Below are 144,179 nucleotides of genomic sequence, written 5' to 3' on the forward strand. Positions count from 1 at the left end.
CTATTATACAGAGTGAAGTAAGTCAGAAAGAAAAATGCCAATACTGTATACTAACACATATATATGGAATTTAGAAAGATGGTAACGATGACCCTATATGCAAGACAGCAAAAGAGACACAGATATAAAGATCAGTCTTTAGGACTCTGTGGGAGAAGGCAAGGGTGGGATGATTTGAGAGGGTAGCAATGAAATGGGTATATTATCGTATGTGGAGCAGATTGCTGGTCCAGGTTCAATACATGAGACAGGGTGCTCAGGGCTGGTGCACTGGTATGACCCTGGGGGATGGGATGGGGAGGGAGGTGGTGGGGGGTTCTGGATAGGGAACAAATGTGCTCCCATGGCTGATTCATGTCGATGTATGGCAAAACCCACTAAAATATTGTAAAGTAATTGGCCTCCAATTAAAATAAATTAATTAATTTTTAAAAAGAAGTTTTCATATCATATGTGAGAGCTAAGAGTTCCTACTCACATTATTTTAATTCAGGAAGCATTTCTTGTTCAAATGCGATACCTCAACTTCACATGTTTCACACTGAGATAACTTCATACTGACAAAATGTGGATCCCCTTAATGAAGCAGATCATGAATTTCAAAGGAAAATACAAGGACATGCTGGAAGAAAGCATCCAAATCATCTCATGCTTAGGAAAAACAAACCAAAACAGCAAACAGACCCAAATACATAAGTCTACCACTCACATAGGCCTGCTGCTCCTGCTGCCAAGTCACTTCAGTCGTGTCCGACTCTGCACGACCCCATAGACAGCAGCCTACCAGGCTCCCCCGTCCCTGGGATTCTCCAGGCAAGAACACTGGAGTGGGTTGCCATTTCCTTCTCCAGTGCACGAAAGTGAAAAGTGAAAGTGAAGTTGCTCAGTTGCTCTTAGCAACCTCATTGACTGCAGCCTACCAGGCTCCTCTGTCCATGGGATTTTCCAGGCAAGAGCACTGGAGTGGGGTGCCATTGCCTTCTCCTCACATAGGCCTAGGTCATATTAAACAGGAAGAAAGTATGGTATCGCTCTCCCATCATAGATTTTTGCCCCTTGTTCAAGGCATGCATACAGTGGGGGTGACAAATAGATTCAAGGGACTGGATCTGGTAGACAAATTGCCTGAAGAACTATGAACAGAGGTTTGAACATTGTACAGTAAGTGGTGACTGCAACTATCCCCAAGAAAAAGAAATGCAAGAAAGCAAAATGGTTGCCTAAGTAGACCTTACAAATAGCTGAGAAAAGAAGAGAAGTGAAAGGCAAAGGAGAAAGGGAAAGATATACCCATCTGAATGCAGAGTTCCAGAGAATAGCAAAGAGAGACAAGATAACCTTCTTATGTGAACAACACAAATAATGGGAAAGACTAGAGATCTCTTTAAAAAAAATTAGAGATATCAAGGGAACATTTCATGCAAAGGTGGGCACAATAAGGACAGAAATAGCAAGGACATAACAGAAGCAGAAGATATTAAGAAGAGATGGCAGGAGTACACAGAACTATACAGAAAAAGACTTAATGACCCAGATAACCATGATGGTGTGGTCACTCATCTAGAGCTGGAATGTGAAGTCAAGTTAGCCTGGAATGTGAAGTCAAGTTAGCCTGAGGAGGCATTACTATGAACAAATCTAGTGGAAGTGATGTAACTCCAGTTGACTGACTTAAAATCTTAAAAGATGATGCTGTTAAAGTGCTGCACTCAATATGCCAGCAAATTTGGAAAACTCAGCAATGGCCACAGGACTGGAAAAGGTCAATTTTCATTCCAATCTCAAAGAAAGGCAAAGCCAAAGAATGTTCAAGCTACTGTCCAGTTTTACTCATTTCACATGCTAGCAAGATAATCCTCAAAATCTAAGCTAGGCTTCAACAGTACATCAACCAAGAACTTCCAGATATACAAATTGTATTTAGAAAAGGCAGAGGAACCAGAGATCGGATTGCCAATATCTGCTGGATCATAGAGAAAGCAAGAGAACTGAAAAAAAACAAAAACTACTTCTGCTTCATTGACTATGCCAAAGCCTTTGACTGTGTGGATCACAACAAACTGTGAAAAGTTTTTAAAGAGGTGGGATTCCCAGACCACCGTCACTGCTTCCTGAGAAGCCTGTATGCAGGTCAAGAAGCAACAGTTAGAACTAGACATGGAACAATGGACTGGTTCAGTCTTAGGAAAGGAGTACGTCAAGGCTGTATGTTGTCACCCTGCTTCTTTAACTTCTATGGAGAGTACATTATGTGAAATGCTGTGCTGCTTTGATCACAATTTGGAATCAAGATTATCAGGAGAAATATCAACAACCTCAGATATGCAGATGATACCACTCTAAAGCAGAAAGCAAGGAGGAACTAAAGAGCCTCTTGATGAGGGTGAAAGAGGAGAGTGAAAAGGCTGGTTTAAAATTCAACATTCAAGAAACTAAAATCATGGCATTGTTCCCATCACTTCATGGCAAATAGGTGGGGAAAAAGTGGAAACAGTGACAAATTTTATTTTCTTAGGCTCCAAAACTGAAGTCAGAAAGAGTTAAAAGATGCTTGCTCCTTGGCAAAAAAGCTATGACAAACCTAGACAGTGTATTTAAAAGCAGAGACATCACTTAATCGACAAAGGTTCATATAGTCAAAGCTATGATTTTTCCAGTAGTCATATATGGATGTGAGAGTGGACTATAAAGAAAGCTGATGCTTTCGAATTATGGTGCTGGAGAAGACTCTTGAGAGTCCCTTGGACAGCAAGGAGATCAAACCAGTCAATCCTAAAGGAAATCCACCCTGAATATTCATTGGAAGGACTGATGCTAAAGCAAGGCTCCAATACTTTGGCCACTTGATGTGAAGAGCTGACTCATTGAAAAACACCCTGATGCTGGAAAAGATTGAGGGAAGGAGGAGAAGGGGGTGACAGAGGATGAGATGGTTGGATGGCATCACTGACTCAAGAGACATGAGTTTGAGCAAACTCCAGGAGATGGTGAAGGACAGGGAAGCCTGGTGTGCTGCACTTCATGGGGTTACAAAGAGTCATATACGACTGAGCACCTGAACAACAACAAGGCATGAATAGATAAACTTCTTATATCATGCCTTGTACTTCACTCAGACCAACGTCACTGAAGCTAGAGCTGCCTTTGTTTCTTCCACCACCCTTCCCTCCCATCCCAAGAAGTGACCTTATATTAGTTTTAATGTATCCTTATCCTCTACTCCAGTAGCTCACCAAATACTTCCAGCTTAACCTCCTAAACCACTCCTCAACTACGTTCTGGTCCAGGCAATAGGTTATTTCTTCACATAGCTGTTACAACCTCCTCCCTGCTCAAGTTCTCAGGCTACAGACTGAAACGAGAATAAATGCTTTTACACAAAGTAGATTTTTCACTTATAGATTTTACAAACACCATTTCCTTTCCTGAAAGTTCATAATAGTTACTTACTATATTAAAGATCGGGCTTAAATTGCATTCAAGTAATCCTCCTCAAACCATCCTTAACCACCATCTCACATAACTTTTATCTTCCCAATATCCTCCCTTCCCCTTTTGCTTATCACAGGTACGTTGGCTTGGTGCTTTATTTGTACAGTCATCCCACTTCCTTTATAGAGCTTCCTCTTACTAATTGGAAGATATTTTAAAATCCCATTTTCCTTTTACCTAAACATGAAACCTCAGCCTTCTCTATTTTATTCTATGCCTGTTTAAGTTAATGTATCATTCAGGGCACATACTGTTTACATAAGAGTTTACCCTGAAAATTCTTTTTTTAAAAAACAGCCCATAACCTCTCCCATTTTTCTCTGTTCAGAACCCAGTACAGTATCAAAAGCATATAAGTGGTCTTTGATTTTTATTTGAAATCAAGAAAGAAGAGAGAGAAGAAGGTAGAAGGGAAAGAGGAATTTGCAAAAGACCACAGCTACAAGGCTCTTCAGAATGTCAATACAAAAACAGCCTTGAGTTCTGTTGAAATTTAGGATGAAATTTCTTATCTTACCTAAATCCATATTTGTACTTCTTATCTTTTGACACAGTCTGTTTCTACAAGTATGAAGAATTACTCTATATTCCATGGTGTATATGTACCACAGCTTCCTCATCCATTCGTCTGCTGATGGGCATCTAGGTTGTTTCCATGTCCTGGCTATTATAAACAGTGCTGCGATGAACATTGGGGTGCACGTGTCTCTTTCAGATCTGGTTTCCTCGGTGTGTACGCCCAGAAGTGGGATTGCTGGGTCATATGGCAGTTCTATTTCCAGCTTTTTAAGAAATCTCCACACTGTTTTCCATAGTGGCTGTACTAGTTTGCATTCCCACCAACAGTGTAAGAGGGTTCCCTTTTCTCCACACCCTCTCCCAGAGGGATCGGGTGGAGAGGGAGGTGGGAGGGGGGACCGGGATGGGGAATACATGTAAATCCATGGCTAATTCATTTCAATGTATGACAAAAACCACTGCAATGATGTAAAGTAATTAGCCTCCAACTAATAAAAATAAATGGAAGGAAAAAAAAAAGAATTACTCTAATCCCAGAATGATCAAAAGCATTGTTGATGGCCCACAGCTCAATTATCTCTTTCCTTCATACAAATGCAGACTATTTGCATTTTCTTCTCAATTTTCAATGATTCCATGCAAAAAAAGGAATAAAGGCAAAAGGCACATCTGCTGTGAAATCATGAAGACTATATCACCTTTCAGATTCTTTGGGAATCTAAATTCCAATCAAGAAGAGTCAGGTGAAGCAGAGCTGCATTAGTGTGCTCAGTGCCTTCCTGCACACCTAAAATGGCTCTTTGGCAGCACTAGGGGCAAAGGAAATCTATTTTGAGTCTTTATATATAAGGCTCACTGTCTGCTGAGTCCAAAACTGTCACTTTGGCTCCTAAAGTCTAATGCTGAAAGCTTACTGAGATAAATATGGACCTTCTCATTCACGCTGTCAGGAAATGTGTGTAACTATTTTATTTATACCCTTAAAAATGATTTCATTTTGGTTTTCTTTTTTTGAAGAAGTTTCATTCCAGGACTTAATTTTGCTGACAACATGCTGTTCCCTAACAAGAAAGAAAAGTGGCTCCATATTTAAAACCAGGTATGAAAGTATACACAAAAAATATTGTTTGTGGCTCTTTTCAAAATCATGCTTCTAAGTCTCCTCTGGTATCTTTAATTAACTTGCATGAAAACTACTTACCCAAGGACTGCAGTTCAGATTAATGGTTAATTCTGACATTCGTAGCTTAATGAGTGAAAAGTCACTTGAATACTTACTGCTTTGATACTTGGTTCCCATTTGCCGGCTTCTCTGGTGGCTCAGAGAGTAAAGAATCTGCCTGCAATGCAGGATACTTGGGTTCAATCTCTGGGTTAGGAAGATCCCCTGGAGAAGAGAAACGCTACCACTCCAGTATTCTTGCCTGGAGAATCCCATGGACAGAGGAGACTGGTGGGCCACAGTCTATGGGGTAGTAAAGAGTTGGGCACAACTGAGCGACTAACACACACACACACACACACACACACACACACACACACACACACCCATTTGCCTTTTTTTTTAATCACTTATTTGACACTGGGACCTATTGTCCTTGCTAAAAAGGCTCAGAAAGAGAAAAGCACATTGAATCAAGGGAAAACAGCCCAGCCAAAATAAATCCCTCAACCAAAACAAGTAAACAAATAAAAATCAGCGAGTCCATAGTGCTGTGATGAGCTCTAACAGTGATATGAATATATTATTTATATTTATCCTTCCCTGCTGATGCTATCATTTGCCATTTTGAATTTTCCACTGACAGCAGTATTCCCGCTGGTCTTACAGAGATGTTGGCTACTGAAATATAATTCAGGCTCATACCCACATCAGTGGTCAGTGGACCAAGAATAAGACACTTGCCAAAGGTAAGGGATTTAGGGTCCAGGCCCTAGTTATGGTTGAGTTGCTGAAGTAGACAGTTAAAAAGCAGCAATGTGGCTAACTACAAGTAAAACACAGGGATTTGAGCTTGTTTATTTTGCAAAGGGACCCATGTGGCATGCTGACCAAAAATTCAGTGTCCACTGAAATCTATCCCTTAGGGCAGGGTTGCCTCTTCACAGCAATGTTGCTCTAGCCCTGTGTGTCTGTCTGATGTACTGCTGTAATTTAAACCTCCAGGTTCCCACTAATAGCATTTGATGTTTTGGTTATGCTAAATCAAGGGCTTCCCTGATAGCTCAGATGATAAAGAATCCACCCGCAATGCAGGAGACCTGGGTTCGATCCCTGGGTTGGGAAGATCCCCTGGAGAAGGGAAAGGCTACCCACTCCAGTATTCTGGCCTGGAGAATTCCATGGACTGTATAGTCTATGGGGTCGCAAAGAGTCAGATACAACTGAGTGACTTTCACTCACTTTATGCTAAATCACATTCTGTTCAAATCAGAATAGTTTGCTGTTGACCTTTTACACTTCCTGTTCCTCCAGACTACTTCCCCCTTTGAGAGTGTCTCTGTATCAGGGCATGTCAGTTTAGGGTAACTGTTACATCAATATGATTAACAAAATATGAAGAACCCAGCATTTCGCTCTGCTAGATAGTGTAGCATGGCAGATAAGTTATCCTCTTTGTTCTCTAGTCATTCACAATATATTTGGCAGGATAAGATCTATTCCTTCTGAACAGTTAGGGAAGTATAAGACAGATTTTTTCAGAAGGATTCAGGAGAGCAACAGTTCTCCACATGCTCTTTCAAAAGCCAACAGTGACCATTTTCTCAGAATAAACCTGCCAATTTTGCTGAGATACCACAAAGCCTTGATTTCCAAAAGATATTTGTCATTTGTCTCTTTCAAATCAAGTTCAGTTGCACATAACAGAAAATTCCAAAATGACATAACTTTAAAAAGGTAGAGGGCCTGGTTTGGGAAGATTCCCTGGAGGAGGGCATGGCAACCCACTCTAGTACTCTTGCCTGGAGAATCCCATGGACAGAGGAGCCTGGCAGGCTACAGTCCACAGGGTGACAAAGACATGACCAAAGTGACTTAGCACAGCACAACAGCACAAACAAGGCAGAAGTAGGTAATCCACATAGTCCAGTCAACTGTACTTAACGTTCTGCTCTACCACCCTCAGTATATGGTTTCCATCCTCAAGGATAGCTGATGATTACCACCAACTCTAGTTCTAGTCATCATGTTTACATTCCAGATTAGCATCACAAAGAAGCTGGTCAGGACAAAAGTGAAAGTCGATCAGTCGTGTCCAGCTCTTTGTGACCTCATGGACTATACAGTCAGCAAAAACAACACCAGGGGCTGACTATGGCTCAGATCATGAACGCCTTATTGCTAAATTCAGACCTAAATTGAAGATTTAAGTTGAAAAAAGTAGGGACCACCACTAGACCATTCCAGTATGACATTAATCAAATCCTTTTCGATTATACAGTAGAAGTGAGAAACAGATTTAAGGGATTAGATCTGATAGACAGAGTGCCTGATGAATTATGGACAGAGGTTCGTGACATTGTACAGGAGACAGAGATCAAGACCATCCCCAAGAAAAAGAAATGCAAAAAAGCAAAAAGCAAAATGGCTGTCTGAGGAGGCCTTGCAAATAGCTGAGAAAGGAAGAGAAGTGAAAAGCAGAGGAAGAAAGGAAAGATATACCCATTTGAATGCAGAGTTCTAAAGAATAGTGAGGAAAGATAAGAAAGCCTTCCTCAGTGATCAGTGCAAAGAAATAGAGGAAAACAGTAGAATGGGAAAGACTAGAGATCTCAAGAAAATTAGAGATACCAAGGGAACATTTCATGCAAAGATGGACTCAATAAAGGACAGAAATGGTATGGACCTAACATAAGCAGAAGATATATATTAACAAGAGGAGGCAAGAGTACACAGAAGAACTGTACAAAAAAGATCTTCACAACGCAGATAATCACGATGGTGTGATCACTCACCTCGAGCCAGACATCCTGGAATGTGAAGTCAAGTGGACCTTAGGAAGCATCACTACAAACAAAGCTAGTGGAAGTGATGGAATTCCAGTTGAGCTATTTCAAATCCTAAAAGATTATCTGTCAAAGTGCTGCACTCAACATGCCAGCAAATTTGGAAAACTCAGCAGTGGCCACAGGACTGGAGAAGGTCAGTTTTCATTCCAATCCCTAAGAAAGGCAATGCCAAAGAATGTTCAAGCTACCGCACAATTGCACTCATCTCACATGCTAGTAAAGTAATGCTCAAAATTCTCTAAGCCAGGGTTCAGCAATACATGAACAGTGAATTTCCAGATGTTCAAGCTGTTTTATTAAAGACAGAGGAACCAGAGATCACATTGCCAACATCCACTGGATCATTGAAAAAGCAAAAGAGTTCCAGAAAAACATCTAGTTCTGCTTTATTGACTATGCCAAAGCCTTTGACTGTGTGGATCACAATAAACTGTGGAAAATTCTTCAAGAGATGGGAATACCAGACCACCTGACCAGCCTCTTGAGAAATCTGTACGCAGGTCAGGAAGCAACAGTTAGAACTGGACATGGAACAACAAACTGGATCCAAAGAGGAAAAGGAGTACATCAAGGCTGTATATTGTCATCCTGCTTATTTAACTTTTATGCAGAGTACATCAGGAGAAATGCTGGGCTGGATGAAGCACAAGTTGGAATCAAGATTGCCGAGAAATATCAATAACCTCAGATATGCAGATGACACCACCGTTATGGCAGAAAGTGAAGAACTAAAGAGCCTCTTGATGAAAGTGAAAGAGGAGAGTGAAAAAGTTGGCTTAAAACTCAACGTTCAAAAAACTAAGATCATGGCATCCAGTCCCATTGCTTCATGGCAAATAGATGGGGAAACAGTGACAGAATTCATTTTCTTGGGCTCCAAAATCACTGCAGATGGTGACTGCAGCCATGAAATTAAGACATGCTTGCTCCTTGGAAGGAAAGTTATGACCAACCTAGACAGCATATTAAAAAGCAGAGACATTACTTTGCCAACAAAGGTCCATCTAGTCAAGGCTATGGTTTTTCCAGTAGTACTGTATGGATGTAAGAGTTGGACTACAAAGAAAGTTTAGTGCCGAAGAATTAGTGCTTTTGAACTGTGATGTTGGAGAAGACTCTTGAGAGTCCCTTGGACTGCACGGAGATTCAACCAGTCCATCCTAAAGGAAATCAGTCCTGGGTGTTCATTGGAAGGACTGATGTTGAAGCTGAAACTCCAATATTTTGGCCAGAGCTGACTTACTTGAAAAGACCCTGATGCTGGGAAGGATTGAAGGCAGAAGAAGGGGATGACAGAGGATGAGATGGTTGGATGGCATCACCGACTCAATGGACATGAGTTTGTGTAAACTTTGGGAGTCATTGAAGGACAGGGAGGCCTGGCATGCTGCAGTCCATGGGGTTGCAAAGAGTCAGACACGACTGAGCGACTGAACTGACTGGACCTACAGTCTATGGACCTCCAGGCTAGAATACTGGTTTGGGTAGCTGTTCCCTTCTCCAGGGGATCTTCCCAACCCAGTGATCAAATCCAGGTCTCCTGCATTGCAGGCAGATTCTTTAACAGCTGAGCCACCAAGGAAGCCCAAGAATACTGGAGTGGTTAGCTTATCCCTTCTCCAACAGATCTTCCCAACCCAGGAATTGAACCAGGGTCTCCTGCATTGCAGGTGGAATCTTCAAGCTGAGCTACCAGGGAAGCCAGGTCAGGACAAAAGGTCACCCTCTATCTCTTAGGGAGACTTCGGTGGTTTACATGTTGTCAGCCTGAACTTTGCCGCATTGCCAAATATAGCTTCAAAGGAGACTGGTAATAGTCTTTGTTCTGGGCACATAATCACACCAAAAGAAATCATGATTCTGTTACTGAGAAAGAAATGAGAAACTGGGGAAGACAGTTGTCAATATTGGCCACACATCGTAATATGTTGCAAGGTCTAGAATCCCTGTTATTAAAGTCATCCCTTTTGTAGTAAGTTTCTCCCTCTCAAAATCTCTGTTAAATGGAAATATTACTTGGAAGTGGTAAAACATTAACAAATGAAGATGCATTTCCATATGATCACAAGTGTGTGAGATTATTTCTCTGACGAACGTGGCCATAAATAAAAAGAACCAAAAGCATTAATGGAGAAACAAATGAATATATTAAAGGAAAGCATCCACAGGACACTGTGGGGTCAAGGCACTACAGGCTGAAAGGCTGAGGGTAAGGAGAGAGTCAAAACCAATTTTGCTTACTTCATAATTTTGCTGAGGACTAATTCCACGTATCTAAATTGCTACAATGGAATACAGTTGCTGTAGCCTGTAGATTATATACAAAGACAGTATGTCACAAAGCAAATAATTTTATTTACTATTATCACTTGCAAGATTTTTATTTGTTTTTCATTTTAGCAGAGAAGGGGTAGGGGAGTGGTACTAGGAGATTTAGAACTGGTTGGAAAAAAGAGAAGAAAACTACTTTCAAACAGCTGTAGTTTTTATTTTGGAATAAAAATAGAGCACAATTTTGAAGAAAAGCAATGAGGACGGGATTATTCTTTTCAAAAATCTTCATCAGTTTTTAGAATAAGACCTTTATGAAATGAATATTTTTCATCAAAAAAGTTTTGTTTTGACAGACAAATTGACTAGAGAAAGTTCATGTTCTACATTATGAGCAATCAAAATGTGTCTGTAGAGCAGAGTAAATTTCATGACACATCATCACAGAGCAGATGTGAGAGTCTAAATCCAGAAAAAAATAAATTATATTTTACTGCCACCCAGGGAAATTTCCCTTTTCTTTAAAGTACCTGATAATCCACACTCATTTTTCTGGATCTTCAGTTTTCTGCCCCATCAATGGATCCCATCCATCAACCCAATGAATATGGCTTTGGAGATATAAAAGGCTGTAACCAATTTATAGACCAATCCCAGAAGCATAAGCCTTTATATTCAGAGAAACTATGATGACTATTTAGGCCACCAGAGAAAAAATAAAGGAGAAAATTTATTAATTTGAAACTTATTCACAGTCTTCAAGCCAACCAACACAACCTGATTCCCTACAGCACATTCATTGTGGGCATTCAATAAATATTAACCAACATTCCCTGGTGTTTTGACCCAATGTTATATTTAGCAACCTCAAGAATGAAACCCACTTCAAGTCTTAAGAGATTTTTCACAGCGATTCTACTCATCTTGATTTTCAGTCCAATTTTTTTTCTAAAGCTTGTTTTCCTAGAGCCTACATTTTATTAATGAATGAATCCTTCCCTTTGAATTTATGAGAAGTTGTACAGAAAGTAGTAAAAAAAAAAAAGGTGTTCATTTGAGGGTTTTGCTATCATGACTTGGGGGGATTAGGAGGAGGGGAGGGAAAACAGATCTATGTTTTAGCTCTCTCCCATAGCCCCCAAACTCTTGTCATTCGAGTTTCTTTTTAGGTGATAATTAAACTGTCTGTAGGAGCTGAGAAAAAAACACCTCGAACCACAGAAAATTAAACTTTATCTTTCATCAAGTTTTCAAGTATTCCCTAACCCCCAGCTGTCTAATTTCACATGCCAAAGCACGTTATTTTCAAAAATAGAAGAATTCAACATCTCGTAATTTTTCTTACACATTTCTCTGCATTTCATACCCTATTTCAAGGTGCTCAGTTGGAACACATGTTACTTATGAAAGAAGGGATCTGTTTCACTTTATAGAATAGCATGTTGAGGAGAGCACATTTTTCAGATATATAAGTTTTCATTTTAAAAGTTTCATTCTGTGTCATCTTTGAAAATTAAACAATTCCACCGAGAGGGTCACATTCCTACCCTACACAGAAATGGCCCTTGTCTCTTATTATCCAACCCCCAGGAAAAGATTTCCATAGGAAAATAGAGAAGTCATCTCAGACTTCCTTTTAATAACAAGCCTAAGATCAATAGACTGACTGTGCTCCCTACTGGTAAAATGGAGAGCTACAGCCAGCAATCAAAATTTTATTTGACAAAAGCCTTATAGAACTAGGAATTAAAATCTTGTTTATCATGCCTGGAAACAGGAAATTCTTGCCACCTGAGTTCCAAAATTACATAAAAATTATTCACTGACCTGAAAGCAGAAACAAGTGAAGGCAGAGAAGCTACTGGGTCAAGCTCAATGTGGATTTGAATACTAGTACCATTTGATTTTATTGTCAGTGCTACTAGCTGCTTACTGTGTTATGACCAAACCATATCTGAACATAGACTGATCCAGGGGTTCTCAAACTTTAGCTTGCATCAGAGTCTTCTGGACTACCTGTTGAAAATGGATAGTCTTGGTTCCAAGGACCTGAAATTCTGATTCTTCAGGTTTGGAATAAAGCTCTAGAATCTGCCTTTTATCAATTCTTCCCTACCTCAGTGATTATGATGAAAATAGTTTAAGGAATACATTTTTAATAACATTGACATAGTCTTTACAAAACGCCCTGGTAGTATGATAATCACTGTCTTGTTTGTCAGCAACACCATCTCCCTCACCATGATCTCCCTAGTGGGATTGGAGCAAGGTTTCTGGTTTCCTTGCTCCCATACATATCAGCTCTCTGCCTCTACTTGCTTTCTTGGCTCCTGCTAAATGCCAGTGCAAAGGAGAGAATTTCATTATAATAACAATAATAGCTAATATTTATTCAATGTGTTCTATCTGCCCAGTTCTAAGTGCTTTTCTTATAGTAAGTAATTTGATCCTCATATTAAGCCTGTGTATGAAGGAGGAACTATTATTATTTTTATTTTACAAATGAAGGAACTGAGACACTGCCCAAGGTCACAGGCTGAGTGACCGAGCCAGGATATGAAGGCAGGCAGTCTGGCTCCAAAGCCCATGCACTTAACCACTATGTTATACTAACTGTCTACATATAAAAGGGAAAGTACTAGCTTTTTTTTATTTTGTGATTCTATGATTTTTATCTTACTCATTAAGGTGTAAAAGTACAAAATTATTGTGAGAAGAGAAAATGATTTAAAGTATAGCCCTTTATCAGAGGCTTAATTGATCAAGTTCAATTTCCCTGAATAGTATGTGATCATAGTAAAACCCACCATAATGCTTTTATAATGCTTCCATATTCCCTGATAATTCATTGCCTCACTTGAGAGATTCGAAAACTGAGACATTAAGCAAATTTTCCAAGGTCACCACAGGGTTAATGGTAGCAGCATAGTGAAGCCTGCTCATCTACCCCTCTACCCCTAATTCCTGCATGCTCCCAACTCAGCTTCTCTACATACTGGCCTGATTTGAGTAGTACAATATCCATAGTCTGGGAATGGCCATGTATGAAAGATGCAAAAGAATAAGCTGTGTATGAACAAAACTTGGCATGGCTTTTGGAAACCACGCTAATGCTCATAAAACAACAAATGTAATTGAAGACATCAGCTTAAACAAGGGAGATGTTTTCCTTATAGTTGTCATGATAAATCTCTCTGAACTTTACTTGACATTTAGGTATATCAGGCCTTCAATTGTGGACCTTTGATTTTTTTCCCCTTTTTAACCTCACTTTAAAACATCACTATTTCCTTCTCTAGACTTCTCTCACATGATACTTTTAAAGCAGCCAGGACATAATAGTATTCTTTTCATATCCTCTACAAAAAAATTGTGAGCCCAAAACGTGTAATTCTTTCTAGTTGCAACTGTGAAGGAAGAAGATCACCAGTAGCTAGTTTAAATGTACACAAGCAGTTATAAGTTCTAGTCAGAGCTTACCAGTGCCTCACAGCAATTAACCAGAGGGAATGGCATTCATCATCCTGAGTCTTTATGCCAAATACCAAGGTGTAGCACTTCAGTCTCTCCAACAATCACAATGAATCTTAATCGTGTGGAGTTACCCAAATCCATGAAACAATGGCAAAAACAGGTTTTGATTGATGGCTTTATCCCCAGACAGCTTTTGCAAAGCACTGGAAAAACCACCTTGGTAATAAGGCATATTCTGTGATGCTACCAAATCAACAATTTCTTTTTCCTCTCTTCTTGCTTTCAAATCCTGTGTGTGAGGTAAGCAGATAGTCGGCTTTGTACTAAGCTGCTTAATCATATTTATATCATTAAAACCAATTAGAAATAAATAAGTGCATTAATTAAATGAGTCACCATTTTCTGAACTATTGAATTAGCAAAAATTAAGAATCTCAGTTGGCACTTTGATATAGTAGTAGAGTTAGTATAATTAATATAGTTATTTTGAGGGCAATTTGGTAATATCAATGAAAATTAGAACCTAACCTACTCTTTGACTACCTATTCCTTAATTGGGAATTTAAACTAAAGATAGAGAATTGCAATATAATTGCAATATATCATTCAAGAAGGTATTTGTTGCATTAATTGTACTGGGGTAAAAACTAAATGGTCCAGTGATAGGGCCTGGTTAAATAAATATGTCCCATCCCTACTCTGGAACAATACAGAAGATCTGTATGATCTGATACAGAAAAATCAAGAGGTATTGTTAAATGAGAAAAAATAAATAAGGAGAAGCTTGAATAATAAAGTAATAGCTAACCATGTGGGACTTCTAGAATGTCAGAGTGAAGGCTTCTATAAATTCATTCTTACATAAAAGCAACAAAAATACTGGCAAAATTATAAAATCAACTTTTTCAGAAATATGAAAATTACTCAAAGGCCTGAAGCAATCAGAGAGGCATTTAATCAAGGAAAAGTGTTCAACTCCTATAAAAAAACATTTTATGGCATTTTATTTTTTTATTTTTTATTTATTTAATTGGAAGTTAACTACTTTACAATATTTATAGTGGTTTTTGCCATACATTGACATGAATCAGCCATGGGTGTACATGTGTTCCCCATCCTGAACCCCCCTCCCACCTCCCTCCCCATCCCATCCCTCAGGGTCATCTCAGTGCACCAGCCCTGAGCACCCTGTCTCATGCATCAAACCTGGACTGGTGATCTATTTCACATATGATAATACACATGATTCAATGCTATTCTCTCAAATCATCCCACCCTCGCCTTCTCCCACAGAGTCCAAAAGTCTGTTCTTTGTATCTGTGTCTCTTTTGCTGTCTCACATATAAGGTCATTGTTATCATCTTTCTAAATTCCATATATATGTGCTAATACACTGTATTGGTGTTTTTCTCTCTGACTTACTTCATTCTGTAAAACAGGCTCCAGTTTCATACACCTCATTAGAACCGATTCAAATGCTTTCTTTTTAATAGTTAAACAATATTCCATTGTGTATATGTACCACAGCTTTCTTATCCATTCATCTTCTGATGGACATCTAGGTTGTTTCCATGTTCTGGCTACTGTAAACAGTGCTGTGATGAACATTGGGGTACACGTGTCTCTTTCAATTCTGATTTCCTCAGTGTGTATGCCCAGGAATGGGATTGCCAAGCCATATGGCAGTTCTGGCATTTTAAACTTGACCTACTCCCATGTCCCTCTCCCCAGTTCCACAGCAGCCTTGAAAAACCGCAAACTCACCATTGTAGCAGTAAAGAAAACAGCAACAGCATTACCGCCACGAGAGGGAGCAAACTGGGCCTAAAGTGAAGTGAAGAGAATTGAAGTCGCTCAGTCCTGTCTGACTCTTTGTGACCCTATGAACTGTAGCCTACCAGGCTCCTCCGTCCATGGGATTTTCCAGGGCAGAGTACTTGTCTGGAAAGAGTACTGGAATGGATTGCCATTTCCTTCTCCAGGGGATCTTCCCAACCCAGGGATCGAACACAGGTCTCCCACATTGCAAGCAGATGCTTTACAAAAAATCCCATTCCCAGGACATTGTCATTATTTAACCTGTTTCACAGCTCCCTGAAAAGCCCCATTCATAGACTTTTCATTATTTGACCCTACTCAGAGCTTGATCCATGAGACAAGCCCCATTTGCAGAGCATTTGTGGAATGCAATCAGCAGCAATTGGTTAATATCCTAACTGCCTGAGATAAAAGTTTGGATAACCAAGAGCCTAGCCAAAAAGATACAGATGAAAGAAGTCAGCCCTCCACAACAAGGGTTTGTAAAAAAACCTTTTTTTAATTAAGAAAAATCTAGGAAAGTCTATGTCCATAGTGGCCTTTTAAGAGTTTTGGCATAATCCTGGGAGTCTACAAGGCTCTGTGTGTGCAGCACTGTGCATGCCTAGGAAAGACCTGTGAGGACACCAGAATCTCACCTCTGGCTGATCTTAAGGCTCTGTGCAAGCCAGAAGTACAGGCTGAGGCAGACTGAGTTTTTGTAAACTGCCTGCCTGACTGTTGAAAGCATGCCCCAGCCAGTACCAATCCCCATCCCCACCCTGCCCTGACAGGAAAAGGGTGGACAAATTATTGATTCAAGACACTTAAGGAAATATCTGATGAATATTTAGTAGAGACTTGCTTGAATACACACTAGAGGCAATACAATAGAAGTAGTCCAGAAAAGTCACTAAACAAAAGAGCAGCAAAAACAAACTGACCGAGACTTCCCTGGCCATCCAGGGGTTAATACTTCACCTTCCAATGCAGGAGATGCAGGTTTGATCCTGGTCAGGAAACTAATATCTCATATGCTTTGTGGCCAAAAAACCAAAACATAAAACAGAAGCAATATTGTAACAAATCCAATTTGTTGTTCAGTCTCTCAGTCATGTCTGACTGCGACCCTATGGACTGCAGCATGACAGGCTTCTCTGTCCATCACCATCTCCTGGAGTTTGCTCAAACTCTTGTCCATTAAGTTGGTGATGCCATCCAACCATCTCGTCCTCTGTCATCCCCTTCTCCTCCTGCCTTCAATCTTTCCCAGCATCAGGGTCTTTTCTAATGAGTCGGATCTTCACATCAGGTGGCCAAAGTATTGGAGCTTCAGCTTCAGGATCAGTCCTTTCAATGAATATTCAGGATTTATTTCCTTTAGGATTGACCGGTTTGATCTCCTTGCAGTCTCCTTGCAAATTCAATAAAGACTTTAAAAATGGTCCACATCAAAAAAATCTTTAAAATTTAAAAAAAAAAAACTGACTAATAAAACAGCAGCAACCAAAAAATCCTGAGAAGGCAGATGATGTGATCTAGAGTTGCCAAATTATATTATCTAAAGTATCCAGTTTTTAACAAAAATTATAAGACTCATAAAGAAACAAGAAAATATGACCCATATATGGAGGCGGCAGTCAATAGAAACTCCCCCTAAGGAAGCTCGGACATTGGACTTCAAATAAGCTTTTATATATATATTCAAAGAACTAAGAGAAAATATGCATGAATAGATAATTAAAGAAAAGCAAAATACTGATGCTTCATCAAATATAAAATATCTATGAAACAAGAGATTTATTTCAAAAAATCTAAATAGAAATTCTGGAGTTGAAAAGTACAATAACGGAATGAAAAATTCACTAGAACTGTTCATTCAGCAGATTTAAGCTGACAGGAAAAAGAATCAGAGAACTCAAAGATAGGTCAATTAAGATTATCCAGTCTGGGGCTTCCCTGGTGGTGCAGTAATTAAGACTTCACCTTCCAATGCAGAGGGTTTGGGTTCGATCCTTGGTTGGGGAGCTAAGATCCCACATGCCTCACCGTCAAAATATCAAAAGATAAAACAGAAGCAGTATTGTAACAAATTCAGTAAAGATTTTAAAAATGGTCCACATCAAAAGAAAAAAAAGATTATCCAGTCTAAGTAACAAAATAAAAAGAATGAAGAAAAATGAACAGAGCCTCACAGACCTGTGAGAAACCATCAAGCATACCAACATACACATAATGGGAGTTCCAGGAGAAGAGGGATCAGAGAAAGAAGCAGAAAAATTTTTTACAGAAATAATGGCCAGAAACTCCCCAAATTCAATGAAAATCTTTAATGTACACATCCAGTAATCTCAACAAAATTTAAGTAAGATAAACCTAAAATGATATATACCCAGACACATCATAGTCAGGCTTTTGAAAGACAAAGAGAAAGAGAGATTTTTGAAAACAGCAAAAGGGAAGAGACTCATCATGTACAAGGGATCCTCAATAATATTAACAATGGATTTCTTATTAGAAACCATGGAAGCCAGAATGCAGAGGGATCACATAGTCAAAGAACTGAAAGGAAAATACTGTCAACCAAAATCTCTATATTTGACAAAGTTATTCTTTAGAAATGAAGGAAAAATTAAGAAATTTCCATATAAACAAAAGCTGGATTTTTTACCAGCTCAGACATTACATACAGGAAATAATAAAGGGAATCCTTCAGTCTAAAATGAAAGTATTAAGCAGTGATTCAAAGCCACACAAATAAATACAGGTCATTTAAAAAGGTAACTATGTAGGTAAATATAAAAGATAGTGTAAATGTATTTTTTGGTAATTTTTGTCCTCTCCTCAGTTCAGTTCAGTTCAGTTCAGTCGCTCAGTCATGTCCAACTCTTTGCAACCCCATGAATCGCAGCACACCAGGCCTCCCTGTCCATCACCAACTCCCGGAGTCCACCCAAACCCATGTCCATCGAGTCGGTGATGCCATCCAACCATCTCATCCGCTGTCATCCCCTACTCCTCCTGCCCCAAATCCCTCCCAGCATCACGGTCTTTTCCAATGAGTCAGCTCTTTACATCAGATGGCCAAAGTATTGGAGTTTCAGCTTCAACATCAGTCCTTCCAATGAACACCCAGGACTGATCTCCTTTAGGATGGACTGGTTGGATCTCCTTGCTGTCCAAGGGACTCTCAAGAGTCTTCTCCAACACGACAGTTCAAAAGCATCAATTATTCGGTGCTCAGCTTTCCTTATAGTCCAACTCTCCTACCTCTCCTACCTTATTTAAAATACAATTGCATAAGGAAGTAATTATAAAACAGTGTTGAGGGAAATTCCCTGATGGACCAGTTGTTGGAACTCCAAGCTTCCCTTGCAGGGAGCACAGGTTCAATCCTTGATGGGGGAACTAAGACCTCGCATGTTGTGTGGGGCAGCCAAATAAATAAATGGTAAAAAACATAATTCTCAACTTTAAAAGAACAGTGTTGGTGGACTAAACATGTGTAAAGAAGCAATTTTTATAATGATAATAGCTCAAAGGAATGGAGAAGGAATGGAAATACATTGGACAAATTTTCTGTATAGCTTTGAAATTAGATTAGTATTAATCTGAACTAGATTGCTTTAATATATTAATTGTAATCCTTAGATCTACCACTAAGAAAATAACTTTAAAGATGTATAGCAAAAGAAACAATGAAGTAATTTAAATGGTACACTAGAAAATATTAATTTATTACAAAAGAAGGAAGCAATGGTACAAAAGCAGAGGTACAAAAAGATATAAGACATACAGTAAACAAATAGAAAAATGACAGAAGCTAGCCCCTCATCAGTAATTAAACATAAATGAAATAAACTTCCCAATTAAAATATATTGACTAGACAGATAAAAACAAGCATAATTCAACTATATACTATCTACAGAGACACGTCTTGTATTTAAAGACCCAAAGAGTTTAAACGTGAAAAGATGGGAAAATATACACAAATAGTATCTGAAAAAAGATACACAGACAGTAATCAAAAGAAGCCTAGAATAGCTATATTAATAGCATACAAAATAGGCTTTAAGGCAAAAATTGAAATTAGAATCAAAGAGGAACATTTTATAATGATAAAAGTGTTGATTCAGCAGGAAGAGATAACATGAACTTAATAAAACATCTTCAAAACACATGACAGTAAAACTGGTATAATTTAAGGGAGAAATAGACAATGAGACAATAATAGTTGGATATTTTAATATCCCACATTTGACAATGGGTAGAAAAACATCCTGATCTAGTCAGAAGATCAACAAAATACAGAAGACATGACCAACACTAACAATCAAATCAGTCTAACCAAAATGTACAGAACAGTATACTTAACAGCAGTGGAATACACACTTTTAAAGTGCATATGGAATATTGTCCATGATAGACTTATGCTAGGTCACAAAATAAGTATTAAAAAACTTAAAAGGAGTTAAATCATACAAAAGCTGATCCATGACCAAAATAGAGCTAAATTAAAAATCAACAAAAGAAGAAAATTAGGGAAATTGACACTACTTGGTAATTAAAGAAAACACTAAAAACCTCATGGGTCAAAGAAGAAATTCAAAGGGAACTAGAAAGTATTCTGATCTAAATTAGAATAAAAATACAAGTATCAAAATTTAGGGAATGCAGCTAAAGTAGTGGTTAACAGAAATGTATACCTTTAAATGTCTATAATTTTAAAAAAAGAAAAATCCCAAATCAATAACCTAATCTTTCACCTTAAAAAGCTAGAAAATGAAGAGCAAATTAAACCCAAAGCAAGCCAAAGAAGGATATAATAAAGATTAAAATGACTGCACTACTCAAAGCAATCTAGAGATTCAGTACAGTCCCTATCATATTACCAATGGCATTTTTCACAGAATTAGAACAAAAAAATGTTTTTAATTTCTATGGAAACATAAGACTCCAAATAGCCAAAGCAATCTTGAGAAAGAAAAACAGAGCTAGAAGAATCAGGCTCCCTGACCTCAGACTATACTACAAAGCTACAGTCATAAAAATAGTATGAAAGTGAAAGTGAAGTCGCTCAGTCATGTCCGACTCTTTGCAACCCCATGGACTGTAGCCCACCAGGCTCCTCCATCCATGGAATTTTCTAGGCAAGAGTATTGGAGTGGGTTGCCATTTCCTTCTCCAGGGGATCTTCCCAACCCGGGGACTGAACCTGGGTCTCCCACATTTCGGGCAGATGCTTTACCATCTGAGCCACCAGGGAATCTCCAAAAATAGTATAGTACAGCACAAAAACAGAACTATAGATCAATGGAACAGGGACAGAAAGCACAGAAACAAACCCATGCACCTATGGTCAGTTCATTTATAACAAAGGAGGCAAACTACACAATGGAGAAAAGACAGTTTCTTTAATAAATAGTGCTGGTAAAACTGGACAGCTAAATGTAAAAGAATCAATTTAGAATACTCCATAAAATCATAGACAATAAGCTCAAAATGGATTAAAGACCTACATGTAAGTCTGAATACTATACAACTTTAGAGGAAAACAGGCAGAACACTCTTTGACATAAAATCACAGCAATATCTTTTTTGATCTGTCACCTAGAGTAATGGACATAAAAACAAAAATAAACAAATGGGACTTAATTAAACTCAAAAGCTTTGGCATAGCAAAGGAAACCATAAACAGAAAGATAACCTGCAGAATGGGAGAAAATATTTGCAAATCAAGCGACCAACAAGGGATTAATCTCAAAAATATACAAAGAGCTCATGCAGCTCAATAATAAAAATAATAATAACCCAAACAAAAAATGGGCAGAAGATCAAAATAGACACTTCTCTAAAGAAGACATACAGATGGCCAAAAAGCACTTGAAAAATTGTTCAATATCAATAGTTATTAGAGATATACAAATCAAAACTGCAATGAGGTTTCACCTTGCACCAGTCAAAATGGCTATCATGAAAAAGTCTGCAAATGATAAATGCTAAGAAAGGGTGTGGAGACTTGCAGGCTCTATTGCACATGTATTTCCCATAATTCAGTCTGTTAAAATCTGATGTATGTATGTAAAGAATATGTATGAACTTTAATGAACTTTTGGCCTTGGAAAACCACTAGAACATTCTGGGTATGACTTAAATCAAATCCCTTATGATTATACAGTGGAAGTGAGAAATAGATTCAAGGGACTAGATCTGATAGACAGAGTGCCTGATGAATTATGGACAGAGGTTCGTGACATTGTACAGGAGACAGAGATCAAGACCATCCCCAAGAAAAAGAAATGCAAAAAAGCAAAAAGCAAAATGGCTGTCTGACGAGGCCTTGCAAATAGCTGAGAAAGGAAGAGAAGTGAAAAGCAGAGGAAGAAAGGAAAGATATACCCATTTGAATGCAGAGTTCCAAAGAATAGTGAGGAAAGATAAGAAAGCCTTCCTCAGTGATCAGTGCAAAGAAATAGAGGAAAACAGTAGAATGGGAAAGACTAGAGATCTCAAGAAAATTAGAGATACCAAGGGAACATTTCATGCAAAGATGGACTCAATAAAGGACAGAAATGGTATGGACCTAACATAAGCAGAAGATATATATTAACAAGAGGAGGCAAGAGTACACAGAAGAACTGTACAAAAAAGATCTTCACAACGCAGATAATCACGATGGTGTGATCACTCACCTCGAGCCAGACATCCTGGAATGTGAAGTCAAGTGGACCTTAGGAAGCATCACTACAAACAAAGCTAGTGGAAGTGATGGAATTCCAGTTGAGCTATTTCAAATCCTAAAAGATTATCTGTCAAAGTGCTGCACTCAACATGCCAGCAAATTTGGAAAACTCAGCAGTGGCCACAGGACTGGAGAAGGTCAGTTTTCATTCCAATCCCTAAGAAAGGCAATGCCAAAGAATGTTCAAGCTACCGCACAATTGCACTCATCTCACATGCTAGTAAAGTAATGCTCAAAATTCTCTAAGCCAGGGTTCAGCAATACATGAACAGTGAATTTCCAGATGTTCAAGCTGTTTTATTAAAGACAGAGGAACCAGAGATCACATTGCCAACATCCACTGGATCATTGAAAAAGCAAAAGAGTTCCAGAAAAACATCTAGTTCTGCTTTATTGACTATGCCAAAGCCTTTGACTGTGTGGATCACAATAAACTGTGGAAAATTCTTCAAGAGATGGGAATACCAGACCACCTGACCTGCCTCTTGAGAAATCTGTATGCAGGTCAGGAAGCAACAGTTAGAACTGGACATGGAACAACAAACTGGATCCAAAGAGGAAAAGGAGCACATCAAGGCTGTATATTGTCATCCTACTTATTTAACTTTTATGCAGAGTACATCAGGAGAAATGCTGATGAAGCACAAGCTGGAATCAAGATTGCAGCGAGAAATATCAATAACCTCAGATATGCAGATGACACCACCGTTATGGCAGAAAGTGAAGAACTAAAGAGCCTCTTGATGAAAGTGAAAGAGGAGAGTGAAAAAGTTGGCTTAAAACTCAACATTCAAAAAACTAAGATCATGGCATCCAGTCCCATTGCTTCATGGCAAATAGATGGGGAAACAGTGACAGAATTTATTTTCTTGGGCTCCAAAATCACTGCTGATGGTGACTGCAGCCATGAAATTAAGACATGCTTGCTCCTTGGAAGGAAAGTTATGACCAACCTAGACAGCATATTAAAAAGCAGAGACATTACTTTGCCAACAAAGGTCCATTTAGTCAAGGCCATGGTTTTTCCAGTAGTACTGTATGGATGTAAGAGTTGGACTATAAAGAAAGTTTAGTGCCGAAGAATTAGTGCTTTTGAACTGTGATGTTGGAGAAGACTCTTGAGAGTCCCTTGGACTGCACGGAGATTCAACCAGTCCATCCTAAAGGAAATCAGTCCTGGGTGTTCATTGGAAGGACTGATGTTGAAGCTGAAACTCCAATACTTTGGCCAGAGCTGACTTACTTGAAAAGACCCTGATGCTGGGAAGGATTGAAGGCAGAAGGAGAAGGGGATGACAGAGGATGAGATGGTTGGATGGTATCACCAACTCAATAGACATGAGTTTGTGTAAACTCCAGGAGTTGGTGATGGACAGGGAGGCCTGGCATGCTGCATTCCATGGGGGTCTCAAAGGGTCAGACACAACTGAGCAACTGAACTGAACTGAGTTGCCTAAGGTTACTTGACAACACAGCCATGCATCAGATGCTCATGTGCTGGAACTGAAGAAGCCCCTGCAGTGAGTTTGTATCCACTGTGTGCCTAGGGTGCATATGCAGGAGTTGGAAAAGTCTATACAGTTATTTTTGTAGAAATCTGTGAGTTCTCCTGGGTGTGCCTGGGGTGGAGTTTAGAGATCAGCTTGCATCCTTTTCTAATAGGACACCCTCCTTGTTGTTGCTGTTCAGTCACCAAGTCATGTCCAGACTCCCTGCGACTCCAGGGATGGCAGCACATCAGGCTTCCCTATCCTTCACTATCTCCCAGAATTTGCTCAAACTCATGTCCATTGAGTCAGTCATGCCATCCAATCATCTCATCCTCTGTTGCCCTCTTCTTCTCCTGCCCTCAGGTCTTTCCCAGCATCATGGTCTTTTCCAATAAGTCAGCTCTTCACATCAGGTGGCCAAAGTACTGGAGCTTCAGCTTTAGCATCAGTCCTTCCAATGAATATTCAGGGTTGATTTCCTTTAGGATTGACTGGTTTGACCTCCTTGCAGTCCAAGTGGCTCTCAAGAGTCTTCTCCAGCACCACAATTTGAAAGCATCTGTTCTTCGCACTCAGCCTTCTTTATGGTCCAGTATCACATCCATACCTGACTACTGGAAAAACCATAGCTTTGACTATACGGACTTTTGTCAGCAAAGTGTTACCCCTGCTTTTTAGTATGCTGTCTCGGTTTGCCATAGTTTTCTTCTAAGCCGTCTTTTAATTTCATGGCTGCAGTCACTTTCTGCAATGATGATTCTGGAGCCCATGAAAATAAAATCTGTCACTGTTTCCACTTTTTCTCCATCTATTTGCCATGAAATGATGCAACCAGATGCCATGATCTTAGTTTTTCCAATGTCAAGCTTTAAGCCAGCCATTTCACTCTCCTCTTTCACCCTCATCAAGAGGCTCTTTAGTTCTTCCTTGCTTTCTGCTTTGGTGTGGTATCATCTGCATATCTGAGGTTGTTGATACTTCTCCTGATAGTCTTGATTCCAACTTGTGATTCATCCAGCCCAGCATTTTGCATGATGTACTCTGCATAGAAGTAAAGAAACAGAGTGACAATATATAGACTTGACATTCTCCTTTCCCAATTTGGAACTAGTCTGTTGTTCCATGTCCAGTTCTAAATGTTGCTTCTTGACCTCCATATAGGTTTTTCAGGAGGCAGATAAGGTAGTCTGGTAATCCCATCTCTTTAAGAATTTTCCACAGTTTGTTGCAATCCACACAGTCAAAGGTTTTAGCATAGTCAATGAAGTAGAAGTAGATTTTTTTTAGAATTCCCTTGCTTTTTCTATGATCCTACAGATGTTGGCAATTTGATCTCTGGTTCCTCTGTTTTTTCTAAATCCATCTTGTACATCTGGAATTCCTCAGTTCAGTTCTCAAGCCTAGCTTGCTAGCATGTTAAATGAACACAATTATACAATGTAGTTTGAAAATCTTTTGGCATTGCCCTTCTTTGGGACTGGAATGAAAACTGACCCCTCATTGTTTATGGCTAACTTGCTACCTAGCAAATTTAAGGAATTATCCCAGTTAAAAAAAAAAAAAGACAAACACCACATGATCATCCAAATAGATTCAGAACAGGCATTTGACAAAATAAAACACCCTTTCATGATGAAAACATTCAACAAGCTAGGAACAGAAGAGGATTTTCTTAACTTGGTAAAGGATGCTACATCATACTTAATTGTAAAAGCTTGAACACTTTCCCCTAAGATCAGGAAAGAAACAAGAATACTTGTTCTCATCACTTTTGTTCAACATTGTACTGGATGTTCTAGAAAATCAGGCAAGAAGAAAAAACAAAAGATATCCAGACTGGAAATTAGAAGCACATCTGTATATATTTGCATATAACATAATCTTGTGTATAGAATATCCTAAGGATTTGATTTGCATTTCTCTGATAATGAGTGATGGAGAAAAGGGAACTCTCTTACACTGTTGGTGGGAATGCAAACTAGTACAGCCGCTATGGAGAACAGTGTAGAGATTCCTTAAAAAACTGGAAATAGAACTGCCATATGACCCAGCAATCCTACTCCTGTGCATACACACCGAGGAAACCAGATCTGAAAGAGACACATGCACCCCAATGTTCATTGCAGCACTGTTTATAATAGCCAGGACATGGAAGCAACCTAGATGTCCATCAGCAGACAAATGGATAAGGAAGCTGTGGTACATATACACCATGGAATATTACTCAGCCATTAAAAAGAATTCATTTCAATCAGTTCTAATGAGATGGATGAAACTGGAGCCCATTATAGAGTGAAGTAAGCCAGAAAGATAAAGACCATTACAGTATACTAACACATATATATGGAATTTAGAAAGATGATAATGATAACCCTATATGCAAAACAGAAAAAAAGACACAGATGTACAGAACAGACTTTTGGACTCTGTGGGAGAAGGCGAGGGTGGGATGTTTCGAGAGAACAGCATCGAAACATGTATATTATCAAGGGTGAAACAGATCACCAGCCCAGGTTGGATGCATGAGACAAGTGCTCCGGGCTGGTGCACTGGGAAGACCCAGAGGAATTGGGTGGAGAGGGAGGTGGGAGGGGGGATTGGGATGGGGAATACATGTAAATCCATGGCTGATTCATGTCAATGTATGGCAAAAACCACTACAATATTGTAAAGTAATTAGCCTCCAACTAATAAAAATAAATGAAAAAAAAAAAAGAACATCCTAAGGAATACACAAAAGAAAAGGCAAGGCCACAACATCAATACAGGAAATTAACTGCATTTCTGTGCATAAGCCACAAACAATCCAAAAATCAAATTAAGAATGTAATTTTATTTATAATAGCATCAAAATAATAAAATTCTTAGAAATAACTTTACCAAGGCATAAAACTTGTGTACTAATAATTACAAAACATTATTGAGGGAAGTGAAAAGAAGATTTAAATAAGTGGACAGGCATCTGATGTTCTTGGACTGGGACACTCAATATTGTTAAGACAGTAATTCTCCCCAAATTTCTATACTCACATAGTCCCTGACAAAATTACAGCACAGTTTTGCAGAAATTGACGAGAGCTCTAAGTTCATATGGAAATGTAAGGAATCTAGAATATCTAAAGCAATCTTGAAAAAAATTTTTAAAAGTTGGAGAACCCTCACTTTCCAATTTCAAAAGTTACCATAAAGCTATAGTTACCAAGAAAGTTAGTGTGGAACTGGCATAAGGATAGACACAATGATGAAATAGAATTAACAGTCCAGAAACAAATTCTAATATTTAAAGTAAACTGATTTTTGACAAAGGTAGCAAGGCAATTCACTGAGGGAAAGAATGTTCAACAATTGGTTCTGGGATGATTGGACATGTGTATGTAAAAAGATTATCTTAGTCCCTTATTTCAGGCCATACACAAAAATTTGCTCTAAATTTATCAGACTTAAATGTAAGAGCTAAAAACATATGACACTTTTAGAAGAAAATATAAAAGGATCTATGGGACCTTAAGTTAAAACCAAGATTTCTTAGACATGACACCAAAATTATGTTCCATAAAAGAAAAAATATAATGAATTGGCACTCCTCGTTTCAAATTTTTTGTACTTCAAAAGGCACCATTAAGAAAATGAAAAAGCAAACAAATCTGGGAGAAAATATTTATGAAATATATATCTGATAAAGACTTGTATCCAGAATACACAAAGAAGTCTTACGAGTTAATAAGAAGACAAATAATCCAGTTTTTTAAATGGACAAAAGAAATGAGCAGACTTTTCACCAAGGAAGATTTATAAATAGCTGATAAGCACACAAAAATATATTTAATATCATCAGTCATTAGGAAAATACAAATTAAAACCACAGTGAAGTGCCATTTTGTGCTCACTAGAATGAGTGTAAGACAGACAATACCACATGCTGGTGAAAATATTGAAGAACAAGAACAGCCATTGGATGCTATGGGGATATAAAATGGAACAGCCACTTTGGAAACAGTTTGGCAGTTCATCATAATGTTAGCCATAAAATCATACAATCCAGCAATTCCACTTCCAGGTAGAATTCAAGAGAAACAGAAACATATGTCCACACAGAGACTTCCATGGAAATGTTCCCAGCAGCATTATTCATAATTGCCAAAATGTGGAAGCAATCTAAATGTCCAGCAACTGGCAAATGGATAGACAAATATGGTATATCCATACAGTGGAATGTGTGTGCATGCTCAGTTGCTTCAGTCGTGTCCAATTATTTGCGACCTTATGGACTGTAGCCCATCAGGCTCCTCAGTCTATGGGATTCTCCAGGCAAGAATACTGAAGCAGGCTGTCATGTCCTCCTCCAGGGGATCTTCCCGACCAGGGATCGAACCCATGTCTCTTGAGTCTCCTGCATTGGCAGGCAGATTCTTTACCACTGCGCCTCCTGGGAAGTGTTTACTGCTTAGCATGTAGCAATTCATTTAAGTCTCATAACAACCCTGTGCAGTAAGTAATATTATTTATCCTTTTTTTTTATAAATTAGGAAACTGAGGCACAAAGAGATTAAGTGACTGGCTGAAGAGCACACAGCCAGTGATTAGTATAGTTGGGGATCCAAGCCATCAGTCTGGCTCCACAATCTGTGGTCTTAATCATGGCTTCCATTTGTTGGAGAGAAATGAAAGAATGTAAGATATACTTGTACACGGCAGGCAATATATGGAAGGAATCAGAAGGAACTTTTATTAGTAATTCCCTCTGGGAAGTAGAAATGAGGGTGGGCAGAAAAGGGAGACAATTTTATTACTTTATACCACTTTAAACTCTGACTTTTTTTATACATTTTATAATTCATGTACAGTATTCAGTTTGTGGATAAGAAACATCTATTTTTAAATCAAAACACTGCTTATCTTTGATTTGTCAGACTTTTACATTTTTCTTTTTCCCTAAACTTTTTGATATTTTCTGAATTCTTCTGGGTATGTCTCCAAGCCAAGTTCTTGAATAATTACCATGACATGCTTTCTGAGAGGTTTCCTTCTGCTAGTATCAGAGGCCAAGATGGGGTCAAGGCCAAGAAGGGTCAGGGTGGGGGCTTAGAAAAACCATGAAGAAGGGCCTGTGTTGCTTGTTTCCCTGCTTGGGGCTAGATTCAAGGCTGCAGAGAGCTGTGGTGTGCAGCTCTGAACTCCCTAGATGCCCTGAGGCACACCATGGGCGCTGTGACTCTTGGAAGTTGTTGTAGTCCAGCAGGGGGATAGATTATTTGCATGCATGTGCAAACCAGCCCATCAGTCCATTTAGAGAAAGCACAGTTTCGATTTCTGCCTGCAGAATGAGACTGATTCTAGCTGCAGCATGTGTGTGTGTGACTGTGTATCAGAGGTTTGGGTTTTGGAGGGGGCTGGGGGGTGCAGGGGGGTTCCATTTAATGTTTAAAGATAGCCAAAAAAGAATATGTTATGAAAGCAGCTGAATGTTGTGAAGTATCTTTACTAATGTAGGAAATATTAGCTTATGAACTTTAGGAAGCCTTTGCCTGAGTAACGAGAGGCTTAAAAGAAAATGGGATGGATTAGTGTTTAGACTGTGATTAACTCTTCATAGCCATTTCTTTGGTTCAATAACGTGGAGGCAGGGAGTAACAATAGATGTATTTGTTTTTAATATGTACATATTGTATGCTAATGCTCTACAAGAGCATATTGTGAGAAAATAGAATACTCAATTATGTATTCAGTAAAAACTGATTAAAAGATATTTAGAGGAGAATTGTGTTTTTCTTACTCCTCTTTGGCCATGGACCAGCACCACATAAGCCCCAGAGCCTTTTTGTTATTACCATGCAGCAAAAATCACTGAAAGAAACATGGGCTTCAGGGTCTGATAGATTTAAGTTCAAATCTTAGACCTGCCACTCACAAGCTGTGGGACCTTGCACAAGTTATTTAACCTAATTTTCAGTTTTTTTGTGTGTCTTTTATGAAAAAATGGGGATAGTTCTAACTCCCTGCACAGGGTAGTTGATTGAAGTACCTTACACATGTTGGGCAGTTACTAAGTATTCAGTAAACATTAATTCTCTTACCTTTGCCAGGAAGGGAGAAAGAAGAAACTGAGAAGAAAAAAAAATTCTTTGCAAAGGGTCCAACCTTTGTTTAGTCCAACTAAATTGTGTCCAACTCTTCTGTGATCCCATGGATTGTAGCCTCCCAGGCTCCTCTGTCCACGGGATTTCCCAGGCAAGAATACTGGAGTGTGTTGCCATTTCCTTCTCCAGGGGAATCTTCCTAACCCAGGGATAGAACCCATGTCTCCTGAATTGGCAGGTGGATTCTTTACCAACTGAGCCACCAAGGCCCTGATGCTGGGAAAGATTGAAGGCAAAAGAAGAAGGCAGCAGAGAACGAGATGGTTAGAGAGCATCACCGACTCCAAGGACATGAGTTTGAGCAAACTCCAAGAGATAGTGGAGGACAGAGGAGCCTGGTGTGCTGCAGTTCATGGGGCTGCAAACAGTCCAACTGAACAACAGTTAGGGACTGAACAACACCACCTTCTCTTTGATGTCATTTTCCTGCTAAGGAAGGTCATGACATGCATTTAGAGTGAAAATGTATGGATGCCATCCCTCATCTCTCAAAATCTACTGTACCCCAGGTGTGTTACCCTGTGTCCAAACCTTTCCAGTGATGATTCTGAGTAGCTGTGTTACCTACTTAGACACTGTTTACACTTATTCGTGGATTGTCTATATTGAAGGAAGTACCATGCCAGTTTGATTTGCTTTGAGGATATTGCTATTGGGATTGTCTTTCCCCAGCAATGGTGGTGAAAAACTCATTGGAAGAGAGAAATCTTTACAAGTCACTACTTTAATTTTTTAATAAAAACTTTGAGGTCATGGTAATGAGAGCACCACCAGATCAAGTATGACAGTCTTACCCAAAGAACTCATGTTCATCTGATGAATGCATGTAGCAGAGGCAATGATACACTCTCACTGTCATCCCTGCTTCCCATAAACTGTTATTCCTGGTGAAGGAACCAGTTCAGTCAACATCAAATGTGCCTACTACCCATGGACTACGTTATAGGAGGGGTTTTTGAATTTTTAAGTGTTCAGAGTGCTACAGTTTGGGGTGCTGGGGACAGAGAGGGATACAAGCAAGTCACAATTATCAACACACAACTGAAGTGTCATCTACATTCAGTTTCTCCAAGGTTAGCATAACCTAAGAGCAGAAAGCCAAATGCAAGCCTCAGGGGGGCAGTAGGAGGAAATTAAAATAGTAAAGTAAACTAGAAAGAGCAGTAAAAGGGAAGAAAAGCAGGATATTACAAGGCTAAAACAAAAACCAAGAATCTTCAGTGGCATCACATGTAGCAAGGACTTCAAAAGAGAAGCAGCAAAAAGTGATTTGACAGGGAGGAAGTTAGCAGAGAGGTTTCCGAGGTTAAGTGGTTTCTGACTGGACAGGGGGTTTCTATTAGATAAACAGTGGAATGAGATATTTAGATCAACAACTTATTTAACAGAACATTAAGAAACCATTATAATTAGTTTGGCTCCCTTATGCATTTCATTAGCATTTGCAGTGTTCTTATAAGTGCCCAAGTCTACTAAGCTCCATAGGATAGGGATACCTAATAGAAAAATCATAATTAAACCATAATGGTTTTTCTTTCACAAGAAATCTGAAGTTTTAGACCCATGACTTAAAAAGTCTCATTTCCCCAAAACTGTTTCAGTTTATGTATTCTTTCTGATATATTAGACTTTTGTTTTCCTTTTTGAATTAAAACAGTTTGGTTGCCCACATCACAGGCAAAGGTTTCAACCTTCAAGGGCAGCAAATTTTAAAAATAACAAATCTCAATGCATCTTAGGTATGCTGTGAAGAATAGTAGTTACAGCTTGTGTTAGACTTTTTCCTACAAATATAAACAAAAGCCCATACAGAACAGTCCAAAGAAATCAAAGTTTTCTCAACTTCACACACGCAAAAATGTGTACGATGCTTAGCTTCTAATAATTTAATCATTAGTTTGGCTGGCCAGCATCACTGTTAAAGTATCAACTTGGATTCTGACAGGAGGTTAAAAGCATAGTCTCAAAGAATCCTGTGTGAGCTGAGGAGAAACAGAAATGGCATTTATACCTTGTATTAGGGACTTATTTTCTATAAAAGTTTGATGCCTACAACATAAGCCCAACCCTCACAGGAATAGGCCAAAGCTGCCAAGCTTTCCACACTTTGAGAAAAGTGTGCTTCTCAAAGTGGAGTTCAGAGCTGCCTTGCAGTGGGCAACCTGGTGTCTGGAAGTGAGACAACCCACAGGATACCTTTGGCACATTGCAAAGGTGGAGGTGGACTTTATAGCCCATGTACACACACACACCTCAGCTAGAAGGGACTTTTGTTAACTGGCCATCCAAAATAAACCCATCCTAAAAACAAACACACCAACCCACCTTAAGGGCAAGGCAGGGTGTTTTTTCTACTTTCCACATGTGCTGGCTATTTTAATGAGGAAAAATGTCTATAAAATACTAAAGAAAACCTCAAAAGGTTCTCCTAGGCCACCCTAGTGAAAAATAGCTATTTGAAAATTGCTCTGATTATCCTTTAAAGAAGTTTGATTATCCCTTAAATCCTTCTTTAGCGCCACTAATTTCAATAACTGATTCACTGCATTTGGAAAGCCACTACTTTTTTTTTCAATTGTTTTATCCCTATACCTTATGTCAAGTCACCCATCGAATGTTTTAATGGAGAATACCCTTTCTCTGCAGTAACTCCAAGTACTTTCAAATAGGTGCCGCCAAATTCATTATTAACTTCAGTAGTTTTTATCCACTTTCCTTGTACTGTGATTGACTCCCCCTTATCATTAAATTTGGGCTTCCCTTGTAGCTCAGTTGGTAAAGATCTGCCTGCAGTGCAGGAGACCCAGGTTCGATCCCTGGGTTGGGAAGATCCCCTGGAGAAGGAAATGGCAACCCACTCCAGTATCCTTGCCTAGAAAATCTCATGGACAGAGGAGCCTGGTGGGCTGCAGTCCATGGGGTTGCAAAGAGTTGGGCATGACTGAGCGACTAACACTTACTTACTTACCATTAAATTCAAGAACTGTGAATGTGTGGCAGTCAGAGATGAGCTTGGTTCTTCTAATGGATAGAGGGTTTTCCTGGTGGCTCAGATGGTAAAGAATCTGCTTGCAATGCAAGAGACCGGAGTTCAATTCCTGGGTCAGGATGATCCACTGGGGAAAGCAATGGCAACCCATTCCAGTATTCTTGCCTGGGGAATTCCACGGACAGAAGAGCCTCGAGGACTACAGTCAGGAGAATCAGAGTCGGACACGACTGAGCAACTAACACACACAGTGGATAAAGAAACTCAAAACCAAAGAAAGAATTCTCCCATTCCAACTCCAACTTTAATGATTAATTTCCTTATTACCCTAAAGGTACAGGTTTTCTCTCTCTCCCTATCCAACTTCTTAAACTATATAATAAAACTGTCTAATCTCTAGGAGAATGATAAGCATTATGCTTTTTCATAGCAAGGAATATATTTATTTCACAGGGAATAGTTTTTGTAAACAGGGACTTTTAAAAAATGTGTCAAGACCTCAGGTTTACATTTCATATCCAGAACTATATTCACCAAGTAGAAATGTGGGGCTTAGCTTTCTCAGTGGAAAACCACCATCCCAGATTTTCCAAAAGTTAAACACAATGATTTTAGATGAAAACACTATTTATTGTGTAAAAGATTTATATTTATTAATCAAAGGCACAAAACTATGTAAGGTTAATATTGACAATTAAGTCATATCAACCTGACAAGGAAATGCCAGCTAAAGCTAATGAAGATCTGTTGCTTTAAATTCCCAAAGAGAATACAATAACTCAGGCATCAGTAATAGTTAGAACCTTTCAAACAATAAGGGAAACATATTAATATAAATACCTTAATTCAGAGGCAGAGAAATGTAAAGTGTTAAGGTGTTACAACCTGGGGTATCACAGAACATGTGTAGTGCCTTTTATAGTCTTGAGTGCCTTAGAAGTCAGAGACCATTACCACTAACTGGCAACTCTGATGATGGGTGTTATCCAGCTACTGGCTGGAATGACATTACACAGTGTGACTAACGAAAACATTTTAATTTCTTGAAGCAAAGCATACAATCACAGCAGATAACCCTGGCTGGGAAAAGGACAAGTTTGGAAGGGTCAGTTTTCGATCTTACTACATGAACAGTAAACTTATTGTCTTTCAAAAGCCCCATACCAAGACAAAAAAGTCAAGAGGAACAGTTTTGCTTCATTTCCAATTTATTAAGCTCTTCCAGTGTTTCAGAGTGATACGGGGATTTCAACGATGTAACATGAATGGGACAAAAGGTGGACTTCGAATGTATCAAACAATTGTCTTGATCGAATCAGACTATTGATCTAGTTTTTCAATCTACCTGTAACAAATGTAGGTCTTCCATCCAGATGATCTTATAATTCACAAGGTTGGGGATAGGGATGTTAATATCCTAAATTAAAGGAAAAATAGTTAATTTCCTTGTAACCCAAACTTCAATACCTGTATTCATTTGCACACATTTTAATCTAGTCTGCTAATGAAGATCTCCATGTGTTCCCAGTGAGTGGCTCAAATCAAATATGAAGGGAACCCTAGGGATTACTTCAGCCAGCTATAGTTCTCACATTTTATAATTCAAATTCTGAAGTTATTGAAACACATGTTTCTCCAAAATCTAGTTAAGCTAGATGAGTTCCTGGCTCTAGTAATAGTCCACCAGAAGACTGCAGTAAATGAGAATTGGGTAAAAGACCAGGGGAAAATGCCGGTATTGATCAAGAGCCAGAGTGTACTTGCCAGGGACCCTTTCAAGTAAGGTCACTACTAGGATTCTTCATTTCTCTTTATTAGGTCCAAATCTGTTAGAAAGGGGACCAATGAGGATCTTTAGGCTGACATGTAGGTAAACACAGAGAGGCCCATCTGTCCTTTTATGGCCATGATTTTTTTTGCGAGACTAATGCTTATGCATGGCTGTGCTGTGTCAAGTCACTTCAGTCGTGTCCTGCTGCTAACACAATACTGATAATGTTTGCACTGCTGGACATGACCTTCTTTGCAAACTCAGTCCCATCCATTGTATGTATAGGCTGGAGTAAACACTGACAGTGCTGAGGATCAAAATGAGCATACCTTAAAGCTGGAGAGTAATAGGCCCGTGTTATGTTGGTTACACTATCTCATACTGGTTATTTGTAATGGCACGAGAGAGGCAGTAGGCTAGAAAGATTCCAATCAGCTGGAAATAAAATATAAGCAAAACTAAACATACACATACACACAAAGCTTAAAGACCTCAAGATACAGGTATATGCTCCTTTCACTTCCAATTTGCTACTTATTTCCTTAAGTTTTTTCTATAATAAGCTTATATGTGATGTCTTAACTACAACTGCGATCTGGAATTTCACAACCATTCCTGACATAAATCACTCCAAAAAATCTTGAAGTCTGGGAAAACTTTTCTTATTCTTCTTCTCAGTTATCAGAGCCAAAAGGATATGGCTTAGAATAAGCATCCCATCAAGTAAAATCTCCATCTATGAAGCAGTACTGTGATAATGAAAATGCTGTCCAGCATGGTGGCCACTAGCCACATGTGGTTTTCAAGTACTTCAAATGGAAGCCTGAGGAACTAAAATTTTAATTTCATAGTTATAACTTTTGAAAGGTGGCTATTTTATTAGAGAGTGCAGATTCAGTGAGACCTAAGAGGGCAGGTCTCACAGAGCTCTGGAGTTGTGGAAAATAGCATGGGAAAACAAGATCCATGACAACCAAAAACTGGAATGGAAAGGGCAAAACTACTATGTTTCCACTGTGATGATCGACTGAGTTTTGTGAAAATGTGACTCTCTAAAAATGTCCTTGCTATACAGGGCCCAAAGGAGAAACTCAAAGACTTCAAAGTGGAAATCTTGTAGCCTACACCTACAAGATGTAGGTGATGAAACATTTCCTAACTACAAGGACTTACCTGGAAGCAAGCGACTCCAAAAGAAATTCCGGCAACAACTCCCATTTCTGACTCTATAATGGTCATTACCATTATAAAACAACCCTAATGGAAGAGAAATTTAAAAAAAAAAAGTCAGTACAGCCCAAGCAATAATACTTTGATCACACATCTCTGCAAAAGATGATCTTTGTTCTTTTGTTAAAATTTATTCCCTCATAACAAATCACATCTCCTTTGAGGGACATGAGATTCACTTTTTGGGTTATGCGTTTAAGTGTCACTTAATCACAAGTCACAAATTTTCTGAGCTTCAGTTTTCTGCGCTATTGCAGATTATGTGTATTGTGAATGAAAATTAAATTATTTTTTTACTCCTTACTTCATTGTTTACTTTATCTGCATCTCTCTGAGGAGAACAATCTTCAAGTTTACAGCAGCTTTCCGGAAATCCTTTTTCTGAGTAATAATTAGTATCCTTCCAATCTCTATAGTTGGTGACACCACAACAATGCAACTGAAAAAAATCCAACAAAAGCATTTAGAGTTCATATTACAACTATGTAGTTGTAATTACAACTGCACCAGCATTACAACTACACCAGCATAAAAACAATTACACCAGCATCTAAGATTATACTCAGTGATCTCTATCCTATGACACTGGCATTCAAATTCATGAGATAAACATTTTGGAACTGGTCTGACTTTCACTGCTATAGTGCAAGTGGACAACATCTGATAGGCAGGGCCCTATCATCTTCTCTGAGGGAATGGGGAATGTGTTTCCTTCTTGAGAAACCACCAGCTATGACCACTTACCATGCTTTGGATCTTGTCAACTGCATCACTTCTATAATCTCCCGTAGCGTTATATTGCTTTAAAGCTTTTTCATAATTATTCTTAAAGCTGTTCTTAATCTACAGCAAAGAAACACAAGGCTGGTAAACAAAGATTTTAGAATTTTCTTCTGATCTCCAGGTCAAATAAGAAATTGCAGCAACATATAATTAACATCTATGGTCCAATTCTATCTTCTAAGCAATATGGTTGTGCTAATGGGACTCCTAAGCAAAACATTCCAGTAAAAGATAACTATGAGAAGTTCAAAGTACAACTTTGTACTGCTGTATCTCCCACCCTCACTACCACTTTGTTAAACACTCTCCTTGATGAGGCCTCAGTACTCACTGAATGATTTCCTAACTCCAGATTTAACAGAGTGGAATTCCAATTTCTAATTTGATTTTAAGGTTTTGATGAGTGGAGAAGGTATCAATTTTGTGTTACCAGTTTTGTGCTTTTGAACTAGTGAAACCTGTCTTTTAACTCTATTACTTAAATTTATCCAGTTTTATCTCTTAGAGCATAAATTTTCACATATTCAGGTTCCCAAAGGCAGGCTTACCTCATGTCTGAAAACAAATCCTACGATAGCAGCGACCAGTTCAACCAAAAAAATGAGAGTCAGAAACATTGCATACTGTGGGATAAAAAGAAAGTCCAAGTCAGCATAAATAAGATACATCACAACTGCAAAGGCAGTCAATGTTCAGCACATTGTTACTAGGGCAGGGAAAACACAACAGAAGTGGCAATTGGCAGCTATACTGTTACTTGGTAAGTTTTCATAAGGAAGAGGAAAAATCAGAAAGGGGCCATGCCTAGTTCCAAGAAACAAAGCCTACAACATACAAGCCTTTTCAAAAACCAACAACCAATTTTAAGAAAACAAGGACTCACTCACCAGTTTCAGCATCCATGCAGAAGCTCGGCAGGTAGCACAACAGCCAAAGGTGCCCAAAAGAATAATGACAGTGCCAGTGCCAATGAGCACAAAGGGGACATTGGTGGCCTTCTCATTTAAAAGGGAAAAATAATTCTCTAGGCTCACCTTGCCCCAAATGCCAACGGCAAGAAGGATAACACCAGTGATCTACATGGGAAATCAGAAAATAGAGAGTTACACATTGTATACAGTAGCATCTTCAAACCACAAACCACTAGATGTTTAAGAAACAATAGGTGTGAGAATTGACCTAGCACTCTGTGGCCACAGAACTGTGGCTGGGATATGGCAGACAAGGGGGGACTGTACAGGGGGTTAGGAAGGGGAGTTGCACACAAGAACAGGTCTTGATAAACCCACACGCTGGATCACTGTAGCCAGGACAAAACCAGGGGGCAGCTAGGCATCTTGACAAAATTCTTAAACTTGATCTGTTTTTTTTGCCCTAGGGTTCAAAACTTCCTTAACCCATTTACTCCCGCCTTAGGAAGAAAACCTTAACAGATGTGCAGAGCGTACAAAGGAATGGTACACAAAGCAAGCCTAAGGATAGACTGGCGGGAGTGGAGCCATTATCACACTTACCTGCGAAATACTCCCCTCTTATGAAGCAGTGAAAAGAAAGAGACTATTATGCAAGCGAGCCCTCACCAGGCCCGAGCAAGCCTTGCTTCTCAGGGGACACGCTCTGCTTGCTTTGGGGGGCGGGGGTCACTCCATTCCAGGCGCCCCGCATCGAATTCGAACGCTAGGCACGTCTGGTCCTGGTTCAGCCTCTCGGCTGCCGTCGCCCGAGACCCCGACCCGAGCGGGCAAGATGCCCGAACTCGAGGTGGAGTCCCAGCGCCGAGGTCCCAGCAGCGACCGCCGCCCCAACCCCACTCGCGCCCCCCTCCCCACCTCGGATCCGAGCTCCCTCGGCTCAGGGTCACACACCCCCTCCCCGCCTCCAGCCCGGGATCCCCTCCCGTCCCCGGAGTCTCCGTCTCTCACCCAGAAGATGAATGTGTAGATCAACAGGACACTCTTGAAACAAGTGATGACCGGTTTGGTCTGCAGCCTCCGAGAAGGGGACGCCATGACTAGCCCGACACCCAGCCCCGCTGCGCCAGGCGATCAGAACAGAGCTAGCCAGGCGCGGAGCCCCCGAGTCTTCCCGGAAACTGCCGAAAAGTTACGAGCGCCCGCAACTGAGAAGAGCCGGAAACACTGTACAGTTTTCTAGAGGGTAAAGTCTGGGAGGATGTCCGGAAAGTGACGACAATTTCCGAGCGCCCTCTGCCGAAGGTTGCCGAAAACGCTACACAAAAGGTTCTAGCGTCGGAAATTTCTTAGATCTCCAGAGTGGAGGTTGCTTCATTTTTTCGCTTATGGAATCTTTCCCGCTCCCCACCCATCTCCTTGCCCTTATAACTGCATCATATTGTTTCTAAAACCAGCTTCGCCGGCAACGCTCTGAGATACAGCCTCGCCGGCCCCTAATGCCCTAAAAGGGGGAAAAAAAAAAAAAGGATGGAAAGAGGTTAAAAGTAACCTGAGTATCTTATTATGCTTATTACGTAGCAAAATACTCTCAAGACACGGACATATATTTCCAAAGAGAAACAAAAGCAGTTCGCAGAGCGATCCATCCAGTCATATGTTTTTAGACAAAAACCCAAAAGGAAAAGTGCAATTTACCTGAGTGGTGGAATTACGCTGATTTGGTTTTGTTTTTGTTTTTTTTTTTGTCCCTTGTTTTGTGTTTCTCGATTTTTGAACACTGTTTTAGGAGGTGGGGAAGGGGCACAGGACTAATAAATAACCACTTATTGTAAGAATTCCAAAGGTAGATAGGAAAGGTAATGAATTTTAGAATTTCTCTACAAGAATTTGCCAAAAATTCTTGCCTTTATCCCTCTCCCTCCTTATCATCTAAATTACTGGAGATTGAGGAAAAGAACTTGAAAGTAATTAATCCTGAAATGTGACTTCATCTATTAGCTACAAATGTTCAAAAGGGAAGGCGCTACAGAGAATACCCGGTAAATGTGACTCTTTTAAATGTTAAAACTGAAAGGCACTGTATATTCCAGCCCTCTGGGTTTTCAGATCAAGAATAGCTGATCATAAAGAGGCTGAAATCATGGGTCACACAACTAATAACAAAGAAAAAACTAGAGATAACTGTACTTTTCAATCCTCTCCTCTATTATATAAGCTGTATATGGTATTTGGTGCCTACTCATCCCAAAGAAATTCTACCAGTTGCTTAGATCTTCCTAGAACTTGAGACCATGTGTTCCTAAGGACTTAAACTGCTTCCAGGATGGGAATGAATCACCAGAAAGTTTCCTGTCCCTTATGTCCACAGGCAGACCTGAGTCAAACTCTAGGGTAAAGTGGAATTTTAAAACACACACATGCACACGCACACGCACAACAGCCCTCTTCACAATCTCCTAAATACTAGAGACCTCAGGATAGGTAGGGATTTTTTTTTTCATCTATTAAGGTCCGGTTTCCTAACAAAAGTATAAGCTCTTTGAGGGAAGAGACTGTCAAGTGTGTGTGTGTTGGTTGTATTGACGCGGCAATAAGCCCTGCATTGGTGAAGAAGAGGTGAAGGTGACTGCCTAAACTTTTTTGCTCTAAATCTTGCTTTAAACACATACCACAGAACCAGAAAACAGGAAAGTTCCATTAACTTGATCACACAGAGCTTCCTTGTGCTTCAATATTGACCTAGGACCAGCTCCTATAGCATCATGCCAGATGTCTGAGGTCCAAGAGAGCAACTGTTGGATAATTATTTCACTGCCATGCTTTATACTAAAGCATGAAAAGCTTAACACATAAATACATGGAGAGAATGGGTAAATGATACATCTATACACTTTGTAAACACTAAGGTCATCAGGAAACAAGGCAGACATCAACTTTTAAAACACACATATGCCACAGCCACAGGAAATGAGGTGGAGGGGGCTCTCAGTATATGCAAAGCAGTCTCCCTAAACTAAACAGCACACATCTGAGGGGTTCTCATATTAAAACAAAAAAGTATCAAGAGAAGTCTTGCTAAATTCTTGTCATCTTAAATGAGGTTTCCTCTGAAGCTTAGGTTTGTACCATGTCCTGAAAGGGATTTTCACAGTGAGCCTGAGAGCAAATAAATATTTCTGTAGCCGAAGAAAAAACAAAATAGCAAAGCAAAAGCCGCATCTTATTTCCAAGAATGTGTTGATTTTCCTGCCCTCCCTTCCTCTGCTACTCACAACACTGCTTTGTTTGAATAACAGTCAATGCCAAATTAAACCAAAACCTGACATGGAATTTAATATTCCTATGGCCACAACACCTTGAACCATGCCTCCCACCCTGCTAACCCCACTCCCACCATTGCTATGCCACCAAGTTCAGAAGTTCAGTTTAGTTCAAATTTAGGCCTGGGTCTGGGTGGAAACCCAGACAAAGAGGCATCTAATCCCATCTAGGCAATGTAAGAAGTCTCTAAGTTATAAGATAAATTTTATCCTTAAAGTATTAATAATAAATGCTGTACTGAGCATTGACTATGTACCAACCATGGTTGCTAAGCAACCAACAAGTGTTACTTCATCCTTACATCACAAAAGTCCTTATTGTGAGGTCGTGACTACCACTGCTCATGTTTTACAGATGAGGAGACAGGTTCAAAGAGGCTAAGTAACTTGCCTAGTACTAAACCCTGGCAACTTCCATTTCCCTCATCAGAAACAGAGCCCACTCTGTGATGAGATATGGCTGCTATTGTACATTTAACCACAAACAAGGGCTCTTTGGAGCCCCTGAAGCACAAGAATCTCAATGGTTTCCCCAATTCTGCCTTGTACTTGCGGGTTTTGTTGAATTTTACTTTTGCCTTCACTCAATTAGCCCAACCACCTAGGAGGTAATCTTGCCCATCCCAGAGTGGTAAAGGGAGTTCAATAGCTTTTTTGGTTCAACCTCTAATTTTCTCCCTCTTTTCTGATCACAAAAACACGTTTGATGTTGAACTGTAGGGGGGAAAAGGAAGATACTTTCCTTAAATATTGTTACTGCTTGCTTTACATTCAACATTTAGTATAGATTTGGTCCCTTCTCTATTAACTTCCTGTAACCTTTAAGATTAAAGTGTTTTTCTTTGACATTTAAATGATGCCTCTTCCAGCACATCAGCTTATTTCCTATAGCTTTTCCAAAGTGAATTTTCTGCTCCATAATAAGCCAGTAAGATTCTCTCTCCAATAAATAAGATCTGTTCCCTACTTCCCAATCTCTAAACTCAAAATTCCTGCCCCACAATTTAAGGTTCAGCTCAAACCCAACCCAATGAGAACAACCTCCCCCAACTCTCCAGCCCGGCCAACACACATACCTCTTTCTTTAACATCAGTCCTTATACTCTGATCATTCACATTAACTCATACCCTTAGTCCATTACTACAGTACCTGCTTTCAGTATCTGCTTCTTCTCTACTTACTTGTCTTATGTCTGGTTGTCTACATGTTCAGAAACTACTTGAAGAGCCAGTTTGGCTGGGCTCCTGCACCCACTTTTATACTCTCCAGGACCCTAGGACACAATGCTCAATTGATGAGGTTATTTGGTGCTCGGCCAATCCCTGTTCAGCCCATTGGTCATAGCTGGCCTCTGGGGCTAGCCACATAATAGTCACTCAAAGTTTGATTAATTAAATGAAATTAAAAACTAAATGTCTAAGTCATCCCAGTATCACACTGACATAAAATGGAAAAAATAAGTTGAGCTGTTAGATAACGTCTTGGGACGTTACTTCGCTCAGTAAGTGTCTGACTCTTTGTGACTCCATGGACTATACAGTCCATGGAATTCTCTAGGCCAGAATACTGGAGTGGGTAACTTTTCCCTTTGCCAGGGGATCTTCCCAACCCAGGATCAAACCCAGATCTCCTGCATTGTGGGTGGATTCTTTACCAGCTGAGCCACAAGGGAAGCCTGCTGCTTGTCTTAGGAACCAATAAAGAGACACCCAATATTTCGCACAGAATACATCTTCCTCTTATTCACATAATTATCTTATTTTCATTTTCTAATACCTTTTCTAGATCCCTCCAATTACCTTTGACTAAGCACCTATTGTAAAATTTAAAAGCACCTTCTACTTACTAAAGTCTCATATTTTACACTATAGTCATCAGATAAACATTATTTAAACAGATAATTTAAACATCATCATTTCAACAGATAATTCATAGGTATAGTTTTAAAAACTAGCTTCCTAAATAGGAATATCTTTTTTATTCTTCTTGTCTTTTGTGTATTCCCATTTTTCCTTCTCTGAAATTGTCTTTTTCATTCACCCTTTTCCCATATACTCCTTTCAAATTCTCTATGGATCCTTTCTTCCTTTTCCAGCACTTATCTTGCCTTTTTCAAAAAAACTCATAATATACAATTTGGGACACATGGAAATGAGAAATACTCCTAAATGGTATTAAAATTTACATTTACATGTCAATTTGTCTTAGTCCACTTTCTGCCAGAATGATTTCAAATGTAGACTTGTTGAGCTTTGCTGAGATTTCAACTAGTCAGTTTCCATATCTAATATTTCTTAAAACAATATCTTTTTGACTCTGAGGTGCTTCTTATTAAAAGTTTTGATACTGAACTTTAAGAATTTAAAAAAAATTATATTTGTATGTATGAATGTTGCCAGTCTCTCTGTCTTTGTCTTGTCTTCCCAACTAAATCATAGGAAAAAGTGTTTTATTTAACTTTATATCCCCACAGTGTCTAATATAGTGTTACCCACACATAGTAGTGCTGAAGAAATGTTGGTTTTTTAAATTAACCCCACCTGTTTGTTGTAAGGTCTTCATATTACCCATCCCAGTGCTTCATAGGAATGCTGCCCCTCTTGTCTCACTTATCCCCTTACTTTGATCTCCCTATAAATGAAGATTTCCATAATCTTCTTCTTCATTTTCTTCTTTAATCTCTCACCGCCACCCCTCTGCCCTGCTCCTTCCAGCCCTGAGTGGAACACAAGGCCTATGCAGCATCTTCTTCTTAGCATGTTCTGGGCTCTGTGTTTGGTGCTGGGGGAATGAAGAAGACTAAGCCATGGTCCCACTCACAGTCTAGTAGGGGATAGAGATGCGTCTGAGTTGAACAGACTAGTTAGAGTAGGGAACAGAGATTATCATAGATCAATAGTGGCAGTAAGTGTGATAAATCCTATAATTGAGACATGAGACATGTACAAAGTGATATGATAGAAAAGGAAGGTGAATTTAACCAGCTCTGGCTGGGATGGGCTGAGGGAAGCTTCTCATCAGTAAAGATGGATACAGTCTCAACAGGCCAGGAAAGAAGGGAAAGGGTTACAGAGTGGAGTAAACCTATCTGTCCCAAGCCACCACAGTGTGAAAGGAAGAGCAAGTTTAGTGTGTCCAGAATGAGGAGTCATGGAGTGAATGCTTAAACCAGGCTGAGGACACAGGGAGATTTGCTTGTGTGGGCTACAGTGTGTCCTGCTAAGAGCTGGGACTATATTCTTTGCCACAAGGGAGTCAGTGAAGGGATTTTTAGAAAGAAAACAACCCTGGTAGAATTTATTCCTCTGCTCAATCACTCTCTCTCTCTCCTCTCTCTCAATCACTCTCTCTTGCTCTTTCTCTCACATTGTCACACACACATTTATTTAATAGATTCACTATTTTCTAACACATAAGTTTAATACAAATGCCTATATGTGATTTCAAGGGCCCTATAGCATTTATTCAACTTTAATTCCTACCACTCCTCTGAACCTTCATACCAGTTAGCCCATCCCCCGCTCTGAGCTAACAATGAGCTCTTGTTTATGTCATTTCCCTTGCCTGAGAGCAGACCACCGCCCATGTCCTCCCACAGAGTCCTCACAGTGTATTCCATAGCTTTTGGAAATGTATAGGGTCTTGTATAATTTTGTAATTGTGTCTTCCTTCTCTCCTCTAATAAACACAAACCCTGTGGGAGCTGCAGAGTAAGCTTCATAAGATCAAGAATCACACAATTTTTACTCGTCACTGTCCTTTGGTTCTTAGCTTACAGTGGAAGTCCGATGAAGATTGGTCAGCTCAATACACAAAATTGTAATAAACATTTTTGTTAAATGTCTGTTTCCTCCAATCCATAAGGGCAAGTGTGTCTCTCGAGCACTTCGAACAGTGTGTGGTACATAATAGATGCTCAACAAGTATATGTTGAATTAATTATGGATTAGGATGTCAGGGATTTTGTCCTCCATCCTTGACACAGTAAATGCTTGATAAATGTATTGCATGAGTGAGGCCAAGACCATGTCTTTAGCTACTTTATACAATGATCACACTGTAAACACTCAGTACGTAGTCATGATCAGTGGATGAAAAATGAAACAGGCTTGCTGCTGAACTTTGTATTATTGTAAGTGCAATTCTTCCCGTCATAACTGAGAAGGGGTTACCAACTTGCTTACATACACAAGGAATAAATTATTTCTACAGCATCTAAAACAATTTCTTCCAGGACCACTGCATTTTTGAAGTTGGAAATGCAACTCTAAGGGGAGGGAAAGTATCAGGAGCAGATATGTCCCATGGTAGAACAGTCTCATTATCAGACACTAAAATGAACAAAGCTTATTTGGTGAGGAGAAACACAGCCCTCCATCAGAGATCTGTGAGAAACAGCTTAGCAATGCACAGAGAGATCATTTCAGTTCACTTAAACAACCTCCCACTAAAGCATCTGTAAGTATGCTTTCTCTCTGCTCTTATTGCAGGAAATCAGTTTGATCCTGAAGGCTGGAAGCACATGTATATTTTGTCAACAACATAATCTTATAAGAAACTGAAGTCCATTGGAATTAGGTCATCAGAGAGAATTTCAAAGTGGGTCTGACCCTGTGCATATGGATGGCAGGGCAACTCGGGGATGGTGAATACTAAGGAATTACAGGGGAAATCTCCAGGGAATTTCAAAATCGGCTCCACTCCTCCCCTCTCGTACGAGTTTGTGGAATTCCTTTTCATTCAGTCCTGATGTCATTAAAAAAAAAAAAAAAAAAAGCGTTCTTCACTGCGCCACATCTCTGGAGGCCCTTTAGCCAGCCTGTTAGTCATTACTATACTCATGGGCTTGAGGCCAGCGCCACTCACACTCTCCTCTGCTCAGCAGCAGACGGGCTGAGCTCCTCTTATCCTTACATTCCTTCTCCTCCACCTCTCAAATCTTTTTCTGAGGGAGGAACAGCTATAGCTTTGGGGATAATATAGCTTTAAGGAAACTTTTGGCAGATGCCAATGTCCTAACATCTGGGCAGTGTTAACAGAATCCTGGAGGCCCGGACAGACCAGGAGCCACTCATTCTAGGAATGTTAAAAAGTAGTTTTTCCGACTGATGAGAGGAGCAGAGAAGAAGGAGAAAGAGAAGAAGAGAGAGTACAAAAACCCCGTACATCAGGTAAGATCTGCTGCTTCACCCCTCCACTCCATACCACACTACCCCATCTCTCAACCCGAGGAAGTAACGAGACCCAGGACTTAGGCAACATGGCTCAGGGATGGAGTTGGGGGGAAGAAGTTCTTTTATGAAACTGGACCGTATGCTGCTTTCCATTTGAGCTGTGACCTGGCTGAAGACACAGATTCCCACTGCTTTCCCTGGCCACAGCAGAGGGATGGCCAACCACAGTGATTGAGTCAAGTTTTCGGTTTGAGATTGGCAAGAAAGGTGGGTAGGGAAGGGTTCACAGACTCAGAGCACTGGGTCTGCAAAGGAAAGCCCCTGCTCCCAAACCAAGGAACTGGATGGAGGCTGCATGTGGGAGAGGGGGTTGATAATTAGTGCATCTCTCTTTAGTCTCCTCTCTCTCGTCCTTTCATTCCCTCTTTCTGCTTTCATCTCTTGTCTTCAGCTCTGGCAGGTTATCTTTTCTTGCTGAAATTCCTTCCCACGTCTTTCCACTTTCCTTGCCTCCCCTACTTGCTCTCACTTGTTCTGTATTCTGCTTCCTTGCCACTCTCTAGACAGAATCTGAAGCTAGGTAGCAATGAATTGGAAAATGAATTTCTGCCATTCTTGGACTTCTCATATCCCTTAGGGATGCTGGTCAGAATCTGCCATCTTTTTGTTCCTCCATTTCTGGGACTGACCCCTCCCCTGAGCATGGAGTTTCATTGAAAGCCTGTGGGTGAATGGGTACTTGCTGAGTCCAGCGGCCAGTTTACAGCAATGGGCAGCAAGTTTTAATACTGTCATTTATGAAGTATTTGCCTACTGGGAACCACAAAACTCTCATCCCATTAGAGTCCCATTAGAGAGTCCCTCACTGATTAGGGTGAGGACAGGATGAGAAGTGAGAGGGCAGTGGGAGCTTGCTTACCCTCTCCTCACGTACCTCAGTATGTTCTTTCCAACCTCACTGACTTCCTGCTGGCTCAGCAGGATAAAACTAGAAGGTTAGGCTGGACTTGAAAGCCATAAGCCACTACCAAACCGCTAAGCCTCGAAATCCAAAGCTAAGAACTGAGCCAGGGTATAGTCACTGCCTGAGAGGCTGGAGAAAGGAGACATCCAGTCCTGTTCAAGATGGAGTTGGTAATAATAGTATCTAATATATATGGATTGCTTCCCTATGTGTCAGGCAATAATCCATTCTATAATGTAGATTCTATTATTATACCCATTTTATAGATAAGGAAACTGAGGCTAAGAGAAGGTAAGGAATTTGTCCAAAGCCCCACAACTAATAGGGACAGAATTGGATACATATCCAGGTCTATGTAACTCCAGAGTTCAAGTTCTTAGTCTGTATATGCTAACACTTTCTCAGATTTGTGGTTAGGAAGCACTAGTTCAGTGGATGAAACCATCACCTGGGACCTTTAGATTGCAGGTTTCTCTCTTGGTTCTATATGACTTAATGTTGGCCCTTTCCTGGTCTTGATATCTCAATGTCCCTTTCTGTAACTTAGGCCATGGAACACTGGCATCAGATATCACCAGGATCAACTGAGAATTGGTTGTTTTCTGTCCTCTTCCTCCTAAGAGGAAAAGACCAGAATTCACAAATGGAGGCTTATTATCCTAAAAGTGGGAGATCCTTACAAAGGGGACAATATAACAGGCATTTGTTAATTTAAAAATCTCTCTTCTTCCTCGTAGATCCTGCATTTCTGCTTCCTCTCACTTTTGGAAGTTCATTGATGTCTGATTTCTGAAAGTCATCCTCCTTTGCCTTGGTGCTTCTGGCCACATACCTCTATTCTTATCTCCCTAACCCCCCTTCCCATCCCTCCCCACCCTCTTTTCAAGGATGGCCATTCAACTAACTCGAAGAGGAGCTCTCTCTCTGCTGCTCTTCCTCACTCCAACAGTGATGCCAACATGGTATGCAGGTATGTCATAGGAACTGTAGCCCATTATTTCCAGGAAGGGCAGGGCTTAGACCAAGTCTTAGAGAAGGGAAGGTTTAGACTGAAATAGAGGGCACTTAGATACAGAGAAGAACTATCCTTAATAAAAAAGATGGTTAAATATTGAGGCAGGCTACGGAGGGAGGCTTTTGAGGCAAACTAATAAGAGATTTTGAAAACAGGCTGCACCAGCATAAAAAATGAGTTTGGTCAATATATCCTTGTAGCTTATTTGCACAACACAGGGAATATATCAAATATTTTATAATCACTAAAAATGGAGTATAATCTTTAAAAATTGTGAACCACTATATTGTGCACTAATAATTTATGTAATACTATATACATGAACTATACTATACATGCTATACATGGGGCTGCAAAGAGTTGGACATGACTGAGTGAACAACAGCCACATATTTGAACTATACTTCATAAATATAAATAAATATTAAAAATGTGGCTTGTTAACATGGCTTTTGAGGCCATTATCTTACCTGCTTCTCCATTTTCTCTCTTTCTCTCTCCCCTCCCAGATATTATTTATAGGATGAGATTTTTATAGCTCCTTTCTGATAAAGATTGCTAATGACAATTCAGACCACATTCTCTTGAACAGGAATCCCTGAGTTTCTCCTGGCTTGTTTCTTACTGTGGAAAGGATGGGGATTTCTAGATCCCTGAATGTTTCATCCTTTGCCTCTGGGGAGACATAGGGAGCTCAAGAGAACTCACTCAGCGAGGAGGGAAAGGAAGGGGAGGAATGAAGGAAGGATAATGAGGTGCCAGACAGGAGTTTTTGATGGGGCCCAGCTAGCATTCCAAATGCTAATAATATTCTGTGGTCAGCACTGTCTGCCTTCATGGGGGCTGGGGGGAGCAGGGGAAGGAGACAGGCCCAACTAATGGAGTTAGAAAAACATCCAGAGATGAGTAAATAACAAACTGCTTCCATCACAGCTGCAGTCATTGTAGCTAAAATTTTCCACATGCCCTTAGCTCCTGGTGGAGGCCTCTGGCAGAAGCTCTGTTTGGAACAGCTGCATCAAGCTTTCAAACAAATATGCGAACTTCTTCCCCTGTTTGGCTTAACTTGGCTTTGTAGGGGGTGAAGCATAAGGGCTGACACTGAGATCAACATGTTCAAATCAAGCCCTTGGCAGTGCACACACTGTTTGGGGTGAAAAGAGCCTAAGTTTCCAAAATATATGTGTAGCTATCCTCCCCAAACTCTCCCTAGCTTCAGTTCAAGTACATGAGACCAAAATCCAGCCAAAGACCATGAGTGTAGGTTAGATGAGTGAAACCTGATTCTGAATCACTATAAGAAATCCCAGAGCACACCCCAGAGCACACCCCAGAGCACACCCCAGAGCACACAGAGGCTTCCCCAGGGTGGAAGCCTGAGCTTTTGAAGTCTTGAGGACAATGCAGTTTTTTAAGGCTTGGATTCATTTGAAAGTCTCAAAAGGCCATTTGCAAAGGTGGCCATTCCCCACTTCCTACAAGAGTCACCATGCTTATTACTCCTTCTTGGGAGCCCCGGCTAGTGAAGTCTCTGACAGTCCTGCCAACCTGTTCATTCTGTCCTGTTCTTTTCTTAGAATGCTATGTGATGAGAGATACTTGGGGATTTCCTAATAATCTTTCCCTACATCACTAGCTCAGCTGTCTGAGTTTGCTCTGTTTATGTATTCATTTCTTCACTCAGTAGATATTTAGTGAGCACTCTATGCATTCAGGACTGTTTTGTTCATGGCTATAACTTTGTCCTCCAGTGGTAGTAGTACAAGGAAAGCAGCCATGTATGGATTCTGGGCTAATCAGAAATAGGATCCAGGAACAATCAGCAGGGTATAGGAGGGTTAAAAATAAAAATCAAGCCAGCAGTGGGTTAAAAGTGTGTATTGGCCTATCTGTACAGTTCAGGAAGTCAGACAGCATTTCTTTCATAATCCAAGCATTAGTGTGGATCTTAAAATAGTCACCAACTATCAGTTACATTTCCAACCACACCTTTGTGAAATGTAATGCTTTAGAGGGTCTGTTCTGTGGATATTGGAGGAACCCAGTAACAGACCACATGGTAACCACCAATCAGCCTAAAGGGACCAAGGAATGCTGCCAAAGCTTCTCCCCATCAGGGCTGAAGAGGGACAAACAGAACAAGGTGGGGAGAGGGGCCCTCTAGTTTCATATATCACATCTCAGTATCTTAATATTTTCCAAAAATTATCCAAAGACAGGCAAAGATGAGAAATGGAAAGGCTTAAAGTGGTAAGGTGGCCCTAACTTATTCCTGTCACAAAGCAGACTTGGCACTGAGCCAGCCAGCTTTGTACCCTGGTGAAGACTGTAATTATCTGACTGAGTCTTCACCTCAGCTTTTCCATATCCCTTGTAAGTCTGGAATGACAGGAAATGTTTGGTGGCCTTTGATCCCACACACACAGAGTTAAAAAAGCTGAATTGCAGTAAAGATTTTGGATTTTTATTTCTGTTGGATGTTGTCCAAAGCTTTCCCCTACAACCATCTTTAGTGCAGTGTCTGAGTTTGGCATCAAGAGGATCAAACCACATTGGGCTGGAATGCCCACTCTGCTCCTTACTAGCTGGGAAACCTTGAGCTAGTTCCTGAACTCCTCTGAGCCTGTTACCTCATCTGCATTTGAAAGCAATAAGGGTGTCTACCTCACTGAGATGTCAGGGTGATCTAATGAGATGGCACATGTAATGGGCTAAACCCAGAGTAGGTGCTGAGTGATGTTAAGAATCATTGTTGTTATTGTGGTGGTTGTTATCCAGCCATAGGTCTTGGACACTCCTGTCTGCTCTTTTGGTAAACAGAGGCTTGCTCCCATGCTGGGAATTTGTTCACAAGCAAGCTCTGGAACAACAGTATGGGGACCAAATCCTTTAGAAAATCACACACATCTGGCCTCCTGTTTATAGGCATTGTAAGGCTTTGATGCTAAACTGAAACAGCTGACAAGAATTCTGTCCGCCCACCCACCTCCCTCCACCACAAAGAAACCACCCACCCAGGTGGGAAAAGAGGGAACAAGGGAGAGGAGGCCTAAGGAGAAATAAAGGAAAGCCAGGAGAGACTGAAAAGGGAAACCAGAAAAAAATAAAGGGAAGGAGAAAATATGAACTCTTTCCTCTGGAATGAGGGCAAACCAATGAGGACATGATTTCATAAGACAAACTTTCAATTTGATTCATTCCCTTGTTCATCAAGTTGGACTGGTTTCCCAACACCCACCCCTTACCCCCAGTCTGGGCCCGTGGGGAATGGAGGAGCCTCATCATCTACTCTCTGCTCCACCCATTAGTGCAGGGGGCCCCGTGTCTCTGCCCAGAGAGGAGACAGGATGAGTTTGTGGTCAGAGTGTTTACACAGGCCAAAGGGCTCCAGCGCTAAAACCCAGCCTTGTCCCAGAAGCACACCCTCTCCTGGAAATGAAGAATTGTCTCTGACTCCAGCACGGCTGGCTGCTCTATTAATGTGTGTGCTTTAGGCACACAGTGAGGCTGGAAAGAGAGCTTCCGGAAACTTCCCTCCAGAAAGGACCAAGTTGTATTCCAATTAGTTCATATGTATGACCCATTTCCTGCCGTCTGGTGGAACACACTGTTTAGTCTCCCAGACAGCCGCAGACTGGCCTCCTCAAGGACTGGACCACTAAACAGGACGGGGGTGGACTCAGAATGTTCTCTAGTTCAGCACCTCCCTACTAAGGTTCCTGCTGATTAGAGTGACTGAATATTTCTGCAAACCAGGGCAAACTGCTCAGGCAGTGAAACTCCTATCCCCTTGCCTCTTGAGCCCTCCCTCTTTGCCCTGGCATGCCACCCCTAGCCCTGGCAACCAATTCAAACTGAAATTGTAAGATTTCCTATCACCATAAGGCTCTATGTGTTTTTTTTTTAAAAAGCTTCCTGCATAGAATTATCCTTAATACACAGTTGATTAAAAAAAAAGAAGAAGAAGTGAAAGTTGCTCAGTCGTGTCCAACTCTTTGCAACCCCATGGACTGTATAGCAAAAGGCTGGTGCCCTGTGGGCTGGTGGGAGCTTGAAGAATTGTTTCCCTCTGATGACTGTAAGAAGGCCCATCATTAGTGGAAAGACCCTTGCTCAGGTTTTATTTTTTTTCCTCCTATCTGGGACAACAGTCCATCCTCAGAACTCAGTCATCAGTGTCTCACCAAGACTCCTGTGTTGCATCAGGGAAATGGGTCATTTCTAGTCCAAATGGGCAGGATGGGTGGATGGTCAAGAAGTTTGATTTTTTTTAATGGAGTCTTCTAGTGCTACCAGAGCCACCTGACCCCCTGGACTATAGCCCACCAGGCTCCTACATAAATGGGGTTCTCCAGACAAGAATACTGGAGTGGGTTGTCATTCCCTTCTCCAGTGGATCTTCCCAATCCAGGGATCAAACCTGGGTGCTCTGCACTGCAAGCAGATTCTTTACCGCTTGAGCCACCAGGGAAGCCCAGTAAACTACCCACCCTCCCCCATCATGAGCTCACCCTGTATGTACCTGAGGTGTGGAGTTTGCCCACAGTAGTTGTGCTGCTTCACAGCATAGGATTTTTCCCACTAAATGGCCACCTCATTCTCCACCCATGGAGTGCCATGTCCTCAGAAAGGGACCAAGCTAGAAAGGGGAAAAGGTTGGAAAGGACTTGCATCAGAGACCAATATGTCATCTTGATATTTTCTTCATTCTAGGCTCAGGCTACTACCCAGATGAAAGCTACAATGAAGTCTATGCTGAAGAGGTCCCACGGACTCCCATCCTAGACTACCAAGGTAATCCTCACTGCTTCCCAGGCTTAGGAAAGGCCTTTTCTGTCTTAATGCCGAGGCCCTGTCTGATGCATCCTCACCCAGCTTGGCCCATTTATATCAAAGCTGCAGTTCAGGGAATCAAAGGCTGTGGTTTCCAGCCATGAATCTTGTTACTGACTTGCTGTGTTATCCAACCTCTCTAGCATTACGTTTGCCCATCTATCACTAAATATGGACTGAGTACCTACTGTATGCCTAATTCTGTGTAAGGAAAGCCTTGGGTGCTACAAAGGTAAAGTTTTGTCCCCCTCAAGAAGCTTATATTCTTGTAGGGGATATGAGTGAGGGGGCAATAAAATTATCAGGTGTAGGGCAAGGAAGCATGAAACTCTGTGCTATCAGTAAACAATAGGAGTTAAGAAAAAGAAGTCAGGGGAGGGGTCATGAAAGATGATATTTAGACTAGGCCTTGAATGATGGGTAGATTTCGAGGAGTAGAACAGGGACAGGAGGGCATTCAGCAAAGCAGATGGCCACAGGTAGAGAGAAGAACAAACGTGTAAGAGAAAGGCACTGGGAAGAATCCAGCCTGACTGGAGGAGATGGGATATGGAGGGAGTTGTAGGAAGTAAAGTTGAATATAAACAGTGAGACCAAATTAGGAAAGGCTCCACCATCTAATTGGTGGTAGTTTAGTCACTAAGTCATGTCAGACTCTTTTGTGACCTCCATGGACTGTAGCCCTCCAGGTTCCTCTTTCCACATAATTCTTCAGGCAAGAATACTGAAGTGTGTTGCCATTTCCTTCTTCAGGGGATCTTCCTGACCCAGGGATTGAACCCATGTCTACTGCATCAGCAGGCAGATTTTCTTTACCACTGAGCCACCTGGGAAACACGCCATGATCTAGGGACCCTTCTAAAGAGAGGCTGAATAGCGATTCCTGCTTTAGAAGGAAAGTTAGACCACATGGTTTCTACTATCCTTTCCATTTCTAAGATTCTTAGTTTCTGTGCCTTGCAAGCCATGTTGAAGAGTTTGGCTGTTGTGGTAGGAGTTATAGAGAGTCATCATATGTTTTTGCATAGGGGAGTGGCATGGTAAATAGTAATTTCAGAATATCAACCTCATTATTGTGGGTGGAAAATAGGAGTCCAGGAGGGGTAGAGCCTGGGTCAGGCAGATTCTCCAGGAATCAGTAGCAGTGATGTTGAGATGATTGATGCTAGTGGAAAAGAAATGAAGAGCAGGGATGAACCCCAGAGATGTTTTAAAGAAAGAGATGACAAGACCTAGTACAGATTTGATGTACCAAGAGATTAAGAAACAAAGGACTCTCTGAAACCATCCAGTCTGGCACCTGGGAGAACTGTAAGACCTCTCTCAGAGAGACAAGGTTAGAAAAGAAAAGTGGTTTGTATCCTATAGGCAGTGGGGAGAAGAAAGACGGAGCTTCGTGGGTCAGAGTCATTAACTTGATGAGTTATCTGAGGGAGCAGGGGGCCAACGTCAGAGCCTTAGAGGTCATCTGCAGATGTGAGCAGGAGAAGAGGAACCAACAAGGGAAAAAGAGATCATTAGTGGTCATCCATGTAGGAGGAGATTGGGGTAGCATCTAATATATTACAAAAGCCACAGGAGAAGAGAATTTTAAGGGAGGGGAAGCAATGAGAGATCTGTGTCAAATATTGGAAAGAAATAAATTGAGGGTATTACAATGTATTTGGCAAGAAGAAGGTAAATGGTAACATTTGAGAAAACAATTTCAATAGAGAAATGATGAGAGGTTGGAGTTCCTCTCTGACCATTTCTAGCTACCTTCTTTCTACCTATCTTCTCACTCTGCCAAATGGTCTAGACCCATTGCCTCTCTGTCTCAGCACCTGCCAACCCCCAAACTCCCTACAGTCTCTTGCCTTCTCACTCACAGATCTCCATGCTGAGACAACAGCCCTTAAAGGTCAATCACAATCCTCTCCCAAAGCCCAAATCATATGGCGCCTTCTTGAGCTCAGCCTCCCCATCTCTCAGCAACAGTGAACACATCTATCTCTTCTCACCCCACCTCCATCCTTGGACTCCATGACATTTCACTGTTATGAACATGGATGAGGCCAAGAAAGGAGATCGGCTCTCTAGTGGTGACAGGAGGGAGAGTGAGGCATTGATCTGAACTTCAAGTGATCATGATCTGTCTCCTGAGCTCCCAGACTACACCTCTAATTGATGCTAGACACTTCCATTTGGAGATATGTAAAACTAAATTCTTTCATCTTCCCTGAAAAAGGGACATCTGGCCTTCACACCATCACCATCATTCTGTTCAAAATACCTTAATGTGACCTTTAACAGCCCCCATCACCTTTAATAGCTCCCCTTTCTTCATCACCTCTCATCAGTCATTCACCAAGAATTGTCATTTCTTTATTAATCCAAGTGATTAAAACTTTTATTTTTATTTTTTTCATTTTTTTATTTTTTATTTATTTTTTTTATTAGTTGGAGGCTAATTACTTTACATCATTACAGTAGTTTTTGTTATACATTGAAATGAATTAGCCATGGATTTACATGTATTCCCCATCCCAGTCCCCCCTCCCACCTCCCTCTCCACCCGATCCCTCTGGGTCTTCCCAGTGCACCAGGCCCGAGCACTTGTCTCATGTACCCAACCTGAGCTGGTTATCTGTTTCACCCTAGATAATATACATGTTTCAATGCTGTTCTTTTGAAACATCCCACCCTCGCCTTCTCCCAGAGTCCACAAGTCTGTTCTATACATCTGAGTCTCTTTTTCTGTTTTGCATATAGGGTTATCATTATCATCTCTCTAAAGTCCATATATATGTGTTAGTATACTGTAATGGTCTTTATCTTTTATTACTTTACACATGGATAATAACAACTGCCTCCTAATTGGATTCTCTGACTCATGTTTCTCCCTTACCCAAACCTACTGACCCACTGTGATCATTTCTAATAGAATTTGGTCTCAGTCTAGATAGTCTGACAACACATTGTCCCTTCTCCACACATGAAATCTATAAGTAGCCAGATTAATAGAGCTCTACTCTGTTTCCTGACAGTTTTGGTCCACACTGAGCTTTCCCTCATTTATTCATTCTTTCATTCATTAATTCAGTGACTATTTATTGAGTACCTACCATATACATCTTCTGATATAAATTTTTATTATCTGGATCATTCATTTGGCATTCATTATATACTGCCTCTTTGGTTTACTTTTTATTACGCTCAACCAAATAGTTCTCTATTTAACAGAAGGTGCCACGTATGACACTCCCATAGAGCTATAACAAAAGTAGATGCTCAAGAAATGTGTACTGGCTGGTTGGAATTCTGGAAGCAAAAGCCAGATTGTAGTAGACCATAAATGGGAGACATAGATAGGAAAAAAGCAACAGATGCAGAAGGTACTTTCAAGGGGTCCAACAGCCTTGTGATTAATATTAATCTGCTTCATTGGTTATTTTTAAATGTGTATAAAGCCATTTAGAAAAATATAAGCCACATGGTGGCCTTTGGTCTTGGGGGTCAAGTGTCTCATGACTATCTTTAGGACTTAGTCTCAGGATATAAAACTAATTTGGTAAGGTTATCTATGTTGAGGGGGGAGGGGCTGCCAGGAAGGTACAACTTGAAGTCCCAGCATTCCTTGTAAGGTCTTGTGATCTCATAAATAAAAGCTCTGCCACTGTGGTGCTTAAAAGAGTTTCTGTAACTTGTGGCAGGCACCTCCACATGGCAGCCCTGTGTTGTTTCTTGAAATGAGATGAACCAGTGGTTCAAACCCAGACACCGACACAGGGAATATCATTCTCATTCCTAGGGCTAGATATATTTTACACATGCATCTTCATTTGATTCTCAAAACAGTCCTATGAAACTAGTTTATTAGTCCTACTTTACAGATCAGGCAACAGCTCAGAGAAGTTCAATTTAGAGCATTCTCAGAGCTCAGGAGTGGCAGGGCAGGAATTCAAGTGCAGGAATGTCTGACTTCAAAGCCATGCTCATTCTATCTCTTTCATCGGAAATGTAGCCCATTGTGGGTTTTTTGTTTTGTTTTTAAAAGGATGTTTTTAAAAAAAGTTAACCAATAAAAAGCATATCATTATTTTAGAGCAAACTGCCCACATACTTTGGTACCATTTTCACTAATCTTGAACTTGAAAATTCTCTTAAACTGACTCCTAGCTTGAAGTCAGAAACGCTTCTCTGAGGTATGTCCCAATCCTCCAATCCTCTGGGCTACCACTTGCTCCCAGATTGCTACATCACCGGGCAAGCTGGTAACTGCCTGTGTTATCTAACGATAATCACAAAGAAGGCGCTTTCAATCGTGTTGTCAGCACACTGTTTTCCTTATAATCTCTAGAAAGAGATAAGTGAATTGCAGAGGCCACGGGCCTGAATTCAGATCCCAGCTCCTCTACCTTCCAGCAATTTTGACCTTGGACAGACACATATTATGTGCCAGTCACTGTGCTATGTATTTTATAAATATTATTTAATTTAAATACTTTTCATGCTTGCTCTCCAGTTGTTGACAAGACCTCTGAAACACATTATTAAGTTTATTTTAAAAAGCGTTGGTGGGAACAGTGGACGTACTCTATGTGATAAAGAGGAAGAGAAAATAAGACTCACTTTATATGTGTAAAGAAACTATTAACAGTAGTTTCCGATGGGGGAACTAAGTAGGGATAGGTGGGGAAGCAGGGGTGGAAGGGAGAATTTAACTGTATAACTTTTTATACTTTGGGGATTTTGAACCATGTGGTTATATTACCTATTCAAAAATCTAAATGTATACTTCAAAAGAGCAGAACTTCACATGCTGCAATGACGGATACTGTGGTTAGAAAAAAATGGGTTTTCGAGTCAGACAAATCTTGGGTTCATATCCCAGCTCTGCCCCTTACTTGCTTCAGGTTTTGGGCAAGTTACTTCCTCATCTGTAAAATAGTGATAAACACCCATGCACCTTTTCAGGGCTGTTGGGAGAACTATGTGAGATGATGGATGAGAAAATGAAAATATAAACCATTGTGCCTAGCACACTTTAGCTACTCCATAATGACTAACACTTTTCCTACCACATTCTTAGTTTCAGTTTCCCATCAGCATTCTTTGGGTACATTTGTTCAGTCAATTTGAATCTCTATGACTGTACTGTCACCTCTCCTGTGTTCATCTCATCCACATTAATGGCATGAAGGGCATTGTCACATGCCTCACTTACTTCCACATAATGTACCCACCCACCATTTCCCCTGTTCTATTAGTCTGGTGACCACACCCAAAAAGGAAATTAGGTTAGCCTTGAATTACTTGTTCTCGAGGTCACTTGGAGATCACATTTCTCTTCCTAACTGCTCATAAGCCTGTGTTTAATTCTAAAACATTTGCTATCAGTGCTATCAGTCTCACCAAGCAGCATACTTGAAATTTACTAACAGAGTACATCTTAAGTGTTCTCACTACCAAAAAAAAAATGGTAACTATGTGAGGTGATGGATGTGTTTATGAACTTGATTGAAGTAATCATTTAACAATGTATACATATATTAAAACATCACATTCTTCACCTTGGTGCATACATGCTCAGTTGTGTCCAGCTCTCTGCAACCCCATGGACTGCAACCCGACAGGCCCCTCTGTTCATGGGTTTCTGCAGGCAAGAATACTGGAGTGGGTTGCCATTTCCTACTCCAGGGGATCTTCCTGACCCAGGAATCAAACCTGAGTCTCCTGTATTTGCAAGCAGATTCTTTACCATTGAGCCACCTGAGAAGCCCATTGTTCACCTTAACTATTTACAATTTATGTGTCAATTATACCTCAATAACTCTGGGGAAAAATGAAAATTAGGATAGTGAATTTGCTCTCTCCAGCCTTCCAACATGTTCATTTTTTTCTTTTGGTAAACTGTCATGCTTTATGGTTTTTTATTTTTGTCTTCCAGTCTTATTAAAATATAATTGACATACAACACTGTATAAGTTTAAGGCATACAGCACAAGTTTAGCAAGCATCCATCATCTCATATAAATATATCATTAAAGAAATAGGAAAAAATGTTTTCCTTGTAATGAAAAGTCTTAGGATTTACTCTCAACAACTTTCATATATGACACACAGCAGTGTCGATTATATTCATCATGTTGTACATTACATCCCTAGTACTTATTTATCTTATAACTAAGAGTTTGTACTTTTGACCACCTTCATACAACCTTCCTCCCCCCTTCCCCTGCCTCTGGTAAACCATAAATCTAACATGTTCTCTTTATGCCAGTATTCCTTCAGGCCAGCAAATCTGAGCTTATTTATAAAAGCTAGACCCTCTATTACTGTCTCAGCATTTGCCCTGAGGTTTATATTTCCTTTTACTATGCTTGCTTATCCTACCCATTACAATTTTATGTGTACTTTTCTTGACTGAATATGGGTGAAAAATAGAACAGGAGTGATTGTTGAGGTCCCAGCCTCGAATGTAAAGTCTTAATCATATGTGTTGTGACCATATGATCAACAGCCCTGCAACTGTAGTGCTTAAGAGACTTTCTGTCATTTGGAGATGGTTTCTCCAGATGGCAGCTGTGTGTCACAGCCACAGGCTCAAAAATACCACTAGAAGCTGCAAGCCTGTTGAGGCTTAAAGGCTAGTTTTCTCACTGTCATCTGTTTTCATTCTCCAGCTGCCCTCAAACAGTCTCTAACTTTCTTTGTTCCTTTGGCTCCTCGTGACCTTTTTTCAAAGCCCCTTTTTTTTTGTCTCTTAGGATTTCGGGCCAAATGAGCTCATATGGGGCTTTAGCTTTCCCAACCCCAGGCTAAGAAAGCTCTGTCATCCCATGTACCCATCCTTGGGCAGGTGGCCCTCTGCTTATTTATATGTTCCCATTTCAAATCTGAACCCATTGAAGAGTCACTATTTGTGTAGCCAATGAGACGTTTTATGATGCTTTTATGATCTAATGACCCTTATTACCTTTTGTGCTCAGTATTGCACTGGGATTAGACTTTTCTTCCTAAACAGCCTACTTTGATATGCAGTCCCTCCTTCTCTCTAGCTTGCATCTTTGTGTTATTTTTAAACAATTATTATAAGTGTACCTCCTATAAAATTCACTTTTTGGTGTACAGTTCTATGAATTTTGACAAATGCATAGTCAGGTCACCAATGCCACAGTACCAAAAATTTGCCAAGGGCTGCCCCTTGAGGGTATCCCCACCTCTATCCCTGATCTCTGACAACCTTTGATATTTCCCAATATTTCTGCCTTATCCAGAATGTCACATGCATGGAATCATAATCTGCAGTCTTTTGATTCTGACTTCTTTCATTTCGCAAACTGCACTGGAGATTTGTCCAACTTGTTGGATGTATCAGCATTGCCTTCTTATGTATAGATAAACCACACCTAGTTTAAACATTCACCTTTGGAAGGATATTTGAGCTGTTTCCAAGATTTGACAATTATGAATAAGATATTTTAAACATTTGTGTACAGGATTCTGTATGAACATGGATTTTTATTTCACTTTCGTTCAGTCAGTTCAGTCACTCAGTTGTGTCTGACTCTTTGTGACCCCATGGAGTGCAGCACGCCAGGCCTCCCTGTCCATCACCAACTCCTGAAGTTTACCCAAACTCATGTCCATTGAGTCGGTGATGCCATCCAACCATTTCATCCTCTGTCACCCCCTTCTCCTCTCGCCTTCAATCTTTCCCAGCATCAGTTCAGTTCAGTTCAGTCACTCAGTTGTGTTCGACTCTTTGCGACCCCATGAACCACAGCATGCTAGGCCTCCCTGTCCATCACCAACTCCCAGAGTCCACCCAAACCCATGTCCATAGAGTCGGTGATGCCATCCAACCGTCTCATCCTCTGTCATACCCTTCTCCTCCCACCTCCAATCTTTCCCAGCATCAGGGTCTTTTCAGATGAGTCAGTTCTTCACATCAGGTGGCCAAAGTATTGGAGTTTCAACTTCAACATCAGTCCTTCCAATGAATATTCAGGACTGATTTCCTTGAGGATAGACTGATTCGATCTCCATGCAGTCCAAGGGACTCTCAAGCGTCTTCAACGCCACAGTTCAAAAGCATCAATTCTTCAGCACTAAACTTTCTTTATAGTCCAACTCTTACATCCATACAGTACTACTGGAAAAACCATAGCTTTGACTAGACAGACCTTTGTTGGCAGAGTAATGTTCTCTGCTTTTTAATATGCTATCTAGGTTGGTCATAACTTTCCTTCCAAGGAGTAAGTGTCTTTTAATTTCATGGCTGCAGTCACCATCTGCAGTGGTTTTGGAGCCCCCCAAAATAAAGCCTGTCACTGTTTCCACTGTTTCCCCATCTATTTGCCCTGAGGTGATGGGACCAGATGCCATGATCTTAGTTTTCTGAATGTTGAGCTGTAAGCCAACGTTTTCATTCTCCTCGTTCACTTTCATCAAGAGGCTTCTTAGTTCTTATTCACTTTCTGCCATAAGGGTGGTGTCATCTGCATGTCTGAGGTTATTGATATTTCTCCTGGCAATCTTGATTCCAGCTTGTGCTTCCTCCAGCCCAGCGTTTCTCATGATGTACTCTGCATGTAACTTAAATAAGCAGGGTGACAATATACAGCCTTGATGTAATCCTTTCCTTATTTGGAACCAGTCTGTTGTTCCATGTCCAGTTCTAACTGTTGCTTCATGGCCTGCATACAGATTTCTCAAGAGGCAGGTCAGGGGGTCTGGTATTCCCATCTCTTGAAGAATTTTCCGCAGTTTATTGTGATCCACACAGTCAAAGGCATGGTCAATAAAGCAGAAATCAATGTTTTTCTGGAACTCTCTTGCTTTTTCACTTGGGTATATACTAAAGTGGGGTTGTGGAGTCACCTGGCAACTGTATATTTAATCTTTTAAGAAACTACCAAATAATCTCCTGAAGTTGCTTCATCTCAGCAATGTATGAAAGTTCTAGTTTTCCCCCATCTTCATCAACACTTAGTATTACCAGAGTTTTTTAGGTTTAGTCATCCTAATGGGTATATAATGATATCTTTTTGAAGTCTTAATTTGCATTTCTCTAATGGCAACCCACTCCAGTATTCATGCCTGGAGAATCCCATGGATGGAGGAGCCTGGTAGGCTACAGTCCACGGGGTCGCAAAGAGTCGGACATGACTGAGTGACTTCACTTTCACTTTCAGTGACTAGTGATGCTAAATATATTTTCATGTACTTATTTGCCATCACTATATCCTCTTCAGTGACATGTCTTTTCATATCTTTTGCTCATGCTCTGACTGGATTGTTTATTTTTATTGTTGTGTTTTCCAAGTTCTTTAAATATTCTAGATACTAGTCCTTTGTCTGATATATGGTTTGCAAATTTTTAGCCCCAGTTTGTGGTTTGTCTTTCGTTTATCACCAGTGCTGCCCACATAACAAAAGGTTTAATTTTGACAAGGTTCAATTTCTAGATTTTTTTTTTATTTTATGAACTATGCTTTTGATATCATGTCTAAGACCCCTTTGTGTGTACATGCTAAGTCACTTCAATCATGTCTGACTCTTTGTGGCCCTATGGATTGTAGCCCGCCAGGCTCCTCTGTCTGTGGGATTCTCCAGGCAAGAATATTGCAATGGGTTGTTATGCCCTTCTCCAGGGGATCTTCCTGACCCAGTGATCAAACCTGTGTCTCTTATGTCTCCTGCATTGTGAAAGGTTGTTGCTGAGCTGTGAAAGATGCCAGGATTCTTGGCCTCCAGAGGTGATGAATTCAATCCGGGGCCAGTGATGGGCCTTGATTGCTCAGAGCTTTTGTATGACAAAGTTTTATTAAAGTATAAAAGAGATAGACAAAGCTTCTGACATAGATATCAGAAGGGGGCAGAAGGAGTGCCCCCTTGCTAGTCTTTAACTGAATGTTTTATATCTGTTAGAAAGCTATTAAACAGATAAGAGAGACACCTCAAGGCTGAGGGAGTTTCACCAGGCCCCCCTCCCACAATATGCATTTTTCAGATAGGATGGCACAAGGTGTATCATCCCCCAGCCATAAAACAATTGACTTGAATACTGGTTTGTTGAGCTATTATCAGCCCAAGGTTTGAGAAAAGAAAAAAGTCTTCAGTGGAACCATTTTGAAGAAAGGCAAATTCCAATGCAAATACATAGTTCTGTTAACATAGCTTAAGAAAAACATCTTCATAAGAAAAATGCATTGGTTAGCTCAAGGTTTGAGAAAAGTTAAGTTCAGGTGGAACCAGGTGTCATCATGGCAATACAGAATTTTTAAGAGAAACCTCATTTTAAACTTGCAGCCTATTTCCTCTGTTTGGAGACCCCTGGCCTTCCTGCCTGTTACCCTCTCAATTGGCAGGTAGGTTCTTTACTGGTGGTGCCACCTGCCCTTTGCCTAGTACTAAATCTTTAAGACTTTTCTATTTTTTTTCTAAAAGTTCTATAATTTTACCTTTTTCATTAAAGTTCATGATTCACTTTGAGTTAACTTTTGTTTAAGGTATGAGATATGGGCTTCCCAGGTGGCTCAGTGGTAAAGAATCCACCTGCCAATGCAGGAGACACAGGAGATGCAGGTTCAATCCCTGGGTTGGGAAGATTCCCCTGCAGGAGGAAATGGCAACCCACTCCAGTATTCTCGCCTGGAAAATCCCATGGACAGAGGAGCCTGGCGGGCTACAGTCCATGGGGCCACACAGAGTAGGACACGACTTAGAGATTGAGCATCCATACACACACATCAGACATTTAAGTCAAGGTTCTTTGCTTTGCTTTTCCTCTTTTTTTTTTTTTTTTTTTGCCTATGGAAGTTCAGTTGCTCCAGCATCATTTGTTCAAAAGACTATTTTTCCTCCATTAAATTGATTTTGTACCTTTGTCAAAAATAATTTTACCATATTTGTGTGAATGTGTTTCTGGGCTCTCTGTTCTGCTCCATCAATATATGTGTCTATCCTTTCACCAATAAAACACTGTCTTGATTACTGTACTTCTAGCTTACTGTACTTATAGCTTACTTTTCTTCTATTGCTATAGTCCCCCGATGGTGTTATACATTAAATATCCAGGATGGTGAAGCCACATGCTACTCACCAAGAGGAGGAAATTATCACAGCAGCCTGGGCACTCGTTGTGAGCTTTCCTGTGACCGGGGCTTTCGACTGATTGGACGGAGATCGGTGCAATGCCTGCCAAGCCGCCGTTGGTCTGGAACTGCCTACTGCAGGCGTAAGTGGTGTGCATGTATAGGCTGACATCTGCATGTGAAAGAGGCCAGCCAGCCAGCCACCCAGGGTATATGCGTGGAGGTATTACTATGCCCTCTGTCAAGTACAAACTGAAAATTTCCACAGGATCCCAATGGGGCCTTTCCCCATCCTAACATTCTAGCTCATGTTCTCTCCCTGTGATAATGGATCAAACAATAGGGGCCTTTTAAGTTGCAACCAGGCTTCCCCAGTGGCTCAGTAATAAAGAACTTGCCTGCCAATGCCAGATACATGGGTTCAATCCCTCAGTTTGTAAGAACCCCTGGAGAAGGAATGGCAACCCACTCCAGTACTCTTGCCTGGAGAATCCCATGGACAGAGGATCCTGGCGGGCTACAGTCCATGAAGTCACAAAGAATCTGGCATGACTTAGCGACTGAGCACACATGCATGCAGGTAGCAACCAGCCCTCAGTCTCAAAGGGCCCAGGAGTGCGTGGAAAGCTTACACCTGGGGCCTGATGTGGACTTATGCCTTCCTCTGGAACTCTCAAGCATGGACAGTCTCAGACTCTTTCCCACTTGTGGTAAACTACTGTACTTCTTGGCCTAAGGTCTTAGGCCTTGGCAATGAAGCTAAAAGACATCTGCTAGTCTTCATTTTCTTCTGAAAGTCAAGAAAAACCTCTAAGACTGGAATGCAGGGGTGCTAATACATACATTTCACATCATGTTCACCTCAGTTCCCAAATCCCTACCTCTTATTGAAACCCTACAGCCTACCCTATTTTGGCAGCTAAGCTTTGCCTGTCCCTACATCCATTGATGAATGCCATTTGTAGAACCCCCATGTGTGCAGGGCCACTTCAAGAGCCAATTCCTTAATTACCAGACTGATTCTAGACTAACCAATGTGTGTGTGTGAATGGAGTGTCAGGGGATGTAGAATGCTGAGCATTCAGCAAGAAATGGCATTGTTTGGAGAAGATGCTGTGGAATAGAGGAGAAGTTTGGTAGCCAGAAAAAATGAAGCCACTATACCCCTCTAGGTGACTATAAGCCATTTGTTATAGGACTAGACCCCATCATTTCCAAAATGAATTTGAATTGACCTTACAAAATTAAAATATGTTGACAAATTAACATGAAACCAGTTAAAAGTTTGTGTTGTATGTGTGCTCAGTTGCTCAGTTGCTCAGTTGTGTCCGACTCTGTGACCCCATGAGCTATAATCTACCAGGCTCCTCTGTCCATGCAATTTCCCAGGCAAGAATACTGGAGTGGGATTCCATTTCCTTCTCCAGGGGATCTTTCCAACCCAGGGATCAAAACTATGCCTCTTGAGTCTCTTGCATTGCCAGGCAGATTTTTTTTTACCACTGTGCCTGTTTAAACACTGAATCTCACTTTGTACTTCCTCATAAGAGACACAGGGCAAACACTTTGGATCTATCATTTTCACTGTCATATAATACTAAGAAAATAAAATCAACAGAAAGACAGACCTTTTTACTTGGCCCTGATTTCAAGAAGGTCATTTTTGCTTAGGTTTTTATATAAAGGAGGCTGGAAAATATAAAAGGCAATCACCTTCAAGTCTGGTTTGACCAGGAAGCAAAAACATAGTTTATAGAATCTTTATTTAAAGCTCCAATGAAGTTAAGGAGGGTAGAACTTAGACAACCTAAAGGAACATATGACTGGCCTACTTCCTTCAGGTGTTGGGTATTTCATACTGGACTTTGGCAAGCACAAATTTACAATCAATTCATGGGAGCTATTGCCACTTCTGGCACACGTAATGTCTAAAGCACATGGACTCGCCTTTAAGCAAATGCCTCCAAAGCTGTCCACCCCTCCCCAACTGGGATTGGCCTGACTTATACTCTCACCAGCACAGAGGACCAGTGGGCATGTAAGTGAGCCTCAGCTGAGGAGTGCTTGTGGCAGCACCAACATTATGTTTAAAAAGGAGCCTTGAATTTGTTCAAGGGCATCTAGCATTTGTGGAAAAAGAGAGGAAAACTATGAGCTGATGAGGCCCTAAATAAGCCCAGAGATTTATATGCACTGTCTCTATATTTGGCACAACAATCCTACTTCATGGTATACATGTTTTAGTGATGGAGACACTGAGACTTAGAGCGATGATGTAACTTGCTCAAGTCACAGAGCTAGTTAAGTGGTGGAGCTGGGATCCAAACTGAGGTGCATTTCTCAAATCCATGAACTTAGATGAGTAACTTCTTTGAGACCATCTCTCCACCTCCGCCCCCCAAGAGTACTATTATACTTCATAATATGAAAATAAGAAAGAAATTAGGACAAAGAGGCAATCAGGTGCAAAAATGTCAGAGCAGTTGGGCATATGTTTCCCTGTATTTTCTGCTGTCTCTGACATGGTCTTCCCTGGGCTAGATGCCTAGGCATTACTTCCACATAGCCCCACAGGCCACTGAACTTGCCTCCTGATTCTCTCTTAGAGATGAGATGCCACGCATTGCCATTCATCACGAGTGGCACCTACACGTGCACAAATGGGGTGCTTCTTGACTCTCGCTGTGACTACAGCTGTTCCAGTGGCTACCACTTGGAAGGTGACCGCAGCCGAATCTGCATGGAAGATGGACGATGGAGCGGAGGAGAGCCTGTATGTGTAGGTAAATGCTGGTTGCTCCCAGTTGTCCTGCTGCAAAGGGCCAGCCTGGCATTATGTCCACTGCAGAAGGCATTCCCACTAGCTGCAAAAGGTGGCACCCTGGGCACAGGCTTAACAAAGCAATCGCTTCCGTGGAGTCAGGCCTCACAAGTTTCATTGAGCATCTTGAACTGCATCTTTTACCTACCCAGTGGTGTGGTATTGTTTCATGGGTTCCCTCCAGGGAAGGCAGGGGACCCATGAGTCAGCACTTGATTTCTGACCTTGGCAGACATAGATCCCCCCAAGATCCGTTGTCCCCACTCCCGTGAGAAGATGGCAGAGCCGGAAAAACTGACTGCTCGAGTATACTGGGACCCACCCCTGGTGAAAGATTCTGCTGATGGTACCATCACCAGGTGAGTCACAGATGCCAGGCACTCAGGTAGCCCACACTGAACCACACAGACTGATGGTACAGTGATGATGTGCCCCAAACCCCAGTTCTAAGAGTCACTTTCCTCAGTGGCTCTTTCACCCTGTCCCATGTAGGTTGATACTTCGAGGCCCTGAACCTGGCTCTCACTTTCCAGAGGGAGAACACGTGATTCGTTACACTGCTTATGACCGAGCCTACAACCGGGCCAGCTGCAAGTTCATTGTAAAAGTACAAGGTCAGAAAGAAGTTTTCCATTTCTGCATTGCTTACTATCTCTGCTCTTCCCTTACCCTCTAGATGCCCATCACAACCCTCTCCTCCCTATGCCTGAAACAGACACCTCATGCAGATTGGGAGAGGGGAAACTCAAATTCATGAAATAGGTCATTCAGGAAGCTTGTATACATGTGTATACACGTTTCAGAAACTCTGCTCCCCAACAAGACTTTCTCATCCTCCCAAATCTACATGACACCCACCAAGGTACTCTGTATCCATTTCTTTTCTTAGCCTTCAAATTAATGATTAAAGTCAATCAGCCTTCGTTCTCAGTCTTTCTCCTCTGCTGAAATTGGTGGTGCTGGCTGCTGATTCTTGCTTTTGTTTTGTTTTCATCATAAAATTAATTCATGCTCATTGTTGAACGTATGGGAAATAAAGTAATACACAAAGGGGGGAAAAAACTATTACTCTGTCACCCAGAGGCAATTGTTGTTAATCTTTTGGTATTTTTCTTCCAGTCTTTTATTCACACATACTTTAAAAATACGTAATTGAGATCACACTGCATATCCAATCTTAGGTAACCCCTTTTCACTTTTCATTATAACACAGGTAAATTTCTCATGTTCTTTAAAGTTTTTTCAGAAGTCTTTTAATCACAGTATAATAATCTACTTCTAAGAATATATCATACTTTGCTCAACACTTCTCCTCCCACTGATGGATATTTTAAAGTGTTAGTTGCTCAGTCATGTCCAACTGTTTGCTACCCCATGGACTGTAGCCCACCAGGCTCCTCTGCATGGACTTCTCCAGGCAAGAAAAATGGAGTAGATTGCAATTTCCTTCTGCAGAGAAACTTTCTGACCCAGAGATTGAACCTGTGTCTCCTGCATTGCACATGGATTCTTTATCTTCTGAGCCACCAGGGAACCCCAATGATATTTCATATTAAAAGTAATTTATAAGGTGGTCAACTGTTTGCAGAGTGTCCCCAAAGTCTGAAAACAAAAATGGCAATTTTTTTTGCAGATTGCTAGTCTTTTGATGACTACATATATATATATATATATCTCCATGCTTCCACATTTTATGAACACTTTTGTCTACATTTCAGATTTAACTCCATAAGAAAGCAAAAATTTTGCCTCTAGCCCTGGCCATTGGCAACACAGAGAAGTCATTCATTCTGATTATCCTGGGTCTGCTGATTTAGAAAACCCAGCATGGGCACCCTCTTAGCCTATTGTTTTCTACAAGAGTTACTATAGTCCCTAACTTGAATTTCTCCCTGACAGTGAGACGCTGCCCAACTCTGAAACCACCACAGCATGGCTACCTCACTTGCACCTCAGTGGGGGACAACTATGGTGCCACCTGTGAATACCACTGTGATGGAGGGTATGAGCGCCAAGGGACCCCCTCACGGGTCTGCCAGTCCAGCCGCCAGTGGTCAGGATCACCACCCATCTGTGCTCGTGAGTGAAACTAGGGAATGGGGAGAGTGGACATAATGATCAGGGCTTCTTTGAGGGGTCTCCCAATGTCTATGGCTCAGGGACCAAAAGCAATGTGTCTGATGTGGGAATGGGGGATTCTGTGATATTTCAAGAACCAATGTTCCCCTCTAGCATACTCCACCTCCAAGAAAAAGGATTTAAAATCTCCAAGTGTTCTTTTAGGATTTCCCCCCAAGGAAAGGGAGAAACAACCAAAAAAGTTTAACCTGAAAGCCTCAAAATGTTGTTATCCATTCTGGGATGAAGGGACAGGCCATACTCTGACTGGCCATGTGCTTCTGCCCTAGCTATGAAGATTAATGTCAATGTCAACTCAGCTGCTGGCCTTCTTGATCAGTTCTATGAGAAACGGCGACTTCTCATCATCTCAGCCCCTGATCCCTCCAACCGATATTATAAAATGCAAATCTCTATGCTACAGGTAAGAGCCACTCCCCTAATCAAGGCTTAGCTCCTTTGCATTCCCCTATCCCACTCCGCTGGGTTTCCCTGGTGGCACAGTGGTAAAGAATCCAGCTGCCAATGCAGGAACTGTGGGTTCAATCCCTGGGTTGGAAAGATCCCCTGGAGGAGGAAATGGCAACCCGGTTCAGTATTCTTGTCTGGAGAATCCCATGGGCAGAGGAGCCTGGTGGGCTACATTTCATGGGTTCACAAAGAGTCAGACACAGCTTAGCAGCCAGACAACAACAACAATCCCACTCTGTTACTCTCTTACTACGTCTCACTCAAAGACTTGCTCTTTCTACAGCACAAATGCTACTTCCTTAGATTGTAGACAACATTTGATTAGTTTTGCTGTAGACAAATTTAGCACAGTTTTAAAACAACTGTGTTTTTACTGAAAAGGCAGTGACGTCATTGGCATGGTGGGTTGCAGGAGGCTTGATGAAGGATGAGAAGGCAGTGTGGCAAAGCACTCCTGAAAAACTTGTAAGACCTGTGATCAAATGTAAATGTGGGGAATAGTTATGTTTAAGTTTTCAAGGAATAATAACACTAACAAACATTTAGACAGTGAGGGCTGTATAAGGACTAGGTATACAAGTATGTGCTTTATACATATTCATTTAATTCTCCCAACAACGCTTATAAAATAGGTACCCTTACTATCCCCATTTTGCAGGTAAAGAAACTGAGGCATAAAGAGGTTAGTGATTTGCCCAAAGTCACTAGCTAATAAATGGCTGAGCCACGATTAAACCCAGGCAATCTGACTCAAGGATCTGTGCTCTTAACCACTACTAATAGCAGACAAGAAGGAAAAGTGTCATGATATTGCAAAGTAAAATGAGGGAATTGCATAAGGATTTTTAACATTCTACCAGATATCTAGTTAAAGCCACTGTTGGGGAAGGAGAAGCAGAAAGGACAGAGTAGTTCTGACTATTGGGACTTTCAAAAAGAATAGGCTAGGTTCTATCACTATGTTGTACACCTAAAACTTATACAATATTGTAAATCAACTGTTTTTGTTGTTTTCATTGACTAAGTTGAGTCCAACTCTTTGCAACCCCATGGACTGCAGCACACCAGGCATACCTGTCCTTCACTATCTCCCTGAGTTTTCTCAAACTCATGTCCATTGAGTCAGTGATGCCATCCAACCATCTCATTCTCTGTCACCTCCTTCTCCTCATTTGAAATGGAGAAAAATAATATAATAATAAAAATAAAGAATAGACTAGGTTCTTGAAGAGAATTCAAAGTACTCTGACAAGACTCTGAGAAGCTGAAAGGGTCTGGATACCCAGGTAAAAGAAGAAGTTATTTAGGGGGTTTCTAAAGGTTGAGTTCTTATGAGTTGCCAAGTCAATATTCAGAAGACCATGATGAAAGCAGCCATATCAAAAGAATGACCCTGGGTCTAAACCAAAAAGGACCCCGTTCCTCCAGGGATCCAAAAAAGGCAGACAAAAGCAACACCTCAGCTTTAAAAGAAAGCAGGAACAAGAAGAGGAACCAGCCAGGGAGGATTGTGACTTTGAAGCCAGGTGTAGAGAAGTAGCCCAAAGATTCAACAAGGGGTAGAGCACCAAGCAGTGCTCACTGCTGCTTTCAACCTTGCCCCAGGTAACTGGCTAAGAGGCACCCCTGCTGGGCGAAGCAGGACAAAAAACCATGGTACGGTTACAGGCTGCACTGCCTAGTGTGAGGAAGGCAAGAAAGGGTCACAGAAAGAGCACTGACACTATTTTGGGGAAATTCTGGAGACCAAGAAAAGGCTGTGACCATGTAGCCTAATGGTAAGGAGCACACAGGCTTCCCAGGTGGCACAATGATAAAGAATCTGCCCGTCAATGCAGGAGATGCAAGAAATACGAGTTTGATCTCTGGGTCCAGAAGATCCCCTGGAGAAGGAAATGGCAACCCAATCCAGTATTCTTTCCTGGGAAATCCCATGGACAGAGGAGCCCAGTGGGCTACAGTCCATGGGGTCACAAAGAGTCAGACATGACTGAGCGATTAACACACAAAGAATTTATGTAGCTTCCACTTATAAAATAAGTAAGTCCTGGGGCTGTGATATACAGCATGGTGACTATAGCTGTATAATATATTTGAAAATTGCTAAGAAAATAGATCTTAAAAGTTCTCATTGTAAGAAAAACGTTGTGACTGTGTGGTGATGAATGTTAATTGGACTTATTGCAATGATCATTTAGACAATATCAAATCATTATATTGTACACCTGAAACTAATACGTCAACTAGTATCTCAATTTAAAAAAAAAACATGTAAAGATGCTCAACATCACTCATTATCAGAGAAATGCAAATCAAAACCACAATGAGATACCATCTCACGCTGGTCAGAATGGCTGTCATCAAAAAGTCTACTAACAATAAATGCTGGAGAGGGTGTGGAGTAAAGAGAACCCTCTTACATTGTTGGAGGGAGTGTAAACTAGTACAGCCACTGTGGAGAACAATGTGGAGATTCCTTAAAAAAAACTGGAAATAGAACTGCCATACAACCCAGCAATCCCACTGCTGGGCATATACACTGAGGAAACCAGAATTGAAAGAGACACATGTACCCCAGTGTTCATTGCAGCACTGTTTACAATAGCTAGGGCATGGAAGCAACCTAGATGACCATCAGCAGATGAATAGATAAGGACGCTTTAGTACATATACACAATGGAATATTACTCAGCTATAAAAAGAATGCTTTTGAATCAAGTTCTAATGAGGTGGATGAAACTGGAGCTTATTATACAGAGTGAAGTGAGTCAGAAAGAGAAACACCAATATGGTATATTAATGTATATAATATGGAATTTAGAAAGACGGTAATGATGACCCTATATGCAAGACAGCAAAAGAGACACAGATGCAAACAAGAGACTTTTAGATGATATGGGAGAAACTGAGGGTGGGACAATATGAGAGAATAGCATTGAAACATGTATATTACCATACATAAAACAGATGACCAGTGCAAGTTCGATGCATGAAGCAGGGCACTCAAAGCCAGTGCTCTGGGACAACCCAGAGGGATGGGGTGGGGAGGGCGGTGGGAGGAGGGTTCAGGCTATGGGGATGTAAGTGTACCTGTGGCTAATCCATGTCAATGTATGGCAAAAACCTCCACAATATTGTAATTAGCCTCTAATTAAAATAAATAAATTAAATTTAAAAAATGAACAGGGGGTGTAAGCTGAAGGAAGAGGCAGCACTAGAGCAAAAGCAAGACAAGGATTTAAAACATATCAGTAAATGAACAATTGGTAACCCCCCCCCAAATAACTTACGTATTTAAAAATCTATTCAAAACTAAGCAAGGAAGGATGATGTTACTGTAATTTGTCAATTACATTTATCTTTTCTATCCCACATGATATAACCAATCTCTACACTTCATTAGAATAGAGGAAACACTGTTAGGGTAAGTAGGCTTCCCAGGAGGCACTAGTGGTTAAGAACCCACTTGCCAATGCAGGAGACATAAGAGATACAGGTTATCCCTGGGTCAGGAAGATCCCCTGGAGAAGGGTGTGGCAACCCACTCCAGTATTCTTGCCTGGAGAATCCAATGGACAGAGGAGCATGGCAGGTTATGGTCCATAGGGTGACAAAGAGTCGGACAAGTCTGAATCGACTTAGCATGCGCACACACATGTTGGGGCAAGTGCTTCAGGAATGACAGAGGAAAGAGGGGGTAGACCCTCTCATGTGATGGTTTGTGAAGAAGCCCCTTCTTTCCCACACTGCCTTGACATGATCCCAGGAGGAATCAGTTAAGTAGCCTTAGGTTTGGGTTTGACAGCCTATTCAGGAAAACTTTCTTCTCTCCCCTCCCAGCAATCCACTTGTGGACTGGACCTGAGGCACGTGACCATCATCGAGCTGGTGGGGCAGCCACCTCAGGAAGTGGGGCGCATCCGGGAGCAACAGCTGTCAGCCAATATCATTGAGGAACTCAGGTTCAGACTGGAGGGCAACAGGAAAGGAGTGGGTAGAATCCTTAGGCAGGACTTTGGCCACAAGAGAGTTGTGGGAAAATCAGCAAACACTATTCTCTTGGGGAATTGCTTGTGTTTGAACTCTTTGGATGCATTAGGTAAGATCAGAGTGTGGCAGGGCATCAGAATGAAATGGCAGGGTGTTGTTGAAAATACAGATGACCACCTCAAACCACCTCAGGACTGTGCTTTTATGAGGCATCTCAGGTGACCCTGAAGCACAGCCAGGGCTGAGACACAGACTCAAACATGACTTAGATAAGCCTTTGATCCTGTTGCCTGGTGGTTGTATCCTTTTGCCTTCAGTCTTCAAATGAGCAAAAAGCATCTTTAGGCACTGAAATCTGAATCATACCTATCTGACCCTTGGGAGGAGAACACCATAGGGAACAGGTGGTAGAAGTTGACATTTCTCATTATCTATCTATTATCACCCTCCCAATCCCCCACATATACTGAGACCCAGTAAAGCCATCACTCCTCTCTGTTGCATAAACAATACTTTCCCCTAGGGCTTAATCTCAGGGACAGAAAGATTCAGTCCCAGGTAACGACTGGGGCTTCCCTGGTGGCTCAGTAGCAAAGTCAGTGGTAAAGAATCCAACTGCCTATGCAGGAGATGCAAGAGACTGTGGATTCAGTCCTTGGGTTGGGAAGATCCCCTGGAGAAAGGAATGGATACCCACTCCAGTATTCTTGCCTGGAGAGCCTGGTGGGCTACAGTTCATGGGGTCACAGAAAAGTCAGACACAATTTAGTGACTAAACAACAGCAACAAGAGGAGAGACTGGAAAACATGCAGAGGAAGGAGACTGCAGACTTGGTGATATTGATCAACCTGAAGGTTGACCAGGTGATATTGATCAGCCTCAGGGCTGCCATGTTTGGTTGTGCAGGCTATGCTTGTCCAGCTCTGGGAAACACTGGTCACGGCATAGTGCCCATGACTGGTGCTCCCTGGAGTTATTACGTGCAGCCTGCATCGCTATATGTGATAGCCCTGCATAAGGGGGCCTGTGAGGCAAGCACAGCTTGGTAGTAAGAAAGCTGTTCCACCTGGGGTGAGGAAGGGACAGCTTAACAGAGCTAGAGATGTTGGGGCAGCACGACTAAGGTGTGAGCAGAGAAAAATAAAGGGGCTTGAGATAGGTACTGGAAGGGGTGGGGCCAAGTGATTCGGTGGGGAAAGAATTAGTCCATCAGTGGAGCTGTGAAAGATCAGAGTACTAGAGTCTGGCGGGATGATGTCCAGACAAGGTCTCACACATCCCTGGGCTCATCTCTCTAGGCAATTTCAGCACCTCACTCGATCCTACTTCAACATGGTGTTGATTGACAAGCAGGGAATTGACCGGGAACGCTACATGGAACCTGTCACCCCCGAGGAAATCTTCACGTTCATTGATGACTATCTACTGAGCAATGAGGAGCTGATCCAGCGCCGGGAACAAAGAGACATATGCGACTGAACTTGAGTTGGAGCATGGTTGAGGTCAAGGGAAAAGGTTCCCTGGTCAGCCAAAACTGGGGCCTAATCAAAGGAGAAAATGCTTTCCCACAGCTCTGAGGAAAGGACTCTCAGGTGGGTGAGGTTCCCTGATCCTGGGACATTTCCAGACACCTTTCTAGGACTATGTAATAGTTTCTCAAGCAAGTCTCTGCTTTAGGTAGCACTGGAAGAGCATAAGAAGCTAGGGAGGGACTAAGGAAAAGCCCTGGGCAGCAGCTTGTGGATAGAAAGTCTTGCTTCTGCCCAGCTCTCCAAAATCTTTCAGAGAAGTAAATTCTAAATTCACTCACTAACAGGCTGTGTTTTAAATGGTTCCTCTACCCTGAAGTGACAGCAGAGGGCAGCACCATCACAACAGACAACCAGGACACCGTCAAGTGCGGCTGGATCTTCCTTACAGGTTAACTGTGGGGTTGGAAGTGAGGCAGAGCTCCAAAGCCCTCTTGTTTGTCCTTCTCCCTTGTAGGATGTTGGGCTACAAATGTTAACAATCTGTTAACCGTCATCTCACCTAAGAGTTAGCAGACCGCTGCAGTTGGGAGGGAGCTTGGGGAGAAAAGTCAGACTAGAGCAGAATGCTTTCTTTCTGCCCCTCCAACTAGCTCATAGACCACAGTCTCTCCTTACTGAGCCTCCAGTGCTGCCCCTTCCTCAAACAAATCCCCAGCTCGTGATCCAGGAAACCTCAGAACCACCAAGTGGAAACTACATCATGGAGAAGGAAAAAAGACAGCCTCAGCCACATGTATAACTTATTAACACTTTGAAGAGATGAGTACAGAGCAGGCAAGAGTTACAACAGCACAAACAAGCACTGAGGGCTATGAGTACATTTCCATTAGGAAATGTGAGTTATCTGGGATCTTGTGAAGCAGAGCAACACTCATGCACACTAACCCTGCTCTGGTTTTGGCCACACTCAAGCATGCATAGTGTTTGAAGAAAGGCAGTCTTCCCTAGGCTGCTGGGAACCTTCTTTTCTACACACATGCAAACAGTGTCAAGTTAAGACTTAGCAGCCATTCACCTTCCACCTTACCCAGGGGGTAATTACTAGGAAATTAGAGGGGGAAAGGAAGCGGGCTAGATTGAGAAACAGGACTAAAAGACTTGAGCACTGACTATGTGCCAGGTGCTGTCCTGAACACTCACAATTGACTGAAATCCTCATAAGAACCCTCTAAGCTAGGTCCTGTTTGTAAGCCCATTTACACGTGCAGGGATGGAAGCACAGAGAGGTCAGGCAACTTGCCTAAGATCACACAGGTCAGAAACGGAAGCACAGAGTTTCACAACTTGCCTAAGATCACACAACTCAGAAGTAGAGAAGTGGAAGGACAGAGAGGTCAGGCCACTTGCCTAAGATCACACAGCACACAACTGAAAGCACAGAGAGGTCAGTCAACTTGCCAAAGATTACACAGCTCAGAAGTGGAAGCCTAGAGAGGCTAGGAAACTTCCTAAGATCACACATCTAAGATATGAAAGCTCAGAGAGGTCAAGCAACTTGACTAAGATCACACAGCTCAGAAGTGGAAGCACAGAGAGGTCATGCAACTTGTCATGATCACACAGTTCAGAAGTGGAAGCCCTGAGAGGTCACACAACTTGCCTCAGATCACAAGTTCTGAAGTGGAAGCACTGAGAGAGCAGGCAACTTGCCTAAGATCATACAGCTAAGATATGAAAAACAGCAGTTAGGCAACTTGCCTAAGTTCACAGAGTTCAAGAGGAATCACAGAGAAGTCAGACAACTTGCCTAATATCACAGAGCTCAAAGTGGAGAACAGAGAGGTCAGGCAACTTGCCTAAGATCACATAGCTGATAAGTGGAAGCCTATAGAAGAGAGACAACTTGTCTAAGATTGCACATCTCATATATGAAAGCTCAGAGAGGTTAGGCAACATTTCTAAGATCACACAGCTCAGATGTGGAAGCACAGAGAGGTTAGGCAACTTGCCTAAGATCACACAGCTTTTAAGTGCAAGCACAGAGAGATCAGATAACTTGCCTAAGATCACACAACTCACAAATGGATGAACACAGAGGTTTGGCAACTTGACTAAGATGAAGCAGCACAGATGTGGAAGAAGATAGTGGTCAGGCATCTTGTCTAAGATCACACAGCTCAGAAATGGAAGCACAGAGAGGTCAGGCAACTTGCCAAAGATCACACAGCTCAGATATTGAAGAATAGAGAGGTTAAGCAACTTCCATAAGTTTAACGGCTCAATTGGATGCACAGAGAGGTCAGGCATCTTGCCTAAGATCACACAGGTCAGGGGTGGAAGCGTGGAGATGTCACACAACTTGCCTATGATCACACAGATCAGAAGTGGAAGCACAGAGATGTCAGGCAACTTGCCAAAAATGCCACAACTCAGAAGTGGCAGCACAGAGAGTTTTGGCAACTTGCCTAAGATCACATAGCTCACAAGTGGAAGCACAGAGAGGACAGACACCTTGCCTAAGTTGACACAGCTCAGAAACGGAATAACAGATAAGTTAGGCAACTTACCTAAGACAACCCAGCTCAGAAGTGAAAGCACAGAATGGTTAGGTACCTTGCCTAATATCGTACAGCTCAGATATGGAGGCAGAGAGAGAATGTAGTCAACCTGCCTGAGAACACACAGCTCAAGTGGAAGACAGATATGTCAGGCAACTTGCCTAAGGTCACAAAGCTCAAAAGTGGAAGCACAGAGAGATCATGCAATTTGCCTAATGTCACACAGCTTAAGTGGAATCACAGAGAGTTTAGGCAACTTGCCCAAGTTCACATAGCTCAAGTGGAAGCACAGCACATTCAGGCAACTTGCATAAGATCACACAGCTCAGAAGTGTAAGTGTAAGATTAGAGAGGTTAGGCACCTTGCCTAAGATCACACATGTCAGGTATGGAAGCTCAGAGATGTTAGGTAACTTGCCTAAGATCACACAGCTGAGATGTGGAATCACAGAGAGGAAAGGCATCTTGCATAAGATCACAAAGCTCAGAAGTGAAAGCACAAAGATCAGGCAACTTGCCTGAAATAATACAGCTCAGAAATGGAAGCAGGGAAGGGTTAGGTAACTTGCCTACGATTACACACCACAAATATAGAAGCACAGAGAGATTCAGAAACTTACCCAAGATCACACAGCTCATGTGGAAGCACAAACAGGTTAGGTAACTTGCCTAATTTCAATGGCTCAATGGAATCACAGAGATGTCAGGCAACTTGCCTATTATCACACAGGTCAGAAATGGGAGCAAAGAGAGGTCAGGCTACTTGCCTAAGATCACACAGCACAGACAGGGAAGCACAGAGAACAGGCAACTTGCCTAAAATAATACAGCTCAGAAATGGAAGCAGAGAATGGTTAGGCAACTTGTCAAAATAACACAGTTCAAATATGAAAACAGAGAATTTGCAAACTTGCCTGAGTTCATACAGGTCATGTGAAAGCACGGATAGGTCATACAACTTGCCTAATTTCATACAGCTTAGAAGTGGAAGCTAGAGAGCTCAGGCAACTTGCCTAATATCACAGAGCTTAAGCGAAGCACAGAGAAGTTAGGCAACTTTACAAAGATCACAAAGCTCACATATGGATGCACAGAGAGGTTATTCAACTTGTTTAAGATCACACAGCTCAGATATGGATGCACAGAGAATTTACACAACTTGCGTGAGTTCACAGACAGATGTGGAAGCACAGAGAGGTTCAGCAGCTTGCCTTAGATCACACAGATCAGATATGGAAACACTGAGAGGTTAGGCAACTTGCCTGAGACCACACAGCTCAGAACTCAAAGAACAGAGAGATCAGGCAACTTGTCTGATCATACAGCTCAGAATAGGAAGCACAGAGAGGTCAGGCAACTTGTCTAAGACAAACAGCTCCTAAGTGAAAGCACAGAGAACAAGGAAACTTACCAAAGTTTACAGAATTAAGAAGTGGAAATGCAAAGATGTTCTGAAACTAGCTTAAGATCACACAGTTCAGATATGGAAGCACAGAGAGGTTGCACAGCTTGCCTAAGATCACACAGCTCAGATGTGGAAGCACGGGAAGGTTTGGCAACATGTCTCAGATCACTAAGTTCAAAAGTGGAAGCATAGAGATGTTAGGCAAGTTGCCTAAGATTGTACAGCTCAAATGTGGAAGCACAGAGAGGTCAGGCAATTTGGCTAAGATCACACAACTCAAAACTGGAGGCACAGAGATGATGGAAATTTGCCTTAGATCACAAAGCTCAGATATTGAAGCGGAGAGAAGTTAGGCAACGCTTAAGATCACACAGCTCAGAAGTAGAAGAACAGAGAGGTTACACAACTTACCTAAGATCACAAAGCTCAGATATGGAAGCACAGAGAGGCCAGGCATCTTTTCTAAGATCACACAGTTTGTAAGTGGAAGCACAGAGAGGTCAGGTAACTTGCATAAGATCATACTTCTCAGATATGGAAGCTCAGAGAAGTTGGGCAACCTGCTTAAGATCACACAGCTCAGACGCTGAAGCACAAAGGGGTCAGGCATCTTGCCAATGATCACAAAGCTCAGAAAAAACTTTACTACACAAAAAGCTCCAAGCAGTTAAGCCTTGTATCTGATCCTGGATTGAAATCCTCTCCTCTGGAGGTCATGAATCCCAGCATAGCACAGCTTGCAGCAGCAGCCTTTCATTTTGGGAGCTCATCTGGGATCTTCAAGACAAGGTAAGGATGCTTGGAGCTCTAGTTCTTCGCTCTCCTGGTAAGCAAGTTTTCTGCTGTACTTTACTAACTCTGCAGTGTGCCTGTGTGTGTGTGTGAAAGCAGCATGAAAGAGACATGCCCTGCTTCAAGCCAGTAATGAGCCCTGCTCTACAGTTTCGTGGTGCCTCATAATGACTGAAGGCAGCCCCCAAAAGGGGAGCCTTGTCGGGGGTTTATACTGACCTGCCAATGCCAAGAGGCACTCAATGTCCATGCAAAGGGAACAGCCAGAAATGGGTGAAGCATATGGACTGAACATTCCTTTCTCAGTCACCTTTTCCTAGTCTCTTTGATCATTTTGTAACTGCCTGAGGAATTAGAACTACTAACCAAACCCTGTCGGATCACAAACTTTCAAGGGACTTATGATCCATGCTGTTGGTTGTTTTATCAGACACTAGAGACAAGAGCATGTTCAGTAGCTAGGTGGAGCACTAGCTCGAAGAATGTCTCTCAGGCAAGCAGTTGCTCTCCTGGCTGCCTGCCTCAGGGCAAAGCAAATGGAAAGTGAGTCTTTATCATAGCTGTGCCTCTGATCTATGTGGATAGGAGTACTGCTGGTGACCATGAGGTTTTTGAGGACACAGATTGGGAATCCCAGATCTGGTCAGATTGGAAGTGCAATGGGCTTCTTCCTTTGGTAATGCTAGCTCTTAGCAGACCAGAGGAGGCTCTCCAGTGGCTTTGGAAGGATTGAACCTGAGAGTTTGAGGACAAAAATTAATTTTTCCTTACTGGCCAGCCTTTCACCACCTCTTTTGCTATCACATATACTGGTGTGGTGACACTTGGAAGGGACATCTTGGGACACCAAGAAACAGGTTAACTCCAGCCAGGGAAGGATGCCTAAGTGGAAGACGTGTCTCCACCCCCATCTAGAGCAGGGAAGGACACCTCTGCTAGAAAAAAAGCACTGGTTATTGCTTTTCTCTCTTACAGATGGGAGCTAAAATTCCAGCCTCACTCCTTTGAACTGTATCCTGAAAAACTGGGATATATTCAATCCCCACAGCTTAAAGAAAACACACCTGATCTTCCTATGTGATACTGCATGGCCATGGTATCCATTGGAGGATGGTGAACAATGGCTGGTTGGAGGGTCTCTTAACTATAATACTGTCTTACAATTAGACTGGTTCTGTAGAAAACAAGGGAAATGGGTAGAAGTAGCATATGTGTTGCCTTTTTTATCTCTGTGAGACATGACAGACTTATGTCCTAAGGGTAAAGATTTGGGTGTGAAAACTTCAGCTCCCTCCTGTCCACCTATGAGAGGGAGGCTAGGAGACAAAGAGATAAGGAAAACAGTTTTCTCCAATCTATCCTTGGGATCATATGCATGCAAAGGGCAACCTGAGAGGCTGAGGAACAGCCATACAAGCAGTTGCCCCTCCATGAAGCACCCACCAGGAACAATAACTAATCCATCAGAGTTAATAACCCCTTTTCTTATCAAGAAATACAAAGAATCAAGGAAGATCTGGGAAACTATTTGGAGGACCCAGAAAAATATATTAGAGCCTTTAAGGGTGTTACTCAGCTTTATAATCTTATTTGGAAGGATGTGATGTATATCCTGGGGCAAACACTAACTTCTGACTCAAAAACTCAAGCTTTGAAGAAAGATATTGCCTACAGAGATGAATGGTTTGGTAATGAATCAGCAGGAAAGAGGGAGGACAAGATAGTCATCCTCCCTACTGGGAATCAGGTGGTTCCAACTATAGAACCAGACTGGGCCTATAACATGGCTAAAGTAAGATGGAATCAGGGTCATTTTGTCAGATGTATTCTTGAAGGACACAGTTGAGCATGTGCTAAGACTTTAAACTATACCAAACTGGCAAACATAGAACAGGAAGAGAAGGAAGCACCTGGTAAATTCCTAGATAGACTGCAAGAAGCCCTTCACAGATTCACCAAGACTAATCCTGAAAGTGAAGAGGGAAGAGTGATCTTAAAGGATAGATTTTTCACTCAGTCGGCTCCAGATATCTGCCATAAGCTACTAAAACAGGCATATGGACCAAATCAGCCTTTAGATAATCTGTTGCAACTGGTTCATAGTTTCTTATGGCAGGAAATATGAGGAAAAGAAGGAAAGGCATAGAAGACCAAGGAACAGGCTGAAGCCCTAATAATGGTGATCAGAACCATTCTGAGACAGCCTGAGAAAAGTGCCCAGAGGGACCCAGGTGGGAAGGCATGGATTTTCTATTACTGTGGAAAGGAGGAGCACCTCAAGTGGGATTGCCCTCAGGCTTTTAAGCTGCCCCTGGATCCATGTCCAGCCTGCAAATACCATGCTGGAGGAGAGACTGCCCCCAGAGGTATAGGCCTCAGAGGACAGACTCTCAGGATAATCAGGACTGAAGCTACCTGGGGGCCCCCACACAAGCTCTTGTCTTAATTACACCTGAGGAACCCTGGGTATTAATAACTGTGTGTGGGGGGGGGGGAGCAATCAGTTGATTTCCTTTTTCACAATGGGGCAACTTACTGTGTGCTTACTGAAGCCCCTGGCCCACTTTCTCCCTAATCCAGTACTGTAACAGAGCTGTCTGGATGAGCCAAACATTATTATTTCAGTTGTCCTCTAAGTTGCAACTGGAGCTCTGTGCTGTTTTTCAGAAAAGTTTCTGATCATGTCAGAGTCTCCCTCACCACTTTTTGGGGAGGGATATACTGATCAAGGTCCATGCCTCTGTTTTCATGAATATGGAGCCCTCTCTTTCTCTCCCATTAATTGAACAAAATATAAATCGTAGAATGTGGGCTGATGGAAAAACTGGGTCGATCACAAAATGTTGTTCCTATCATTATCAAGCTCAAAGACCCACACATATTTCCACATCAAAAGCAGTATGCTCTAAAACCCAAGGGTAAGAAAGGGCTAAAACCTATCACTGAAAATTGAAAAGACCAGGGACTATTAACTCCATATACCAGTCCACACAACACTGTTTTGGGTGTGAAAAAGTCAAATAATAAATGGAGACTAGTTCAGTTCAGTTCAGTCGCTCAGTCATGTCTGACTCTTTGTGACCCCATGAGCTGCAGCATGCCAGGCTTCCCTGTCCATCACCAATTGCCAGAGTCTACCCAAACCAATGTCCGTTGACTTGGTGATGCCACCCAACCATCTCATCCTCTGTCATCCCCTACTCCTCCTGCCCTCAATCTTTCCCAGCATCAGGGTCTTTTCAGATGAGTCAGTTCTTTGCATCACGTGGCCAATGTACTGGAGTTTCAACTTCAATATCAGTCCTTCCAATGAACACCCAGGACTGATCTCCTTTAGGATGGACTGGTTGGATCTCCTTGCAGTCCAAGGGGCTCTCAAGAGTCTTCTCCAACACCACAGTTCAAAACCATCAATTCTTTGGCGCTCAGCTTTCTTTATAGTCCAATTCTCACATCTGTACATGACTACTGGAAAAACCATAGCTTTGACTAGATGGACCTTTGTTGGCAAAGTAATGTCACTGTTTTTTAATATGCTGTATAGGTTTGTCATAACTTTCCTTCCAAGGAGTAAGTGTCTTTTAATTTCATGGCTGCAGTCACCAACTGCAGTGATTTTGGAGCCCCAAAAATAAAGTCAGCCCCCAAAAATAAAGTCAGCCACTGTTTCCTCATCTATTTGCCATGTAGTGATGGGAGACTTTTTTGAATGTTGAGCTTTAAGCCAACTTTTTCACTATCCTCTTTCATTTTCATCAAGAGTCTCTTTAGTTCTTCTTCACTTTCTGCCATAAGGCTGGTGTCATCTGCATATCTGAGGTTACTGATATTTCTCTCAGCAATCTTGATTCCAGCTTGTGCTTCCTCCAGTCCAGCATTTCTCATGATGTACTCTGCATATAAGTTAAATAAGCAGGGCAACAATATACAGTCTTGACGTACTCCTTTTCCTATTTGGATTCAGCCTGTTGTTCCATGTCCAGTTCTGACTGTTGCTTCCTGACCTGCATACAGGTTTCTCAAGAGGCAGGTCAGGTGACTAGTTCAAGATTTACAAATAATAAATGAGGCTGTGTTTCCTTTACACCCCGTGGTGCCTAATCCTTATACTTTGTCTAAAATTCTGGAATGAGCCAGATATTTTTCAGTAATTGATTTAAAAGATGCTTTCTATTCTATACCATTGACAGAGGAAAGTCAATTTGTATTTGCCTTTGAAGACTCTACCCAACCAGCTTCTCAGTTAACCTGGATAGTTTTGTACCAGGGGTTTCATGACAGCCCTCACTTATTTGGACAGAGTTTGTCACAGGATATACAAAACTTTAATAGCCCCAAGGCAGTGGCATTACAATATATAGATGATAATCTGCTCTGTGGTGAGACAGAAGAAGCTTGCTCACAAGTCTCAGAAGACTTCCTAAACTTTTTGACTGGCTGTGGTTATAAGGCATCAAAGGAAAAGGCTCAGCTTTGTCAACAATCTGTTAAATATCTGAGCCTAGTCATATCTGAAGGGATGAGGGCCATAGGCCCTGAGAGAATTAAATCTATACTAAATCATCCCCTACCTATGACTTTAAGATAATTGAGATGATTTTTGGACATCACAGGCTACTGCCACATTTGGATTCCAGGTTATGGGAACTTGCCAGGCCTTTATATAAACTTGTAACTGAAACTCAACAAGCCCAAACTGACAAACTGGTTTGGTCTCCAGATACTCAAAAGGCTTTTAAGGCTCTTCAAACTGCTCTCCTGCAAGTTTTCACTTTGAGCTTGCCCACAGGATCAGAGTTTAATCTTTTTGTTACTGAAAGAAATGGTATGGCCTTGGGAGTTATGACACAACCCCAAGAACCTCACCAACAACCTGCAGCTTATCTAAATAAAGAATCTAAGAGTAATTTCTGCTAGTTGCTTTACTAGTGCCTGAAGCTCTTAAGTTCACTAGTGGGTGAAATCTTACTGTACTGACTTCTTATAATGTGAGTGGAATCTTAAACTCTGAAGTTAATATTGGATGACAGATAGTTGGCTTCTTAAATATCAGCATTGTTATATAACTCAAATTTCAGCTTTTCAATAGACTTTATGGGAACTCTGGGAGGTGACTCCTGATTCAGCCTTTGAGTCAAACAAGTCACTGTTTGAGCAGGAACTGAAGTCCTGATAAAGACATTGGGATCTGGGGGGCAATCTCTTGAGCCCCTCTGGGAAGGCCCTTACCAGGTTATTCTTTCTTCTCCCACAACTGTCATGGTGTCAGGAATTGATTCATGGGTGCACCACACTCAAGTTAAAAAGTGGCACCCTGATCCCTCAGACTAAGCACTATCATTTTTATGTCTTTATTCTCTATACTTTTACTTTTCAGGTGGGCCTGATAATCTATGTGGGCCTACTCTTGCTGACTCCAAAAATCCTGAGTCTGCCATTTGATTCTCAAGTCAATGCCTTCCTGTCCTGGGCTCATTCCTATGCTGCATTCCACAATTGGCCTAATTGCTGGGTCTGTGGAGCACTCCCTTCCCCATCAGTGGAAGCCTTCCTGTGGTGGACATCTCCACTTCAGGGAAAGGACTTTCTCCAAGTCTGCAACTACCTTTGTCAATAACAATCATATGTGATACCTCTTCTTAATCTGATGATGTCTAACAATACTAAGAATGACTGTTGTAACATTTTGTACCTTAACTACAGACATAATGTGACTTTTAATTTTGATTATACTTTGTCTTAGTTTAATGACTCTTTTGCTGCACATAAGAAGACAAATTGGTCTAGGTCTGGTGGTTTTTAACCTGACTTTATTAAATATGGGGTGAGGTCATATGAATAACTCCTGAAAAGCGACACCTAATGTCTAGTGCCCCCAAGCTGGGAAGAAATAGAGCCACCCCAGAAGTTAGCCAACAAGTTAATTATAATGACTGGAAACAATTGGGGTTTTTGTCTCAAGAAATATGCAATGTAATCATGTCTATGTTTTATAATCCCAGTACAGGTCCTCCTTTTGCCTGGCTAGGCATTGACTGGGACTGGATCCCTCAGTCATGCTGGCTTGCTCCAAACTGGACCTACTGGATATGTGACTCTTACCTATGGGTGTGGCTTCCCCCTGGCTGGATAGGGAGATGCACCCTAGGTCTAGCTTTTACTCATGGCTTCATATTTTCAGAGCTTCCAGAGAAGCCTGCTAATTTGCCACACCTTAGAACTGTTGGACAAGGGCTGTATTTCACTGGCATGATTATTTGGCTGCAATATTAAGTCCCTCTCTGGGAACCTCATACGTTATCCTATGAGTTGATGCTCTGACTAATTTTACTCAACAAGCCTTACAAGATTCTCAAAAAGCTATTTCAGCCCTCAATGCTGAACAAATACAATTAGAAAGGTGGTTTTACAAAACAGATTGGCCTTAGATATTCTAACAGCCACACAAGGAGGAATTTGTGCCATTATTCATACCCAATGTTGTACATACATACCAGATATGAACACTAATGCTACTCACTTTACTAAACACATGAACACAGTGATTCAGGCTATGGATACTCCTAAAGTCTCAGTCGCTTCAGTTTGGGAGGCGTTAATTAGTTCCCCATGGTGTAAAACTATCTTAATTGTAATAATTCTGATTGTTCAATTTTTGCTGTTTGCCCCTTGCACTTATAACTGTGTAGCTGGATTTGTTTCTAGCCACATGAAGGCTTTTAAGTTATTAGTGGTTGTCCAAGCTCCTACAAGTGCCATAGCTTCCTCCAACTACTACTTGGGGCCTCTGGGTCAGAGACCGTCAATATGAGGGTTAGGAGAATATGTCACCTCACCAATTTAGGGATGACACCCCTTGTCAGCTCAGAAGCAGTTATGGAATGAGAATGCTGCCCCTTTTCCCTAGACAACATAATTCCCCTAAAAGAAAAGGGGGGGATGAGAGGGTAACAGGTAGGAAGGCCAGAGGTCCCCAAGTGGCAGGAGGAAGTAAACTTCAAGTGGCAGACGTTTTATTTCCCCCTTTTCTGTTGCCAAAACTAGTTCTACCTAAGACTAACATTTTTTTTCTTTTCTCAAACCTTGGGCTGATAATGGCTCAACAAACCAGTATTCATGTCAATTGTTTTATGGCCAGAGGATGACACACTTCATGCCATCCAATCTCAAAAATACATATTGTGGGAGAGAGGCCTGGTGAAACTCCCTCAGCCTTGAGGTGTCTCTCATCTGATTAGCAGCTTGCTAACAGACATGAAATACCTTGTTAAAAACAAGCAAGGGGGCACTCTTTCTGCCCCCTTCTGATGTCTATGTCAGAAGGTTTCCCTATCTCTGTTAAACTGTAATAAAACTTTGCTACACAAAAAGCTCGAAGTAGTCAAGCCTCGTCTCTGACCCTGGATCAAAATCCTCTTCTCTGGGGGTCATGAATCCTGGCATAATACACGGTTTGCAGCAGCAACCTTTCATATGAAGAGAAAGAAAGGCTTGTGGCTAAATGGGAAAGAGAGGTCCAAGGAGTGATTACTTAATCTTCAATGCCTGTAAACTTGAGCAAGATTAAAAGTTAATGTGAAGGGGCCATCCCATTTCATTTTTCACCTTTAAATCTTCCCATACACTCATTTTCCTTCTCAACCTCTTATTTCTACTGCAGAGCTAAGAGACATCTCAAATGGAATAGTGTAAATTGTGAGCCCAATATATATTGAGTTATTAGTGAATGAAAGAATGAACCATTGTATTTCAATAAAATGGTAGTACTTTTTAATTTTTTGTCTCACATAGAGACAGCAGATATTAGAAATTCTGGTGTGACATATCTGGATTTTGCATGATCTGAGGACCCATGCAGTGCTTGAATGAAAGACAGGTCTAGAATTGTCCTATCAATGCACTAACATAGGGGGCAGTTCAGCAGCAGCAATTAAGCAATACCGCAGCTTGCTTCCCTGGTGCCATCTTTCACTGAGATCACCAGGTGAGTCAAAGACAAGCCTGTATTGCCAGGATGGGAACTGGGTTAGGATCTGCTCAGAGGCATGATGTTGGGCTCCTCTTAGGAGTTTTTGAGTCTCCCAAGAGCCTAGAGATCCTTCTCTCTTTAGAAGTTTGAACTCAAGCCATATAAGAAAGACATTTGCTTCTTTTCTAATGACATCTACCTTCTCTTCTGGAGAACCAGGAGAAATGACTTTACACAATGCCTGCCATAGCCCCAGGTTTTCTTATTCACCCCTCAGGACAGCTCTGTGTTAGAGATGAGTCCCATTTCACAGATGACAGAGCTCCTCCTCTTATAGCTTCTGTCACCTATCCAGATAAGTGGGAACCTGGGGTGAGGTTACATCCCTTGCCCTCTCTGGAGGACAATGGAGCAGCCTCCATTTTAGACAATGGGCTGGAGAAATGGTCACTTTGCTCTCCTGTGATACAACAGGCTCAAGGGGTACTCCTTCAAAAGCCCCTATTGATGAGTATAATAGTGCAGATACATGTGCACATGCATTCATTACCTAGGAAAATCATTCACTGTGTTCAATTTCATGTGGAGATGAATTAGAATCAAAATGAATTGCCAGCATATTCCATGCCATATATCTCTCTCTGTGTGTGTGTGTGTGTGTGTGTGTGTGTGTGTGTGTGTGTGTGTGTGTGTGCATCATTGGGCTGTGTATAGGAAATATATAAGGTCATTACTTATAAAAGTACAGCATGCCAGGTAAAAATGTTGAGATGACATACCTCTGAGAGGTAGACATTTCCTTCTTTACCTCAGAGTCCCCCTTCCCTGAGTGTGCAGGACAGCTTTTGAAGACTGGGGAAAAGAGTATCATTTGTATGTGGAAGCCTTTCAAGGGTCAAGTCTGGAAGGTTCCACAGGGGGACATTTTCAGATACCTAGAAGCAAAAAGCAGGGAGATGGCAAAGGAGAGACAGGCCTGATGGCCTTCAGTGGAGAGGGAGCTGATCAGGGCACAGTGCTTCAGCTAGGCACCTCCCTGGCAGCCCCCAGGTTACCACTGCCTGCAACTAAGATCCAGGAATGCTTTTGGGTAAGAATCTTCCCCGAGTCATGAGAGGATGGGCACAGGGCCAGGCACCCAGGGAGAGTCCAATGCTTGTCTGCTTCCTTCACCTCCACTCTCTGTCTTCACTGCTTATATTCTCCACCTTCAGTTGGGTTCATCCTTTAACTTCACCACTCCTAACATTCACATTTTGGCTGCATAGTAAGTAAAATAGTAATACTCATAAAACTGAAAAAAAAAAAAAACCCATAACAGTGATAAAAGATACCAAGCATGCATATTAGATAAACTACTAACTGATCAAGGTAAATCAAATAGCACATAATGGTTCCCAGCATCAAATCCGAGTCTTCTGACTGAAAAGGCTCTACCTATAATCTGTCTCTATAGTGAGTGTACTGTGTTAGGACTGAGGCCTACACACGCTAGGGACTCAGCCCAAAAGTGGTCAGTTGATGACTCTGAAATTGGACATTTGTTTGATGACTTCTGTTTAGCTGACCTGTGCCTATTCTCTGCTCTCCTGTACTATCCTTCTTGTACTATCCTTCCTGTACTAATCCTCCTTCTTCAATAAGAAGTGACTTACTAATCTTCAATTATTATTATTATTATTTTGAGGGATACTTCTTTATTTTCTTTGCTCTGACCTTCTGGAGTTTTCTCTTTGCAGTAATTTACGTCATGTCTACATTTACTGGATGAAAGCTTTATCTGTTGTGCACTTTTTTAAAAAAATATTTATTTTTAAATTGAAGGATAATTGCTTTACAGAAATCTGTTGTTTTCTGTTAAACCTCAACTTGAATCAACCATTGCTACTGCTGCTGCTAAGTCACGTCAGTCATGTCCGACTCTGTGCGACCCCATAGATGGCAGCCCACCAGGCTCCCCTGTCCCCGGGATTCTCCAGGCAAGAACACTGGAGTGGGTTGCCATTTCCTTCTCCAATGCATGAAAGTGAAAAATGAAAGTGAAATTGTTCAGTCGTGTCCGACTCTTAGCGACCCCATGGACTGCAGCCTACCAGGCTCCTCCGTCCATGGGATTTTCCAGGCAAGAGTACTGGAGTGGGGTGCCATTGCCTTCTCAGGAATCAATCATAGGTATACATATATCCCCTCCCTCTTGAAACTTGCTCCCATCTCCCTCCCCATCCCACTCCTCTAGGTTGATACAAAACACTGTTTGAGTTTCCTGAGACATACAGCAAATTTCCGTTGGCTATCTATTTTATATATGGTAATGTAAGTTTTCATGTTACTCTCTCCATACATCTCACCCTCTCCTCCCCTCTCCCCATGTCCATAAGACCATTCTCTATATCTGTTTCTGCTTTGCTGCCTGTAAATAAATTCTTTGTTACCATCTTTCTAGATTCTGTATATATGTGTTAGTATATGATATTTATCTCTCTCTTTCTGACTTACTTCATTCTGTATAATAGGCTCTAGGTTCATCCACCTAATGAGAACTGACTCAAATGCATTCATTTTTATGGCTGAGTAATATTCCATTGTGTATATATACCACAACTTCTTTATCCATTTATCTGTCGATGGACACCTAGGTTGCTTTCATGTTCTAGCTATTGTAAACAGTGCTGCAATGAACGTTGGGGTACATGTGTCTTTTTCAATTTTGGTTTCCTCAGGGTATATGCCTAAGAGTGGGATTGTTGGGTCATATGGTGGTTTATTCCTAGTTTTTTAAGGAATCTCCATATCATCTTCCATAGTGGCTGTATCAATTTACATTCCCACCAACAAGAGGATTCCTTTTACAAGATGGTTCCTTTTTCTCCACACCCTTTCCAGCATTTATTGCTTGTAGACTTTTTGATGACAGCCATTCTGACCAGTGTGAGGTGATATCTCATTGTAGTTTTCATATGCATTTCTCTAATAATGTGTGATATTGGGCATCTTTTCATGTGTTTGTTAGCCATCTGTATGTCTTCTTTGGAGAAATGTTTGTTTAGGTCTTTTTCACACTTTTTGATTGGGTTGTTTGCTTTTCTGGTATTGAGTTTTATGAGCTGCTCGTATATTTTGGAAATTAATCCTTTTTCAGTTGTTTCATTTGCTATTATTTTCTCCCATTCTGAGGGCTGTCTTTTCACCTTGCTTACAGTTTCCTTTGCTATGCAAAAGCTTATAAGTTTAATTAGGCCCCACTTATTTACTTTTGTTTTTATTTCTATTAGTTTAGGAGGTAGGTCATAGAGGATCTTGCATTGATTTATGTCACCAAGGGTTCTGCCTATGTTTTCCTCTAAGAGTTTTATAGATTCTAGTCTTACATTTAGGTCTTTAATCCATTTTGAGCTAATCTTTGTGTATGCTGTTAGGAAGTGTTCTAATTTCATTCTTTTAGCAGTCCAGTAGCTGTCCAGTTTTCCAGACACCACTTATTGAAGAGGCTGTCTTTGCTCCATTGTAAATTCTTGTCTCCTTTGTCAAAAATAAGGTACCCATAGGTGCACGGGTTTTTTATTTTTGGGCTTTCTATCTTGTTCCATTGGTCTATATTTTTGATTTTGTGCCAGTACCATACTGTCCTGATGACTGTAGCTTTGTAGTATAATCCAAAGTCAGGAAGGTTGATTCCTCCAGCTCCATTCTTTCTTAAGACTGCTTTGGCTATTCTGGGTCTTTTGTGTTTCCATATGAATTGTGAAATTTTTTGTTCTAGTTCTGTGAAAAATACCATTGGTAATTTGATAGGGATCAGATTGAATCTGTAGATTACATTTGGTATTATAGTCATTTTCACAATATTGATTCTTCCTACCCAGGAACATGTAATATCTCTCCTTCTGTTTATGCCATCTTTGATTTCTTTCAACAGTATTTTATATTTTTCTGCATACAGTTCTTTTATCTCCTTAGAAAAGTTTGTTCCTAGATATTTTATTCTTTTTGTTTCAGTGGTGAATGGGATTGATTCCTTAATTTTTCCTTCTGATTTTTCATTGTTAGCATATAAGAATGCAAGTAATTTTTGTGTATTGATTTTGTACCCTGCAACATTGATAAATTCCCTGATTAGCTCTGGTAATTTTCTGATACTATATTTAGGGTTTTCTATGTACAGTATCATGTCATCTGCAAACAGTGATAGCTTTACTTCTTCTTTTCCAATCTAGATTCCTTTTATTTCTTTTTCTTCTCTGATTGCTGTAGCTAGGACTTCCAAAACCATGTTGGTTGATAGTGGAGAAGGTGGACACCTTATGTTGTTCCTGATCTTAGACAGGATGCTTTCAGATTTTTACCGTTGAGAATAATGTTTGCTGTGGGCTTATCATATATGGTCTTTACTATGTTGAGGTAGGTTCCTTCTGTTAGGTAGTTAGAATAGGAAAAAGGAGTCCAGAATGGTGGTGACTAAAAGACAAGGAAGGGAAATGCCTGAAAAAATAGAACAAAGGAAGGTCTGAGAACCAGAGTGAGGACCTCAGGTAAAACAAACAGCACTCCTGGCTAGCCCAAATTATATAGGGCAGGTCCAGGGGGAGGAGAAAAAACATATAAAAAGACGAGTCAAAATTGGGCTGGGAGCCTCTCTTCCCTTTGTGTCTTTTGGGTCGGCATGCCCTCACACCTCGAGGATGTATTTTCCTTTACTTTCTAAATAAAACTGAGCCGTAACATGGAGCTGTAACACCGGTCCATCTGAGGGCTGTAACACTGGTCTGTCACTTCAAATTTTTGTTGTGATGAGGCAAAACCAAGGAAATTACAGACTCTCCCAACATCTATGGTGCCATTTCTTGGATTTAACCTGGCTGAAACAACCTCAGCACAACCCCCGCAAAGAGGAGGCCAAGCACAGCAGGAGTCCAACTCCGTGAAAGCTACCCCTGTGGAAGATGAACATGAAGAAAACACAGTGCAGTGAAGTGACAAGAGGCCTAGCACACTGGAAATGGGGACATTGAAAAACAAACTCAGCAGAAAGCTCACAAGGCTCAGTCTCAGATTCCAGAAGATCTCCGGTTAAGGTAGGAGGTCCTCACTCCTATGACTGGAAGGGCATATGCCTAACAAAATCTTATTTCCTTTACAATCTCTCATTTCTTGTTTCCATGAACCCCCACGAACAAGCAAGCGGCAGTGGGTGCAACTGAGGGACTCTGGAGAGGCTACTCCTCAGTGTGTCCTGAGGCTCCACTATGCCCTGCTCTTTAGTAGCTGTTACCCAAGCAAGTGGGGGTTCTTCTGTCCTTAATCTTCTTTGTACCAAGGATCAGGCCAATGAAAACTGTGAACACAGGTCAGGTATTTAGCAGATTTTCTGGAAGTTTATGAAGGGGATTCCTCGACATGTTTTTCCCACTGATTTTTCCTCCTGTCCTTCAGCTCCTCTCTCCTGGGACTTTCAGCCTGGTCAAAACCCATGGTGCCTGACTTCAGGACCTAATGAAGCTCAGGCTCTGATGTCTCATTGCAAAAATTCTGTTAGAGACACAGCGACAGGTAAGATTGATGGATTTGTTTGGATTCAGAGAGAAGCACACTCCGCAGGGTGTGGGACTTTGCAGAGGGCAAGTGCTTCAGCCATGGAATGTGGTGTGGCTAGTTTTTGCCAGCTGGGTGAGTCCATATGCTGAGTGGGAGGGTCATCCCAACTATTGGGGAACCACCCACTCCTCCATCTTTGGTACCTTGAAACTGCCCTGCCACCTCTGGGTGTCATTAAGCTTGCAAATTGGAGATCAAGGTTTAGTTGAATTTTACTTATCATCTTGAACCCATTTGATTTTAATTGGTTTATGTTATGCCCTTGGGCTTTATCATTGTTTCAAAAATTGTGCCCTGCCCCCTTCCCTTCTGTTTCATGCTCTTTTCCTGAGCCCATCCAGGCCCACAATGTTGCCTCTACAATCTTCTGGAGGTACAACCAGAAAATATCTGGCCCTTGGGAGGGAAATATTGTATAATATTCAATCCCTCTAGATATTTAGGCCTTCATCATCTATGTTTCCTACAACATGTGCAACAACAGCATCCCTAGGGCAGATGACAGGCACACAATGCCTGCTAGAAGTCCATCTGTTGGCATCCCTTCAAGGACAATTGGTCTTCCAGGGATGTTTGCCATTTTGGGAGATAGCCCGGCAGGCCATTTTTGCCCAAATCCTTACCACCCTTTTCCTAAAGGTTACAAACAAACCCCCGGATCAAATCTCCACTCCACTTTTAGGGAACATCTGATCTGTTGCCTCTTATCATTTTGTTCTTAACTCAATTACTAATTCCTACAACCAGGACCCTGTCCCCTTGTAGACAACATCGCTCCACCTTGCTTATTATTAAAATACTCTAATGCCCCTAACAGGACCAGATAACCTACTCCTTTGTCATTACTTCTGTTATTACCTAAAGTATGACAATGAAATGTTTACCATTGGAGACACCTTAACCTGCTCTTGAGAGGAAATCAGTGACTTACATTCCCTTAGAGCAGTAAGAGGATAAGGCTTATGGCTGTTTCCCCAGGTTCCCATTCTCAGGCCACAGGCTTGGATTGCTTTTCATCATGATATCTATTTCCATCTGTGGTGAACAAACTGGCAATGAGTTAAGATTGCAACCCCTTAATACTACCCAGCACTGGTCATGTTGGAGACCTTGGGGATGCCCAACTCCAGTCCGCGGGTCCGAGGAGGTCGACCTGCCTCAATCTGCCTAGGGATCTGGTCCTTGAAAGGTTGTCACACCTCAACCAGCTTGAGGATCTGCCAATCCAGGGGTCCTAAGAGGTCGACATGCCTCGGCCTGCCTGGGGATTCAATCTCCAGGAAACTGTCACACCTCGGCTTGCCTGGGGGTCTGCACCCTGACCCAGGGACACCTGGCTCTCTGGTTGCAATAGTACTGGGTAGGATAAGCTTCAAAAAGATTCACGCCTAAAGAAGTCCACCCATGGAAATTGAAGGAAGACTATTAAGTTTTTTTCTTTTTTCTTTTCCTCCTTGTCATCACTGTCTTTCAGATGGGAAATAACCAATCCACTTCTGGGCAGACGCCCTTGAGATGCACCCTTGATAACTGGAAGCTGTTCGATCCTCTTACTCTATGGAGAAGTTACTTAAAATTCTTTGGTGCCACTGTGTGGCCATGGTATCCTCTGGGTGACAAGGAACACTGGCCTGAGAATGGGAGCTTAAATTACAATACCATCCTGCAGTTGGACTTATTCTGCAAAAAACAAGGGAAATAGACAGAGATCCCCTATGTCCAAATTTTCTTCCAACTAAGAGATATAAAGGAACTCTTTCTTAAGTATGGGATTGTTGTATGCCCTAAAAGTGAGCCTACTAGGCAAATGGTGTTAGGCACAGACAACCAAGAGAAGGAACCATCCCCCACCCCCCCACCCCCGCCCATGAAGGCTTACCTCTCACAGCTACCAAGTTGCCTGGTGCTCCTTCCTTATATCCAAATGTGCCCACATATCCGGGAGCACCCCCCCCCCCCAACAAAACCCAACTCGAGTATATCCCTTAGTCTAAACTGGAGGAGAATTCAGGCCAACCTGGGTCCATAATCCCTTCTCCCTCTTAGAACTAAGACAGATCAAACAAGACCTGGGAAGTTATACAGAAGATCCAGGCAAATATATAGAAACATTCTGACACATTACTTTGGCCTTTGACTTGATGTGGAAGGACATCATGGTCATATTTAGTCAAACTTTATCTGACCTTGAAAAAGGTCTTACTAGGGTCTTAAAGGAAGCCCAAAGGTATGCTACGGGGCTTCACATGTCAAGCGATAAATACCAGTAGGGGAAACTGCAGTCCTCTCCTCAGATCCTAACTGGAATTATAATGACCCTGAGCACATCTGGGAAAGGGATTATTTTCTGATCTGTGTGAAGGCAGGACTGAAAGCAACCCAACAAAAATAAATCAGCTATGCCCAGGTCTCAGCAATAACTCAGGAGCCTAACAAGAACCCCATTACCTTTCTAGAAAGGCTAAATGAGGCCCTCCAAAAGTTTACCAATCTGGACTTAAACTCTCATAAGGGACAGGTGATTTTAAAGGACAAATTCCTGTCCCAATGCTCATCAGACATCAGGATAAAGTTACAACAGTTACAGCAGCAGGACTCTGCTGCCTCTTCAGATGAGATGGTCCAGACAGCCACAAATACCTTTTGTAACAGAACAGGAGAGGGAGGCCAAGACCCAGAAAAGGAAGAAAAAGAAAGAGACAAGGCATGGCCAGATGCTGGCCACCCTCCAGGAAGCCCTATGGCAAACCCCAAGTCCTCGAAGGACAAGGCACCAGGCAAATGCCTAATCTGTAGACAGGCAGGGCATTGGGCCAAAGACTGTACAAACCGTGACAGGTCTCCTAAAACAGCTTACTACAAATGCCATCACTTGGGACATTGGGCAGCACTCTGCCCTCAGGACCCAAGAGCCTCAAGGTCAAGTGCCAAGCCTTCCCTCACGATGGTTCAACAGGACTGAAGCAGCCCACTCCAGCCAGCCCACCTATCACAGATAACCACCATGGAACTGGAGCCAAGGGTGCAACTGGATGTGGCAGGTTGGTCCAAGAATTTCTTGGCTGACACGGGACTACCTACTCTGTCCTGACCTCCTACTCCAGAGCCTTCTCCTCCCAAACCTGTACTATTTGGGGTGCTACAGGAAAAGCAATTACTAAAAGATTCAACCTAGCACTTCTTTGTTGCTGGGGTGGAAAAATATTTTCCCACCAGTTTCTGGTGGTCCCTGAGTGTCCTACTCCCTTATTGGGAAGAGATATGTTAACTAAACTGGGGACCACCCTTGTGATGGGAAGCTTTCCAGCCCCTAGAGCCCTATAGCTTCTGGTTACTACTGAGGAACCCATTATACCTTCTCCAATAGAGAGGGCCAAAAACTATGGGAGAACAAAATTAACCCCCAGGGAGAGACCCAGGGACTCCTGGATGAGGTCACCAAGCTGAACCAGTCATCTTTGTCCTCCGAGATCCCACTCGGGTTCCTAACTGGAAGCAACATCCCCTCAGAAGAGAAGCTTGGGAAGGACTACAGCCTCTAAAAAATAAATTCCTTGCCAGTGGGCTGTTTGTCCCCACCAATTCACTGTGTAACACCCCGACACTCCCTGTAAAGAAGCAGGATGGAACCTGGCAAATGGTTCAAAGTCTCCGGATCATAAATGAAGCTGTAGTGCCCCTCCACCCCACAGTACCCAACCCCTATGTAATCTTGGGAGAAATCCCACCTAGTGCAAAGTGGTTTATAGTCTTAGATCTCAAAGATGCATTCTTTTGCATGGCTAAAGAATCCCAATATTTTTTTGCCTTCGAGTGGAGGCTCCAGAAGAAAAATACCAAGAGATGACTTGGATAATATTACCTCAGGGGTTCAGAGATAGCCCCCACCTGTTTGGGCAGGCTCTAAGCCAGGATCTCCTAGATCTGGACCTGGGACCTAATGGGAAAGCATTACAATACATAGATGACCTACTAATCTGCTCTCCAGATGAGAAAAATGCCCAACGACATGCAATTCATGTTCTAAACTTTTTGGCAGAGAGGGGATATAAAGTCTTCCGTGCCAAGGCACAGCTGGTCGAGACAAAGGTCACTTAGCTGGAAGTTCAGATTACACATGGATCCAGGAGGCTGTCCTCTGATCAGGTACAAGGAATCCTCCAGTTGCCTTCCCCCACGACTCAAAAACAATTGCGAGCTTTCCTGGGACTAACTGGGTATTGTAGAAACTGGATACCCAACTATGGTCTAATTGCCCAGGCCTTATATGAAAGCTTGAAGTAATGGGATGATTCAATTCCACTGATGTGGGGAACTCCTCGAAAGAAGGCAGAGGCTACACTAAAAACAAGCCTTAACTCAAGCACCCGCCTTGAGGTTGCCAGACCCAGGAAAAACATTCCAACTTTATGTCCATGAAAAGAAGGAATAGCCTTGGGAGTGTTAACTCACAGGTTGGGACCTTAGCCCCAGCCTGTAGGTTACTTATCAAAGAGGCTTGACCCAACTGCCTGAGGCTGGCCTGCCTGCCTTTGAAATCCTGCAGCTATTGCAATCCTGATAGAAGATGCTTTAAAACTCTTTTGGGGAAAAATTAACTATTTTTACCAGCCACCAAGTGAAACATCTCCTAAATGGGAGAGGCCATTTATCGATGTCAGATCAAAGAATGCTCAGATATCAAGTACTGCTGATGGAAAATCCAGGCCTCACTATATCCCCTTGTGAGGTTCTTAACCCAGCCACCCTCCTGCCTACCCCCAAAGCCTCTCCCCTTTCACTCTTGCCTAGAAACCTTGGACCCCTGGACAAAACCCTGAGAGGGATTGTCAGAAGATCCTCTGACCAATCCTGAGGAAATCTGGTACCCCAGTGGAAGCAGCTTTGTCTTGGATGGAAAAAGAAGAGCCGGATATTGCAGTAGTCTCCAATTCTGAGACCATAAAAGCTAAACCTTTGCCACCATGATACTTCAGCCCAATTAGCTGAGCTCATAGCCCTGACTTGAGCTTTAGAGCTGGGAAAAGGAAAAAGAGTAGCCATTTATACGAACTCCAAGTATGCCTTTCTGGTGCTAAATGCACATGCTGTTATTTGGAAAGAAAGGGGCCACTTGACCACCCGAGGGTCCCCAGTCAAACATGGTGATCAAATCCTTAGGCTCTTGGAGGCAGTCCATCTGCCCACTGATGTTTCAGTCTCCCACTGTAAAGGACACCAAAGAGTGAGCACGAAAGTGGCACAAGGGAACAAAGTAGCTGATCAGGCACCTAAAAGAGCACCATTACAGAACAATGACCTAATAGGGATTGCCACCCTCGTTCAACAGACTAATTTGCTAGAAACTCTTTCATATACTGAAGGTGAGACTCTTAAAGCTAAGAGTGAGTGCTTTCAAGAAGATCATATAGGGTGGTTGCAAAAGGAAGGGCTCCTTTTTTTTTTCCTGGAAACCTCCAATGGAAGTTGGTTAACTCCTTATATGCCACCACTCATTTAGGGGAAAAGGTCCTCCAAAGATTACTAGAAAGGTCCTTCAGAGGAACAGGCCTCCAAATGACTATAAGGCAAGTGGTCTCCTCTTGTCCCACTTTCCAATTAAACAACCACCAAGGAGCTAGAAGACCCCAGCTGGTCCAGCCCGTCCAACGATGTGGGACCTCCCCAGGAGAGGACTGGCAGATGGACTTCACCCAGATGCCAGTTTCTCAAGGGTATAAAAATCTATTCATCATGATAGATACATTCACAGGATGGATTGAAGGCTTTCCCAACTGGACTGAGAAGGCTGAGGAGCTGGTAAGAAAACTGCTCTATGAAATCATTCTGAGATTTGGTCTGCCCAGGTCATTACAAAGTGACAATGGAACGTCATTTACTTCTATGGTCACCCAAGGGATCTGTAAAGCATTGGGTGTTACTTCTTATCTCCATTGTGCCTGGAGGCCTCAGTCTTCAGGAAAAGTTGAAAGAACCAACCAATTCTTAAAATCAGGGATAGAAATGATAACCCAGGAGACCTCCTTGGGTTGGAAGGAGGCTTTAACAATAGCTCTCCTCCACACCCATATTGCCCTGAAGGAACAGGTTGGTCTTAGTCCTTATGAGATGCTATATGGGAGACCTTTTGTTTATGTCAATGACCTCTTCCTAGATCCAGAGGCTCAGACACTCCAGTCTTATACCATGGCCACTGGACAATTCCAACAGGATATACACTTGTGGGGTGTCAACCAGGACCCAAAAGATTCTAAGGAGTCACCACTATATGCTCCAGGGACTCAAGTCCTAATTAAAGTCTGGAAAGATGGGTCCCCAAAGGCTCAACCCCAGCCCATATGGAAGGGCCCTTACCCTGTAATACTTTCTACCCCCACAGCAGTCAAGGTACCAGGACACGACTCCTGGATTCACTACTCATGAGTCAAGCCATGGAAGAAAACAGAAGAGGACACTCAATACATATGTGAGCCCCTGGGAAATCTCAGATACCTATTCAGAACTACAAATGATTGCCATTCTAATGAACACCCCCAAAATTAAGTTTCTGGGGATAAGATTTCTCAGGACAGCTCCAAAGAACCAACACAGCTTGGCAGGGGTTGTACCTCAAAACAGATAAGAGATAGATCTCCTGATCCCTGAACAAGGAGGGACTTGATCCATCTTGAATGAGACATGTTGTTTCTGGGTAAATACCTCCAGCTAATTTAAAGAAAGTTTTCACCGTCCTCAAGAAAAACATTCAGACATTACAGGATCTCAAAGAACGAGCTGGAGAGTTCTCAGGGTGGCTACAATCTCTCTTTGGGGGATCTTCCTGGCTATGGGAATTTGGAGTTGGGTAATGCCCCTACTATCCTTTGTTATCACCATATTGATGCTGCTTATGATTGCTCCATGTAATATCAATTGTCTAACCCATTTTGTCTCTGCCCAGGTCAACAAGTTACAACATGCACTGCCAGTTTAACAAGGATATATAAAACTACAGCTGACCACAGAAAATATCACTCACCCGTAGATGGACACCACTATAAGGACTCTGAGGCCTGAGACTAGCAAGAGGGGAGGGGGCAATGCCCCTCGCTTCCCCAATTCAGCAGGAAGTAGCCAGAAAGACCTCAACGCCCTATTCCCAAAGAATTAGGCCTCCCATCTCTTGAGGGCAGAATGTCAGGTAGTTAGAATAGGAAAAAGGAGTCCAGAATGGTGGAGCCAGAATTGGGCTGGGGGCTTCTCTTCTCTTCGCGTCTTTGGGGTAGGCATGCCCTCACGCCTCGAGCATGTATTTTCCTTTATTTTCTAAATAAAACTGAGCTGTAACACTGGTCCGTTTGAGGGCTCTACCACTGGTCCATCACTTCAAACTTTTGTTGTGACAAGACAGAAATGAGAAAATTACAAACTCCCTCAATACTTCAATGTCCATTTTTTGAAGAGCTTTAATAAAAAATGGGTGCTGAATTTTCTCAAAAGCTTTTTCTCCGTCTATTAAGATTATCATATGGCTTTTATCTTTCAATTTGTTAATATGGTGTATCACATTGGTTGATTTGTGTATACTGAAGAATCCTTGCATCCCTGGAATAAATCCAACTTTATCATGGTGTATGAGCTTTTTAATGTGTTGTTGAATTCTGTTTGCTAAAATTTTACTGAGGATTTTTGCATCTATGTTCATCAGTGATATTGGTGTGTAGTTTTCTTTTTTGTGTGTTGTCTTTGTCTGGTTTTGGGATCAGAGTGATGGTGGCCTCATAGAATGAGTTTGGAAGAGTTCCTTCCTCTGCCATTTTCTGAAAGAGCTTTATAAGGATAGGCATTAGCTCTTCCCTAAATGTTTGATAGAATTCGCCTGTGAAGCCATCTGGTCCTGGGCTTTTGTTGTTTGGGAGATTTTTAATCATAGCTTTGATTTCAGTGCTTGTAACTGGGTTGTTCATAAGTTTTATTTCTTCCTGGTTCAGTCTTGGAAGATTGAACTTTTATAAGAATCTGTTCATTTCTTTCAAGTTATCCATATTATTGCCATATAGTTGTTCATAATAGTCTATTATAATCCTCTGTATTTCTTCACTGTCTGTTGTAACCTCTCCTTTTTCATTTCTAATTTTGTTGATTTGATTCTTCTCTTTTTTTCTTGATGAGTCTGGCTAAAGGATTGTCAGTTTTGCTTATCTTCTCAAAGAACCAGCTTTTAGTTTTATTAATCTTTACCATTGTTTCTTTCATTTCTTTTTCACTTATTTCTGCTTTTCTTTTTTTATTTCATTTCTTCTGCTAATTTTGCAGGTTTTGTTTGTTCTTTTTCCAGTTGTTTTAGGTGTAAAGTTAAATTGTCTATCCAGTGTTTTTCTTGTTAATTGATGTAGGATTGTAATGCAATAAACTTCCCTCTTAGAACTGCTTTTGCTGCATCCCATAGGTTTTGAGTTGGGTTTTCACTGTTATTTGTTTCTAGGAATTTTTTTATTTCCCTTTGATTTCTTCAATAACCTGTTTGTTATTTAGAAATGTACTGTTTAATATCCAAGTGTTTGTGTTTCTTACAGTTTTTTTCTTGTAATTGATATCTAGTCTTATAGCATTGTGATCAGAAAAGAGGCTTGATATGATTTCAATTTTCTTAAATTTACTCACGTTTGATTTGTGACCCAAGAGGTGGTCTATCCTGGAGAATGTTCCATGTGCACTTGAGAAGAAGGTGTATTCTTCTGCATTTGGATGAAATGTCCTGAAGATATCAATGAGATCCATCTCATCTAATGTATGCTTCAAGACAACAAGAAAATATTGTGAATCTTCATTAATTTTCTGTTTTGATGATCTGTCCATTGGTGTGAGTGGGGTGTTAAAGTTTTCTATTATTGTTGTGTTACTGTCAATTTCTCCTTTTATGTCTGTTAGTCTTTGTCTTATGTATTGAGGTGCTCCTATGTTGGATGCATAGATATTTACAATTGTTATATCTTCCTCGTGGATTGATACTTTGATCATTTTGTAGTAGCCTTCCTTATCTCTTGTAATATTCTTTAAGGTCTACTTTGTCGGATATGAAGACTGCTATTCCAGCTTACTTTTGATTTTCATTTACATAGAATATATTTACATCCTCTCACTTTCAGTCTATAAGTGTCTCTAGGTTTGAAATAGGTTTCTTGCAGACAGCATATTTATGGGTCTTGTTTTTGTATCCATTCAGCCAGTCTGTGTTTCAGTTGGAGCATTTAATCTATTTACATTTAAAGTAATTATAGGTACGTATGTTCCTATTGTCATTATCTTAATTTTTTGCAGTTGATTTTTGTAAATATTTTTCTTTTCTTGTATTTCCTGATAATGTAAGTCCCTTTAACATTTGTTGTAAACCTAATTTGGTGGTGCTAAATTCTCTTAACTTTTGCTTGGCTGTAAAGCTTTTTATTTCACCATCAATTTTGAATGAGATCCTTACTGGGTAGAGTAATCTGGTTTGTAGGATTTTCCCTTTCAGTACTTTAAACATAGCCTGCCATTCCCTTCTGACCTGCAGAGCTTCTGCTGAAAGCTCAGCTGTTAAACTTATGGTGTTTCCCTTGTATGATACTTGTTGCTTTCCCCTTACTGCTTTTAATATTCACTCTTTCCGTTTTTCAAGTAATTTTAATTAAGATATGTAAACCCAGGAACAGATGGCTTCACAGGTAAATTCTACCAAAAATTTAGAGAAGAGATACCACCTATCCTACTCAAACTCATCCAGAAAAATTCAGAGGAAGGTAAACTTCCAAACTCATTCCATGAGGCCACCATCACCTTAATAACAAAACCAAAGATGCCACAAAAAAAGAAAAATCCAGGCCAATATCACTGATGAACATAGATGCAAAAATCCTTAACAAAATTCTAACAAACAGAATTCAACAACATATTAAAAAGATCATACATCATGACCAAGTGGGCTTTATTCCAGGGATGGAAGGATTCTTCAATATTCACAAATCAACCAATGTGATACACCACATTAACAGATTGAAAGAAAAACCATAGGATTATCCCAACAGATGCAGAGAAAGGCTTTGACAAAATTCAACAAAATTCATTTATGATAAAAACTCTCCAGAAAGCAATCATAGAAGGAACATACCTCAACATAATAAAAGCCTTATATGATAAACCCACAGCAAACATTATCCTCAATGGTGAAAAATGAAAGCATTTTCCCTAAAGTCAGGAACAAGACAAGGGTGCCCACTCTCACCACTACTATTCAACATAGTTTTGGAAGTGTTGGCCACAGCACTCAGAGCAAAAAAAGAAATAAAAAGAATCCAGATTGGAAAAGAAGAGGCAAAATTCTCACTGTTTGCAGATGACATGATCCTCTACATAGAAAACCCTAAAGACACCACCAGAATATTCCTAGAGCTAATCAATGAATATTGTAAACTTGCAGGATAAAAAATTAACACACAGAAATCCCTTGCATTCCTATACACTAACAATGAGAAAACAGAAAGAGAAATTAAGGAAAGAATTCCATTCACCATTGCAACAAAAAGCATAAAATACTTAGAAATAAATCTACTTAAGGATGACCATTATATCTACTACTGTGGGCAGGAATCCTTTAGAAGAAATGGAGTAGCCATCATGGTCAGCAAAAGAGTCCAAGATGCAGTACTTGGATGCAGTCTCAAAAGTGACAGAATGATCTCTGTTCATTTCCAAGGCAATCATTCAATATCACAGTAATCCAAGTCTATGCCCCGACAAATAACACTGAAGAAGCTGAAGTTGAACAGTTCTATGAAGACCGACAAGACCTTCTAGAATGAACACCCAAAAAAGATGTCCTTTTCATCATAGGGGACTGGAATGCAAAAGTGGGAAGTTAAGAAACACATGGAGTAACAGGCAAATTTGGCCTTGGAGTATGGAACAAAGCAGGGCAAAGGCTAATAGAGTTTTGCCAAGAGAACACACTGGTCATAGCAAACACTCTCTTCCAACAACACAAGAGAAGACTACAAATGGACATCACCGGATGGTCAACACCAAAATCAGATTAATTATATTCTCTGCAGCCAAAGATGGAGAAGCTCTATACAGTCAGCAAAAACAAGACCAGGAGTTGACTGTGGCTCAGATCACGAACTCCTTATTGCCAAATTGAGACAGAAATTGAAGAAAGTGGGGGAAATCACTAGACCATTCAGGTATGACCTAAATCAAATACCTTTTGATTATGCAGTGGAAGTGAGAAATAGATTTAAGGGACTAGATCTGATAGACAGAGTGCCTGATGAACTATGGATGGAGGTTTGTGACATTGTATGGGAGACAGGGATCAAGACCATCCCCATGGAAAAGAAATGCAAAAAAGCAAAATGGCTGTCTGAGGAGGCCTTATAAACAGCTGTAAAAAGAAGAGAAACCAAAAGCAAAGGAGAAAAGGAAAGATACATCCATTTGAATGCAGAGTTCCAATGAATAGCAAGGAGAGATAAGAAAGCCTTCCTCAGCGATCAATGCAAAGAAATAGAGGAAAACAACAGAATGGGAAAGCCTAGAGATCTCTTCAAGAAAACTAGGGATATAAAGGGAACATTTCATGCAAAAATGGGGTCCATAAAGGACAGAAATGGTATGAACATAACAGAAGTAGAAGATATTAAGAAGAGGTGGCAAGAATACACAGAAGAACTGTACAAAAAAGATCTTCATGACCAAGATAATCACGATGATGTGATCATTCACCTAGAGCCAGACATCCTAGAATGTGAAGTCAAGTGGGCCTTAGAAAGCATCACTACAAACAAAGCTAGTGGAGGTAATGGAATTCCAGTTGCGCTATTTCAAATCCTGAAAGATGGTGTTGTGAAAGTGCTGGGTACAATATGCCAGCAAATATGGAAAACTCAGCAGTGGCCACAGGACTGGAAAAGGTCAGTGTTCATTCCAATCCCAAAGAAAGGCAATTCCAAAGAATGCTCAAACTACCACACAATTGCACTCATCTCACACGCTAGTAAAGTAATGCTTAAAATTCTCCAAGCCAGGCTTCAGCAATACGTGAACTGTGAACTTCCAGATGTTCAAGCTGGTTTTAGAAAAGGCAGAGGAACAAGAGATCAAATTTCCAACATCTGATGGATCATCGAAAAAGGAAGAGAGTTCCAGAAAAAAACATCTATTTCTGCTTTATTGACTATGCCAAAGCCTCTGACTGTGTAGATCACAATAAACTGTGGAAAATTCTGAAAGAGAAGGGAATACCAGACCACTTGACCTGCCTCCTGAGAAACATATATGCAGGTCAGGAAGCAACAGTTAGAACTGGACATGGAACAACAGACTGGTTCCAAATAGGAAAAGGAGTACATCAAGGCTGTATATTGTTACCCTGCTTATTTAAATTATATGCAGAGTACATCAGGAGAAATGCTGGGTTGGAAGAAGCAGAAGCTGGAATCAAGATTGCCGGAAGAAATATCAATAACCTCAGATATGGAGATGACACCACCCTTATGGCAGAAAGTGAAGAGGAACTAAAAAGTCTCTTATGAAAGTAAAAGAGGAGAGTGAAAAAGTTGGCTTAAAGCTCAACATTTAGAAAACTAAGATCATGGCATCTGGCCCCATCACTTCATGGGAAATAGATGGGGAAACAGTGGAAACAGTGTCAGACTTTATTTTTGGGGGCTCGAAAATCACTGTAGATGGTGATTGCAGCCATGAAATTAAGACATGCTTACTCCTTGGCAGGAAAGTTATGACCAACCTAGACAGCATATTAAAAAGCAGAGACATTACTTTGCCAACAAAGGTCCATCTAGTCAAGGCTACGGTTTTTCCAGTAGTCATGTATGGATGTGAGAGTTGGACTGTGAAGAAAGCTGAGTGCTGAAAAAGTGATGCTTTTGAATTGTGGTGTTGAAGAAGACTCTTGAGAGTCCCTTGGACTGCAGGGAGATCCAACCAATCCATCCTAAAGGAGATAAGTCCTGGGTGTTCATTGGAAGGACTGATGCTGAAGCTGAAACTCCAGTACTTTGGCCACCTCATGCGAAGCGTTGACTCATTGGAAAAGACCCTGATGCTGGGAGGGATAGGGGGCAGGAGGAGAAGGGGACAACAGAGGATGAGATGGCTGGATGGCATCACCGACTCGATGGGCATGAGTTTGAGTAAACTCTGGGAGTTGATGAAGGACAGGGAGGCCTAGCGTGCTGCGATTCATGGGGTCGCAAACAGTCGGACACAACTGAGCAACTGAACTGAACTGAACTGAACTGAGTGGGGCTGGAGTATGTCAAGGCTGTATATTGTCACCCTGCTTATTTACTTATATGCAGAATACATCACGAGAAACGCTGGCCTGGAAGAAGCACAAGCTGGAATCAAGATTGCTGGGAGAAATATCAATAGTCTCAAATATGCAGATGACACAACCCTTATGGCAGAAAGTGAGGAAGAATAAAGAGCCTCTTGATGAAAGTGAAAGAGGAAAGGGAAAAAGTTGGCTTAAAACTCAACATTCAGAAAACTAAGATCATGGCATATGGTCCCATCACTTCATGGGAAATAGATGGGGAAACAGTGACAGACTTATTTGGGGGGGGGGTCCAAAATCACTGCAGATAGTGACTGCAGTCATGAAACTAAAAGATGCTTACACCTTGGAAGAAAAGTTATGACCAACCTAGATGCGTATTAAAAAGCAGAGACACTACTTTGCCAGCAGAGGTCCATCTAGTCAAGGCTATGGTTTTACCAGTGGTCATGTATAGATGTGAGAGTTGGACTATAAAGAAAGCTGAGCGCTGAAGAATTGATCGTTTTGAACTGTGGTGTTGGAGAAGACTTTTGAAAGTCCCTTGGACTGCAAGGAGATCCAACCAGTCCACCCTAAAGGAAATCAGTCCTGAATATTCATTGGAAGGACTGATGCTGAAGCTGAAACTCCAATACTTTGGCCACCTGATGTGAAGAACTGACTCATTTGAAAAGACCTAGGTGCTGGAAAAGATTGAAGGCAGGAGGAGAAGGGGAAGACAGAAGATTAGATGTTTGGATGGCGTCATCAACTCAATGGAGATGACTTCGAGTAAACTCTGGGAGTTGGTGATGGACAGGGAAGCCTGCCGTGGTGCATGGGGTTGCAGAGTCAGACACGACTGAGCGACTGTACTGAACTGAATGGGGCTGGTTGCCATCATCTTAGATTTTTTTAATATTTAATTTTAAGCCAGCTCTTTCACTCTCGTCCTTCACCCTCATGAAGAGGCTCTTTAGTTCCTCTTCACTTTCTGCCATTAGAAAGGTATCATTCACATATCCTAGGTTGTTGATGTTTCTCCCACATATCTTATTCCAGCTTGTAACTCATCCAGCCTGGCAGTAATACTTTTACTTTAATTTCTTTGTACAATGCTTCCTCTTCAAGACAATTCATAGGAAAGACTTTTTGACAAGTACACGTTTCTGATAATTTTCAGATCATACTACTGAACTGGATAAAAAATTAAAGACTTCTAATGGAAACACTTATGACTCCATAAAGCTGTTAACAAAGGATCAAGGATTAGTTACATAAGACTGAGTAAACTGAATGTTTTTTGTTGGGGCCCTTTAATGGACTGGAACCTGGTGGTACAGAGTCGACGATAAGAAAGTAAAAGAGAGAAAGAGAGAGAGAGACAAAAAAAAGACCCAGGGACCTAAGCTCTGATGGAGCAAAGGTGCTTTAATGATTTTTCTATGAGTATATATAGGCTGTGGTACAAGAAACTTCTTTCGGGAATGATAGAGATCAGAAAACCAAACGTACAGCAACCGTCACCAAGGGAATAAGGGGTAATGTTAGTCACAAGGTCAGGAGGCAATCCATATCTCAAGAAAGGGGAACGAGACTAAGCAATTTTGTCCTAAAGAGGATGTTTACTAAAGGAGACCCAAGCCTGCCTCACACAATGACCTCAGTTCCTGGGAGCAGCGTGCTGTTCCTCTTGAAGAGGGACAAAGGAATCATGAGAGACAGCACGTAGGAATCCTCTCATCAAACATTTCCTGACACAGCACAGTCAAAAATAATTCAATAAAATTATTATTTTTAAAATGTACTGCCTTTTCAAGTATGCATTTTGGATTTACATGGGTCTGTCCTGGTTTTTACTATGGGTCATTTTGAGGTAGAAATTATTAGGCAGTCAGTGTAGAATTCTGAGACGTAGTCTTGTTTTTAGTAAACACTCCACTTCATTGTCCTGAATTCCTGGAATGTGTCTTTAGTCTCATAAATTATCAGCACTCAGACCCAGGGAAGGGCAGTAATTAAATTCTGTCCCATATGCTTGAAGAAAAAAAAAAAACTGGTGATCATTAATCCTAAGCCCATACACATGGTCAATGGTAAAATGGCCAGGGGGCATGGAAAAGGGTAGTGACTTAATCCAAGGATCAAGATAAGCTATAAAGATGTTAAGTATCTTGACCATTAAATTGATTGGTTAGAAATATTGTGATTTAAGGAAGGATATAAAAACTGCTGTAAGTCCCACCTTGGAGGGGGACTCTCTACCCCCTCTCAGTGTCTATGCTGAGAGCTATGTACTTTCCTTCTCTTTTATAAATTCTATTGGCTTGCTACCATGATTGTTTGTGTGTTCATGAATTCCATTCTTTGGTTCCACAGACAAGAACTTGGATTCCTGTCTCAATTTGACCATTTGAACTTTTAAAAAGGAATTTGAAAGATTTATTAAAGGAAAGTGTGATCCAAGTGTGTTTCATCAGCAAAATGTAACTAGCAACATATGGCAGGTGGGTTCTTTACCACTAGTACCACCTGGGAAGCCCTTATCAAAACGCATATATTTTTTAAAGCCTTAGCTATTAATTTTGCCTTTATTCGTAGTTTCACAGGAAAAACTGAGACCTGGATTTAAAAATATTTTTAATCTTATTTTTAAAAATTCTCATAATGAATGATACACATTCATTTTGGAAAACACAAAGAATCATACAAAAGAAATTCAAAAAATCATCTTAATCCTGCTGAAAGTGAAAGTGTTAGTCACTTAGACATGTCCAACTCTTTGCAACCCCATGGACTGTAGCCTTCCAGGCTCCTCTGTCCATGGACTTCTCCAGTCAAGAATACTGGAGTGGGTTTCTATGCCCTTCTCCAAGGGATCTTCCCAACCCAGGGATCAAACCCAGGTCTCCCACATTGCAAGCAGATTCTTTACCATTTGAGCTACCCAGTTCAGTTCAGTTGCTCAGTTGTGTCTGGCTCTTTGCAATGCAATGGACTGCAGCATGCCAGGCTTCCCAGTCCATCACCAACTCCCAGAGCTTGCTCAAACTCACGTCCATTGAGTCGGTGATTCCATCCAACCGTCTTATCCTCTGTCATCTCTTTCTACTCATGCCTTCAATCTTTCCGAGCATCAGGGTCTTTTTCAGTGAGTCAGTTCTTGACATCAGGTGGCCAAAGTATTGGAGCTTCAGCTTCAGCAACAATCCTACCAATGAATATTCAGGACTGACTTCCTTTAGGATTGACTGGTTTGATCTCTTGCAGTCAAAGGGACTCTCAAGTGTCTTCTCCAACACCACAGTTCAAAAGCATCATTTCTTTGATGCTCAGCTTACTTTATAGTCCAATTCTCACATCCATACATGACTAATGCAAAAACCAAAGCTTTGACTAGATGGACCTTTGTTGGCAAAGCAATGTCTCTGCTTTTTAGTATGCTGTCTAAGTTGGTCATAGCTTTTCTTCCAAGGAGCAAGTGAATTTTCATTTCATGCCTGCAACCACCATGTGCAGTGATTTTGGAGCCCAAGAAAATAAAATCTGTCACTCTTTCTATTGTTTCCCCATCTATTTGCCTTGAAGTGATGGGACCAGATGCCACAATCTTCGTTTTTTGAATGTTGATTTTTAAGCCAACTTTTTTATTCTCAACTTCCACTTTCTTCAAGAGACTCTTTAGTCCCTCTTCACTTTCTGCCATAAGGGTGGTGTCATCTGCATATCTGATGTTATTGATATTTCTCCCAGAAATCTTGATTCCAGCTTGTGCTTCATCCAGCCCAGCATCTCACATGATGTACTCTGCATGTAAGTTAAATAAACAGGGTGACTATACATAGCCTTGAGGTACTCCTGTCCCAATTTGGAAGCAGTCCATTGTTTCATGCCGGGTTCTAACTGTCACTTCTTGACCTGCATGCAGGTTTCTCAGGAGGCAGGTTAGGTGGTCTGGTATTCCCATCTCTTTAAGAATTTTCCACAGTTTGTTGTGATCCACACAGTCAAAGGCTTTGGAAGAGTCAATAAAGCAGAAGTAGATGTCTTGCTGGCACTCTTGCCTTTTTGATGATCTAACAGATTTTGGCAATTTGATCTCTGGTTCCTGGGCCTTTTCTAAATACAGCTTGTACATCTGGAAGCTCTCAGTCCACGTACTGTTGAAGCCTAGCTTAGAGAATCTTGAGCATTACTTTGCTAGCATGTGAAATGAGTGCAATCATACAATAATTTGAACATTCTGTGGCATTGCCTTTTTTTGGAATTGGAATGAAAACTGACATTTTTCAATCCTGTGTCCACTGTTGAGTTTTCCCAATTTGCTGGCATATTGAGTGCAGCACTTTAACAGCATCATCTTTTAGGATTTGAAATAACTCAACTGGAATCTATCACCTCCACCTACATCACTATGAGCAAAGCCAGTGGAAATGATGGAATTCCAGTTGATCTTCCTAGGAAGTCCCTTAATCCTGCTATGCATGTTAAATATTTCCATTTATTTTCTTTTAGCTTTTTTTCTAGACAAAATATCCACAAATGAAATCTTGTTCTGTAAAAATTTGATAATACTGTATAGGCTATTTTGTATGCTTCTCTTCCACTTAACATTTTGAAAGGTTGTTGCTGTGGCTTGTGTTATGCTGGGATTCATGACATCCCCTCCAGAAGAGATGAGGCTTGACTACTTGGAGCTTTTTGTGTAGCAAAGTTTTATTAAAGTATAATAGAGATAGGGAAAGCGTCTGACATAGACATCAGAAGGGGACAGTAAGAGTGCCTGCTTGCTAGCTTTTAGCAAGGCATTTTAGGTCTGTTAGCAAGCTGCTAATCAGATAAGAGAGACATGTCAAGGCTGAGGGAGTTTCACCAGGCCTCTTTCCCACGATATGCATTTTTGAGACAGGATGGCATGGGGTGTGTCATCCTGCCCTCCCACCAGCCATAAAACAATTGACTTGAATACTGGTTTGTTGAGCCATAATCAGTGCAAGATTTGAGAAAAGAAAAAAAGTTAGGCAGAATTGGTTTCATCAATAGAGAAGGGAGAAAAAAAATAAAAGTCTGCCACTTGCAGTTTATTTCCTCCTCCCACTTGGGGACCTCTGGCCTTCCTACCTGTTATCCTCTCATTTTTAAGATAACACTTTTTTGCTATCTTTAAGAATTATCTGAAATAAAATTGCTACTTAAATGGATTGACAAATTGAATATAATAACAATAGCATTGGGGGAAAATACAGATGATTAAGTTAAGCATGGTAATGGCATTTCTCAACATATAATTCCAAGGCAGAAATCATGCCGAAAAATAACTTCTATTACTTTAAAAGTAATCTTTTACATGATATAATTTTAAATCACAAATAAAATACAGGAAAAATAACATACAGAAAACACAAAGAATTATTATTATAACTAGTGAATTGGGTTCAAATGATCAAGGAAAGGGCAACACAGATATAAAAATGAACACAAAAGGAAAAGGTAAACCATTTTACATTTGAGTAATAGACGTGAGAAAAAATGATGTTTCATCAGTAATCAAGGAAATTCAAATGAGAATAAGAAAATATTTTCAAATCACAAGTTGGTAAATACTCTTCATAATGATAACAACCTACATTTATTGATCACTTACAATCTAAGTGCCTTACATGTCTTATTTAATTTCCCTACCCACATAAGTTGCATGCAGATACCAGTGTTAGGCCCATTTTGTAATTAAGGATAAAGAATCACATACTCAAAGTCATGTCACTATTAAGGTATAGAGCTAGAATTTGAACAGTCTGATTTCTTAGTCCATGCCATTATTAATGATTTGTATCTAGAGGTGAAAGTTCAGAAAAGTGGGCACTTCCATATAGTGATGGTGAGAATGACAACTGGTACTTTTCTGAAAGTTAGTTTGAAGGTATGCATCAAAAACTTTAAAATAATTCTACAGTCTCTATGACTACATCTCAGATGAAAAGTCATACAAATGTTTTGTGTCTGAGCTGTGAAAACATTCAAGTGTGCAAATATGTAACTATATTCAATAACAAGATATTTATTTCAGCATTTTTGAAATACCAAGAAACCCACAAAATTGAATACAACTTTAATATTTGTAAATAAGGTAGAAAACAAATACATTAGGGTTCAATAAGACTTTGGAAAACTATACAGTCATTATAAATAATGGAATAGTTCTGAACAGAATGAAATGGAAAATTCTCTAAGAAAGATTGGATGGGGGAATTTTAGCTATATGTGGAGAATAATTGACTGAAACTGGCTAAAATATTAAGGAAATATGATTTCATTTAGCCAGAAGAGCAGAAGTAGATAGAGCAGTCTTCAGGACTGACTGATTCAACAACTGAAGTATGTCATCAAGACCCAGGGTCCTTCCATCTCTGGTCAGCTTCCCCCACACTAAGTGTTACCTTTTTCCTAAAGCTGATGGTTACCCCTGATGTAGCAATACGGTTGCTTATGGTGACTGAGGGCACATTCTTCTCTGTTTCTGTCCCTCAGGAGAAAAGAGATAAACTTCTCTAACCTTCAAATATAAGGTCTTTTCAATCTGACTAGGCCATTTTAAGATTGTTGGCCAGCCTCAACCAGTAGCAGTATTCAGGGAGATTCTAAATCCTGATAGGTTCAGAATAATAAGGACTTTCTCCCAGAAGCTATCAGTGAGGTAAAGTGGGGTAGACATTCCAGTGTCTGGAGTTCTGTTAGTGAGGAAGTGGGAAACTGATATTAGCTAAGCATATACTACACCAGATGCCTCAAAAATAAGAATGCCTCAGAACACTCTGACCTCCAAGAGGCCCTGAGTGGTAAATGAAATAGCCAGAAGACACACTGAATAAGCTTTGGAAGGAAAGGAGATAGATCATAAAAAAACAAAACTTTCCAAAAAAAAATGCCAACCTTCAGAGGAAGGAAAAAGAGACAGAGTGGTGGGAAAGGAGGGAGGGGGAGAGAGAGAGAGAAGAAATCATGAATGCGACTTGGCAAAAGCTCCCCAGTTGATAGAAATCTGAAATGTCCCTGGAGTCCTATGATCAAAAACCAAAACCAAAACAAGGGGAAGTTGCTAGAAGTTACCAGGTCCGGTAAGACCACTCGCCATGGCTCAGCAGACTTCATGTGGGTCTATGCCCATAGATGCCCAAGAAACCAGTCAGTGAGAAAGAGAACCCAGTGGAGATAATTCCAAGGAGATAAATTTTTCACAGAGTTTCCACTTTCATCACATATATAACACCTCCCTTCTTAGAATCTGGCCCTGCTCTGTGGACCAGTGCCAGATGTGTTGGGCACATCCCTTTCTTCTGAAGTAGGTAGAAAGTCAGCCTTGAATGTCTTTTAACAACATTTCTAAAAAGCAAAAGTTTTAGTTGTCTCAGCTTTTAACCTTATTGGGGTTTGTAGGGATTTCCACCGGACATTGTTTGCTCACTTGGTGGGCTCATGACCTCTACCCGAGCCAGGCTACTCTCTTTTACTTATTATTTCTTTCCAGAACTCCTTCTCCTAGAAAAAAAGTTCCAAACTTAGCTACATTTCAAGACTCAACCAAGATCCTTCTTCCTCATGACAGCTTTCCTGGCTCTGTGATTATCTCCCTTGTTATACTCCTATTAAGCTGACAGAATCACATAGTTTTTCAATTTCTTTTTTACCAGAAGTTATGTGCAATAGCAGACCTTCCCAGGCCCATCTTGTCCACCTTTCCCTGTGATATCTTGGATTGTGTTTTATAATTGTTTTGTATCTTTCACAGACTTTAGACCACTGAATCAGTGAACTAGTCTGTTTCTCTTCTTGCCCCTTTCCAATCCAGTCTCTATATGGGAGTCCAGGGAATATTTTAATACTTTAAAGAAAAATTTTAACATGCTCCTTCTTTCAATTATATCCCTTAAATTCCTCCACTGCATTTGGATACTTTAAAACAAAACAAAACGAATCATTACCATGGCCTTCAAGCTCTGCAAGACTTGGTTCCTGGTCACCTCTCCCACTCAGCCAGGCCACTCTCCCCCTCTTTTGATAAGCTCCAGCTACAATGCCATCCTTTGCTTCTAACTGGGCCAAGGACTTTTCTGCCCTAGAGCCTGTGCACGTCCCATGGCTCCTAAAGGCTAACCACTTTCCCTCCCAACCTTCTCACTGGCCCCGATTAACTCACTTCCTTATTTCCCCTTTAGGACTCAACTTAAACATCATGCCTACTCAATCCCTGGTCTAGCTCCTCATGTTTTGCCTCACAGAAACTTGTTTTCTTTCTTTATTATAATTTGGGATTACATGTTTGTTTAGTGTCTCTCTTCCCCACTAGACTGTTCATCTCATGCTCTGAGAGATCATGTCTTTCTTATTTAATAGGGCATATCCTGCAACTAGCCCAGTGCCTGATACATGGTAAGTCCCACAAGATAGTAGATTAAATCCTACTAAACTGCCATTTTTTAAGGTAAAAACCAGGCACATATAGGCAATCTGCTTAAGCTCAATCTCCTTTTATGATTGTTAGCATTTACCTTATATACAGAGGTGCCTCTATGTTAAGTGCATAAATATTTACAATTATTATGTCCTCTTTGGTGGAGCTGGCACAGGTGGTAAAGAATCCATCTGCCAATGCAGGAGATGCAAGAGACATGCTGGTTCCATCCCTGGGTTGGGAAGATCCCCTAGAGTAGGAAATGGCAACCCACTTGGGTATTCTTGCCTGGAAAATCCCATGGACAGAGGAGCCTGGCGGGCTACAGTCCATGCGATCACAAAGAATCAGACACAACTGAGCATGCACACACACACACACCATTCTCAGATAGAGCCTTTGATCATTATGTAGTGTCCTTCCTTGTCTCTTGTAACAGTCTTTATTTTAAAGACTATTTTGTCTGATATGAATATTGCTACTCCAGTTTTCTTTAGATTTTTATTTGCATAGAGTTACTTTTTTAATCTCCTGATTTTCAATCCATATGTGTCCCTAGATTTGAAGTGGGCCTCTTGTAGACAGCATATATTTGTATCTTGTTTTTGTATCTATTCAGCCAGTCTATGTCTTTTATTTGGGGCATTTAATCCATTTGCATTTAAGGTAATTATCTATACATATGGGCTTTCCTGGTAGCTCAGCTGGTGAAGAATCCAGCTGCAATGCAGGATACCCCGGTGCAATTCCTGGGTTGGGAAGATCCCCTGGAGGAGGGCATGGCAACCCACTCGAGTATTCCTGCCTGGAGAATTACCATGGCAGAGGCTACAGTCCATGGGGTCACAAACAGACACGACTGAGCAACTAAGCACACATATTGCCATTTTCTTAATTGTTTTGTGTTTGTTTTTGTAGTTCTTTTTTCTTCTCTTCTTCTTTTGTTATCTTTTCTTGTGTTTCTTGCCTAGAGAAGTTCCTTTAGCAGTTGTAAAGCTGGTTTGGTGGTGATGAATTCTCCTAGCTTTTGCTTGCCTATAAAGTTTTTTGTTTCTCCACTCCAGTATTCTTGCCTGGAGAATTCCATGGACAGAGAAGTCTGGTAGGCTATATAATTCATGGAATCGCAAAGAGTGGGACACGACTGAGTAACTAACATAGACACTCACATGCGCACGCACACACACACACACACACACACACACATATGAAATCTGAATGAGAGCCTTGCTGGTAGAGTATTCTTGGTTGTAGGTCATCCCCTTTCATCACTTTAAATATATCCTGCTACTCTCTTCTGACCTGCAGACTTTCTGCTGAAAAATCAGCTGATAACTTTATGGGGATTACATATATGTTATTTGTTGCTTTTCTCTAGTTGTTTTTAATATTTTCTGTTTGTATTTAATTTTGTTAGTTTGTTTAATATGGGTCTCAACATGATCCTCCTTGGGTTTATCCTGTATGGGATTCTCTGCACTTTCTGGACTTGGGTGGCTATTTCCTTTCTCATGTTATAGAAGTTTTCAGCTATGATCTCTTCAAATATTTTCTCAGACTCTTTCTCTTTTTCTGGGACCCCTATAATTTGAAAGCTGGTGTTGTCCTAGAGGCTTCTGAGGCTGTCCTCATTGCATTTTTTTAAAAATTCTGTTCCATGGCAAAGATTTCCACCATTCTGTCTTCCAGGTCACTTATCAGTTCTGCCTCAGCTATTCTGCTATTGACTCCTTCTAGTGTAGTTTTCATTTTGGTTATTGTCTTGTTCATCTCTGTTTGTTCTTTAGTTCTTCAAGATCTTTGTTAAAATTTTCTTATATCTTCTTGACCCATGCCTCTACTCTTTTTCTGAGATCCCAGATCTTCTTTACTATCATTACTCCGAATTCTTTTCAGGTAATTGCTTATCTCCTCTTCATTTAGTTGTTCTTGTAGATTTTCATCAGAGAAGACAATGGCAACCCACTCTGGTACTCTTGCCTGGAAAATCCCATGGGCAGAGGAGCCTGGTAGGCTGCAGTCCATGGGGTCACGAAGAGTCAGACACGACTGAACGACTTCACTTCCACTTTTCACTTTCATGCATTGGAGAAGGAAATGGCAACCCACTCCAGTGTTCTTGCCTGGAGAATCCCAGGGACGGTGGAGCCTGGTGGGCTGCTGTCTATGGGGTCACACAGAGTCAGACAGAGTTGGACATGACTGAAGCGACTTAGCAGCAGCAGCAGTAGGTTTTCATCTTTCTCCTTTGCAATATATTTCTTTGTTGTCTCATTTTGTTGGACTTACTGTGCTTGTGGTCTCCTTTCTGTAGGCTGTAGGAATGTATTTCCTCTTGTTTATGGTGTCTGCTCCCTGGTGGGTGAGGTTGGTCCAGAAGCTTCTGCCATTATCCCCTTGATATGGAGTTTGATTGGTGTTGCAGTGATCAGAGCCTGCCCTAGATATTGAGCGGGGGCTCCCCTTTGCTCTGTGGTTGTCGTTGCCTTGTGAGGGGCAGGGTCTGCTCCCTAGTTATTGGAGTAAAACCCCCAAGATACGTTTCTTAGCTGTGATTCTGATTTGTGGTGTGAGGTAGGTGGTATTGGAGCATTCCCACTGGGAGAGAAGTCACTGAGTATGCCTTTTCTGGAGATGTTCACTTGTGAATGTGCTTGGTTTTGTCCCCTTCTGCCCATTGTGTGGGCTCACAAAGTACACTGTTGCTGGTACTGCTCTCAGTCCCACCTTAACTGTGGATATGCCAGCAATTGGCCTTGAAGGCTCTCAGGCATTGTTTTCACCTGGCCACCAGTGCAGGTCCACCAAGGTTAGACCCCAGGGCTGCAGTATTCATGTACCTGGGCCTTCTGTGGGAGCTATAGAGGCAGCTTGTACTCTGGTCTGACCCAACTCCCATGTGTACATGCCAACAGAGGCCACAGCTGCTAAAGCCACCCCCATCCCAGATGCAAGAGTAATTTTCCTTTCAGATGTTTTGCAGGCTCTGAATTAAGGAAGCCATAAGTAGAGATATAACTTGACATTTTCACCACCACAAGGAGAGATTTCAGCTCTTCTTCCTTAGTCACCCAACCCCTATGGCTCAGCTCTGGTTTCATCCCTCCTATGGGAGAATTTCAGAGTGAGGGTAGCTATTTGCACCTTCCTGAGACAGTGGAGCAGGTCCTGACACTCACTGGTGGATTTCCTAGTACCAAGAGCTAACCATGGACTTCTAGGCCAGCAGGGGCAGATACTGAGGCCCACTGGCAGAATTGCTAGTGGGGAAAGCTGTCTGCACCTTTTTGGGTCTTCAGGGGCAAGGCCTGATGCCTTCCTGCGAGTCTGGAAGAGGCAGCTAGTGCCCACCTCTGGAACCCAAGATGGTGGCAGCAACTCACACCTGCCCACTGAGCTCCTATAGGCATTGTCCTGTTGCCCAGGTACACTCACAGGGATAGAATTTCTTATGGTTGTCCCACCTTTCTCCATGTGCATCTGCCAATAATGGTGCCTTGCCTCTCTGGTGGGGCAGGCTTCTTCCTAGTGATAGTTGAAAGCTTATGGTGTTCTGCCATATTCATTGTCTCCAAAGGAGAAGATTTAACTCTGGGACCAAAGACAGTCTCAGTCACTCAGAGCTTTGTGTAGTAGAAATTTTATTAAAGTGATAGTAACAGGAAAAAAGCTTCTGACATAGGTATCAGAAGGGGGTAAAAAGATTACCGTCTTGCTAGTTTTAAGCAGGGCATTACATACTTTTCTGCTAGCTGCTGAGAATAGAAAAAAAATACCTCAAGGCTGAGAAAATTTTGCCCAGACCCTTTCCTGTAACATACATCCTGGAATAACATCAGCACAAGATTAATCAGAAGGAACAGGTTAACCCAGAGCTCAAGGCTGTGGAAGTCTTACCCAGACATTCTCCCATAATATACATTCTGAGCTCAAAAAAAGGCATGTCCTTGAACAAGAGATACTGCTGCCTTTGAGGCCTATGTGTCTAAGGCAAAAGAATGTGAAAAAGAATGTTCACCTCCTCCTTAAAGGGGCCTTAGGCTTGGACTCCTTATCAACCTGCCTAAGTTAACTCTCTCACTAGTACACCCCCAGTTGCCACAGCACATCCTCTTCAGGCTGTTTCTACACCTATCCCTGGTATTTTCTCTGGGACTGATCTTTGGAGTCTGAGCTTTAACACCTGACCCCCACCTTCACTGACAGAGGAGTGTGTCAGGTTGGGAAACACAGAGTAATGGTGCCAACCCTTTGTGTAGGTTACTCCATTTTGCCTTCCACAAACCAGTTGCTTTTCCCCCTTTTAGGTTCTGAAACTTGCCCTCTGCCCAGTCTAATTTATTTGCTGGTGAAGAACCTTCCCAAGGTTCAGGAACCTTTCCTTTGGTTCCCTCCCTGGGGTGCAAACCCCATCCTGATTCCTTCTTTTTCCTTTTGTTCTACCTGCTTATGTGAAGGTTTTATTGTCTTTTTGAGGTCCTCTGTCAGCACTCAGCAGCTGTTCTGTGTAAATCATTCCTCCTGTAGATGTATTTTCAATGTTTCTGTGGAGGGAGCTGAACTCTGCTTCCAACTTCTCCACCATCTTGATCTTCCTCATAACAAGACTAAAACTTAATTATAGGAGAGCGAAACACTTCCCTTTCCCTCACATCTTACCGTCACATCAATAGGGCTCCTGTTTAGTAACAGAGGAATATGATGAAAAAAATTGAACATTGCATATATGAGAACTTACTTAAAAAGTCTCTGGGAAAATCCAAAGTCAACAAAGAAGACAAAAACAAGAACACAAGAGAAAATTTTAATCTCTGATACCTACAGCCACAGCAAGTAGTGAGTACAGCATAATTTCTAGTCAGATAGACACAAGCCTCACCCTAAAATCCTATGTACCTCAATTCTTTTCCCATACTACATCATTTTTGGCTTTTAACAAAAATTATGAGTAACACCAAATATAAAAAACATATTTCAGAGAGAGAGAGAGAGCACAACTATTAGACTTAGGTATGATAGAGATTTTGAATTTATCAGACCATGAACTTATGGTGAGGGCTATAACAGGAAACGGAGACAATGTGAAAGAAGGGGTATGTAATGTAAGCATGGAGACTGAAAGATTCAAAAGTAAATGCTAAAAAAAAAAAAAAAAACACTGTAAGAGGAGTGAAGAATGTCTTTTGTAGGCATATGCCATAGACTGGGCATGGCTGAGGAAACATTGCGACTAAAGGTATGTCAACAGAAACTTCCCAAACTGAAATGAAAAAAAGAAAGAAAAAAAATAATAGTATAGAATATCCAAGAACTGTGGACAGTTACCAAAGGTGTAACATATATGGAATAGGAATATAAGAATTAAAAGAAAGAAATAAAGGAACAGAATAAATAGTATAACAATGGATGAGAATTTTCCAAAATTAAGGATGTACACTAAAGCACAGATCAATAAAGTTCAGGAACACCAAGCAGTAAAAATACCTTAAAAATATACATCAGTATATATCATATTCAAATTTTAGGAAACCAAAGACAAAGAAAATATTGAAAGAAACCAAAGAAAGGGGGAAAAAACTATATAGGAGCAAGAATAAAAATTACACTGTACTTCTCTTCAAAAATCATGCAAGCAAGAAGAGAATGAAGTAAATTATTTAAACTGTTGAAAAGAAAAATCACTAGTTTTGAGTTTTGTATCCAATAAAATCATCCTTCAGAAGTGAAGGAGAGAGAAAGATTTTTCTCAGACAAACACAAATTAAGAGAGTTTGATCCAGTTTATATATGACAGGAATTCTAGTATGGTTCAACATACAAAAATTGATCAATGTAATTCACCACATTAACATAATGAATGAAAAAGACTACATAATTATTTCAATTGAGGCAGGAAAATCACTTGACAAAATTTAACACCATTTGATACAAAAGTAGTCAATAAACTAGGAATAGAAGGAATCTACCTCAACATAAGAAAAGCCATACATGTTTCAATGCTATTCTCTCAGAACATGCCACCCTCACCTTCTCCCATGCACTGGGAAGACCCAGAGGGATGGGATAGGGAGGGAGGTGGGAGCAGGGATCAGGATGGGGAACACATGTAAATCCATGGCTGATTCATGTCAATGTATGGCAAAAACCACTACAATATTGTAAAGTAATTAGCCTCCAACTAATAAAAATAAATGGAAAAAAAAAAGAAAAGCCATACACAAAAATCACATAGTAAGCATCATACTTTATGGGGAAATACTGAAAGCTTTCCCTCTAAAGTAAGAAACAAACTGAGTAAATGAGTGAAGTCACTCAGTCATGTCCAACTCTTTGCAACCCCGTGGACTGTAGCCCACCAGGTGCCTCAGCCCATGGGATTTTCCAGGCAAGAATGCTGGAGTGGGTTGCCATTTCCTCCTCTAAGAAACAAAGTAAGGATGTCTATTTTCACCACATCTGTTCAGCATTGTACTGGAAGTTCTAGCCAGAGGAACTAGGCAAGAAAAAAATAATAATAAAGTCATCCAAATTGGAAAGGAAGAAATAAAATGTAGATTATATTGTCTTATATGTTGTTGTTCAGTCATTAAGTCATGTCTGATTCTGTGACTCCATGGACTGCAGCACGGCAGGGTCCTCTGTCCACCACTATCTCCTAGACATTGCTCAGATTCATGTCCCTTGAGTCAGTGATGCTATCTGTCCATCTCATCCTCTGCTGCCCTTTCTCCATTTGCCTTCAATCTTTCCCAGCATCAGAGTCTTTCCAGTGAGCCAGCTCTTTGCATGAGGTGGCCAAAGTATTGGAGTTTCAGCTTTAGCATTAATCTTTCCAATGAATATACAGGGTTGATTTCCTTTAGGATTGACTGGTTTGATCTCCTTGCAGTCCAAGGGACTCTCAAGAGCCTACTCCAGCACCACAATTTGAAAGCAGCCATGATACTAAAAGACTCTTGCTCCTTGAAAGAAAAGCTATGACAAACCTAGACAGAGTATTAAAAAGCATAGCTATCACTTTGCCAACAAAAGTCTGTATTGTCAAAGCTATGGTTTTTCCAGTAGTCATGTATGGGTATAAGAGTTGGATCATAAAGAAGGCTGAGCACCAAAGAATTGATCTTATATGTAGAAACCTTAAAGGTTCTACAAAAAAGCTGTTAGAATTAAAAAATGAATTCAGCAAATTTTCAGAATACAAAGCTAACATGCAAAAATCAATTGTATTTCTACACTTCAGCAGTGAATAATCTGAAAAGGAAATTATGAGAACAATTTTTTTATAATAGCATCAAAAGAATGAGAAAATATAAAATAAACAGGGGTGTTAAAGACTTGAACAATAAAAATGAAACACTGCTGAAAGAAATGAAAGAAGACAGACAAATGAAATCACAACCCATGTTCATGGATTGGAAGACATAATATTGTTCAAATTTCAGTGGTATCCAAATTATAGATTAATTCAATCCTGATCAAAATCCCAATCGTGTTTTTAACAGGTATAGAAAATTTTATCTTTAAATTCATGTAGAATTTCAAGAAACCCAAACAATCTTGAAATAAAAGAACAAATTTGGAGGATTCACACTTTCTGATTTAAAAGCATATTACAAAGTACAGTAGTCAGTGAAGTACTGGCATAAAGAGAGACTATAAAGAATAGAGACTCTCTATAAAGAAATAAATCCTTATATATCTAGTCAAATGATTTTTCACAAGGGTACCAAGGCCATTCAATGGAAAAAGAAAAGTCTTTTCAACAAACAGTGCTGGAAAATCTGAACATACACATGCAAAAGAATTAAGTTGAATCCTTACCTAACAACATATGAAAACTTTAACTCAAAATGCATCAAAGACCTAAATGTAAGATCTAAAACAATGAGGGAAGTGGGAAGGGGGATCAAGGGGGAGGCGACACCTGTATATCTCTGACTGATTCACCTTGACGTATGGCAAAAACTACCCCAGCATTATAATTATCCTCCAACTAGAAAAAAAAAAATTAAAGCAAAAAAAAAAATTCTTAAAAGAGGAACTTCCCTGGTCATTCAGTGGCTAAGAATCCGCCTTGTAATGCAGGGGACACAGGTTCAGTTCTGGTTGGGAGACTATGATCCCACATGTCATAGAGCAACTAAGCCCATGTGCTACAACTAGAGTTAGCACACAGCAATGAAAGATTCCACAAAATGGAACAAAGATCCCATGTGCTGCAACTAAGACCTGACCCAGGCAAATAAATAAATTCTTTATAAAAACTTTTAAAACAAGAATTTCACAGTGTTGGACTTGGCAATTTCTTTGACATGACACCAAAGACACAGATAACAAAAGAAAAAACAGACAAATTGGACTTCATGAAAAATCTTTCAATTTGTTCATCAAAAGACACTATCAGCAGAGTAAACCCACAGAGGCAACCTGTAGAATGAGAGAAAATATTTACAAATAATATTTATAATAAGAAATTAGTATCTTAAAAAATCAACAACAAAATCCAAACAACCTGATTCAAAATAAGCAGAGCAAAGGACATGAATAGACATTTCTCTAAAAAAATACAAATGTTAAGTACATGAAAAGATGCTCAGAATCTCTAATTATTTGTTGTTGTTCAGTTGTTAAGTCGTGTCCCACTCTGCGACCTCATGGACTGCAGCACACCATGCTTCCCTGTCCGTCACTATCTCCCAGACTTTGCTCAGATTTATGTCCATTGAGTCAGTAATGCTATCTAACCATCTCATCCTCTGCCACCCACTTCTCTTTTTGCCTTCAGTCTTTCCCAGCATCAGGGTCTTTTCCAAAGAGTTGGCCCTTCGCATCAGGTGGCCAAATTATTAGAGCTTCAGCTTCAGCATCAGTCCTTCCAATAAATATGCAGGGTTGATTTCCTTTAGGATTGTCTGGTTTGATCTCCTGGCTGTCCAAAAGATTCTCCAGAGTCTTCTCCACATCACAATTTGAAAGCATCAATTCTTCAGACCTCAGCCTTCTTTATGGTCCAAATCTCACATCCACATATAACTACTAGAAAAACTACAGATTTTACCATACAGACTTTGTTGGCAAAGTGATGTCTTCACTTTTTAATATGCAGTCTAGGTTTGTCACAGTTTCCTTCCAAGGAGCAAGCATATTTTAATTTCATGGTTGTGGTCACCATGAAGTGCAAATTAAAATTACAATGATATATCACCTCACACACATTAGGATAGCTAATACTAGAAAGAAAGAAAAAAAAAAACAGAAAACAAGTGTCATTGAGGGTGTGGAGCATCCTCACTGTAAATGGGAATGTAAAATGGTATAGCCACTGTGGCAAACAGTATGGTGGTTCCACAAGAATTTAAAAAAAAAAAAGAATTGCCATATGATCTAAATCTGGATATTTATCCAAAAACTTTGAAAGCAGGATCTTGAAGAAATATTTATACACCCACAGTGATAGAGAGCAGCATTATTCACAATAGCTAAATATGGGGGCAACCCAAGAGTCCATTGACAGATGAATGGATGAACAAAAATGCAATATATACATACAATGATATATTACATAACCTGAAAAAAGAATGAAATTCTCTCATATGCTACATCATGAATGAACCTTGAGGACATTTTGCTATGTGAAATATGCCAGTCACAAAAAGACAAACACTATTAGTTCATTATATGAGGTATTTAGAGTAGAGAACAAATAGAATGGCAGCTGCCAGAGACTGGAGGAAGTGAAATGGGGAGTTTTGGTTTAATAGGTATAGAGTTTCAGTTTTATAAGATGAAAAAAAAAATAGAGGTGGATGGTGGTGATGCTTGTACAACATTATGAATATTTAATATCACTGAATTGCACACTTAAAATGGTGAATATGGAAAATTTTATGTTCTGTGTATTTCACCAAAATTAAAAAATGAAAAAAAGAATATATGCTCCATTTGTCAAAGAAAAAAAAAGTACACAAATATAGAGAACAGAAAGTAAAATTCTTTGGTACTCTTCTAATGTCAGTTGCTGTTAGTTTCAGTGTAATGTTTGTATTTCATGTATGCATATTTTAACACGTTAATAATTCTTTTAAGAATGATGTCACTATATATAATGTTCAGTCTGCTTTGTTTAATTAAAATTAATACAAATATTTTCACTAAATGATCTAAATTTGTCCCTCTCCTCAGAAGTCTACAACAAAATAAAACAAAACCTAGAGCATTAAATATAAAGATGTTAAACCAAACATCTATTAAAGCACCAAAAAAAATGTTCTGGGAAAATTTGTCCCTCTATTGAAGTCCATCTTCTTAACATATAATTGTAGATTAAAAATATATTCTTGCTGACATGCTTACTTTCAATCTACCCCAAACTCTTACCTGTTGTATGAGCCAATTCCTAATTAACATATTACCTCAGTGCTCAGCCTGCCTCATTTATGTTCCTTTGGTGGCTATTTACAATTTCTTAAAATTGTGGATACGTGAAAATATAATGTAAACACAGGCAACCAAAAGACCTGCTGGCAACTATTGTTAACACTGTGCATTATTTCCCTCTGTAGGTTTTTCTGTAGAAGGCAGAGGGCTCTTCTGAAAACCAAAATAACGCTTTTTTCATATCCCCTTCACCTTGAGGACTGGAAAGGTGTCTGAACTTTGAAAGGACTTTGTCATGTGACAAAGGTGTCAGATTTTGAAGGGCAGAAGGGTACAGAGAAAATGCCCTGACACGTACAATCATTATCTTTGACTATTGTTCAGTTGTACCTATTTTTCTGCACATGACCATAGATGCACATATGTATTACATCACACATACAATAAAAATTTAAATGGTACAATAAATAAAATAAATAAAAAATTAAAATTTTAAAAAATACTTTAAAAAATATTTAAACAAAAATATTGTGTAAAAATATTTAAAAATAAATAAAAATTTAAATGGTATAAAGTAAGTGGAACCCTTTATGTGGCTGGTACAGGTGTGAATGGTACAGTGGTGGTATAGTACAGCAGGTGGTATAGTACAACTTTGCTCTTTTCTAAATACTTTACCAAATGGCCTTAGGACTATTCGTCTCTGCACTTATAACAGATAACACTTTTATGACCTAAGAAATACACAAAGGATCAGGGTGCAAGGGATTAATACCACATGATTTTTTGCCATACTAGTCCTAAGAGGAATTTTAGTGACCACTGGGAAAACAACATATTCATCCCTTTACACATGGAAGAATTCTTCTGAGGTGCTGGCAATGTTCAACATTTCAATCAAGCATAAAGAAGAAAATGCATATAATCAGGGATCCCATTAACCATTGACAACCAGTATAATAGATGTGATATTAATATTTCTGCATTTTGAATTCTTCATTGGCTTGAAAAATGTACCCTATAAAGTTTTATAAGGGATAAATAAGTTTATATGAATGAAACATTTTAGAAATGTGCCTGGAAAAGAACAAATGCTCAATATTGCCACTAATAGTAGCTAGGTTCATATTCTTTATATAAATGCATATAAATGCACACATTCATAAATTTCATATATATGTTTTAGCCAAATATAGTCATATTGCATATGCTATGAGAAAAAGATATGACTTTACTTTATCCAAGTGACTACTTAGCATATAATATGCTGCTCAATATCATTATTCATTGGGAAAATCCAAACTAAAAACATAATGCAGTGCCCTCTGGAATGGCTGAAAGTATAACTAACTCACTAATAATATGCTGGTGAAGCTATAAAGTAAGTGGAACCCTTTACATGGCTGGTACAGGTGTGAATTGGTACAGCCACTTTGGAAAACTGTTAGGCTTTATCTACTAAGGCTGAACTTGCATGTACCTGATAGCCTACAGGTTATCCTGATAGCCTATATTGCACCCATAGGCAAATATATATTGAAAGTGAAAGTGTTAGTCAGTCATGTCCAACTCTTTGCAACCCCATGGACAAATACATAATACTTCACAACAATTAATTTCTGTGTATGCAAAAATATATGTATAAAATGTTCATAGGGGCATCATTCATAAAAATCCAATGCTGGAAACAGCCAAATGCTCATCAATAAAAACAGATAAATTAAATTTAGTAAAATCAAAGAATGGAAAACTGCGGTGCCATGAAAATGAACAAAATATTGCAAAAAGTGATAACAGACGTAAAGAAGCCAGACACAAAAGAGTTCAGGCTGTATGATTCCTTTTTTGTAAACATCAAAATCAGGCAAAACTAATCGATGACTTAGCAATCCAAGTAGTAGTGAACTTTGCATAGGAGCAGTGGTAGTAATGGCTGGGAGGATGCCATTAAGGACTCCTCAGGGGTTATGGTAATGTTCTTTACCTGGATTGGGGTAGGGGTTATATTGTGGTGTTTATGAAAAGTGTTGTTTTTGAACTCACACCTTGTACAGTTCTGGTACCCCCACATTTCTGAGATATTAAGTGTTTAATTGAGGATTTGTACTTTACAGACAGAATGGAAAGTCACTGGTACTGGTGGTGTGCAACTTTTTCAGGATATAAATGTGGAGACTTCAGGTAAAACTTGTAGATCCTCTCTCATTAGGATCCAAAGTTTTAAAGAAACCGTTAATCATCTCTAGACAAAAACTACAGACATAGACTGTCCAAGCCTAAAGATAGGTTCAGAAGTTACCTTGAAGGTTTCTAGATCAGATCGTGACATTTGCTCCCCTCACCATCCCCAACAGAAAAATTAAGTAAACAAACAAAAAACAGATTCTGTTGCTTGCCAGGTTTGGCAACAACAAGGCTACAGGATAGCATCTTGATCCCCCGGACAGTGTTCTAAGCTCTCAGAGACTTGTCTGCTCCTATCCTTCCATCAGTTCTCATATCATCCATCCAAGTATCTTACATTGAAGCAACACTGGACTGTTCATCATAACTACCAAGTATACCTTTGTACATTTGTACCTTTGTACATTATCTCTTCTGTACCTTGGATCATACCTGGAATGTCCTCTGGAGACCTTTCCATGACTACTCATCCTTCATCAGTTCAAATCGCATCTCCTTCTTGAAGCTTCACTGACAATTCCCAATCCCACTATTGGCAGGAAACACCCATATGCTGTTCATCCACAGCGTGTCACTTATCTTTCTAGTATGTTGCTCTGATACAATTAGTGTGAGGACTATAAGGACAGAATGCTAAATATCAGCAGGTGGCAAATCTGAGTAATGGGTACTTTGGCGTTGGTAAATTTATTCTCTGCACGTTATTGCACATGCATATATGTTTGCCATGTTGCATTTTAAAATAACTTGAAAGTGTGGGCAAACAGATACTGTAATATCTAAATTTCACAATCCTTTCGGAGAACAAATAACATTCGTGGAGCTTCATGGGAACGATTTGATGACTGTGAAATTTTGTTAAGAATCCAAAACTCCAAGTGTTTTCCAACAGGAGCAACATTGGTGTTTGGGTGTGTGAGATCAATCTTCTTGTGAGGCATCAACCACACTTGTCATTGAACAATACTGAGTACACCAATACAGTGGAATGCTATGCATCCATTAAAAGGAGTGAGATGGAAGGTGATGGGGAGACCGCTTTCTCCACCACAAATTCATCAAAGGATCATTTGAATGCTGAGCAAACTCCACAAAACAACTTCTGATCATTAGCAGAGGACATCAGGCACCCAGAAAAGCAGCCCATTGTCTTCAAAAGGAGGTAGGACAAAATATAAAAGATAAAAACAGAGACAAAAGAGTTAGGGATGTAGATCCGTCCCAGGAAGGGAGTCCTAACAGAGGAAGTTTCCAAACACCAGGAAGCCCTCACACTGGTGGGTCTGGGGGAAGTTTTTGAATCATGGAGAGCAACATAACCAGGAGGAAAAATAAATAAAACCCACAGATTACATGCCTAAAAGCAACTCCCAGCAGAAAAGTACCCCAGACACTCGCATCCACCACCAGCAAGTAGGGGCTGAACAGAGAGGAGCGGGTGGCATTGCTTAGGGTAAGGACCTAGCCTGAAAGCCCTGAGGGCAATCGGAGGGAGCTAACGTGAGATAGCAACTTAAACTGTGGGATAGTAAGAGAGAGAGAATTAAACTGTGAAATCCCTAACCAAAGGCACTGCCGGCCGTTTGCAGAACAAAGGAAGGACTGAGCAATTCCAGAGAAAAGCTAGCTGGCTGTGGACCGCCCCATCCCCTGACGGGTGGCAGGAGGCAGGGGGGAGGGGAAAGGGGCAAACTCAGCCCCAGAGATGGCATCCCCTACCAAACTGCAAACAGGCTTCCAGTTTTTAACCAAAGACTTCCTGAGATTCTGGATGGTTGACATCCACCAGGAGGGTCACAGCCAGAGATCAGCTCCCCAGAAGAGACACAAGGCGCACTGGACTGGCGCCCCCAGAAACTGAGGCAGGGACGGGGAGGGGAGAAGTCACGCTGCACCTGGGGAGACTGCACTCATCAAGCTCCTGGTTCCCTGAGCTGCTCAGACGGGGAAGGCACAAAACGCAGGCCCAACTGAGTCTGCACCTTTGTGGAGTACCCAAAAACCTGAATCTGAGCGGCTTGGGCCTGGAAAGTGCACACAACTCGGGGCCCGCTCCCTGCAGAGCAGCCTGGAGCCTGAGCAGTGTGGACGGGGAAGGCACAGACGCTGTGAACGGGGGCAAACCCAGTGTGGCAGGAACATTGCGAGTACTCCCCACACATGCCAGTGACATTTGTTTGCAGCGTTCCTCCCTCCCCACAGCAGGACTGAACAAGAGAATCTAAACAAGAGACCGCCTCCGCTCACCTATTTCAGGGCAATAATTAGACACTGTAGAGACCTGCAAACAGAAGGAAAATAAACAAAGGGAAGCACTTTAGAAGTGACAGGTGCAACAGATTAAAATCCCTGTAGTTAACACTGACTATACTGGCCTATAGATATCGAGAATTGTAAGCTGGAACAAGGAGCTATCTGAAACTGAACTGAACCCACACTGCCCGCAATAGTTCCAGAGAAATTCCTAGATATATTTTTACTATTATTACTTCTTTTAATTAAAATTTTTTTCTTTTTTTTTTTGAAAAGTCCTCTATTACTCCTTAATTTTCATTTTTATAATCCACTATAACCTGGCAAAAAGAAAAGGGGGGACCCTATTTTTAAAGCAAACTTCATATATATATATCTTAATTTTTTGTGTTTTTGTTGTTTTTTAATATTGTATTTCTAAGAGTATAACTTCTACTCTAGATTTTTAATCTTTGTTTTTCAGTATTTGATATCAGTTTTGGACATTTAAGAATCCAACCTTCAGTACCCATTTTTACTCAGGAGTGTGATTACTGGTTTGATTACTCTCTCCCACTTTTGACTCTCCTTTTTCTCCTCCAGATCACCTCTATTTCCTCCCTCCCCCCTCTCTTTTCAACCCAATTCTGTGAATCTCTGTGGGAGTTCTGGGCTGCGGAGAACACTTAGGGAACAGAGTACTGCCTAGATCTGTCTTCTTTGAATCCCCCCTTTTCTCCTCCTGCTCACCTCTATCTCCTTCCTCCCTCTCCTCTTCTTCATGTAACTCTGTAAACCTCTCTGGGCGTCCCTCACTGTGGAGAATCTTTTCATTATTAATCTAGAAATTTTATTATCAGTGCTGTATGGATAGAGAAGTCTTGAGGCTTCTGGAAGAATAAGACTGAAATACAGAGGCAAGAGGCTTAAGCCCAAAATCTGAGAACACCAGGGAACTCCTGACTACAGGGAACATTAATTAATATGAGATCATCCAAAAACCTCCATACCTACACTGAAACCAGCCACCACCCAAGAGCCAGTAAGTTCCAGAGCAAGACATACAATGCAATTTCTCTAGCAACACAGAAACATAGCCCTGAGCATCAATATACAGGCTGCCCAAAGTCACACCAAACCCAGAGACCCATCTCAAAACTCACTACTGTACACTCCATTGCACTCCAGAGAGAAAAAATCCACTTCTACCCACCAGAACACCGACGCAAGCTTCCCTAACCAGGAGACCTCGACAAGCCAAACATCCAGCCCCACCCACTAAGAGAAACCTCCACAATAAAAAGGAACCACAAACTACCAGTATACAGAAAGGCCACCCAAAACACAGCAATCTAAATAAGATGAAAAGGCAGAGAAGTACCCAGCAGGTAAAGGAACATGAAAAATGCCCACCAAGCCAAACAAAAGAGGAGGAGATAAGGAATCTACCTGAAAACGAATTTAGAATAATGATAATAAAAATGATCCAAAATCTTGAAAACAAAATGGAGTTACAGATAAATAGCCTGGAGACAAGGATTCAGAAGATGCAAGAAATGTTTAACAAGGACCTAAAAGAAATAAAAAAGAGTCAATAAAAAATGAATAATGCAATGAGATCAAAAACACTCTGGAGGGAACCAACAGTAGAATAATGGAGACAGAAGATAGGATAAGTGAGGTAGAAGATAAAATGATGGAGATAAATGAAGCAGAGAGGAAAAAAAGAAAAAAGAATCAAAAGAAATGAGGACAACCTCAGGGACGTCTAGGACAATGGGAAATGCCCCAACATTCGAAGCATAAGAGTCCCAGAAGAAGACAAAAAGAAAGGCCATGAGAAAATACTCGAGGAGATGATAGTTGAAAACTTCCCTAAAATGAGGAAGGAAATAGTCACACAAGTCCAAGAAACCCAGAGAGTCCCAAACAGGATAAACCCAAGGTGAAACACCCCAAGACACATATTAATCTCATTGACAAAGATGAAACACAAAGAACAAATATTAAAAGCAGCAAGGGAGAAACAACATATAACACACAAGGAGATTCCCATAAGGATAACAGCTGATCTTTCAATAGAAATTCTTCAGGCCAGAAGGGTATGGCAGGACATACTTAAAGTAATGAAAGAGAACAACCTACAACCCAGATTACTGTACCCAGCAAGGATCTCATTCAGATATGAAGGAGAATTCAAAAGCTTTATAGACAAACAAAAGCTGAGAGAATTCAGCACCACCAAACCAGCTCTTCAACAAATGCTAAAGGATCTTCTCCAGACAGGAAACACAGAAAGGGTGTATAAACGTGAACCCAAAACAACAAAGCAAGTGGCAACGGGACCATACTTATCAATAACAACCTTGAATGTAAATGGATTGAATGCCCCAACCAAAAGACAAAGGCTGGCTGAATGGATACAAAAGCAAGACCTCTATATATGCTGTCTACAAGAGACCCACCTCAAAAGAAGGGACACATACAGACTGAAAGTGAAGGGCTGGAAAAAAATATTTCACGCAAATGGAGACCAAAAGAAAGCAGGAGTCACAATACTCATATCAGATTAAAAAGACTTTAAAATAAAGGCTGTGAAAAGAGACAAAGTAGGACACTGCATAATGATCAAAGGTTCAGTACAAGAATATATAACAATTATAAACATATATGCACCCAACATAGGAGCACCACAATATGTAAGGCAATTGCTAACAAGTATAAAAGGGTAAATTAACAATAACACAATAATAGTGGATGACTTTAATATTCCACTCACACCTATGGATAGATCAACTAAACAGAAAATTAACAAGGAAACACAAACTTTAAATGACACAATGGACCAGCTAGACCTAATTGATATCTATAGGACATTTCACCCCAAAACAATCAATTTCATCTTTTTCTCAAGTACACACGGAACCTTCTCCAGAATAGATCACATCCTGGGCCATAAATCTAGCCTTGGTAAATTCAAAACAATTGAAATCATTCCAGTCATCTTTTCTGACCACAATGCAGTAAGATTAGATCTCAATTACAGGTTAAAAAAATCTATTAAAATTCAAACATATGGAGGCTAAATAACACGCTTCTGAATAACCAACAAATCATAGAAGAAATAAAAAAAGAAATCAAAATATGCATAGAAACGAATGAAAATGAAAACACAACAACTCAAAACCTATGGGACACTGTAAAAGCAGTGCTAAGGGGAAGGTTCATAACATTACAGGCTTACCTCAAGAAGCAAGAAAAAAGTCAAATAAAAAACCTAACTCTATACCTAAAGCAACTAGAGAAGGAAGAAATGAAGAACCCCAGGGTTAATAGGAAAAAAAACTTAAAAATTAGAGCAGAAATAAACTGAAAAGAAACAAAAGAGACCATAGCAAAAATCAACAAAGCTAAAAGCTGATTTTTTGAAAAGGTAAATGTGATTGACAAACCATTAGCCAGACTCATCAAGAAACAAAAGGAAAAGAACCAAACCAACGAAATTAGAAATGAAAATGGAGAGATCACGACAGACAACACTGAAATAAAAAGGATCATAAGAGACTACTACCAGCAGCTCTATGCCAATAAAATGGACAGCTTGGAAGAAATGGACAAGTTCTTAGAAAAGTATAACTTTCCAAAACTGAACCAGGAAGAACTAGAAGATCTTAACAGACCCATCACAAGCACGGAAATCGAAACTGTAATTAGAAATCTTTCAGCAAACAAAAGCCCAGGACCAGATGGCTTCACAGCTGAATTCTACCAAAAATTTAGAGAAGAGCTAACACCTATCTTACTCAAACTCTTCCAGAAAATTGCAGAAGACTGTAAACTTCCAAACTCATTCTATGAGGCCATCATCACCCTAATACCAAAACCAAAGATGCCACAAAAAAAGGAAACTACAGGTCAATATCACTGATGATCATAGACGCAAAAATCCTTAACAAAATTATAGCAAACAGAATCCAACAACATATTAAAAAGATCATACATCATGACCAAGTGGGCTTTATCCCAGGAATGCAAGGATTCTTTAACATCCACAAATCAATCAATGTAATACACCACATTAACAAACTGAAAGATAAAAACCATATGATTATCTCAATAGATGCAGAGAAAGCCTTTGACAAAATTCAACACCCATTTATGATAAAAACTCTCCAGAAAGCAGGAATAGAAGGAACATACCTCAACATAATAAAAGCTATATATGACAAACCCACAGCAAACATTATCCTCAATAGTGAAAAATTGAAAGCATTTCCCCTAAAGTCAGAAATAAGACAAGGGGGCCCACTTTCACCACTACTATTCAACATAGTTTTGGAAGTTTTGGCCACAGCAAACAGAGCAAAAAAAGTAATAAAAGGAATCCAGATAGGAAAAGAAGAAGTAAAACTCTCGCTGTTTGCAGACGACATGATCCTCTACATAGAAAACCCTAAGGACTCTACCAGAAAATTACTAAAGCTAAGCAATGAATATAGTAAAGTTGCAGGATATAAAATTAACACACAGAAATCCCTTGCATTCCTATACTAACAATGAGAAAACAGAAAGAGAAATTAAGGAAACAATACCATTCACCATTGCAACAGAAATAATAAAATACTTAGGAGTGTATCTACCTAAAGAAACAAAAGATTCATACATAGAAAACTATAAAACACTGACAAAAGAAATCAAAGAGAACACAAACAGATGGAGAAATATACCGTTTTCATGGATTGGAAGAATCAATATTGTGAAAATGACTATACTACCCAAACCAATCTATAGATTCAATGCAATCCCTATCAAGCTACCAACGGTATTTTTCACAGAATTAGAACAAATAATTTCACAATTTGTATGGAAATACAAAAAACCTCAAATAGCCAAAGCAATCTTGAGAAAGAAGAATGGAACTGGAGGAATCAACCTGCCTGACTCCAGGCTCTACTACAAAGTTCGAGTCATCAAGACAGTATGGTACCGGCACAAAGACAGAAATATAGATCAATGGAACAGAATAGAAAGCCCAGAGTTAAATCCATGTACCTATGGACACCTTATCTTCGACAAAGGAGGCAAGAATATACAATGGAAAAAAAGACAACCTCTTTAACAAGTGGTGCTGGGAAAACTGGTCAACCACTTGTAAAAGAATGAAACTAGAACACTTTCTAACACCATACACAAAAATAAACTCAAAATGGATTAAAGATCTAAATGTAAGATCAGAAACTATAAAACTCCTAGAGGAGAACATAGGCAAAACACTCTCCAACATAAATCACAGCAGGATCCTCTATGACCCACCTCCCAGAATATTGGAAATAAAAGCAAAAATAAACAAATGGGACCTAATTAAACTTAAAAGCTTTTGCACAACAAAGGAAACTATAAGCAAGGTGAAAAGACAGCCCTCAGATTTGGAGAAAATAATAGCAAACGAAGAAACAGACAAAGGATTAATCTCAAAAATACACAAGCAACTCCTGCAGCTCAATTCCAGAAAAATAAATGACCCAATCAAAAAATGGGCCAAAGAACTAAACAGACATTTCTCCAAAGAAGACATACAGATGTCTAACAAACCCATGAAAAGATGCTCAACATCACTCATTATCAGAGAAATACAAATCAAAACCACAATTAGGTACCACTACACACCAGTCAGAATGACTGCTACCAGAAGTCTACAAGCAATAGGTGCTGGAGAGGGTGTGGAGAAAAGGGAACCCTCTTACACTGTTGGTGGGAATGCAAACTAGTACAGCCACTATGGAGAACAGTGTTAAGATTCTTTAAAAAACTGGAAATAGAACTGCCATATGACCCAGGAATCCCACTCCTGGGCATATACACCAAGGAAACCAGGTCTGAAAGAGACAGGTGCACCCCAATGTTCATTGCAGCACTGTTTATAATAGCCAGGACATGGAAGCAACCTAGATGACCATCAGCAGATGAATGGATAAGAAAGCTATGGTACATATACACAATGGAATATTAGTCAGCCATTAAAAAAATAGATTTTAATCAGTTCTAATGAGATGGATGAAACTGGAGCCCATTATACAGAGTGAAGTAAGCCAGAAAGATAAATACCAATAAAGTATATTAACGCATATGTATGGAATTTAAAAAGATGGTAACGATAACTTATATGCAGGACAGAAAAAGAGACAAAGATGTATAGAACAGATTTTTGGACTCTGTGGGAGAAGGCGAGGGTGGGATGATCTGAATGAATAGCATTGAAACATGTATATTATCAAGTGTGAAACAGATTGCCAGCCCAGGTTGGATGCGTGACCCAGAGGGATGGGATTGGGAGGGAGGTGGGAGGGGGGATCAGGATGGGGAACATATGTAAATCCATGGCTGATTCATGTTAATGTGTGTCAAAAACCACTACAATATTGTAAAGTAATTAGCCTCCAACTAATAAAAATAAATGAAAAATAAATAAAAAGAGTGAGATCCTTCTATGTGTTCACAAATTTATATGTGATTCTGCATGATGGAGATGTAAATAAAACACAATCTTTTGCATTGCATTTAAGATTTAAGAAAATTGTCACACTTACTTTTGTTTCTGTCTCAATTGGAAGAAAATTTTAAAATAATTCTTCCTTATGTTATCAAGACAAACTGACTTTCATAGAGGGAAAACAAAATTCTTTTTTTAACAAAAATCTTATCAAGCTTTGAACTTGATGTGTTACATTTACTGTTACATATTTTAAAGCATATTTTACAATCACCATTATTTGCAACTTGTTTTATTTTATGGAAATATTTCAACTTGAAATAAATGCAACAAAAAATCTTTAATACCATGAAAAAAACAGTGATAAAACTTTCAGCTTAGAGCAGTTCTTATCTACCATATGAGCTACTAGATTAGTGAACAATAGTTTCTTGTATAAGGAGTACTCTGCTTAGAAGCTATTTACCATTCTAAATGATTATATTTTTCCTTGAGTTTGACTGCATTCAAGAAGATAAGAGGAACTTTAAGAATGCTGCTCATCCCCTAAGGCAAAACAATATGAGGGTGAACCAGTTGGTCGTGACCTCTCTCATAGGGTAAAAGAAGAGTAGTGAGTGAGTACCAGGTTATTTCAGCTTTGTGGGATGCATTTCTTACCAGCAGCACCTATAGGACTGAGGTTGGACACCAATGGCTCAGGAGAGGAAATATATTTGGGAAAGGGGCAGAAGTTGGCCCACAAACCTCTCAGAGAATTTCACTGAAGGATTCCCCCTGCTAGGTCTGTGGGCTCTCCCAATACTGAGTGCTAAACTCACACTTCTCTTGTTCTGAAAATGGCTCCCTGTGTGCACCTCCAAGTGCAGAGGTGAGAGTAAACAGAGTGCTTTCAGAAAAACAGAACAGGGTTTCAGGTAGGGAAAAAAAATACACATTGAGTTATAATGCCACCTTGTTGAAAATAAAACAGAGTTTTCCAGCATCTAGCCTGGCAAGAACCAAAGAGAACACAAAAGGTTAAGAATTCTGCTATAAGAGTGAGTGCAGAAATGGAGAGCAGGTGTCTCCATACAAGGTTTGAGAATACCCTAGATACAAGCAAGACCAACAAAAAAATATTCTACTTGAATACAGATAATAAAGTTTGTGAGAGGTGACTGCTATCAATACTTCAAATGTGAAAGTAGCAACAAAAATCCAAGGATCATGAAGGAACAAGGAAACATGTCATCACCAAAAGACAATGATAACTTTTTCAGTTATCAAACTCAATGACCTAGATCTAGCTGATAAAGAATTCAAAACAGCCGTTTTGAGGAAACAAAGAAAGCACAGAAAGACAGTTCAGTAAAACACAGGAAAACAACACATAAGAAAAATGAGAAATTTAACAGAAGAACAGAAATCATTTTTTAATGATTCTTTGATTCTAGAAATTCTGAAGAAGAACTCAATTAATGAAATGAAAAATGTGATGAACTATATGTATATAGCTATATATATATATATATATACACATATATATACACATATATATACAGCATATACATATATATGCAGCATATATACGTGTGTACAACATATATATACAGCAGAGTAGACCAAATGGAACATATAATAAGTGATCTGAAGGACAGAAAATGTGAAATAACAGAGAACAAAGAAGTAAGACCATAAGAAAGGATGAATGATCTATGTGCTTAGCCGCGCTCAATCATGTCCAACTCTTTGCAGACCCATGGACCATGGCCCTTCAGGCTCCTCTGTCCATGGAATTCTCCAGGCAAGAATATTGGAGTGGGTTTCCATGCCCTCCTCCAGGGTATCTTCCAACCCAGGGATTGAACTCAACTCTCCCGCATTACAGGCGGATTATTTACTATCTGAGCCACCAGGGTGGGGGGTGGGAGGACTACAAAATGTAAAATGTTAAATAATTGGGATTCCAGAAGAAAAAGAAAGGGAGAAGGGGCAGAAAGTTTCTTTTAAAAAATGGATTAGAACTTCCCTAACCTGAGGAGAAACTTAGACATCCAAGTTCATGAAGCTAATAAATCACTTTTATCTCAATGCAAAAAAGATTTCTCCAAGACACATTAAATGAAACTGTCAAAAAAAATCAAGCATATAGAATCCTAAAAGCAACCAGAGATAAAAAGATTGTAACCTATAAAGGAACCCCCATTTGGCTATCAGAATATTGCTCTGCAGAAAGTCAGAAAAGGATGGAATGATACATTTACATTGTTAACAAAAAATTCAGCCAAGAATACTCTATCCAGCAAAGTTATCCCTCAGGTATAAAGGAAAAATGAAGACTTTTCCAGGCAAATGAAAGTTAAGGGAGTTCATTGCTGCTAGGCCTACCTTGCAAGAAATGCTGAAAGAAGTTCTTAATGCTGAAATGAAAAAGATGCTAGCCAGTGACATAAAAACATAGGAAACCATACAATGCATTGGTAAAGGTAAATATACAGTCATATTTGGAAAAAATCTAATTCTGTAGCAGATTGGGATATTAACCACTTAATACAAAGGCTAAAGGAAAAGATTGTTAAAATTAATACTACTGAATTACACACTTTAAAATGTTTAAGTGATTAAGGTAGAAAACTATATTTTATGCTTTTTTTTACCACAAATAAAAATTTAGAAAAGATAGTGAGGGTGAATGTTAAATTTGGGGTAAACTTGGCAGAACAGTATTGTGTTGAGCTGATGAACAGAGCTCATCAGTCAGTGAGGAGAAGGCCCTTAGTGAAAAATCTGTGAGAGGTTGCAGAGAAAGTAAATCAAAGAGTGAATAAAGTGATAACACATGGAGAGGGGCTGTGCTTTCTGTCTGGATACCTCAGTGTACCTGTAACTGGGTTTCTCTCTTTATACACCAGATGGCCAGATCAGAATGTCAGCTATGAGAGCCTCAGACCAGGATGATCAGCAAGGGGAAAGAAGGGATGGAACTTCGGATCTTGGTATAATGACTTTAACCATTATTAAAAAATTCCAGAAAGCTCTGTCTGGTGAATTTTGGCAACACATAGACCTTCCCTCCCACCTGCCTGCTCTGCCTGTTCAAGCTGCTGTCAGGCTTGTCATGAGGTAGCACCAACATAACTCCAGAACCCAAGTTCTCTACAAAGAATTTTATTTAAAGAGAAAAAAACTACAATGTTCTCCCTTAAAAGCCAGCATATTGAACTAAGTATAATGTAATTTTAATTCTGTTTGAAAAAGGAAATCTGATAGGTGTTAAAGAAGCTGGTAAAATATACTCCAGAGTCTGCATAAAATGAATCACCAGGTAGCAGTAGTGTATCGGCAGTCAGCAGGATAGGGAAACACAGGGTTCTAAGAGGAATGGGGCAGAGACTGAAGTCTGGACAGCTGTATCCAGTGTCCCAATAATGGGATGACAGGGTGTGGGAGAACTGGGCAGCTGATACAGAGGTACGTGATAGAGGTAAACACTCTGCTCCTTTGGAGGTACCCTCTACAATGGGAACAAGTCAACCTACATTGATGGGGGAAGAGATACACCAATGAATGTGATGTAGCTTTGGGGTCAACAACAGATAGAATTGCTGTGATATACATAGAATTTTCCAAACAGAACTGGATTCATACTAAATAAGCCATTCCAAGACATCTGTTATTCTTTGCAAAATGTACTTCTTTTTCTTAAAAATAAAGATGGATGGAACCAGGTGGCCAGATAAGAATGTCAGCTATGGGAGCCTCAGATGAGGGTGTTCAGCAAGGGGAAAGAAGGGATGGAACTTGGGATCTTGGTATAATGGCTTCAATCAGAGTTCTCTGGAATTTTTCACCACCTGGCAGCAATCCCTCCTTATCTATCATTTTCTGGATTACTGAATCCTGAGATTGGAATCCAGTGGGAATCTGAGCTGAAGACAAATTTACACTAGTGAGAAGGGGGTGATTGGGCTAGAGGAGACCTAGAAAGAGAAACATACACACACAGATATGCTGTCAATCACATTTTGATTAAACTTCATCTCCCCACAAAATTGAACACAATGAATGATTTTCCAAGGCAATGAGTATATGTGTGCATGTATGTGCACTATGATTTCAGCATCACTTCTGAGACTGCTGGAAGTTCATCCCAGACTGGATGGAGAAATCCTGCACCATTTCCTGTTGCTCCAAGGAGGTGGGCATGGAGTTGACAGAGGGTTCAGGCTTTGGGATGAAGAGCACAGGCTCAGTCTTCTTGGGGCTGAAGTCACTCACAAACAGCTTATCATTCACAATACTAAAACTGGAGGAAATATGGGCTCTTAGACAACTGACAGATGTACCAACCCATACCCCCAGCAATGATCTGCTCCCACTGGCACTCAGCAACCAGATTCCTTCCATCCCCCTCCTGTGTCTGTCCCCAGGCTCCTTGACTGGTTCCTCTGCCCCTCACACAGAGCCCACCTTCAGAGAGATTGTCTACCAGCTTCACTCAATGAATAGCCTGATTCCCAACCCAGGAACAACTTCATATCTACCCTGAACAGCAGCCCAGTACACTACAGTACAGAAGTGTACATTCTGATCCCCATTTTCAGAAGAAGATACCAAGTCACAGAGAGGCCCTTTGACTTAACCAAGGTCACACAGAGAATGAGCGTTGGGTCAAGGAGAAAACCCATTTGCTCAAGGAGAAAGCCCATGCTCTTCCTAACCACTAGGCTAGACTGCCCCTTGGAACTACCTGCTGGCTTTCCACAATACTGAGTCAGCCTAAGGTCTGCACCACCACATGCCCAGGGCCCTGAGACCAGGCTGGATGGGCCATCCCGCCCACAACACAGCTCTTACCTGGAAGGGGTGGCAGGAGTAGTGATGAAAGTCCGGGTGAAGGCACGCACACAGCCAGGAGACCTTCCTTCTACTGCAACAACAAACAATAAACAAGAGTACCCTCTTAAAGCTCCATGTGTTTACAGGTGCCCACAGGGGTCCCCAGTCAGGGTCTGACTTGTCACTCATGCTGAGGGGTCAGTTGTTCACTTGGGGAGCCTGGGTGTTAGGAATGGGGAGGGCAACTGGAGGGCAGTCTGCTCCCAGTAACATGTCCCCATGACAACCACTTCGCAAGTTCATGGGATACATTTTTCTTAACTGCCCACGATGTGGGTATATGGGGAAACTGCAAGGTTAAGTATTGGCCCAAGTTCTCAGTGTAAGGATCTGGTATGGGAGCCATGAAGCTCCACAGCCTGTGTCCCTAATGCCTAGAGTGAACAGGGCAGACATGGATGCAGTTTGGACCTGGGTTGTCTGTGGGAAGGCTGAGGGCTGGAGATCACAGAGAGGAAAGGGAGGGGAGGGGAGGGAAAGAAGGGGAAGAGAAGGGGAGGGAGGGGAGTGCAGAGGAAGGGATGGAATGGAAGGCAGGGGAGGGGAGGGAAGCTGGAAGGACAGAGGGAGGGAGCCCAGCCAGGGGAGGGAACAGTGGAGCGTCCGGGAGGGATCTATGAATACTCACCTTCCTTGAACACCCCATTCACAGAGAAGCAGAGCATTGATTCCTGAAAGGGAAGAGCCCAGGTACTCAGTCACCCCCCAACTTGACTCCTCCCCATCTGCAGCTTCCCACCCCTGCTCCCAACAAGGCAGGAAGCAGGTGCCCACCGTCTGGAACCACATGTCCACCATGAAGGACCTGAAGTCATGCTGAGTTTTGGGCAACCCACAGAGGGCACGCACAATGTCACATTTTGTGTGTTTCAGCAGCTGGAACTGCAGATCTGTGGGGGAGGGGAAGCAAGCAAAGGTCAGGGACCCTATGAATCTTCCATTCACTGCCCTTTCCTGCCCAGTTTTCCCACCACACACTCACTGGGGTCCTTGAGCTTCTTCATATTCCTGCTGTCCTTGAAGTATGCACACATGCTGCTTCTAGGAGACACAGAGGAAACTTGGGTGGTGGTCCAGCCAGCATAGGTGTCAGCAGGAGCTGGCCTGCATCTGCTGGGGAACCACACAGCCTGGGGGAGGAGTCTGGGCTGTGATACTCACGGGCCTGGGTCCTTGAGGTGGAATGGAATGGTCAGGGAGAAGCAGGCCTCTTCATGATAAGCACACAGGAGTCCCTGGCGGTCCCCATAATCATGGATCAAGTAATACCTGAGGAGGAACAGTGAGGACAGTCTAGCTCTGTGGTATGGAGCTCAAAGGAGACTTGAAAACACCCATGAGCAGACCTGAGTTTGGGTGGCCTCGCCTGAACTAGCCCTCCCCTTGCTCAGATTCCCAAGGGTACTTACTGCTGCAGGAATTGCAAGATTAGACTCTTCAGCTCATCAGATCCAAAGAAGCTTCCCTAGAATCAAAACAGTCCTCAGGACCAGGGCTGACACCCCCTTGTGTACCACCTAGAACCCTGCTGGATCCTCCATGCTCACCTTACATGTTGGTAAGCACTTGGGGACTTCAATAGCACACTTAGGCCCTGAGGGTGTGTCCTGGCCATCCTAGGGGAGGGAAGAGGAAGTCAGCAAGGCAGTCCAGGATGTGATGCTGGATCAGGGAAAAGAATGGGCCCAGGATGGGGCGGGGGTCTGAAATCAGAGGAGAAAGGGTCCTGGAAAGGCCAGGGGCAGGACTACATGTTCTGTCATTTTCATGGGTCCCCGAAGCCTGTGGAGAGCATGGCTGAAGAAGATTCAAGACCTTTTCAGGTTCCCACGGAGGATGGTACACTCTTCCTCCCGCAGGACATGTAAGGGTCAGGTTCAAAAATGGAACTCGGACAGGTCCTAATGGGTTTCAGAGTAGTTTGTGGGCACTGTCAGTGCTAGTTAGAGGAGTCTGTGATCAAGGGATACACTTACCAAGCTTAGTAACCTGGGGAACAACTCCAGGATGGTGCTGCCAAAATCAAGACAAAAGAGAAAAGCCAGTGAAAATGTGGACTTGACCCTCCTCATGGGAGCAAGTTACTTACAGCAATCACAGCCCTCTGTGTGCCCCCCTGCCCACTACGCAGTATCCTAGACTTCCAGAGCCTTGGTCACCACTCCATGGGCTGACCCAGAGGAAGACTGCTCCCTCCATCCCTTCCTCCCACTCCCTCTTCCTGCTCATTTCCCCTGGGTAGCTCCCAGCCAGAATGTCCTGACTCCCTTCTCCAGTGCCACAAAGACCAGCAATTCAAACCCTTGCTGGAGGTCTTCCTCCCCTCCCTTCCTTCCTTCCTCCACCACCCAGTGAAGTCTGTGGAGAGAAGAGGAAATGGGGTGGGGGTGGGGGATGAGAGCCCAGGGCTTTGCTACTTCACAGGGGTTTCATCACTCTGTCAAGTCAGGACAAACCTCAGGGATGACCCAGGAGGCTGTGACAGGGAGGTGAGTGAGGTGGGACTCAGGAGGGAGGGAGGGGGATGAAGACAGACATGGAGTGGAAGGAGGAGGTGAGAGATGAGAGAGACAGAAGGGTATAGAAACAAGGTAGAGAGAGACCTTATGTTGGTTGACTTATCAGGGGAGGTGGTGCAGATGGCATTTCTGTCAACCCACATCCCTTCTGGTTCCAGCTGTTGACCCTTGTCCATCTCCCCAGCAGACTTCACCTGGAATTATGGGGAACACCCACATGGACTAGATGGCTTTGCATCCACACCCGTCCTTTCTCTACAAATCCACTTCCCATCATCTGTCACCATCCCATAAGCCTTCCCACATCCATTTTAAAGGAAGAAGATTCGAGTTCTTGGTGTGGAAAGCATTATCCATAATGGTGGACAGGCTATGCACCATGTAGGGTTTTTTGTTGCTCTGGTCCAAGGACAAAAGCTATGATGAAGAAAGAAGAGTGAGGACTCCAAAGGGGATATCTGAGACCAATATGCCTCTTCTATCTGATCTCTCCAATCCTCACCACGAGCCTCAACATTGGGCCTAGGTCTTCATCTTGGACCTGATCCC

General features: G+C 41.0%; 3 protein-coding genes across 5 annotated transcripts in view; 1 reads left to right on the plus strand and 2 right to left on the minus strand.

Moving 5' to 3' along the window:
- Positions 1-34,113: 34,113 nt before the first annotated feature.
- TSPAN6 (tetraspanin 6) lies at positions 34,114-42,203 on the minus strand. Of its 2 annotated transcripts, none has more exons than XM_020876545.2 (9): positions 42,124-42,203; positions 38,630-39,122; positions 37,595-37,783; positions 37,256-37,330; positions 36,669-36,767; positions 36,229-36,363; positions 35,868-35,951; positions 35,024-35,129; positions 34,114-34,340 (listed from the first exon to the last, which is right to left on the minus strand). In XM_020876545.2, the coding sequence occupies exons 2-8, from the start codon at positions 38,714-38,716 to the stop codon at positions 35,061-35,063; spliced, it is 738 nt and encodes a 245-aa protein (XP_020732204.2). In that variant the 5' UTR covers positions 38,717-39,122; positions 42,124-42,203; the 3' UTR covers positions 34,114-34,340; positions 35,024-35,060. The 2 variants fall into 2 exon arrangements, with proteins under 2 accessions (XP_020732204.2, XP_070317870.1); XM_070461769.1 differs by lacking the exon at positions 42,124-42,203 and adding an exon at positions 38,222-38,238 and having other exon boundaries at positions 38,630-38,709.
- Positions 42,204-45,785: 3,582 nt separating this feature from the next.
- Positions 45,786-75,223, plus strand: SRPX2 (sushi repeat containing protein X-linked 2). 2 transcript variants are annotated; one of them, XM_020876540.2, is made up of 11 exons: positions 45,786-46,113; positions 47,818-48,050; positions 52,809-52,889; positions 63,961-64,152; positions 66,616-66,792; positions 67,063-67,189; positions 67,323-67,444; positions 68,730-68,909; positions 69,239-69,372; positions 73,260-73,381; positions 74,709-75,223. In XM_020876540.2, the coding sequence occupies exons 2-11, from the start codon at positions 47,969-47,971 to the stop codon at positions 74,887-74,889; spliced, it is 1,398 nt and encodes a 465-aa protein (XP_020732199.2). In that variant the 5' UTR covers positions 45,786-46,113; positions 47,818-47,968; the 3' UTR covers positions 74,890-75,223. The 2 variants fall into 2 exon arrangements, with proteins under 2 accessions (XP_020732199.2, XP_020732200.2); XM_020876541.2 differs by having other exon boundaries at positions 47,968-48,050.
- Positions 75,224-137,779: 62,556 nt separating this feature from the next.
- LOC110126725 (nuclear RNA export factor 3) overlaps positions 137,780-144,179 on the minus strand; it is an 11,088-nt gene continuing 4,688 nt past the window's right edge. The window contains 10 exon segments of the mRNA XM_070461903.1: positions 137,780-140,518; positions 141,070-141,142; positions 141,740-141,782; positions 141,886-142,001; positions 142,094-142,152; positions 142,273-142,380; positions 142,521-142,576; positions 142,659-142,727; positions 143,088-143,124; positions 143,715-143,824. Of these exon segments, the coding sequence (XP_070318004.1) occupies positions 140,335-140,518; positions 141,070-141,142; positions 141,740-141,782; positions 141,886-142,001; positions 142,094-142,152; positions 142,273-142,380; positions 142,521-142,576; positions 142,659-142,727; positions 143,088-143,124; positions 143,715-143,824 (855 nt within the window). The 3' untranslated portion in view covers positions 137,780-140,334.

Source organism: Odocoileus virginianus, chromosome X, assembly GCF_023699985.2.
Source record: "Odocoileus virginianus isolate 20LAN1187 ecotype Illinois chromosome X, Ovbor_1.2, whole genome shotgun sequence".
Classification (NCBI taxonomy): domain Eukaryota; kingdom Metazoa; phylum Chordata; class Mammalia; order Artiodactyla; family Cervidae; genus Odocoileus; species Odocoileus virginianus.

What these genes read in the sequence shown, in the direction of transcription:
- TSPAN6 (XM_020876545.2), bottom strand. Translation starts at nt 38,716, where the DNA reads ATGGCGTCCCCTTCTCGGAGGCTGCAGACCAAACCGGTCATCACTTGT. An exon ending in TCTACACATTCATCTTCTGG is followed by an intron (nt 37,784 to 38,629) that starts GTGAGAGACGGA and finishes TTTCCCATGTAG; the next exon opens with ATCACTGGTGTTATCCTTCT. An exon ending in TTGGAGTCGCTTGCTTCCAG is followed by an intron (nt 35,130 to 35,867) that starts GTAAGTCCTTGT and finishes TTTTATTTCCAG; the next exon opens with CTGATTGGAATCTTTCTAGC.
- SRPX2 (XM_020876540.2), top strand. Translation starts at nt 47,969, where the DNA reads ATGGCCATTCAACTAACTCGAAGAGGAGCTCTCTCTCTGCTGCTCTTC. An exon ending in TCCCATCCTAGACTACCAAG is followed by an intron (nt 52,890 to 63,960) that starts GTAATCCTCACT and finishes CTATTGCTATAG; the next exon opens with TCCCCCGATGGTGTTATACA. An exon ending in TGCAAATCTCTATGCTACAG is followed by an intron (nt 69,373 to 73,259) that starts GTAAGAGCCACT and finishes CTCCCCTCCCAG; the next exon opens with CAATCCACTTGTGGACTGGA.